Genomic DNA, 121,896 nt, shown 5'->3' on the forward strand with positions numbered 1-121,896 from the left:
AGAATATAACAATATTAGGTCTTTCAATTCATGAACAGGAAATGTCTTTCCATTGATTTAGGTCTTCCTTAATTTCTTTTAGCAATGTTTTATAGATTTTTTAGTTTTTCTCCTTGGTTATTCTTATTCTTGGGCAATTTATTCTTTTAGATGCTGTTGGAAATGGAATTGTTTTCTTCATTTCTTTTTCAGATTGTTTATTGCTGGTGTATAGAAATGCAACTGATTTTTCTGTTGTTGATATTTACCCTAAAATTTTAATAAAATTAATTTATTAGCTCCAGCTTTATTTTTATTGCTTAATTGCTCTGCTAGGACGTCCAATAAAATGCCAAATAGCAATGGTGAAAGCAGACATCTTTGTCTTGTTCCTGATCTGAGGGGAAAAGCTTTCAGTCTTTCATAATTGTATATGATGTTAGTTGTGGGTTTTTCATAAAGGTCCATTATCATGTTAAGGAAATTCCCTTTTGTTCCTAGTTTCATTATTATTAAAGGATTAAAAGGTGCTGTATTTTTCATTAAAAGGTGCTGTAATTTTTCAAACGATTTCCCTACATCTATTGAGATGTTCTTTATTCTTTTCCTTTACTGTCAGTGTGATGTATCACATTGATTTTCTTACGTTGAACCACCTTGCATTCTTGGAATAAATTCTACTTGATTGTGGTATACAGTCCTTTTAATGTGCTATTGGGTTGGGTTTGCTAGCATTTTTTTGAAGATTTTTATATCTCTATTCGTAAAAGATGTTGGTCTATAGTTTGCTTTTCTTGTGGTATCTTTGTCTGGCTTTGGTATCAAGGTAATTATTGCTTCATAGAATGTGTTAGGAAGTTTTCCTTCCTCTTCTGTTTCTTGGAAGAGTAGGATAGAGTTGGTATTAATTATTCTTTAAATGTTTGGCAGAATTCACTAATGGAGCCACCTGTTCCTGGACATTTCTTTCTTGGGAGGTTTTTCATTCCTGATTCAGTATCTTTACTTGTTAGAAGTCTGTTGATATTTTCTATTTCTTCTTGAATGAGTTTTGGTAATTGGTATGTTTCTAAAAACTACTTCACGTCATATACATTATATAATTTGTTGATATACAGTTGATCATAATATTCTCATAATCTTTTTAATTTCTATAAGGTCTTCATTTTTGTTTCTGATTTCAGTTACTTGCAGCTTCTCTTTTTTTCTTACACAGTTTGAACTAAAAAATTCTCAATTTTGTTGGATCTTTTTAAAGAAAAGAACTTTTCTTTTGGTTTCATTGGTTCTCTCTACTTTTCTATTTTCTATTTATCTATGCTCTGAACTTTATCATTTCCTTCATTTGCCAGCTTTGGATTTCATTTGCTCTTCTTTTTCTAGTCTTAAGGTGTAGAATTAGGGTGTTGATCTGCAAATATCGCTCTGAGCACTGCTTTCATCCCATAAGTTTTGGTATATTTTTATTTTCATTCATGTCAAAGTATTTTCTAATTCCTCTAGTGATTTCTTCTTTGATGTACTGATTGTTAAAAGAGTATGTTGCTCAATTTCCATGCATTCGTGAATTTTCCAGTTTTCCTTCTACTATTGATTTCTAGATTCATTCTGTAGTGGTTGGAGAAAATATTTTGTATGATTTCCATCTTTTAAAATTTATTGAGTTTTTTAATGGCCTAACATATGGTCTATCCTGGAGAATCTTTTATGTACACTTGAAGAGAATATTTGTCTTCTGTTGTTGTGTGGGATGTTCTGTATATGTATGTTAGCTTTAGTTGATTTATAGTGTTCTTCAAGTCCTCTATTTCCTTACTGGTCTTCTGTCTAAATGTTCAATTCATTGTTTAAAGTGAGATATTGAAGGCCAACTCCAACTATTATTGTAGCGCTATTTCTCCTTTCAGTTCCATCAGTATTTGCTTCCTGTATTTTGGAACTCAGTTGTTTGTTGTGTATATGTTTATAACTGTTACATCTTCTCAGTGAACTGATCATCTTATCAATATACAATGTTCCTCTTTGTCTCTCGTAACAACTTTTAACTTAAAATCTTTTTTTTTTTTTCTGATACTAGTATAGCCACCCCAGCTCTCTTGTGGTTACTATTTATATGGAATATCTTTTTCCAACCCTTTCAAACTATTTATGTTTTTGCTGCTAAAGTTTCTTGTAAGCAGCATCTAGCTGGATCACAGTTTTTTATTCATTCTACCAATCTCCATCTTTTAATAAGTGAGATTATCAATTTACATTTAAAATTATTACTGATAATGAAGAACTTATTTCTACCATTGTGCTATTTGTTTTCTTTATTTCTTAAATCGTTATGTCCTTGAATACTGTTTTTTTCTGTTTGATTGATTTTTCTAGCATAGCATTTTGATCCCTTCTTCTTTTCCTTTTCCATACTTTTTAAAAGTTATTATCTTAGTAGTTACCCTGGGGGTTACAACAGACATCTTAAATTTATAAAAATCTAGTTGAATTGATTCCAGCCCCCTAACCCCAAGATGAACTCTAGCTTCTGTCTTTAAGACTGAAAGCAGCAAATTTATGGCTGTTTTAGAGCAGTCACGTTCCCTACTTTGGCCATCAGGTTTCAGCAAGATGAAGGTTCAGTCAAGAAGTTGTCATTAATTTTAACTGAAGTATCAGGTCCAGTTTCCTATACTTTGATATTATCATACTTGAAACTAAAATGCAGAACTATCCAGTTCAGTACTGTGTACCAGTATTGCATAGTTGTCAAGAGCATGATATCTGGAATCTAAATCACAGTTTAATGACCAGCCACATATGTTACTTTGGATACATTTTTAGACTATCAGCATCTCAGTTTCATCATCTATAACATGAACTAATAGTAGTACCTACTTCTTAGAGTTGTCACAAGAATTCAATGAGATACATGTAGAGTATCTAGCACAGCACCTAGCACAGAATAAATCTTCAACCTGAATAAATGTTAGCTATTATTGTGTCTCCATCTCTTAGCACTTTCCCCTTCCAGCTCCACCCCACAGCTCACAGATCTACTTTTACTTTCTGCAAGATGTCAAGCCTCTATGCATGCCTCTCTATCTACCTGGCTCACTCTTATTTTAAAAACAATCAGGTGTTTTTTCATATTCATCCATTTAAAGTCTGACAATGCCAAGTGCTAACAAGGACAAGGAGCAATGAGAAGCCTCACATATTACTAGTGGAAGTATAAATTGGTACAACTACTTTGGAGAGCAGCTTTGCAACATCTGGCAAAGTTGAAGATGTCCATAGTCCACATCTCAATAGTTAACATTCCTAGGGATATACTCTAAAGAAACTTTCACACCTGTTGTACACAGGAAATGTGTAAAAGAATGTTCCATACAGTTTTGCTTGTAATAGCAAAAATACTGGGACAAACTTTAGTATCCTTCAATAGGAGAATGGATAAATACTTTAATAATCATAACATATAATCATACATTTGAATACTACATCGCAGCTAAAATAGCTACATGTCACAATATGGGTAAATCTCAAAAACATATTGCTGACTAAAAGAAACAAGTTTCAAAAGGAGGTGTACAAAATGATACTATTTACCACAAGCTTAAAATCATGCAAAATATGCTATACATTGTTTATGGATACATGCATATGTAGTAAAAGTGTAAAAACATGCATGGGAAGGGTAACACCAAGTGCAAAGTAACAGTTCTCTTTGAAGACAAGGGGCAGGAAGGAGAAAAAGGTACAGAATTGGGTGGGGTTCACAGGAAATTTCAACTGTATTTGTTTTTTTAAAAAAGCTCTGAAGCAAGTTTAATTATAATACGTTAAGACTCAGGAAAGCTGGGTGGTAGGACAAAGATATTTGTTCAATTAGTCATAAGTTTAAATAAACCAAAAGCAAGATGAAGAAAATGGGAAGATTGGTTGAAAATGTTGATAAAAAAACCTTTGACATTCTAGGTCCCCAAGTAGTCAAGTGATTATCCCCTTTCCAATCCCATTTCTATGTCTTCCTCAATCTGAACCCCCTTCCTCCATCTCTACCACCAGAGATACGTTGTCTATAGACTCTAGCCCAGTGGAAGGCAGTGGGGGGAGGGGAGCATAGAGCTTATAATGGAATTAAGTGGAAGTCAGCTGGAACTTAAAAAGCATTCTTAAGACCCTATGAACATGCACAGCCAAGTTGATAGGCCCCAAGCAACTGGAGAATCCTTCTCTGGAGAAGAGACTTCCCAATATGGACATTTGTGGGCCCCCAGTGAAATCTGGCATATCATTGCTGCCCCTTATAGTGAAGCCCATTAATCCTGTGCTTCTCACAACACAATGTGCATTTGAATCACCTAGTGACCTTGTTAAAGTGCAGAACCTAAATCTGTAGTTTATAGTGGGACTTGAAAATTCATATTTCCAAAAATCTCCCAAATGAAGCCAATGCTGTTGGTCCCTTTTGAATAGTAAGGTGCTAGTCAATTCATCTTGCCCACACACTCAACCTTCACTCAGCTTTTTGGAGTCTCATCCCTAAATGTGAACAGGCTGCTAAAGTAGCCAGACTTTTAAAGATAGCTATTACCATAAATGAGAGAGACCCAAAAAATAAGCATTCAAAAAAAAACCCAAAAATAGATCAAAGAAAAGAGGAGAAGAAAAACTAAAAACAAACACACTATAGTATCCTCAGAAAGACTGAATATATTCCTGTCCATAACAAAAGGATAGAATAACATGGGAAGAGGAGTTGGGGAGAAAAGTCTTGGGAATTAAAAATAAGAAAACTGAAACTTAAAATGGTTGAAGATAATGACAAGGAAATATCTCAGAAAAATAAAACAACAAAAACAAGCCATGGGTACAGACTTTCAGCTTTGCAAGATGAAAAGAGTTTTTGAGATTGGTTGCATTACAATGTGAATGAACTTAACACTACTGAACTGTACACTCAGAAATGGTTAAGATGATAAATGTTATGTTTTGTATATTTACCACAATTAAAAATAAAAATAAACAAACAAACCCAAAGAAACAGAAAATAGAAGAAAAAAAAAGAAAGGATCAATCCAGAAATCTAACTTCTCAATAATATACATTCCAGAAAAAAGAAAGAAAGAAAGAAAGAAAGTAGAGAAGAAATTATCAAGAAAATAAAGAAAATTTCCTCCAAAACTGAAGTACATGGGTTTCCATTTTGAATGAATACCCAGTACAAAAAAATTGAGTCACAGCAAAGCACATCACTATAAAATTTCCAACCAATAGCTTAAAGAGAAAATTCTAATGCTTCCAAAGATGGAGAAGAGTTTACATACAAAGGATCAGGAATATAAATAGGAATCAGATTTTTTACAATAGCAACCCCAGAAGGTGGAAGAAAATGAATAATCCCTTCGAAATTATGACAGATTATTTTCAAACTTGGATTCAGTAATCACCCCAACTATAAATCAAGTGTTAGAATAAAGATACGTTAAAATATGCAAAGATTCCAATAACATATCCTCTATCTCTCTTCCTTACAAAGTTACTAGAGGAGATGATTTAGCAAAACAAGGAAGTAAACCAAGAAAGAAGGCATGTGATCCAGGAAATGGGCAAAACGAGCCCAGAACAGCAATGAAGGAAAATCCCAGAATGACAACTGTACAGCAAGTCCAGAGAGCAGTCAGTCTAGATTGAAACAAGAGGAAGGAGGCTGTAGGACAAGAATTCGGGGGCGGGGAGGAAGGAACTTATGCATTTGAGCATATGGAAAATATTGCTAGACTTTTGAGCAGTCTTAGAGCACTTGCAGTGGTGAAGGCAGCCAATCCCAGATAATATAGAAAATTGACAATTGAGAGGGGAAAGGCAATAATTAACTCTTTAAAAAATAATGAAGGGCTGTATAAGCTAGAAGGCATGGTTGTATCACACATTGGCTCATTGGTAAACAATATTTGCACGCATAATTTAAATATTGATTATTGGTTTTATTAAAAATTGTTACATCACCGTGGAGGTGGAGAACAGAAGTGATAAGGTCATGTTCTTATTTATCATGGTAGGAAGTCAACAAATGATCCTTAAAATTAACGAATCAAGAATTAGTAATACAAGCACTTACTTAGATACATGGATCTAATCTGGATAAATACGTAAAAGAGTTGACACTTTTGCCTCTAAAAAGTACACCGGCATACATTGTATATGTGCAGTCAAAAGGTAACAATTCTGCCTAATAAAACTGAAAAAAAATTTAAGTATGTAGAGGAAAAAAAAAAGAGTAGACCAGGGAACTGCTTTTTCCCTTACAAGCTTTTCAACATACATATATATTTCTAAACGATGTATCTGCATTCATTTTAGTTCAATAAACAATGTTAAAACGTTAGCATATAATTTGGGGGTATCTGCAACGTCTCGAAGTTTATCCATGGCCAGTGAGTAAAGAAATCCGTTTTGAAGGGCTGTCTACGCCTCGATTACAAAGGCTAGTTTTTTGGTTCATTTTTGCATTTTCCACCCTCACCCCTTCCCTAAGAACACTTAGGATAAAATAAATCAATACATGTAAAAAGGGCTCAACTAAATTTGTTATAGTCTCCCTGGAGAGAGAAAAATACAGAACAAGGCACACAGACAGGGTACCGACTCATCGCAAAAATGAGTTCATTTTCCGCACGCGGATTAGTAAAAAAGTATGTCTCTGGCAAGAGGAAGAGGTACTGGAAAGTAAGGGTTTCAAAAGCAGTGATTTACGTTCGGGGCACCTGGAGGCAGCTCCAGGCACAGAAATGGAAGCAAGACAGGAACCCACTTGGGTAACTTCTCATCCCTTTTCTTCCTTGCCCTTTTAACCATTTGTAGTTACTTGGGAATCTGCTGTCCGTTTCCTTTACCAGACTATAAGCCCCACGAGGGCGGGATCTCATCTCCTGCATGCGCCACTGTATCCCCAGCACACAGCAGGAGTCCACTAAACATCTGTTGAAGAATGAATACGCGATGATGCCGCTGGACAGTCATTAGCGTGACACCGAGGAATGGGCACATCGACAACAAACAAGCTGAGAGCAAAGAAGCCGGCGGGTAGATGACAAGGGCGCGCTTCTTGCAGGGTGTCTGAAATTACAAGACAAGAAGGATCCTTTGGGAAGAGAGGGAGGGAAGAGCTGGGCAGTGAGGCAGGCCTCGGGGAATGACAGCCAACCGGAAGACACATTTGCAGCGGCTGGTGGTGAGCCGGTCTAAGAGAAAGTGGAGCTGGGAGTGGCGGGCGCGTGCGCAAACGCGGCCTCCGCCCTCACCGGGCGCGCCTGCGTGCGCGTGCACGAGGGGTCAGAGCGGAAATGGCGCCACGGGGCCGCGCGTCCGGGCGGCGAGCGGAAGTGGGTGTGAGAGCGGAAGTGGCCGGCTAGAGCCGGGGGCTGGGCGGGGACCGGGCTTGTCGGTGAGGCGGCAGCGGCGGCGGCGGCTCGGCAGGCGGGTTCAGGCTTCAGGGGCCAGGTCGGTCGGGTGGGTGGGCTCTCCACAGTCAGTGCGTGCGCGGGCCAGCGCGCGCGTCATCCCCTTTTCCCCACCCCTGTCCCTTTCCCCTTCTTCTCTAACCTCTTACCCCACCCAGCCCCCCTCCTCAGGGAGCAGCAGGGCCGCTCCCTCCGTCCTTTCCTCCCTTACCCACCCTCACCGCCCTTGTTTCTCCTTCCCCTGTCCGGGGCAGCCGCCGCCATGATCCTGCTGGAGGTGAACAACCGCATCATCGAGGAGACGCTCGCTCTCAAGTTCGAGAACGCGGCCGCCGGGTGAGCGCGCGCCCGGGGCCGGCGGGTCGGGGAAGGGGTGGCAGAGTTGACTCCTGCTAATTCGCTCAGCGCCCCCAGACATGGAGGAGGGAGGTGGGGGACCTGGCCAGGTGTGGGGAGTGCCCCGGCAGGGTAGACATGGGAGGTGATTGGGCTCGGTGGGGTGAGGGGCAGAGATGCGTGGGGAGAGGCTCAGAGAAGGGATGCGGAAGCAATGAGTGGACAGGAGTGCGCGTGCCAAAGGGCATCAGACCTGTGGGACGTGAGGACAGCTTGGGCCAGAACTCTCGCTGGAGACCCCCTTGCCCTCCAGAGCGAGCAGCGGACCACTTCCCTCTGTATTCCCGTCATTGTTCAGAACCCGGAGAGAGTCCACTTAGGATTGCGTTGGAAAGAGTTTTCAGGAATTCCCAGGACCGAAGATGCAGGCCCAGATCACCACCAGCCCTCTCCCTCCCCACCCCCACCTCCTAGTCAAAAGGAGCCGGAGGGAGGACTGAAGGCAGGCCCGGTCCTGCAGCCGCAAAACGCGATCTCTCTAGTTTTCCTTCCCCGAACCCTGCTGTGAAAGGCACTGGCTATATTGTTATATTTCTCAAGCAAAGTTAATAGTACCCCCCTTCCAATCCACACCCCTTCCTTATCACTCTTCGGAGGTTCTAATTCTCCTTCCCCTACCCAGTATCCTCTATCTGGCTGTTTATCTTTTAATTCTTATACCATGCCCCTGGTCTGTGATTTCTTCTATGGTAATTCTGACCACAGTACACACTTAAAAGCCTCGAGTCTATAAAGTCCTTAGATACTCTCTTTTTAACCACTGGCCTTTTAAAAAGTGGACTTAGGGTGTATATTCAAAGGCAGCCTTCTGTGTCAGACACAAGAATCAGTAGAAGACAACCTCCTCCCCCAAAGCTGCTTTGCTTTTCTAACATAATTTTTAAAACATGAACCAAGGATTTGGTTTTAGCTTCTAATTTTTGGCGGCCTGTGGCCAGTCCCTTTGCATTTCCCCATGTGTGAGAATGGGACTTCACATCTTGGTTACACAGTGGAGGAAGTAAGTACAAACTGTTTCTGATGAACTGGGAACTAGTAATAGGAAAGTGCTTGGAGAGCCACAGATGGGAGAGGATTGGTGGAGGGAAAATTCTAAATAGACATAATGAACTTGTGGTTTGGAGGCACTAAAAAAATATATTTCTAGACCACTGCTTAAATTGAACATATTGTGTCTCCTGTCTTTTATAAGGCCGCAGATTTTATCTGTAAAGCAAAGTCCGACTTTGCTTGAACATCAGTAGCTACTGTTTCCTGCCAGAGGCTGCAGTTGCTTATATTTTAGGCTAAGTTGCTTCTCATCTTCAGCCTCGCTTACTAGTTCCTTTGCATTTTAAGTGTTCAGGCAAATCAGCTTAGCGACTTATTTTGGGTGATTGCTCTGAACTTTTGAGCAGTGTAGCACATAGGAGGAAGTTAAGCTAACTTCTGCATTTTCGCAGCTGATCTTCAGTGAATTCTCAAGTTTAGACTAGCAAAAATATGAGACCTGAGTGGTTATAAGCTGATCTACAAGATAAATCCCTGTGCATTTTCTAGTAGAAGCATGCCTTGTAGTGTAGAAGTATGTTCACATCTACTTGTGTATGAGTAACTTGTGATTCTGACATGTAGTCCATTACTCAGAGCTTCAGGTCTTTTCCTTTTAGAACATAATTCTGAAAAAGAACAGCTGACCATTTAAGCTGGAGTAAAGTAGGCACTCAAATCTGGAAGGCATAACTTCTGAGAGTTTTTTTGTCTTTAACAGAAAGTGTATGTTGTAGCAATGTTGAATATTGGGGCAGGGCACCAAGTTTTGGCTTTTATTCTGGCCTGTCTTCCTTTTGAGATGTGACTTTAAATAAGTGGACTCAGAACATACTCTGCTGAAAAGCACTTTGAAAATCTTTGAAAGAGACCATGATATTCAGCCTAGGAGGTAAGACTTTCCTGGGATTGCAGATGTAACACCTAGCAGAAGAATTTCCAGGCATACCAGTAAGGTGAGGCAGCAGTGAAGTAGTTAAGTATTTATCAAGGCACATGCCTAGCCAGAACTTCCAGAGAACGATAACTAGAGTGAGAACTGTAAACATTTATGAGGTTCTACCAGTGCTCGGCACCAGGCGGGAACAGAAGAGGGGAGCCTTTCTGAGAGAGTCCATTGGCACAGTTACAGAGGAGCTAAGGGGTGAGATGTGTTGGGGTGGAGATCAGAGAAAGACATTAAAGAAAGGCAGTAGCTTTGGGGAGAAATCTTGGAGATTTTAAAGGCTTTGCCCACCTAGGAACCTCCTGGGAGAGGTCAGTTCCACCCTGCTTTACACTTCTCAGCAAACCAATTGGGGAAAATGGGTTCAGAGCAGCCTTCCCTAGAGTTAATCTTCCGACTCTGCAGTGTCCAATAAGGATAGCCATTAGCTACATGTGGCTAGTTAAGTTTAAATAAAAATTAAGTAAAGTGAATTAAAATTAAGCTCCTCAGTCACACTAGCCACAGTTCTAGTGCTCAGTTGCCACATGTGGCCAGTAGCTGCCGTATTTGGGCAGCACGGATGTAGAACATTTCCATTATTGCAGACAGTCCTATTGGATGACACTGTTCCAGCTACTGAAAGTACAAGAATGTGATAGTCTGTGATATATACTTCAGAATACAGTTGTGGTAATTTTCCTTTTGAGGTTGCTCTTTTTTAAAAAGATGCCTCTCAGAGCATGGTAATGGATTTATGGCGGGTCCTCCTCTGTGGGCCTCTCATAGTGTACCCATGCCACAGAAAATTGCAGCCTTGAACCATTGCCCAGCCTCCTTACCTGTGGGCTGTGAGTACTGAAGGGGCTTTATACAGTGTGAAACTAAAAAGAAACAAAAAACAATACTCAGATCATCCCGCTAGATCTTCTTGCCTGCAACATCCTACTAAAAGTCTAAATTTCCTTCAGGTAAAGCAGCTCTGTCATCTAAACTGTGTAAGAATACATTTGGTCATGACAGCCTTTTAATTTGGAGGCAGTTCTGACAAAGCCTAAGATTCATTCTAAACAAGTTACTTTGTTTTTTCCTACTGCACTCCTGGGAAGGTGGCTTATTGGAATGATTTATATATCTTCACAAAATGATAATTATTGGTAAATTATCTTCCTGACAGCCTTCAAACTAAGAATGTGACTAATTAAGAAGCTGAACTCAACACTGCAGATAACCTCGCGTGCAGGTCTTGTCAACAGTGTTCCTTTTCATTTAGGAATTCTTACCCAGACCCCCAATTAAAGCAGAAGTAATCTGGCAAATTAATTGAATTCTTTTGTTAGTATATGCACACCAAGAACCTTTATAGCCTCAGAAGCTAGGCTTGTCAACTTGGCTAGAGACTGGAGTCCAGAATTGAAGAAATGCTGTCAGATGCGAATTGCTCTTGATTTTAAGTGCATGCTGGCTCCTTGCCACAGCTGTGCATATTGTGGGAAGCCGTGGTTCCGTAAGGGGGAATGAAGCTCAGTAAGCAAGCCGTGCCAGGTCGGGTGGGCGAGGACTGTGGGAGGAGAAATTTGAGAAAGGAATAAAATTAAATCTTGCTGATACCTTGTTCTCATTCCCAGATATGCTGTATATGTCCTCAGAGAGACAGGCTGGTTAGAAGTGATTTGGAATTAGGACACTGTTTAAGGATTTTGAAGAGATTGAATGTAGTGGCTGACTTGCTGAGACCATCTGGTTGGTCTTTTTACAGGACACTATAGTTACACACTGCTGCCCATCCTCTGGCTGCCTTGGGACCACTTTAGGCATGAAGCCCCAGAGCTACACTCCACCAAACCTGTGACTGCTTAGGGGCAGGGTCTATCATTTTAGTTGTCATTGTTTCCACAGCATTCTCAGTGTGTGGAGAACTGGCTCAGTAAGTGTTTTCTTGAAGGAATGGATGGAGCCAGACAGAATGGTTCTTAGTTTCTTCAGGATCTTACCATTTTTCTGACATTGTGTGACTTAGCTGTTAGACTCTCTTTGTTCTCCTTATTTTGAGACATGGCTTAACAGAGAGTAGGACTACCTCTTACCTAATAAGATCCACTTTGTAGGTTTTGCTTAAAAAAGATGATGGGAGCCTTAGAGAGGACTTAAAGGAGAGTGATCAAAAACCTTTATAGTGAGATAACGGGCAGAATTCCTCTAATTCAGCTCATGAAAGAGATAACTAGAAGAGAGACATAAATGCCCAAATGGGGAACTGGATGCACTGAGGAGTAAAAACCCCGAAATCCTTAATGAAAATAGAGGATTGGATAATACAGTTGCCAGGAGTTCTTTATTCACTGACTAGTGACATTCTAGAAGCTTCCTTAGGAAAAGGATAGAAGAAAAATTTTTAAAGGATTTTAAGAATAGCTCTTCAAACCCATTGGAATGAATTGAATATATTTTAGTGCCTTGTGCTGCACAGTCAGTAACCTTGAGGATTTATCCAGCTGGCTTGTTCTAGGATTCCAGACATTACAACAGTCTGATAGGGGGTTCTATTTCTCCTTATACTGCTGACCAGTTCCTGATTCTGGAAGTTAACACAGTCCCAAAACCTCCCAACCATGGCTTCGAAGTCTGGTCTCCTTTGACTCTTACCTAGAAGAAAAATTAATTCGTTGATCACCTTCTATGAACCAGGCCCTTTGCTATGAGCTATAACATGGTCACATTTCAGAATGTGCCCATGTGACAGATAGCAGTTCCAGTTTACAGTTGAGGAAACTGGGGCTTTTGGGAGTTGCTGAGGGAGTAGACATATGTGTTAAGCGTTGTGCAGGCAACCTTCCCTGATGATTCCTGACCTTGTTTATGATATGTCACGCACACAACATGACACTATCTGAATGGCATCTGGGTAAATGGTCTAGCCTGGAGGTTCTGCCACTGGGCTGCCCTAGGGACTGTGGGGATTATTATCTCAGCATATCTGTAACTTAGTCACAAGACGCTGGTTGGGAAACTGCTGTCCACATAGCATCTTAGTTAGTCTTCGTAGCAACCTTGGGTGGTAGATATTTTTGATCTCCATTTTCTAAAAAAGGAACGTTAGGTCCGCTGACATTTGAGTAACAATTTGAGTAACATTGCTTGTGGTTACAGAGCCAGTAAGTGACAGAACTTGAAGTGAACAGTCAACTTTGAAGGGCTTGCTTTTTCTGTGATTAAACTCACCCCCAGCATCTGAAATTTTAGCAGATAGTAGGACAGAAAATAACCATTTATCTTTTTGGCCTATTAAATGGTACACTTTCTCCCAGACCAATCTTACTCCCATCTAGCTCCATGATTTTAATCCACAAAAGTAAGTAACTAACACCTGGTCTTGGAATTGAGCGCAATATTTCCCACTCTGTGCAGTCTCTTTGTTGGGGTGCAGAGTACTTGGACCTCTAACTCCCAGATGACTTCTTGGGAAGACTGCTTTGGCGCAGTGCTCTCCTGAGCAGCCTGCCTCTCTACTCTGCAACCTTATGCAGCCATAAATAGTAAACTAAAATATTAATGGCAATGATTTGACAAATATTCCCAAGTCAGGCAGCAAACTGCTTAGTATAGATCTCAGCAACTTCTCCCAGTGGGGCTCTGTGCTCAGGGAACTTCACAGCCTAGAGAGATTCAAAATTTCAGAGTCAAAAGTTTATAGCTTAGAACCTAAATGTCTTTATCTATAGTTGATTTTTCTTGGTCTGTTGGTGAAGTGGGAGAGTGAGGAACTCAGTCCTTCCTTGACTGAATTAAGGCCTAAAGGTTAAAAAAGAAAGAAAGAAAGAAAAAAAAAAAAACAGCTGACTACTAAGTGATGCAACATGGACTTTTATAAGCCTCCACCCTGCCTCTTTGGCACAGCCAACCTTCCTTGGGAAAATGTACCTCAGTGCTTCAGTGCAGCCTCTTAATGTTTCATTCAAATGGGCGGTAGGTTAATGTTTGTACTTCTTCCTTTGCTGTTGTTTTCTCCAGGTGAGGAATGGTGGTTGGCCATTCATTGCCTTTGTCTCCTGACTGCAATTTCAAATGAAAGATCAGAAACAGCTTAAATTTTCATCCAGTTCTTTTCATTATATTCTGAACTCCCTGCTTCTCCATAAACACACTTGATACTTGTTTCTCAGACACCCAAGTGCTTTTCTTAAGTCACATATGGATGGCTTTGAAGAAGCAGGGTAGAACTCTGTGATTTGTATAGGTTGATTTTACAACCGGGCTAACATATGCTTAATAGAAGCCAGTTTCCTTGAGCTGGATGATTTAGCTCTGCAGCAGCTTTTTAACGGTCATAAACCACGTTATTTATTCCGTTATTTCCCAGCAACTCTGGAGGGCAACTCAGTCGGTTCCTTTTACAGGTGCGGGAGCGGAGATAGTATAAAAGATATGCACTTGACTGTGAGGTCTTGAGCAAGTTAGGCAAGAATAAATGTAAAAATGTGTGTATTTGTCTGCTGGCCCATAAAACAAAGTGGAATCATTTGAGTTATAGGTCATTAGCTGATAAAACTGCAGAGTCTTCGTTCGTTACCTACCATTGGGCTTTGGGGAGAAGTGAGGAAAAACGTAAAAGTAGCTTTTCACTGAGGGGTTAATTGACTGTTATTGTTCATAGCTAGGATGTACGTCATGCTTTCTAGGTAATAACTCAGCAGCATTTATCAAATAGAAGTCCATGTACCAGGCTCAGCAACGAGGCACACAGAAAGTGTTAGGCTGTCATTGCCTTCCAGGATAAGTTCTTCCGTGTCTATTATCTTGTTTTATCTTTAGCAGTTGTGTGTGGTAGTTAGGATCACTTGTGTTCTCCCATTTTATAGATGAATAAGTGAGAAGATGAAGCGTGCAGGTGTGGATTTGTCTGAAAGCATGGTCCTGATGAAAATACTAAAATTGTAAAGCAGGTGTCCTGATTGTTCTCAGTGATTTCAGTGTTACTTTGTGCTACACTTTGTGTAAGTACAACACTGGAGTTTAAAAACAAAACCAGAAAAGCTAGGGTAGAACCAAAGAGGGCTTCACATAGGAGAGTGGTGAGTACTTTGGTGACATAAGGGACAGGGAAAGATATGTAGCAAGACTTACAAATTGTCTTTGAAATGGAATAGAACTGTCTGTATTGTTTTATGGTCTGAAATCATCCTTTCTCTTTAAGTAAATTTAAACCATGTGACATGCTCTTTAGCAGTTTTCCTGCTGAATGTGCTACCTCTATCACTGCTATCTGGTGGGGGAGACCTTGACCAAAAGAGGGCATTTTGTGGGTCACATATAACAAACGTGTCTGTCACGGTCTCAAGGCATTGAGAATTGAAGGTGAGCACCAACTACAGCAGATTCAAGCTGGAGAACAAAAACTCTATCTGCCCTGCTTCCATTTTTTATCCTCCACCTTAAGTAAGTCCAGAGGTTCAGGTGCATGAGAAAAATGAGTTCTGTACTCAGATTGACAAGCATAAGATTTGTACAGAATGGTCTGATCTTAAATAAGTTCAGGAACCTTTACAAGCCCCCGTGAAGGCAAGTGGCAATATGGTTGTCTTAACTAAAGGAGTTTTGTTTTGTTCTGCAGAAACAAACCAGAAGCTGTAGAAGTAACATTTGCAGGTAAGTGCCTTTATTTCATCCCTATTAAGAGAAGCCACAATATAAAAAAATAGAAAACAAAATTGTTCGTAAAATAAGCTTTGACATTTGGGGTGCTGTCTCTTGATTGTCAATTTTGTGTGTGTGTGGTCTTTATTTTCCATGGATTTAGTGAGCTGTGTAAAGTTGCCTGATGATACCTTAGAAGTTTGGGTTTAATTTTATGGTACAAATGAAGGGTTTTTTTAATTTGGAAATACCATGTTATCATCTTTAGCCATCATCTTAGTTCGCCTAGCACAAGAGTAGTGGGGCATCATGAAAATGCGAGAGACCTGTTCAACAAGTCAGTGAGGGATGTCACTGCCTTCTTTTCCCTAGAAAGAATCAAGTGTTGATACTACTCACTTGCCGTGTGAACTTTGAGGACTTAAAGGAACTTGGACAGTCACCCTCTGTAAAATGAGACTGCTTGACTAGATGGTCTTGGGAAATTTTTTGCAGCTCTGAAATGCTGTGACTTATAGGCCAGGTACCATCCCCATCCCTTTCTACTAACTAGCAGTGGCAGCCCTCCCTAAAGTAATGGGACTCAGCACCTAGTTTTAAGAACTACACAAGATAGTCTTCAGTGTGCTGCAGGAAGATAGAAGCCAAAGAGAGAGGGGAGGCCTATAGATTACAAAAACTGAAGAGAGAACCAAATGCAGTGTGTGGGCCTTGTTTGGATCTTAATTCAAATAAAACAACAGCAGTTTAAAAAGTTTTTGAGACAGAATATTTAAATGCTTGATTGGATATTTGATATTAAGAAATTGTTCTTAAAAAATATAGGCATGACAATAATTTTAGGGTTATGTTTTTTTAAAAAGGTATCTTCTTTACCTTCTATAGAGATATATTCTGAAATATTTCTGGATAAAGTGTGATATGTGGGATTTACTTCAGGATAAATCACTGGGAAGGAGTGTGTCTAATGAAACAAGATTGGCCATATGATAATAATTTTTGAAGCCATGATGAGAGTATGGGTTCATTATACATCATATTTTATACATGTTTAAAATACCTCACAATAAAAGTGTGGGGTTTTTTTAGTGATTAAAGTAAAAATAGCTTTGTAATTTTGGAAAAGAACAAAGAAATAAGTACTAGACAGTTCTATCTTAGTCTCAGTCATTCTGCTGACTTTCCATATAGATTTAAAATAAATGCTATTTTACTTATATGCCTACTTGTAAGGCAGACTTGTGACTTGCAGGTAGGCAAGTAGGCAGGCACTTTGAGATATTATTCCCTATTCCCAAGTCAAGCAGTCTTATTTGCTTTCCTTGCAGATTTTGATGGAGTCCTCTATCATATTTCAAATCCTAATGGAGACAAAACAAAAGTAATGGTCAGTATTTCTTTGAAATTCTACAAGGAACTTCAGGCACATGGTGCTGATGAGGTAAGTTCCACATCACTTTTCCTTGGGACTCTTGTTTCCTCCTCACCTTTTCTTGGTAGCTCGCCACTCCTAGAAGATCCGTGGCACTGAGTCACTCCCCCTGGCACTGGCCACTCAGGATAGCTTGCTCACCTAACCAGGGGCTCTTGACTTCACTTTCCATAGTCATGTAAAGAAGGATGTTTCCCAGAAAAGGTTTTGGTTCTTTGCTTTCTTCTTACTCTAGAGAAATAAAGATGTTCTCTAACCAATGAAAACAAAAACAGCTTTAGTTCTCAAAAAATGTAACAATAGTTTTCCTTGACCAGTACAAAAACAGCTATCACAAGACTGAGATGGTTTGTGTTCTGTTTCTGTGACATTGTTAGTAGGTATATAACTTTTGGTCTGTTTAAAGTTTATAATCTTAATTTCTCATTCTGGAAATTTAGGCACAAATCTGCCCTTCACATTTTTTAATTTAATGTTCTTTAGAGCTGGCCTCTTTAAGTATCTCTTCTTCCTTATGACTGCTTTAGGGGAAATAAGAGAAGGTGTCCAGGCATTATGAAACTCTTGGTGGCCATGCTTTATTCAGTAGCTTCTTTCAGTAGCTAAAGTAGCAGGTTTGGTTCCTGTTGAACTGTATTTGCTCTGCAGAGAGCCATTTATGGAAGAAAGAAAATGCTATTACACCAGTGTGCGCACATTGTGGTTGGATCTCAAAGCAGGAAGTATGACTCAGTTCCTGAATCAGTTTTCAAATATCTTTTCGTTTTAACAAAGTAGGTTTTTCTTAATCTGGTGAATGAAATTACAGCCATTTCTAGTTTTTTTTCTGATTAAGAATAGTAGCTTTTGAATTATTTAAAACTTATATAATGAAAAGGCTGTTTGCAAAAGCATATGATCCCAATTTCAATACTTTTTTGGTATTAAAAACTAAAATTGATGTTAACCAAGCAGAATACCAGGAGTCATAGGCAGTTACTTCCCTTACTTTTTCATATGCAGTTGATTTTCCTCATAAATTCAAGGAAGAGCTAAAACTTTTTCTGACTTGCCTCATAGATTCAAAGAAAGAGAAATGGTTCAGAGAATTTATATTCAGGGTTATTGTACCTGAAAAAGAAGAGCTTCAGGAGAAAGACCTAGTCTTTGAAAGCTTTTGAAAGATTATTATGTAAATGATACTGACTAACTCTTCTCTTTATCAGATGAAGAGCAAGAGGAAACAAGTAGCTGTTAAGATGGCCCTGCATTAGATTAACTATAAGACAACTGCCTGGAAAGACTTGTTGAACATTTGCACAGACAGCTAAGAAATTGTGTAATCATTCTCCCTGGACAGTTCTCTCTCTTTAAAGATGTAGGTGCAATAAGAACAATCCTTGGAAGGGAGAGAAAGTGTTAAGCTAGATTTCTTAAATCTCCTTTCCAGTCTGTGCTTTCTTTACAATAGAACTGCAGAACACATTGCTATTCTTGTAGCTACCACAAGGGTCAAAGAACCCACCCCACCCACTCAGGTGGGTGGAGTACTTAACATTCACAGCATTGGAGCAGAGTGCATAGTAAAGTGGCTCCCTGGGTTGGTTAAACAGTGACCAGCCTGTGATAACCACAGGAAGCTTGTTACTTTGTCACAGGCCCTTTTTCAAAACAGAAAGCCCCTGCTCCTAATGTGGAAAGGTCTGATCTCCTGGTGTCAGGTGGGAAGAGGGAGGCGCAGGTTGAAAAGTGAATCATAGTTAAAAGTACAAGTGAAGTAAACAGGGAAGCGTTGGCTGGTTTTGCCAAGAGGAGGGAGCAGCAGAGTTGAATATGGTATAAATTTGGCTCTGAGAACCTCTTAGATCTCAGAATATTAACTTAGTAACTTGGAATTAAACTAAATCTTAGAGGCTGTGGTTTCTTCCACATCTGATTTTCCCTTCCTCTAAGCACACACAGTACAGCTCAGAGGTAGTATGCTAGTTAAAATTTTTCTTTTTCATTTTTATTGTATTTATTATTCTCCTGTGTAGTTAAAATTCTTATTGGGGTATGCATATTACTTCTTTACCCCTAAACTTTATAGAAGTGGTATATGGGACACTTGAAGGTCAAATCTCTCTGTGCCACCAACACACTCTATGACCTTGAACCTCTTTCTTCAGTTCTTCTGTAAAAGAGAAATCTCACAGTGGCTGGATGGTCACTAAATAGGAACTTCATGTGACATTACTTATCTTTTGCCTTTTTTCAAACAAGTGTGATCACTGATTCATGCTGTGAGGTCCACCCTATTATCCAAGTTTCTCAGGTTGAGAATTTTTCCCAGCTATAGGAAAATGGTTAAATGTATGGCATATTAAATATTTAAGAATAGGGGAAAGAACCTCACCATCTGATAATTTTTCAAATGAGACATGAAATAAATGGTTTGCTCCTGGTTTGTTTTTTGTTTTTGTTTTAAATACCTAGGGAGTACATTGAAAATACGATTAGAAGAAAAGCACTGACATTCACTCAGATCTATTATCTGAGTCTGTATGCGGGAGATGGGCACTGAGACCACAGCAAGACAGAGGCCCTGCTCACATGGAGCTCCACCCTAATGCTGCCTGTGTTCACAGTGCTTCTCTTTAAGACATGCATGCAGCTCTTATAATTAAAACAGAAGTTTGTAATTTTGTTCACTTTTAATTTGGTAACTTGTCATAGATTAAGTACCCCCCTTTTATTGGTATCCCAGAAAATGCAAGAGGATTATCAGTGTGTTTGTGGTGACATAGTGTTAGAAATTGGCTGCCTAGAGACAAAACCCCACAGCCTGTTATGCTACTGTGGGTTAGTATATTGGCCTCAGTTCCATCTTCCTGTGGAATAGTGATGACATCTTCCCTCCCTAACTCTAAAGTTTTAATGAGTTAGTAATAAGCCCTGTCTGTGTTTTGCCTCTTAAACATATAAAGACTTCTAAATACCAAGAGGTTATTAAATTCTAGTGTCTTTAATGTTTTTTTTCCTGTCTCCAAATAACTGCCTTTCTGCTGCTTAATGTGTCCTTTATAAATTTAAGTCAGAACCATTCCTTCCAAAATAAAAAGTTTGTTTCTTAAGCCATGTCAGCCTAGGAGCAGCTTCTACCAGGCGGAATAGCCACACTGGCAGAGAAGAAATAGGAAGGTGTAAAATGTTTTACCATTTATTCCAAAAAGCTGGGATGTATCGTAAGAATTGATTTTGAGAAAAAGACTTTATAGAGGACAGCCTTCTATGGACCCACCAGAATAAATAACTGGCTAAGATTCAATTATCCATTGTCTTTTGCCTTTAAAAAAGCTAGTGATGAGCCAAATAATTTTAAAGCATACAAGATAAGCAGACTAAGTAGAGTCAGTTCCTGTCAATTCTGGTTTTATCTCTTCATTCACCTGTGTCAGTGGTTTGGCCTGTGCTTAGTTGATAACTAACATAATCTGTTCTCATTTGAGTTTGGTGTCCTTCTGCTGTCCTGGGGGGAAAAAGGTGATTATGTGCATTGTATGATCTGGAGGAACAGAGACCCATATAAAGGGTGTGACCAAGTCCTAAAGGAGTAAAGGATGAACCTCGATTGAAAAACAGATCCTAGACTGACTATTTGGATTTAATCTCAGTTCTGTGAGTGACTTGCTTGGTAACACAGATAAATCTGCTTCCCTTTTATATCCAGGTTCCCACTTACCATTTGGAAGTTAGGAAGAAATCTGGCTTAGGAAATGTTTGGCAAGCACAGAACTTTAAAAATGATGAAGTTATGGCCTTTGATTTAACATATTTGTTTTTGTATTTCCTAGTTATTAAAGAGGGTGTACGGGAATTTCTTGGTAAATCCAGAATCAGGTATGTAGTAATGTGAGTGACTGTGGAATGACATGGAAAGAGACCTGTCCTGTTTGTACTGTGCTTTTTTTAGCCAAAGGATTTCGTTTAAATATTACTCACTTTACAAACATTTCTTCACGAGTCCAGTTCCCACTTTAACTCTCTCCATAAAAAATAGCTTTTAAGGGGCTTTGTATTGTCCAATAATGTTACGCAATGTGGTGTACAGAATTAATGTATGTCATTTTTAACATTTTCTGGATAGGGCCAGGTGACGTTTCCTTATATGTTTCAGCCAGAGGGCCACTATTGTTTGCTTGTGGTGATTAAAATGCCTTTTGAGAAGACTAAGAAAACATTGTTTCTTACTCCAAGGCCCTAGTAACACCTTTATACACCTCACATTTAAAGAATGAAAAGGAATATTCACGACTATTTTCACATTTTCAAATAACAAAAATTTCAGCCCCTTCTGTAATCTGTTCTTCTAATCAACAATCTCTGCCTCCTTCATGGCCAGAGGAGTTGGAAAACATCGTGGCCATCCCTGATTAGAACAGCTTTGTTACACTGCTTTAAAAGCAGTTTAAAGTGGAAAAAAACTGAACAGTATTTTCATCGCTTTGATTAAGTGGTAGTTTCAAATTCTGAGGCATTTAGCTAGGCCCCATACTGAGGACCAGCTAGTAAGACTGAACATAATACTTGTTACTCAAATCCTCTTACTGTGGTACCTTGATCAACAAATTGTTCTAGAAAGGAAAATGTGTCTCTGGCTTTCTTTTAACAGCAATTTCTTTTTTTTTTTCCCCTCCTAACAACATGATAACACCTCACCACTCCCATTAGAATACCTTTCTGTGACTTTTATATCCTTCTCTGGAAACAAAATGATCGAAGTTTAAAAAGTACCTTTGGAATGTTACTTATAAGTAGGAATATTTGTGGATGAGAGCTTTGACTGCTCTCCATAAAGAATACTAAAATGTGTTAATCCCCAAATGATAGCACAAATGTATCTCAGAAATAAAAACCAAAAGATCAGTAACACTGTAGGCTTTAAGAGGAATCAAGGAATTTTGGAAAGAAATTAAAAAAAAAACAGAACTAGAACAGAAAAAGCATATAGGAATGCTTGGGCATGTTTGTCACTTCTCAGATCCTAAAATCTAGCAGAACAACCAGAGTACAACCCAGAGAACTCATGCATCTGTCTCTGGGCCTTCTCGTCCACTTCCTGTGCTAAAGCACACACTGCCAGATTGCAGATCGTGTGTTCACACAAGTGCAAAGTATAAAAACATGTGAAAGTATCATCTCTCTTCCTCTTTTTCTGTTGGTTTATCTAGGCAAGTTTGGAAAACTCAGCAGTCCATATTAGATTTTTACTTTTTTTCATCCTCAGTATATTTTCTTCATCATGTCAGAAGCCTTATTTAAGCTTGAGTTCAGTTACCGTATTTAGTTTGTTTTTTTTTTTTTTTTTGGCTTCTTAAAACCAGCAAACCTCAACTTTAAATATTTTCTTTTTAAATCTAATCTTGTGGTCTATTTGCTTATCTGGTTTTCAGGTACCCAAAATGGGATGGTGATTGATACTATTTAATATTGGAGTGCCAAAAATGTGCTAAGCATTATCTAGAACAGAGATTTACATAGCTGATGCTCTCATGGGGTTAGATTCAACAAAAAACACAGACCTCAGGAATGCTCTTGAGAAGAAATTAAATAATAACAAAGTACAAAGGTCTTAGATACTCAGAAATGTGAAATCCATGCAGTTCTGGTAAAATTATCCATCAGTTATCTAAAATATGAAATGATCCTTGGTGATGTACAGATATTCTTGCAAAATCATCTATAGGCCTTTGGACAGGTATTAATCACTTGATTGTATAATAAAGTGTCCCAGCCTTGTCAGAATTTATACTTGATACGCTATAAAGAGGCAGAATAATGTAGCAGTCAACAGTATTGGATTTCAGTCCCTGTTCTGCCCAATTTATTGATGGATGACCCAATATGTTCCAGGCACTATAAATACTCTATGTTCTTTTAATTCTCCCAATAGCCTTCCCCAGCTCACCACCCCGTTTTTTTTTTAACAGATGCAGGAATTGTAGAGGTTAAGCAGTTTGGCCAGGTCACAAGTGGCAAGGCTAGGATTTGGACCCAATTTCATCAGTTCAATAGAGAGTTGCTTCCATCTCTATGTCATGCTGCATTTGGCATGGCATTTTGCTTCTTTGAACCTCTTTTTCCCTCTAAAATGAGAATAACCGTATCTGGCATGCCTCCTTCAAAGAATTCTTACAGGGATCAAATAGAATAAAATATTTTAAAACACTGAAAATTTTACAGTGTACATAAATAAAAGCTATTGGGGAGATACATATACACATTTTTTTTTCCTTTTTAGGTTTTTCCTTTTTTAGGTTTTTCCATACCCTGCCTCCATCCTCAGGGTTTGCTATGGCATGTAAGTGGGTATATTTTATTATCAAAAAGCTACCCAGCTACTGACCATTTTGGCACTTGGCCTGTTAAACCATCAGAGAAAAATATGTAACTCATATTATATATAGCTTGATAACATATTCAGCCCTCACCCCTTCACAACTGTCTGGAACACTAAATTTCTAATCAAAGTTCCAGAATTATGACTTCGTCCCATTCCTTGTTTGTGAATCAGTCATCTTTGATAATTGATTCAAATTTTTGCATAGCATTTGTTAATTAGCTATACACATTTACAGTAATTTTACAATAATTAAGATTTTATTTCACCTCATTTGCCCTATGAGGTAGATAGGAAGGGACAGCATTCTACCTGAGTTAAAAGTACAGACGCTGAGACAAAATAAAATGTCATTAGAACCTGAAAAGTTTCTTTTATTATAACTGCTGGGTGTTTTTCTCTTCCCCTCCAGGATACAATGTCTCTTTGCTCTACGACCTTGAAAATCTGCCTGCATCCAAGGATTCCATTGTGCATCAGGCTGGCATGTTGAAACGAAATTGTTTTGCCTCTGTCTTTGAGAAGTACTTCCAATTCCAAGAAGAGGGCAAGGAAGGAGAGAACAGGGCAGTTATCCATTATAGGGATGATGAGACCATGTGAGTATAGAATTTGTTCATGAAGCCTGGGTATGGCTGTCACACATGCTTACCCAAAGACATTTGGCTCAGTCAGACCTTAACTGTACTGTGTGAATCCTCCTGAAGTGTCTCATAAAATTCTTTAAGGCAGGATGTAGATGGGGGGGCGGGGGCATTTCTCCTACTTCCCAGATACTGAAAGCTGGCAAAAGATGAAGAGTGCTTTCCTTTAAGTCACCACCATTTTGAGGCCCCTTCAGTAGTGTAGCCCAGATAATCAGGAAGCAGAGGGTGACTATAGGTTCTGTGTTGTTGCAGCTCTTGGATCATCTGCATACTGTGAGTCTCATAGTATATAAAGAAATATATATTTTTAAGTGAAACTCTGAGAATCAGTAACTCTAGATTCCATGTAATACCACATAGTCAGTAACATCGACTTTGGGTGATTTTCATCTCCTGCCTCGTAGGACATGCATTTATTATGCCGACTCTATTGGCCATAAATACTTAGCCTCACTGGCACCCCTTGTTTTATGAATTAGGATATTTATGGCTACCCTCCTACTTCACTTGTAGATCAAGTTCTTGACAAAACTCTGTTCTGATTCTATACTTAATCTCGTGGATTTTGTTCCTCTCAGGTATGTTGAGTCTAAAAAGGACAGAGTTACAGTAGTCTTCAGCACAGTATTTAAGGATGACGACGATGTGGTCATTGGAAAGGTGTTCATGCAGGTATGGAGCAGACATCTTGGTGGGGGAAACCATGGCATGATGTTTTATACCTTGGTGCCAAAGCACACCATAAACATAGAAAAAGAACTGGCTGCTATGTTGATGCTGAAACTTGTTGAAGATTTAATTAAAGAGCCCTCATCAAACTCACTGAATTTTTTTTTTCTTAGTGGTTTTAGCCTTTTGCAGGACTGAACTAGAGGGTTAACTGAGTATTAAACATACTAACAAAATGACTGAACATTAAGCATCCTTCCTGCCATGGGGTCTTTGATTTAAAGTTTGGTAATATTTTCTACCCTCTTGTGTTTCCTGGAGTTTCTAGCAAGGTCTGTCCTTGGCTTGGTTTAGTCCTAAAGTCTTTTCAGAATGGAGTCTAGGAATATTCTTGAGTAGTAGGTAATGCATCAATAGGGTAGACTTGTGGAACTGACAGTGAAGAGAACGGGCCTGAGTTTGACCGAAGTTACCATGGAGTGCCTCCCTTGAAAGAAGCTCATCTACTAAGAAGAGGAATGGAGTTTAGCAGGACATTTTGTAATTGGATTTCTGGTGCAGTTGGACTCGAAGTCTGACATAATACATCCATTGTGGCTTTGTCATGCAGTCTGCTAACCAGTTGCTGGCTTTAGGACATGAGAGCTCATTGGTGAAGTGGTATCCTGACTGGTTTCTTCTGAGATGGGTCAGCATTCGAAATCTAGTACAGTGGTTAGACTTTCAAAAAACTTTGTACATTCATTCTGTTCCTTGTCTGGGGCAGTATCTTTTTTGCCAAATAGAGTTGAAAGATAGTTGTGCTTAATATAGTGAGGATACATTGTGTGTAGCCATTCTAAGTGGCTAGGAAAATCTTCAAAAGTGATATTCTCAATTTGATCCATCTGTAGTGGCTTTTTATGTTTAGGCTATTTAATGAGCGACTCTAATTTTGTAGCCTCTGTGCAGAAAAATTAGAATATTGTCACAGCGTTTGAGAGTACTAAACTTATGAAAAAGTAAGAGAGTGTGTGTGTGTGTGTGCGTGTGCACAGATATATAGATATGTATGTTTGGGTCCTAAATGTAAGCTTCAGACAGGCATTTCATATGTTTTTATACAGAATTGACAGGGGAATTCGATGCAGTAGCCCAGAAATTGGGCTAAATCCAAACTGACGGGCTAATTTTAAAAGCAATGAAGTATATATTTAGATTTGGCTGGTTTTTTACCAGTCTTGTTCCATTTTATTCCAGGCAGCATCTTAACTTGTTTTTATAGTTTAAACAGATCTTATCTTGGGGAGTGTACTGGCAATTTGTTCCTTGGGAGAATTTTGTATATTCTTTTTTGCATGTGAATTTAAGCTCTCCCTCAAAGTACAGGTGGTGGGGCACTTACCTAAAAGGGAAAACAAAGTGTCTGCATTTTTGCACTGACAGTGTCTCCAGTGAGTGACAGGCCTGGCACTGTATGAATGCCATCTGCCCTGCCTCCCTTTCCATACTCAAAGACTAGGGTAATTTATTTGAAGTGACCTTAGAACCTGGACTTATTTTGCTGGCTTTTCCCTCCAAAATAAATCATCTGAGCATTTTCCTGGGCCTAGTTACTTTAAATTTCTAGGAGAAAGGAGAACAGTGGTTGCCTGGCACAGAATAGTGTGACCGGGGGACTATGTTGGAAGTTCCTGATGGTCACTAGTCTGCTTGCTGTGGGTCTTTGTTCTCCCGTGACAGCGTGCACCTCCAACCTGGTCAGAACACTGTCCCTGCTTTTGTTACTGGGCAGGCAGACTCTGAGGTATGCCTACTGCCTTTAAGGAAAAGTCAGAGAGTTTCCATTCCCTGCTCACATGGATGTCCTGGTGCTTGGCTTTGGGTGTTATCTTTGTAGGCATGCAAGCTGAGCACTAGAGAAAATCTGGTCGATGTCATCATTTCCGTGCTCATTCTGTGAAAAGTGATAGGAACAGTGATTACCCTTTTGGATACTAGCGTGGTGAACTAGAATTTTTTTTCATATTTGGATCTTAAAGTCAGTCCAGTAACTTAAGAGAACTTGTTCAAGGACAAGACAAAAGCCATCTGCTGCTTAGGCAATTGTGAAGATGTTATTTTGAGGACCCTTGCTACCTGTATACATGTGTGGTTATATCTGAAGGATGTTTTCCTGAACTGGGAACACTGGGTCAAGTTCAGGAATTTTGATTAGATATTGCCAAACTCTCCTCCATAGAGATTGTGCCATTTTTCTTTCCCACCTCCAGTGCATAAGAGTATTCATTTTCCCAAAGTGTTATTAAACTTTTGGAGTTCTGCCAATCTGACAGGTTGAAAATGGTATCTGCTTTCTCTAATGAGCGAGGTCAAAACATCTTTTTTTACGTTGAAGGCTGTTTGTTTTCTTTTCCTATGAGATGTCTCTTTATGTCCTCTACCCATTTTTCCATTGGGTTATTGATCTTCTCGGTTTCTTTATATACTAGGAAGATTAGCCTGTTGTCTGTGATAGAGTTGCAAATATTTTTTCCAGTTAGTCATTAGATTTTGTGGGTTGTTTTTTGTTGTTGTTTTGTTTTTTCCCCATGTAGAAGTTTATTTTCACATGGTTAAATTGATCCATCTCTTACATCTTCTAGATTTTGAGTCATAGTTAGAAACTCTTTCCCTTTTGCAAGCAAGGTTAAGAATAAATTTACCTGTATTATTTTCCTGGATTTTTTTTTAATAGTTTCATATTTTACACATAGATATTATTATCTATGTGGATTTCTCTTGGTGCCCGGTGTGAAAGATGGATCCGTCTTTTTTTCTAAGTGGCTACCTGTTGATCCTAGTAGCAATTATTTATAAGCCCATTTTACACTACTAATTTAAGATGTTCTTTTATCATATACTAAATTTCTGTATATATTTGGCTTTATTCTGAACTTCCTATGGTAAGTTGTGCTTTGATGGAAGAGAGAAATAGTATTTTGATGCTCAAAAGATATCCTAGATGGAGGGAGGAAAAAGAAGACATTTAGGAAAATGGAGAGCTGCTGGGTTGATTGGTTGATTGGTTGGTTAGTTGGCGTTCAAGTACTATATAAGAGAGAAAAACAAGGAGAAACAAAGATGGGAGTGAGATTGCCTAAACAATAACCCCAAAATCAGAACTATATTGTTAGGCTGGGAGGGTATAGCTCAAGTGGCAGAGCGCATGCTCAGCATGCACAAGGTCCTGGGTTCAATCCCCAGGACCTCCTCTAAAAATAGATAGATAGATAGATAAACAAACCTAATTACCTCCCCCAAAAGTTAAAAAAAAATTTTTTTTAAGGTAAAATATATGTATATATATTGTTAACCAAGTCTGAAATGTACCACTTTCCATGTATACAGAACTGATGAAATGCTGCCAAGTCACCACAGGTTTACAAATACCCCATGTGGTTGTGAATGCCACTTATACCAGTGAACTGGAGTCTTAAAGAAGCTTATTAAACACAAGAAAATGCTGGCAGACAGTTATCTGTTCTGTTTTCTTCACTGGGACTAAAGAATTTCTGTTTTTAATGATCCTGGCTTCTTCTCTTCCTCTCCAGATATTTTTCTTTTGGGGAACAAAATTCAAAGGGGAGCTAACCTAACCCATGATGTTAATTTATTTCCCACCAACCTTTGGATACCAAACAGTGAGTGAGCTCAGGAGGCAGAGTGGTGAAACAGGCGGGACCCCAGACTGGGCATTAGACCTCCTCGGGTGTTAGTCTTCCTTTGCTGCCCATTAACCGAGGGCTTGCTGATCACTGTGCATTCTTCCTACCTGCAGATGGAAACATAGTCCTTGCTCCCTCCTTCAGAGTGTGACAATGCTGAGTTGGCCAGGGGAGAAGTGCTTTCTTTCCGCAAGCCACGTGCTAGACAGCCTCTTTGAAGGGCAAAGGACTAGACACAGAGATGAATAAAAGCAGGATCCTTGGCTTGAGAAACTCACAACCTGGTAGGAAAACTAGATGCATTAATGAATAGTAAAGTATTACAGTAGAGGTTTGTAAAAGACATGGGAGAGCAGCCAGCTGCCCCGAGGCTTTTGGAGATGGCATTATAGAAGAGGTCATATCTAAAGAGCAGTAGAAGAGCATTGTAGACCAAAAGGCAGTATAACATGTTTTCAGTGCTCATAAAACTCGAGACCTTGGAAGGCCCCTGGTTCCATCTTTCTGCTATCACTCAGAATTTGGATCATCCAGTTTTACTGGCACTGCTGGAAAATCTGGTTCTGTTCTTACAGATCTGGGTTGAGACAGTGATTCCTCGTATCACCTGTCTGCTGACACAGGAATGCATGGATTGGGAAAGCTTGAGATTTGGAGATTAGAACACAGAAGAAATGACCTGAATTTTACATCCTCAAGCATTTTTCTGTAGTTTGGTTATGGGTAGATACATTTTCTCAAGGATGAGCTTTTATGTAGGGTGATGATCATTTTGTCCAGGGCCATTCTAGAGCCAGAATTAAAAATCAGCTTTCAGTTCTCATAGGTCAGTCTCCTTTTCTCAGTGAACACTAAGACAACTCATCTTTTTTTTTTTTTAATGGAGGTACTGGTGATTGAACCCAGGATCTCATGCATGCTAAGCATGTGCTTTATCAATGAGCTATACCCCCCCCACCAACTCAGCTTCTTTAATAGTGTTGTCTTCTGCCCCCAAGAAGGGTTTAAATTTGGTCTAAAGTTCTGATTGATGAATTCTAAGCAGTAACAGGATCTAAGATACTTCAGTGAAACAAGATCTGTGCAAAGGCTCAGAGCCTAGAGAAAGTAGTATTCCTGAAACTGGAAGAAGTGGAGGAGGGGTGAGAGGAGTGATGAAAAATTGGTCAGCTCATAAGGGGCTTTGTGTACAAAGGTAAAAGGAGTTAAGACTTCAGTCTCAACCAAGCTAAAGCTTGGGTTTCATTCACCCTGGAATTTTAAAGACTTCTTGAAAAATATAACCTCTCTTCCCATTAACTCAAAAGAAGCTAATAAGCAATAGTCCTTATCCTGAATATAATCTGGTTCTCCCAGTGCTTTGCAATTTGTTGTCTGTTTAGTCTCAGATGTTATTTTATCACCTTCTTCCAAAACGAGAAAGGGGAGGTAGTTGACTGTGCTTTACCTCACTTATTGAAGATCGGACTTGTTAAGTACTCTGATCTCTCCTTTTTGAATCTGGAGTGCATTGATGGCAGCCAGCACTTGAAGTATTTCCTGTTAGGTGTAGTTTATTTTTAACCTCTGCTGGTCCAGTGGCTACAGAGGTCACACCCATAGGGCAAGCCCCAGAGCACAAGTTGCCATTCATTTCACACCAGATTGTCTTCTGCTTGCTTTTTGCTTCATCCTGGCAGGAGTTCAAAGAAGGACGCAGAGCCAGCCACACAGCCCCACAAGTCCTCTTCAGCCACAGGGAACCTCCTCTGGAGCTGAAAGACACCGATGCTGCCGTGGGTGACAACATTGGCTACATCACTTTCGGTGAGCAGGGCTGGGCTGCCACATGTGTGCCTTGGTGTGTTCACACTGCAGTTGAACGGTCAGGGGAGGGGGCAAAAGCAGGCACACTGGATTGTTCATGTTGCCATTGCCATGACTGAGGGAGGGGTGTCAGGGGACACTAATTACAGGTCGTGGACTATTTTTGTACAGTGATCATTTCCCCTTTTTCCCTGTTTTTCTTAAATTCTAAGGAAAAAAAGGTAGCCTCTGATATCAAGTGTGAGGAGTTAGGCCCACATAAGCATTGCTAAGTAGCTAGGTGGGAATTTTCTGTCTTTTGGCATTTCTTGATTTTTGCTCATTAGGCCAGAGCTCCAGCCATGATTGAGTTATCCTACTTTCCCTCTAAAAAGATTCACATCTTCCCCTCTTAGAGTTGCTTCAGTCTGGTGAGCTGGCTCATCCTTATAGCTGAGTTTAGAATCGCAGCTCATTCACACACTGCACCTGATTGCTACTAAAATGTCTCCTTTTGTGAAGTTTTCTTTAATTCATCTCAGTGCTGAAGGTGCACCTGTTTATCAGAGATGAGCAAGTGGATTTACCATATTTCATTAAATCTAAGCTATACTTTTTTTTTCACTTAACACCCTTTGAGGTTGAGACACAGCTTACAATTCATGGCCTATCTCAATACATGAACTGATGGTAAACTAACAGTTATTAACATCCCAGAACCCATGCAGTGTAATTATCTCCTGCCTTGATGCTCATTTCTCTTCAGGGCAAATTGACATAGGGGTCCCACCCTTTCCTGTGAGGCACTCCTTTTCATTTCAGCAAAACTTTATCCTGAAGAATTTTGCTGATGGTAAGCCCACTGAGTAGTGTAGGTGCAGAAGATAGAGGGGATTCCGAGAAGCCAGAGGGAGAGAAGTGCAGGTCAGTCCAGGTGCGGGGCTCAGTGACTGCACAGGCCTTCAGGGGATTGCAGGGGAGTGCTTTTCTGAGCCCCCAACCAAGCAGTCCTGCTGGTCCTCATCAAGAGAGTTCAGATTCTTCTGCCTTCGTGTTTGATTTTTACCACAGAATACATGATCTTTTCTAGGCTCTAGTTTCTCTGAAGGCTTACTCTGCTTCAGCACCCAGGACAGGCAGGCTTTGTTCTCTAATCCTGATTGCTCCACAGTCTACCCAAGCCAGTAGTGTCATCTTCCAAGAGAGACTGTTGAACTGCAGGGGCGGGAGATAGTAGATATGTGGCACACAGAACAGATTTCAGAATGCACAGCCACAGAGTCCAGACCTGGAATGAATTCCAAGACCAGGCCCTTTCCCTGGGGAGTCCTGGTGTTTGAACATGATCACCTCCATTTGCACTCACTGGCACCTGCCTGGTTTTGGTAGTTACCCCTTCCTCGTCTCAAGGAGAAACCCATGACAAAGCCTGCGAGTAGTGAAACAGGTGGGTGTCCTTGAGCAGGGAGAGATTGGAGCTGACTGTAGGCTGCAGTCTTCCCTCCCTTTGTCGTGGACATTATTCCCTGATGCCTTGTCTGTGCCCCTACTAGTGCTGTTCCCCCGCCACACCAACGCCAGTGCTCGAGACAACACCATCAACCTGATCCACACGTTCCGGGACTACCTGCACTACCACATCAAGTGCTCTAAGGTGGGTGAGACCAGCCGCAGCACCTCGGCTCCTGTGCTCCACGTCATTCCCTCCACCAGAGCTGGTAACATAAAAAGTCATCTGTGTAGTTCTGAACTCTATTGCTATTGCTATGAACGCTACACAGATGGTTCTAAAGGCTCTGAGAAATCATGGCCTTTCTTCATCTCTCCCCCACCACTCCCCATAGCAGAGAGGTGAATATACGCTTCCTTGCATGGCCCTAATTCATCCCCAGGGTGGTTGTTCCCAGACCTTCCTGATGACTTCTGCTAATGAAGGCAAAGCTGCCTTTCTAGAACATGACTGCCTCAGTACCCATTGTGTTTGCCTCCAGGCCTATATTCACACACGTATGCGGGCGAAAACATCTGACTTTCTCAAGGTGCTGAATCGTGCACGCCCAGATGCTGAGAAGAAAGAAATGAAAACAATCACGTGAGTAGTAGGGCCATTCCTCAACAGGACCACCTTCCTCTCTGGAGCTCACCAAGAGGGAGGGTAGTGGGTGTCGGTGGCCTCCAGGTGTCTGGGCAGTAGCTGCATGTGAGGCAGGCAGTGTTGGGCCTAGCAGACTGAAGATGAGATGAACAGGCTTTCGCTTCTGAATGGGTTTCCTTGTTTTCTACATCTTTGTGAGTGAGAAGCATGGCAGCTAGGAAAAACACAGAGGGACCTTTTTACCCAGATAAGCTGTGTTCTCCTTGGACCTGAGTTGAGAGGCTAGTCTTGTCCTTCTTGGGGTCTTCCTAGAGAAATGGTAGTCATTTGCTTAAGGACATTTAGTTGAGTAAATAGGCCTGGAACCACCCCCAAGTGTTCTTTTTTCCTGGTCTGCTTCTCGACAGGAATTTTGCTTGAAGAGGAAGTTGCTTTATCAGGGATGGAGATGATGGGGGGAGCTGTAAATGGCTGAGGCTCTGCACGCAGGAGGCCAGCTTGGTCTGGGGCCTGGGGATTTAGGTCTGTGCCAGGTGCCGGGTCTTGGGCCCCCCTCTGGTGAAGTTCAGGCAGTCCTGTTCTAAAGATAATAGGTGCTGATCTGCTATCTTTTGTGCCCATTGAATTAAAAGTCTTGAGGTGAACAAGCCTCCCTGCACCCCCCCAGCCAGTGCACTGGCCAGCACCCCATCCTCTTGGAGGTGACCTTTGGCAGGTGTGGTGTGCCTAGGGCTTCAGGCTCCTCCTCCTGGCATGTTAAGCCTCTCTGCCAAGCTAGTTTCTGCTGCCGTTTTACAGGATGAGAGCAGTGTCTGACTCTTGGGTGCCTGAGCCAGGGGGTTATCAATCTCAGAAACATCAGACATTTCTACAGAGCAGTTTAAGTCACCCCTGATTTCTTCAGGCTTTAGGGTCTGCCTGTCTCTTGTTAGGAAATTAGTACCAGGGGCCTTTCTCTGTAGTAGCTCTGCCCATTGTCTAGAGCCAACCGAGTGTTCATCCCATAGCAGATCCTCTGCTCAGAGAGTGGTGTCCACATGCCATGGCAGCAAAAGAGCAGCATGACTCCTTCTACTGTGCAGCTTCATGGCAGAGCCCAACATGGGCAGAACGCACAAGTTTGGGAGGCAGGAGACGGTGTGTGCCCGGGGTGGAGGGTGGTTCTCTTGCTGCCCCTGCAGAACCTTGCCTCCAGCCCGGAGTTTACAGGTCCCCTTTGCCTGCTTGCTTCTCTCACCTGCACCACTTTGGTGACCTTGAGTGTGAGGCAGCCAATTTCATGCCACTTTAAGGACGTAGTGGAGAGACAGGCTATTCAGTAGAGGCCGGGAGGTGACCGGTAGCCTGGTACAGCAGAAAGCATCCTGACCTGGCCAGCCTGCCACCTACCAGACAGGAAGGCTGGGCATCTTAAATACAGTCACAGGCTGCCTGTGCCCCGTCAGCCCCATGACTGCGCGTCCATTCTGGAGAAGAGCCCACCAGGCAGCCATCGCCAGTGTCTCCCCGCAGGGCTTTTCCCCTGCCCTGTTCCACAGCCAGCAGACTGGTTGGTCACTGCACAGTGAGTGTAGTGGTCAGGGGACAGGGACAACTCCCTGTCCTGTTGGGGGACTGGGAAAGAATGAGTCCTTAAAATGAGCAAATTGTTCATAAACCTCCTTCCTGAAACTTAAGAACAGCTTTGCCTTTTTCTGTCCTATGACCTCTCTTTGGCAGAGGTGGGCCCCAGAGAGGAAGAGGGGGAGGCAAACAACTGTATTCACCCTGAAAACCAGATTGTGTTCCTAAGGGTGGGCAAGAGTTAACTGGCTCAGCCTGGTAGGAGAAGCCTGGGTCCCCACTCTGCTGTGTGGGGTCTTAGACCCTAGAGCAGCATGAAAGAGGGTGGCGGGCCTGCTGTGAGAAACAGCCTTGGATCAGAAGCTGACCATCAGCACCCACAGTGCTCTGCCAGAATCGAATACTCAGGAGTTTTTTATTGGGGGGTGAGTAACAGAATATTTTTGTTTCATTTTGGGCTGGGTGAAACACTCAGGGCAAAAAACTTTAGCCCCCATAATTTTGCCCCAGTTTCCCATAGTTCTAACTCTAGCTTCCAGGCAGCTTTACCAAATGCACACCCTCTATCTTTGGGAACCAGCCTGTTCCCAAAGGTGGCCCTTCTGGGGAAATACTGGGTGGAATAGGACCCCATGGCTCAGGAGCCTTAAGTCAGGCAAGTGTTCTGTGACCGAGTATCGTTACCACTTCACAATACAAAGTGCCTTTAACCTTGAGAGTGGAGGGTTGCCTCTGTGAACATCCTGACCCCATGGTCAAAGATTTTAGGAACTGCTATCTGCTAGCCTGAAAAGGTATAAGCTGTGTAGGAGGACCATGAATTGTTTCCTAGGATGAGGGTTGAGCCCAGTCTGAAGCTTGAGTGGATCTGACCCATCCAGAAATTGGGGGCTCGTAATTCTCCTGTCTGACTTGGTACATTTACTGTCCTCGTGGGCTTAGCACAGATATTACTTGGTACCCCAAAGTATTCAGCAGGGAGAAAGAGCTCATGAGATGTTTATGTGAAAGCCGGCTCTTGGCCCGTGCTTGGAGTTCCTGCATACCTCTGCTGGGGGAGCCTTGCCACTTCATGTTTGCTGTCTCTTCCGGATCCCATCCCTCGCCCAGGTTGTGTGGTAAAAGGAAAGGTGAGCAGAAACTAGCCTTCACACGCACTCTCTGCTTTTGAAGGGGGAAGACGTTTTCATCCCGCTAACTCTTGGGAACGGGAAGAGGAAGCGGCTGGCAACTGAAGGCTGGAACACTTGCTACTGGATAATCGTAGCTTTTACTGTTGCACCTCTTCAGGTTCTTAAGGGATTCTCCGTTTTGGTTCCATTTTGTACACGTTTGGAAAATAATCTGCAAAAATGAGCTGTGCTTGCAAGGACTTCATGGTTCTCAAGAATTAAAAAAAAAAAAAGGAAAAAAAGAATTCCACTTGATCAACTTAATTCCTTTTCTTTATCTTCCCTCCCTCCCTCACTCCTCTTTCCTTCCCCCACTTTTCCAAGCTATTTTGCTTTGCAATATGTTACTGGTAATGAGTTGCAGGATAATGCAATTTTAACTTGTTTTCTCCTAAGTATTTGAGTTCAAAACTCCTGTATCTGAAGAAATACGGTTGGGGTCATTAATAAAGAAAATCTTTCTATCTTACATGAGAATTCACTGGGTTTCTGGACCATGAGTCCAAAAGAGAGTGGAGGAAGGGTGAAGGGTGCACCAGTACTGCCCCTGAACCTGCAGACCTGCACTGGAAAAGCTTAGGTTCGGGGGCCCCCCAGCCTCCCTGTAGAGGAGAGAGTGGCCCTCTGGTGAGCTCTTGGTTGGCATTTCCGAGTACACTTGAACATGCTCACTATAAAGCTTGATTACTAAGTCTGTCCAGCTGTGGCCAAGAAGCTCCCAATGGCCAAGGACAGTGCCAGGCTCTCTAAAGTGTTTTCTAGCTTGTTATTTTATCATGAAAAATGTATAGCATTTTCCCCAAATGTGTTCCATGCTGTGTGTGGTTCTGCAGGACATTGTGGGTCTAATGCAAACAGCTGTCCACAGTGTCTTTTTTCACACAACAGCCCAAAAGGCTGGCCCTCCTTGAAACTCACTTTGAGGGATACTTACCTAATAAACATCACAGAGCCTAGCAAGGTAAGTTGTCCCCACTGATCCCTAAAATGCAGTTGGTTCAGAGAGTTTGCTTGGAAAAGAGCTAGAGGCTCTTTTAGGGACATCTGGAATCGTCTGAGGGTGACCCTGGTGGTTCCTACCTTCTGCTTTCCCTTTTAATTTGTCTCCATCAAGTTTAGTGTGTTTCAGACTGGTTTGAGACCTATTAATGGATTTAAATCTCCTGACATTTTTATTTCCTAAACTATTGTGAGATAATTATAGATTTACTGCAATCATAAGAAATTGTACAGAAATCCTGTGTACCCTTCACCCAGGTTCCCCCAGTGGTAACAGTATAGACTAATCAGAGTGTGTTGCACTTAATGAGGGTAAGTATCGATTTTGAAGCATGTTTTAGTTAATAGACATATCTTGACTAGATTGTAAAAATGTCTTTTTACTATGGGTCATACTCAAGAAATGTGAAAGCCGCAGGTCATTGTAGTCATCCAGGCTTCACTTTACGTTGTATAAATGAGCTCTTAGAGAGCTCAGGATGTGCAGTTACGTGCCCATCGCCTCAGCTAACATGCCCTGGAGAGTGCTGTCCCCTTGGTGGGGCTGACTGTGGCTTCCAGGGGAGAGAGTTCACTGCGCCGAGTCGGCCCAGTGTTCTCTTGGATGTGGCCCTTCGTCACCTACTTCTGGTGGATGGAGAACTGGGCTAAATTAGATAAAGCAAGAGATGGTGACATAGATGTGTTCTGTACCCCCAGGAGCTATTTATTTATTTAAGGGGTTTGAAAGGGTAATTTTGGCTAGAAGCTGTTTTTGTTCTCCTGCTGACTTTAGAATATAACTCCTTAGTAAGTTTGCCGTAGTGGGGGTCAGATTTCTGAAAAGTGCTATAAATGGCCAAACCAAAGTTGCTTAGAAAATACAGAATTAGGAGAAAAAAGGCATTAAGTATTTTTTACAGCAGTAAATCCTAAGGAGCTGTCTTAATACCAAGACTGTCAGCATAAAACCCATGCTGGTGAAAACCACTCTCCAGACTTGCTCTTTTGTCTTCACCTGTTTGCAGGACACACTTGGTATTTGTGTGGCTCTAGTCTCAAGGACCCTCCCTCCACTTTGTGGACAAAGGCCCATTATAACTTCAGCCAAAGTCCATAGGATTGTAGGAGGAGGGGGGTTAGATGAGGGTCAGCATGCTGAGGGGACGTGGGGTGGGGCTGTAGTCTCAATTACTGCTAATTGGCTCGCTTGCCTGAAGGTCTGAAGGTCCATGCCTGGGAGGTATAGGCGACCTTGGATATAAGCTGGAGAGGTGGAAAACAGTGTTTTAAGACAGACTTGGGATTGAATCAGGTTCTACCACTTAGACTGAGCAAATTTCTTAATCTGAGCCCTGATAGCCTCATCTTTAGTTGGACATGACACCACCTGTCTCACAAGGCTCTTAAAAGGAGAACAGATAAGTGCCTGTCACATTGTAGGCACTTACAATGTCTGTAATTACAATTGATAATGTCATCTAATAAATCTTAGATCCATCTCTGTATACTCAAGGGGATCAGACGTATCAGGACTGCTGAGGAAGCAAGGTCCAATGTAGGTAATTCTGTTTTGAGGTTTTCTGGATCCTCCCCCCAAAAGCTGGTATTTTTCCCCTGCTTGGGTGGCCCTTAAACTGCAGCAGCCAGTGAGGAGGGTGTTGGTGGGACTCTCTGTGTCTGGATAAAGTGGGACCTGTGCAGGCTAAGAACCAGGAGTTTGGCAGGAAAGCAAGTAAGACTGTAACAAGAAGTGAGTGTGGGGCCAGATGGCAGGAAGTTGAAGCCAGGAGGAGGAAGTGGCGCTGGCTGCTGCATCAGCCCTCCTACCCGGAGCTGATACTCAGCAGTTACCATTTCAGTTTCCTTCAGTCCGTCTCATGTGAAGTAGGCCTGATGGACCGTCATCCTGGCAGCTACAGAGGCATATGACCCAAGCCTGGGTCTGCTCTGAGGATTGTCTTGTTCAAGCAGTGCTGCCCCCTTCTGGGAACTGCTGAAAGCACTGCACTTTCTGTGACTTGGGTAGACCTGGAGAATCTGTTGTTGAGCCCTGACAGGAAGGACCACAGTTTCTTCTGCCCATATAGCTGACCTACAGCTTCCTGAAGCCAGGGTCCTGGCCAGCCTCAGTCACAGGATTGTGCCTAGAGCCCTTCTGAGGCTTCCAAGAGCTCATCAGCTGTTGCCTATGGAGAGTGTTGAACAGTTCAAGGAAGCCACCAGGGTCCAGGAAGACCCATTGCCCCTGCTCATCTAGTCAGTGAGGACCCCCAGCCTTCTCCGCACCACCCGGTCCCATACACCCAGGGTCAGCAGAGAGAAATTAAATACTCAAAAGAGAGCAGAGTGGACGAAGGAGGCCCAGGTGGATTCCCTGCCACGCCCCAGGCATCATGATACAGGCTCTACTTGAGGAAAGGAAAACAGGGACTTGAGCCTGCAAAACCAGCTAGGTGGAGCTTTTTTTTTTTTTTAACTTAATCCATTTTTATGAAGAATGAAAGGATGCGATGTGGTAAAGACGTATTTAAAGACTAGTAGTAGAATAAGACAGATGAATCAAATTTTGTTTATATCCTAAATAATTACAAGAGACTTTGAAAGCATAGTGTAATTTACGTTTTCTTTCCAGTTTAAAACTGCCTGCGCCAGAGCCATCCTGTGGGCAAAGAGGAGAAGGCTGGGGTTGAGTCAGTCCTGGGGCTGGTGGAGCAGAGAGGAAATGGATGATCCAGTAAGGAAGAAACAGGGCTGAGCAGGGGGTGGAACCCAGGCTCCTCAGTTCCTGCTCCCTCGGTTGCCCTCTACATATCATCCCACACACAGTGTTTAGACAGAGCAGCAAAGAAGAAACGCAGACATCCTGAATCCTGCAGGGAGGAGGCCAGGGCTGGGAACAGAAAGAGGTCTGTTTATTCCCAGCAACCCAATATCTGAGGGGCCCCACTCCCACTTCTGTCCAGACCCCAGGCTGAACTTTCGCAGAGCCTCTGACTTCTGCCCAACCAGATAGAATGGGGCTGAGGGCCGTCTGCTGGAACACAGTGTCCTCCCCCTACCAGCTCCCTTGAGGATGGGTTTGAGGCTGAATGCTTTCCTCTTCCCACATTTTGTCCCAACAGAGGCTGTCTCCAGGATCTCTGACTGCTGTGCAGAGTTGGCAGAGCTAGACCTCTCAGACCTCCAGCCCTTCAGGCCCGGGTCTCCCCCAGAGAAAGCAGATGTCCCCTTGCTCCACCTACTTGTGCTCTTGAGCAAGGAAGTTTTTCCTAATGTCTCACCTCTAGCTCCCTTGCTGCAGTTTATCCTGTTGCCTCCCTTTTCAGGCCTCAAGGGAGTGTAACAGCTTACCTCCCTCACTCCAAAGCTGCACTTGATACAAGATGGAAATCAGGGGCTTCCTAGCCTTAAACTTGCCCTCCCTTTCATTCTACCTAGTTTCCTCCATTTCCCTGTGGAGCAAAAGTGTCATTCCCCTCTAGCTTTTCACAGGCTCTCCATCTGCCTTACTCAGTGGAGTTCTTAGAGGGGACAGGTGGCTGGAGGGAAGGGACATGCAGAGAAGGCCAGAAATCCCTTTCATTGAATGTTACCATGCCAAGCACTGACCCAAGTCCTTATCACACATTTTCTCATTTAGTCTCACACTAGGTGAGGACAGTATGAGCCCCATTTTACAGATGAGGAAACTAAGGCAAGAGAATTTTAATAATTTGCTCAAATTTACACAGCCAAAAAAATAGGATCCAACCAGGATTCTGACATTCAAACCCAGGACTGCTGATACCAACACTGCTGATATCAATGCCTCTTAATCATGCAAGAGGGAGGAAGGGAGTCATTTGTTGAGACCACTTTCCCCATCAGGTGTCAGGCACTGGGATGTATGCAGTTATCCAAAGATAATCCCCACAACAACCCTGACTGGTGTTGCCCTTGTTCCCATTTTACAGGCGAGAAAATTGAGGCCCAGAGTTAATTTGCCCAAAGTCATACCCACAGAGCCATTTCTACCTCATAGCCCAGAACTTGACTCTCAAAGTAGTTGAGAACAGTGTGGAATGATCCCAGTTTCTGGAAGGTCTTATTAGCTGAAAGGCCCTACCAAGTGATAAGGAGAGGGGCAGGCAGTGAAAATCCTCAGGCTCCAAACACCCCTACCCTGCCACCATCAGACATGCATTACTCCTCAGCAGACCGGCGGCAGAATTACGGAGCTGGATGTGCTGTCAGCTGGCTGGCCACGCCAAGGGTTTAAGGCTCATAAAATGTAAATATATTAGCTGGGGCAGGAAGTGGAGAGGGTAGACTAAATCATTATTTTTCATTAACTGGAATGCATTTCTCAGATTCGCTAAGCAGTAGCAGACCAGAGGGCTCCAAGCTGGATGACCTGCCACCTTGGTGGCAAGCTATGTTCTGTGGCTGGAGAGGAGGACCCTGGTACTGGAGGACAAGGAGGGGGCACTGGAGAGAGGGGAGGAAGGCCTCCCAGTACTGCAGCGCAGGGTGTGCCAGGTCCCACCTCCCAGAGGCGGGGCCAGGCTGAGTCCTGCCAGCCTCAGCTCCATTCCTCCAGGAACCCAGGCAGGGTAGAGCCAGGGCAGTGGTGATTCCTGGGCCCTGCTGTCCCTGCAGAGTAGGGGCGCCATGCCCTCATCGGTCAGGACACCAGACATCACCAGAACCCCTGCAGTGCTGGCCGCGGCAACTCCCTGACACCCAGAGGAAAAGCCCAGGCTTGGGGAGCAATACCTGTCCCCCACAACCATGTGAGTAGCTCCTCCCCGCCTCCCCACCCAGTCCCCGGGTCACATCAGGAGACCTCAGTCCCAGGTCCTGGAGAGGCCCTTGCACCCAGCCCAAGCCACCAGAGCCTCCTCTAGGATGTGCGAGTCACATAGCCAGCATACCCATATCACTGCCCCTGAGGGCTGACCCTGCCTTTCTTGCTGCTCTGGTGGATGTGGAGTGGGAGACTCACTACAGAGGAGGATTGGGAGCTCCAGCCCACGACTCCAGAGTCCAGGTTTGAAGTAACAGACCCTGAGGTCTCATGGGGTTTAATAAAGTTGACAGTGCAGGGATGAAGGGGAACAGAAACTGGAGGGCTGCTGGAGAAAGAAGATGTTCCGAGGACCCTGGGGGAGATTGAGGAAGAGGAAACAGAGGCTGAGGGGAGGGTAAAGGGGTGCAGTGGCTTCGCAGCTGAACTGGGAGTTCTGAGGGGAGCTGGGGATAGAAGGGGCAGCATTCTATCCTCTGATCTAGCCCTCTGATCCTCTGACCTGGGGGAGGGGGCAGGTAGGAATCCTTTCCTTATTGACTTTAATCCTAGCAACAGCAGCTGCTCCCCTGTTGACAGAAGCGGGAGTTCCCACAGGGCTCAGGACCCCTCCCCCATCTCCATCCCCATGATGTGGCCTGTGGCCGTGGGGCTGGGGCGCTGGAGGACTAGGACAGATCAGAGCCACAGAGAGGCCCAGCCCTGCCCAGCGGTTCCTCCCTCTCCTCTGTGCTCTCATCAGCCCTCCTTGCTGCTGGTATCTCCCCAGTCACTGCCAGCCCCCCCCTCCCCCAACAACTCCTCCCATCCTCCAGTTCCCAGGAAGGGCCCTGTTGCTAGTGTGGTGCAGACGAGTCAAGTTTATGGGCTGGAAGTCCTACCCGGAGGCTGCTCACTGAGCTGTAACTGGCAACAAGGCGGATGGAGAGGAGGTGCAGAGGACAGGACACCCCCTTGCTGCCACCCATTGCCCTGGCCTCATCACTGACGCAAGTGCTCGGTGAGCCCTGCCTTAGCCTGACTCCTGCCCCTACCCTCCAATCCTTAACAACCTACCATCTCTTAATGTGCTGGTGTCGACCAGCCTGCATCTGAAGACAGAGCCCACTCTCCATTTATCACCCACTCCTGAGCCTCTGGTCCCAGCCCCCACCCAAAGGAGGCTATCAACTGTTGTCTGGCCGGAGGACCACTGTACACCAACCATCCTATTCTTTTAGCTATTTAGAGGCCTTGCCTGGTGGTGGCAGGGATAATCAAAATGCTTTGGAGCTCGGTAGGTCCACTTTTCAGTCTAAAAAGAGGTATAAACACAGCTGCCCAGAGCATGCCAGGCAGATAATAGAAAGGGGCAAAGTAGCTGGGTAGGGACTGTGGGGAGCTATCTAAAGGCAGCCACCACTCAGCTCCAGCTGGTTGCTACCATGCAAGACCTGATTATTTTTAAGCCAAAAATATGAATTTTTATATAAATTTTAATTGGCAGTTCACAAAAAAAAAAAATGTGTCTCAGCAAACAGGATATGGCCCCCAGTCCAGTTGCAACCTCTGGATTAATGTGCAGCCCTGCCGACAGGACAGTGACCTGTGGCCCCACCCTAACTCTGGCTGCCCCATCTTCCATTCAGGCATGCCTGCTGCTGCTCCAGGCCTCCCCTGTCCCCAGGCCCGAGATGACACCCAACAGCACCAGGGAGGTGTCCAGCCCCGTTCCTGCGGGGGCCCTGGGGCTCTCCCTGGCCCTGGCAAGCCTCATCGTTGCTGCCAACCTGCTTCTGGCCCTGGGCATCGCTGGGGACCGCCGCCTACGCAGCCCGCCTGCTGGCTGCTTCTTCCTGAGCCTGCTGCTGGCCGGGCTGCTCACAGGGCTGGCACTGCCCGTGCTGCCAGGCCTATGGAACCAGAGCCACCTGGGCTACTGGTCCTGCCTCTTCCTCTACTTGGCTCCCAACTTCTCCTTCCTCTCTCTGCTCGCCAACCTCCTGCTGGTACACGGGGAGCGCTACATGGCAGTGCTGCGACCTCTGCGGCCCCGTGGGAGCACCCGGCTGGCCCTGCTCCTCACGTGGGCTGGCCCTCTGTTCTTTGCCAGCCTGCCCGCTCTGGGCTGGAACCACTGGGCCCCTAGTGCCAACTGCAGCTCCCACACCGTCTTCCCAGCCCCCTACCTCTACCTCGAAATCTATGGGCTCCTGCTACCTGCCGTGGTCGCAGCCGCCCTTCTCTCGGCCCGTGTGCTGGTCACCGCCCATCGCCAGCTCCAGGACATCCGCCGGCTGGAGCGGGCCGTGTGCCGCGGTGCGCCCTCGGCCCTGGCCCGGGCCCTTACCTGGAGGCAGGCAAGGGCGCAGGCTGGAGCCACGTTGCTGTTCGGGCTGTGTTGGGGGCCCTACGTGGCTACCCTGCTCCTCTCCGTCCTGGCCTATGAGCAGCGCCCACCACTGGGGCCTGGAACTCTGCTGTCCCTCATCTCACTGGGCAGCGCCAGTGCGGCAGCCGTGCCCGTGGCCATGGGGCTGGGTGATCAGCGCTACACGGCCCCCTGGAGGGCGGCCGCCCAGAGGTGGCTCCGGGTGCTGCGGGGAAGACCCCAGGGTAGTCCTGGCCCCAGCACAGCCTACCACACCAGCAGCCAAAGCAGTGTGGACCTCGACTTGAACTAGGGGAAGGGCCTCTGTTCATTCCTACTAGAAGCATCCATCCATCCATCTCAGCCACCAAGCCCATCTCCACTTGTCTCCACGCCTCTGGACTAGAAACCTTGCCCCTATTTGACCCCACCCTGACTGAATAAAGCTCCTGTGGCCCACTTTATGGTTATCTCATTCTGTATATCAGCAAGGCAGGGCCAGGTGAACAGCTGGGCAGGCGAGGACCCAGGGAATTCTGCCTCCAGACAGGCAGGCAACTGTGAGGACAGATGCCCGCCTGAGGGGGACGAGCTGAGGCACCTTGAAATCCAGCAGATTTTCTGGGGAGCCTCAACCTGACCTCACTGGTTCTCCATGTCCAGCCAACACAAAATCCACACAGATACTGCCTCTGGGAAGTATATTTTATTTACATTTTTAAAATCTGTTAACTAGTATCTCTTCCTCCTTTCCACCCCCAAAGACTTGGGAAAGGAAAGAACGGGAACTTCACAGACCTACCCCCCCACGTACAAATAAACACCCTCATGGCTCACACCAGCAAAGGAAGTGAAAGAGAAAGAGGTCTGAACCTCCCTCTGAAGGACCCACCAGGTCTGGGCCAGGGGGAGGGAGGAAGGGAGGGGCTGAAGGGTGGGTCTCTTAAGAGAAGAAAGGGACAGAGAGGGGGCAAGTCAGTTTGAAGGGGTTGGAAAGTAGTCCGAGGCCCCTTCCCTCCTCTTCCTTCCTACCCTATAGTCTCTGCTGGTGGGGGGTCTCCCTGCGCCCTCTCCACACCAGACACAAAGCAGAGGCTGCAGCCATTAGCGGTCAGGTCTCTGGACACAAAATACTTTTGCTTTGTGGTCTCCTGATGTGGTCACCACCAGGGAGGCATCTCTGTGGACAGAAAGCACACACTGAGGGGAATGGAGGATGTAAGGCCTAACCCCAAGCCCACCACCCAGGGGCCCTCGGGTGGCTTCCTCCAGAGGATTCTTAATTCTAGACCCCTATGCCTAGGCTGATCCGCTGCATCCAGTGAACACACTTGAAGCCAGCAACCAGAAGGGGATCAGAGGAGAGCTGCCTGCAGCGGGGAAGCAGTCCCTGCCTCTGAGCCCCACAAATGATGCAGCCACACTGTCAACAGAAGCCACGGCTCCTACAGGTTTCCCAGCACTCCTGCCTCCTAGGCCAGCCCAGCTTCCCTTAGGAATCCCCTCCCACACCCCAAGGCCCCTATGGCCCCCTGTATACTATTCCCACCTTCTAAATATACAGAGACCCCAGCCCTTGCCCAAGACACTTACTTGCTGAGGGCAAAGTCCAGGATCTCAGCCGTGTGACCCCGGTAGTCAGTAAGCAGGCGGCCAGTCCGAGCATCCCAAAGGCGCACGATGCCGTCCAGGCTGCAGGTATAAACCACGGCGGTGCCTGCCTCCCAGAGCAGCTGCACAATGCCTGACTACAGCAGGGGACGACAGGGGCGGGGCAGGGTCAGGGGCGGCAGAGCTGACAGGCATCTGCTCCCAACTCTCAGAGCGAGGTAGGGAGGGACGGATGGATGATGGGTCACAGGGAAAAACCAGACAGCCAGGTCTGGGCTAAGTGCTCCCAGAGACCTAAGCTTCCCCACGGCCGTGGCCATGGCTCCAGACTGCCTGTACCTGGTGCTGACACTGGTGCCTGAGGGTCTGCGTAGACAGGTCATAGATGGCCAAGGTCCCATCCAGGTAGCCAACAGCTGCCAGGGGCATCCTGGGCAGAGCAGAGCATCACGACGGCCCGTGAGGGACCAGGACTCAGTGCCCTTTGGTCCTCTAGGGTCCCCTGGCCCAGTCCCCCTTCCCCAACCCCCCTGCTCTTGTCTCCAGGCCGAGGCCCTGCTCACACTCACACACTGCAGAAGCCCAAGGACTCCACTGAGTTGGACTCACTCTCCTCGCCTTCTCCCAGGTTGGGCTGGGAGGCCACGGTCTCGGGTCTGAAAACGCCCACTACCTATGAGCCAGAGGAGGGGATCAGAGAAAGGCCTGGAAACTTGGTCCTCAGGTCAGAGAAAGGCCTGGAAACTTGGTCCTCGAATAGAGAAGAAAGGTGGTGAGGCGAGGAGGCAGAGAGAAGAATAAGAAAGGAAGGGGAGGAGATGTGGAAAGCAGAGGGCCCCACAGCCAGGCTCCAGGCTCCACTCACCTTGCCTGTGGTGGCACTGACCAGCTTGGCCTGGCAGTCCACCGAGCCAGTTAGGATCAGGCTGCCGTCCTGGTTGGTGGCGACACAGGTCAGAGGGCCCTGGTGACCCTCAGTCCCTAGGATGAAGTACGGGGATAAGTCAGAATTCATCCTGCCCCAGGTCTCAGCCCCTTCCCTATAAAGGCCTAGATTAACCCACTTCTGATACCTTTCAGTACATGAATAGAGTTTCCCTGCTTCAAGTCCCAAATCCTGATGGTGCCATCTTCATAGCCAACCACAGCTCGCTTCCCTAGAGTGCCAGAGACGTCGATGAAGAGAGAAGGACAGATGGCACCCTCAAACACATCAGGCCAGGGAATAGGGGAGGTGGGGTAGAAAAACAGGCCTCAGAGTTTGCTGGTGGTGGCCCAAAAGGGAGCCAGGGAGGTGTGCAACCCTGGCGCCCAGCTCTCTGCACTCACGGGAGCTGCTCTCACCGTCAGGGAGGACTCGGCCACAGGTGGCTGGGCAGTTGGGGCCCTGAAAGGTCTTGCAGTCACCATTCGGGACCTTCCACATCCAGGTGTTGCCATCAGCTGTGCCCGCCAGTAGGACAGGTGCCCGAGGGTGCCACTCCATCCACTGGGCAGAGAAAGGGTCAGCAGGAAGGCCCTTCACCCCATCTCACCTAGGAGTCTGCCCCATGAGCCCCACCAAGCTTTCCCTGCTTCTGAGTCAGCAGGGACATCCCAGGGAACGGGTTCAGACGTTCTTGCTGTACTGTGGGAGTGCACTGGCTCAGGGCTGGCCTGGCCTGGTGTCGGGGTGGGACTGGACCCCCAAGCCCTCATCCCTACCCCTGGCCCTCCACTGATCTCACCTCCAGATCTCCTGCTTCGAAAGACCAGACCTCCTCCTTGGTGTCCACCTGCCACACTTTCAAGAGGCCACTCATGTCCCCTGTGGCCACCAGGGTAGAGTCATGGCTGAAACCAGCACAAGTCACAGAGTCTTTATGGCCTGCAAAAAAAAGTGGGCAGAAAGAAAAGAGAACCTCAGGATATCTGGTGCTGGTGACACAAGGCCCAGGTATCTGGCTCCCGGAAAGGACCAGCTGGGGAAAAAAAATTAGGGGGGTAGGTCCCAGCAGAACAGGTAACAAACTCAGAGCCACTCCAGGAGCCAACACCCCCAGGTGTCCCCAGGAGAGACACTGCTGGCCCCCGACTCAACCATGTGTAGCCCAGGCCTATATCTTCTCCATTCTGTCTACTCCACACCTGTGACTGAAATACCCACAAGCTCCATTCTGCCCTAATACTCCTTCACTTCCCAATACGCCTCCTCCCAGGCCTTTCCCAGATTCCTTTGACCAATTAGTGCCTCCCTCCCTGTGCCCACAACAGACTATGTTATTCCTCTTTGGGGCCCTTGGGCCAAGCACAGAGCTGGCAAAACAGGAGTCAATAAAAGGCTGTTAGATTCGCAACCTCTGCAGGCCAGCCCCTGCGACCACCAAAGGGGCAGGACCTCCCCCAGGTCCCCTCACCTGCACATTCAAACAGCAGTTCCCCATCGCTGAGCCTCCACACGAAGGCTTTGTCATCTTCACCCCCTGTCACCGCCAAGGTGTTGGTCTTGGGGTCCAGGCTCACACAAAACACAGATGCTGTCCCAAGAGATACTCCGTAAGGGGATGGGGCTCCCACCTAGGGTTTTGTCCTTCGGGAACTTTGGGAAGCCCACCCCCTTCCACCCAAAGCAACATGTCTTTCTTCCTGGAAAAGAAGGATGCATCCAAGTTCTTCTACGTTTCAAGGTTGTTGGAGAAATCCCTCCCCAAGTTTCCCAAACTCTAAGTCCTTCTCCAAAGCAGAGCCCCCTTCAGTGCCACTCCCTTCACCACCCAACACTGACACCAGGGACAAGAGAGGATACACGTGCAGGGCTTACAGTTCTCAGCATGGGATGCCACCAGGCTGGGGACTGAGTGAGGAGAGCACAGTGTTACTGGTTCCTCATTAGGAGCTAATATTTAAGAGAATTATCTAAAATATGCTCCAAAAAGTACTACCTCTAATTCACACTAAAGGGACTTTTATTGACTTTCACCAGTGACAACTCTTTAAAAGGAAACTAAAGCCCAGGCACTTTAATAAAGATCATAAATAGACAAGTAGCAGAGACAGGATTTGAACCCAAGTGTCTCAACTGACTCCAGGAGCCAAGCTCTCCTCCATTCCATCATACTGCCCCCTACCTCCAGGGCAAGGCCAGCATTTTCCCACCAGTGTCCCTCATACTACTCCCTACACAGTAGATGTCTGATGCTCAAGTGCCCACCTGGACTAAGTTTATGACAATCTCCTCAGAGACCTACCCGAGTGCAATGCAAAGGTGACCTCGCTATCGTCTGGGCCCTCCATGCTGCCGACCACCCCTTCCTGGGGTTCCAGAACCCAGCCCTCCTCATTGCCCTCTTCTTCTTCCTCTTCTTCAAAGTCCACATCTTCCATCTCCTGGGCCAGATCGTCTGCTTTGGGGAGAGGGTTAAAAGATGGTGCTCGCCAGGCGGTAAGAGGGATGGGAAGTGTGGGGAAGCCCGAGGCTGCGGAGGGTCATGTGGCAAGGGGGTAAGGTGAGATCAGACAGATGGGGGTCAAGCGGGGGTGAGAAGCGGCAAGGAGGAGGGGGCGTGTGGGGTGGAGGACAGGAGAGGTCCGAGGACCTGGGGTTGGCCAGAGACAGTGTGGGAAGGGAGGACCAAGGGGATGATGGGAAGGGGGTGTGTGAGGGGAAGGGCCAGAGGAGGCGTCAGGGGAACCCCCACCCCGCCAGCCTGTGAACTAAGTGTGGGGTTGGAGGAGAGAGGAAGGGCGAAGGAGGTCGGTAGGAATGACCGGTGGGATGGGGAGGGGAGGGGGAGAAGCAGGGGTCAAAGGCCAGAGGTGAGCGCCTCCGGTCCCATGGCCTGAGAATCAGCAGCTCTCACCCGGGTCTGGCGGACCTGGATCCAGTTCTACCACCTCGATAATCTCTTCATCACCATGGAAGCTTAGGGTCTCCAGTGGGGGGGTGTCAGCGGCGGCCCCGCTTTCCGATTCGGACTCCATGCGGCGCAAGCGACGGATCCACTTCTCTGGGCCCAAACGCCTCCCAGAGTCAGCTCTGCGCGACGACGCGGAACACGAGCCCCTCCTCCCGGGAGGAAGTAGGCGTAGGCGACTCCCCGGCAGTGAGAACGACGGGCTCTCGACCAATAGAGAAGGCGGTTGGCTGGATGAACCACCAATCACAGGGCAGAGTTGGGAGAAGGGGACGGGGCGTGGCAGGGAGCAACCAAACTCCGCCCGACCAGACTCCGCCCCCAACAGGAGGGAAACAAGCGAGCGTGCGCGCCTCTGGAGTCTCCTGGGAAGAGTAGTTCGCGCGGGTCCGCTCCGCGGGCTTCTGGGAGTTGTAGTTTCTGGTCTGTAGGCCGGACGAAAGGAGCGGGGGGAGGCCCCTTACGCAAACTACAATTCCCGGCGGGGAGTGCGGTGAAGGGGGGTGGGATCTGAACATGGCGGCGGTGGTAGCTGCTACGGCGCTGAAGGGCCGGGGGGCGAGAAATGCCCGCGTCCTCCGGGGTAAGGAGAGGGACCCCGGGGAGGGCAGGACTGCAGGGAATCCCCTTTTTTCACATCCCGCTCGACGATAGCAGGATGTCAGGGCTGTCGATTGCTGCCCGCACCCCTCTGCAGGATCTTAAAAGAGTCTGGGGGCTAAAAGATGCTCTTTAGAGGTCACCCAGCCCATCCCTCAGCCTTCCGGTTACACGACACCTCTGGGGTCTTGCTGCGAAAGGGAGCCCCAAGGAAGCCTTTTAGACTCCCGCGCTCCAGGTGTTTCACACTCACCGCACTGCAGAGGAAAGAGCCCTGGGCTTCTGGAGGCTTGGGTTCTAGCCCCGGATAATTAGCAGTTTGACCTTGGGCGAAGCAGTTCGTCTCTCGGGGCTTCAGTTTCCTCTTCTATAAAATGAGGGGATGGAGTAGACTATCTTTAAGCCAGTGCTAACATTCTGCAGTTTGAAAACCTTCATACGCCTCATGTGAGCCCCACTGTAGTCCTTCACATCTTGTCGTCTGAGGAGATGAAGAACAGCGAAGCTCGCTCTCCTGGCACCAGGGTGATAAGCCCGCAGTGACGTGGAAGTGGCTTTCAAAGGTGCCACCTCGATGGCGATTTTCCCATTTCCCTCTGGACTCTTCCTGGCACTTGTTACTCCAAACGGCAGTCACTCCCCTTTCTCATATCTCAACCACTCCTCCCCGGGCTTTCTTTCTCATCCTCTCTTACTGACCTTCCTTGCCTCCATCCACAGGGATTCTCTCAGGAGCCACAGCTAACAAGGCTTCCCAGAACAGGACCCGGGCGCTGCAAAGCCACAGCTCCCCAGAGTCCAAGGAGGAGCCTGAACCCCTATCCCCTGAGCTGGAATACATTCCCAGAAAGAGGGGCAAGAACCCCATGAAAGCTGTGGGACTAGCCTGGTGAGTTTTAACTAACCCTTTGCCCACCAGTGGGGAGTGGCACTAGGGGAGGGTGGAACCCAGAAACTTCTCCAAGTTTCAGGTGGTGAGCTGAATCCAAGGTTGTGGGGACAATTGCTGGGTGTGAGGACTGGAATCTCAGAGGACTGGGGTAGGGGAGTGGAAAAGGATGTGGAATTGGAAAGACAGTGTTTTCTGTGGAGTAAGCTGAGCTAATCTGATTCAGATTTGGGTTCCTGGCCTCATCCTCTCTTTGGGAGCTTGGGGTGAGACCCAATTGAGATCTTTCAGTTAATCGAGATCACACAAGATTATATTAGCTGTATAGTAGCACCTACAAGGTGTTCAGTGCATTGTTACTTGGATCTGACTCTCATCTTAATGCGTGTTATTGATCAATGTTAAAGGAAAAGGAGAGGGAAATTGACATTTTTTTCTAGCACCTGAGGTGTGCCAGTACTTTACAGTGTAATGTTTTCATCTTTCTGAGATAAATATGACATCCCCATTTCATAGAGGAGGGAACTGAAGCTCAAAGCTGGATTCTCACCAGGTCTTGTGACCCCATGCCCTTTCCCCACACCTCAGTGCTTTCCACACAGTGGTCACTCAGTTAAGGAGCGGAGTCTGCGAGGGGGTGTGAGGCAGTTTAGGCAGAGGGGAATCTTTGCCAAGACTTGGGGACGGAAAGAGGATGAGCTGTCTGGAGAGTCTTGCACAGTCGGTACAGCAGGATGGCAGGGCTCATACTGAGGAGTAACCAGTGTCTAGGGGAAAGTAATGACGAGGTGGGCAGAGACCCAACAACACTGGGCATTTTGTGCCATGCCTAGGAGTTTAAACTTGGCCAGGAAATGATGGAGAGCTATTACAGCATTTTAAGCAGGGCAGTGGCAGGATCTGATTCAAGTGGGGCCCTCCAGCAGCCATGGCAGAGGCTGAATAGACGCAAGTGGTATTGCAGCGTTCGAGCGATTGATGAGGCTAGAATGAGATTCTCCCCAGCTCCTCTGGCTCAGGCTTGGCCCCTCCCCAAATCCCGTGCACATTTCCCCACCCCTAGGGCCATCGGCTTCCCCTGTGGTATCCTCCTCTTCATCCTCACCAAGCGGGAAGTGGACAAGGACCGTTTGAAGCAGATGAAGGCTCGGCAGAACATGCGGGCATCCAACACGGGCGAGTATAAGAGCCAGAGGTTCAGGGCCTCCTCCCATCATGCCCCATCTCCTGAAGCTGGGTCCGGGGTGCAGTCGTGAGGAACACTGCAACCCTCCCCTAGACTGTGTTGACTGTGGCCTCCAGACTGTCAAGTCCTTTCGGTTTGGTGACGATTCTGGTTCTTGCCTCTGAGGCCCACCAGAGGGCGCGTGAAGCCCAGGCTGCTGCCAGCCCCTCTCCTCCCCTCCAAAGAAATCAGCCAAAGGCAAATAAAGTTACTTACTGAGTGAGTGGAAAGGAACCAGGACTGGGTTTGTGAGTCCCTTGGGATGGGTGGGGCAGAGGGTGGGGGTGGTTACTCCCTCTCACAGAAGCCTTAGTGTTCCGGCTGGAATGGTTGGGGGAGACTTAAATACAAGCCTAGACTCGGGCCTTGGGGACCAAGCCCTCAGAGCTGCTGGCCAGGAGGGTGGGGTCCCACTCAGCCTTAGACAAGTAATAAAGAGAATCAAAGAGGGCGTTCAGGGTGTGGAGTTAAAAAAAAGCACTGCTCCTTTGGCTGAGTCCAAATGACTCAACCTCTCTGTGCCTGTTTCCTTGTTTGTAAGAGGGATTAGACTAGTGGTTTCCAAGGCAGGAGTTCTGAACCTGAACATAGTGGTCCACCCCCACCTCCACTCCCCCATATGTGAAATCGTGTGTACACATACAGCTTTGTGGGGAAGAGAGTTCATAGCTCTCATGCACTTTTGTAAAGGGTCCATGATTCAGAAAAGGTCACGTGCTATGGCTCTGAGCAGCCCCTGCCAGACCTCGTCTTGCAGGGTTGAACGATCACCAGGAAGTATGGGGACAAAGTGTATTTGGTTATCATAGAAAAGGTAGAAGATTCCAAGCCAGAATGAAAAGGTGGATGTGGATGCTTTGGGCAGAGCCAGATTGATTCTCCCAGAGCTGACACCTTAAAATGAAAAAAACCAGAGCCAAACAAGGTTTTACCTTATAAACATAAAACTTTATTACATTTCTAGTTATGTCCTTTTGTGGGATATATTTAGGACCAAGTACTTAATAGAGAAGTCCTAATTATACCCTTGGGCTGATTTGGTTTCCACCCCACCCCATAGAGTGACCCTTGTTCTCCCTTCCCCATTCCAGCTTGAGGCACTTGGTGTCACAAAGAAAGCAGTAGTTGGCTGGAGAGATGGGGCCTGAGTCTTTAATCCCCCAAGTATGAGTTAACAAACTAAGAGGGACAGTCTCTCTCTCTCAGGGCCCTCTCCAAGTCAGCAGAAGGGAAGAACCACGGGCACCACAGCAGGCTTCCATTATCTCCCAGACAGGGTGAGGGACCCCAAGGCATTGTCCCTGCCCACACCCCAGTCTCTCTTCACCCTGGTTACTTCCTGGCCATGCTGCCACAAAGTGGTGATCCTACATGCCACCCCATCTCCTGAACTTTGTCCCTCACTTTCTGCTCTGAGCAGCCTGACCAAAGGAAGCAAGATGTCCCTCTAACCAGAAATCTCAGAAGCACCAGGGAGGCCCAGGCAGCTTTGGAGAATGGGGACCATACGGCTACAAATGGGCCTGCTCTCTCTGCCACCATAAGCCAGGAGGAAGCCGCGGGTAGATGCTGCTCTGTATTGGCCTCTGCGCTTGACTTTGCTCACTGTCTTCCTCCCCATCCCTAACCCGGCAAATCAGTGTATATATGCTATCAAAAGTAGGGGCTGAAGCAGGGAAGACCCACAAGCACAAACCCCTTCTACCTTCCTGAGCTGGAAGGTGCCAAGAGTTGCCAAAGGGGTACAGGATAATGGCCTATGAGTCCAGGAGGCTGGGGCAAAGCTCTGTGGCTTTGTTGGGGGCTCAGGGAGGAAACAGCTCCAGCTACCTAGTCCAGAAGCCTGTAGCAGAAGTGGGAGGGGAAACCTCATGACCATGAAGTCGCTTCTACCTCTCATATTCCCTTTTAGTTCCAGACTAGGCTCTTTTCATCCTCCCTACTCCAACCCCAGCTGTTAAGAAGAATTTGGTGCCCCTAGTAGATGCAGGGAGAAGGCACATCTTTCGTCTAGGTCCCTGTCAAGTCCACTAAGGGAAAGAGTTAGTCCCTAGTTCCTCCATCCCCAGCTGGTACCTACACAACCACAGCCAGAGAGGGGCCACCCATCCCCAGACAGAAGGAAAATGGGCATGTTACTTGAGGGGAAAGAAAGGGGTCTGAGGCCCAGACCCAGGTCACAAGCCCAGCCCTCTAGGGAAGGGAAAGCCTGGGGTGGGGCACATAGGAGTTGCTCCTTAATTGCGATCCCCCAGGAGCTGCAGCACAAAGGTGAAGATGTAGACGATGTCTGTGTAGATCTGTAGCGCACCCGTGATGTAGTCCTCCGGGCTGATGGTGTGCTTCCGGTTCCCCAGGACCAGCTGTGTGTCGTAAGCCAGGAACTGCAAGGACAGGGAAGCTACACATGAGGACCCAGGGGCTCAGCGGTCAGCAGACCTATCCTGGGAGCCTCTGTGCCGTGAGGTGTGCTTAGGGAACACATTAATGAACAGTAGAACATATGGTCTCTGCCCTCAAGCAGTTCACAGTCTAGAAAGAGAGACAGACACACTGTCTCCATATCTGGCCCACTGAGTGTTCTCATAGCCGGCGGTGTAAACAAGAGATGGTGGCAATGCCCGGGAAATCGGTGGAACCCATGGAGAGTAGGAAAAAGGAAGGGCACTGTGGCCTAAATTCACCAGCCGCCCAGTTCCTCCCCTCCATCCCTTCAGCTCCCCTTCCTAAAGAGGGTGGGACCTTACTCACCAAGGTGAAGCAAATGGCCCCCAGAGCAGCGTAGACCATGTGCAGCCAGTAAATCTGTGCAGAGGAAACAGGGATGGCGTTAGAAATCTTAGCAAAGCTTGGGCGGAGTCAGGGCCTTGGGACCATCTTCTGGCCAAGCGGGAAGATCTAGGAAGCTGGCTACATGAAAGGAATATTTCTGCCTTCCAGATGGTGGCAGAAATTAAGAATGGTAACATATTTGGCAGAGAAAACACAGGCCATCCTCTAATGGCTACATAAAACCAATCACAGAATCTTAGCCAAACCACTCTGCAGAGTTAATCAAGGTACAGAGGTGTCCACTATTCTTCTGGAAGAAAAAGTGGCTGAATTCTAGCTCTGGGAGGGGCAGACCCATGCGCATGCTGGTTGAAAAGCCCCATCACCTTTCCCCTAGTCATGGCCAACATTCCATAGATCATGTTCCTGTAACCCAGCCCCAGAGGGACAGATTAAAGAAGAGGGCTGGGGGGAAGCCCTCCAACCACCCTGATGAATATCAGAGTCAGGGAATACCCCCAGGGCAGCCCTGCTCAACAGCCTTCCAAGTGCCTGTCCAAAGAAGGGCAGGGCCAGCCCACAGTGAAGTGGGCAGGCGGCCCTCCCGTTCACGTGTTTCCCCTTCAGCGCTGTTCTCGCCTCCCCATCATGAAGCTTCCCTCAGTCTAGGGGCCTCATGCTCTCCCTGCTGACTGGAATAAAAGAGGAGTTGGACACAGTGATCCCTAAGGTCCCTTCCACCCAAGCCCATCTTCTCGGTCCTCTGGGTTCCTCTGCCAGCCTGCCTCCTAGAACCTGGTCTCAGCTGTCAGACAGATCTAACCCACCACTTCTCTTAGGAATCTCATGATTCTGTCCAAGGCCTCAGGTGCTATGGTTCCCAGGGCCCGATGTCTCCAAAGAGACTCTAACCCAAAGGATGGCTCTTCAGCTTGGATACCTTTGCTAGCCAGTCGAGAAGTTCTGGAAGCCAGAAACTGCCCAGAGGCCTGTGGGGCCGGCTCTACCACATTACACAGAAAGTCTGCCCTGAGCACCAGGTTCGCTGACCCCAGCTCTCCTGGGGCACTCACATATTTGAAGGACAGCACAATGGCCGTGACAATCCCAGTCACCATCATCACAATTCCCAGGACACAGAAGAGGCCTGTGCACGAGGTGAAGTCCACCTGCCAGGAAGGGAGAGGAAGGCACATGTCAACCCAGCTGACCCAAGTAGCAGCCCAGCCAGACAGCCCCTGCCTCCTCCTCCAGAAAGTCCCAGTGCTGCCTCCTTGATGGGTAGGGAGCATGAGAGTGACCATGACATTCTAAGGAAAGACACAGGAAGCAGTTCAGTAGGTGCAGATATGACGGGAAAGGGGTTAGAGTCTCTAAGGGAAATCCCTCCCAGGCCTGCTCAAGTGCCAAGCCTGGAAGCCCAGGTCTGTCTATAATAAAAGAGGATGAGGCAGCCAGGGAAGGGCCCTCTGTGCCCTCACCTTGGTCTGGAAGCAGAAGATCGTGACTGAAATGGACACCACAGCAGTGATGATCATTGCAATGATGACAGCTTTAGTGTTATACACACTGCGGGGAAGAAGGAGTTGAGAGGCCAGAGACATAAACCAAATATAAAGGACTTCAGAATCACCACTTCTAAAAGTATCCTGCCCAGAATCTACCCATACAGGTGGCTGCCAGCCCAGGGATGCCCCACACCCCTAGAAAACACACCCCTGTGTGGTGATTTGTCCCTGAACGTACCTGGAAATGGTGCCAGTCATGAAGCCCATGGCAAGAGTCTGAGGGAAGGACAGAGACAAGGGTGAGACACTTAAGAGAGGCGGGGCCCTGGAGGCATGGCCATGGTGGACCACCAGAGCTGGGGTATGAGGCAGCCACAAGGAGACCAAGGGCAGGGGTCAGGGTAAGGTCAGGGAGAGTCAGGGACATCTTCCATCATGATGTCCCCTCCCTTCCCTGCGCCCAGCCCTCCCTCATCATCTCCACATCCTCCCTCGACCCTTCTAGACTCACAAAGAGGGCCAGCAGGATGATGTTCCATGGGAAACGGCGTCTGAAGGGAAAGAAACAATGATTAAGTGACGTGGGGCCGGCCAGGTATCAGAGGCTCCTTTAGAAGAAGGAAGTTCTTGGCTTGTGCACCTAGAGGATTAGGCCTTGACTTGGGGGAGGGGAGGCTGGCACAGCCTTTGGTACCTGCTCAGGTGTTCCACTTAAGGGACAACATGGGGCAAGAGGACAGGCTTGGGCTGTGGAGCCACAAAGACCTGGATTCATTTGCAGCTCTTAGACTACTACCTGTGTGACTATGAGAAAGTTCCTTGGCCTCTCCGAGCCTTGGGTTCTTCCTATTTGTTAAGTGATTAAAATGCTACATATCTTGTAGGGCTGTAAGAATAACAGCTAGATAGCTAAATAGATCCCACACACGCAGGGTCCTCTGTACACACCTGAATAGTAGCCATCATCATCATCACCACTGGTGAGTCTCCATTCAGCTGCTATAAAGAATCCCCTTTCTTTGCAAAATACTTAGCCCCCCTCTTGCCATCCCTTCCCATGTCTAAGTCTCTGGGACTCACCTGGGTCCCTGGCAGCAGGCGAGGGTCAGGTAGGTGACCAGGAAGACAGCACTGTGGAGAAAGAGACAGGGAAGTAGTCTCCAGGTCCACTCTGCCCCTCGGCCCCAGCCCAGCCTGGCAGCACTCACCAGACTGGCAGGCTGGAGGCCCAGGGAGCTGTCTAGAAGTCTGAGGGGCTACCCAGCAGGACAAGATCACCCCAGCCAGGGGCTCTGAGAACCTCTGTAACAAGGGTTTGGCCAGGGAGGAGGCCACACAGGAGGCCAGCAGAGAGGCTGCCAGAACGTGGGACTGTTTCACAGTATTCATGTTGCCACCAGTTCCCCAGCCCCTGCTCTCAGAAGTTCTGTGACACTGCTACTTACACTTGGTGGCACACACTCAGACTTCCCAGCACAACTGGCAACTGGGAGCACCCCTCTCCAGAAGTATTTTGATCCCTGCCCTGAAAAGCTGGCCAACTGCCGCCCCTCCTCTCCTGGCCCCCGAGCAGGGAGGAGCACAGACTCACTAGGATGCGTAGTAGACAGCCAGGTTTGCCCTCACGAACTGGCCGACCGGCTTCCTGTGGAGCAGGGAAGGATGAGAGAGGGGTCATACCACGGCTTGTCTACCTCCCTGCCAAGTCCCACCAGGCAGCCTGCTGCCCCATCTTTAATCGCCCATATCTAAACTCCTCTTCCAGTCCATCTAAGTCAAGGGCCCACCCCAAGCCATGCTCCCAGCAGGTGACCCAGAGCCCCAAGCCCAGGAGCCCAGAGCTGGGGCAGAGAGGCCTAGAGACTCACACAAAGGTGAAGATAGCAATGATGGCCACCGTGATGAGCAGCTGGATGGAGATGATGGTGTAAACCTGGAACACAGACGGCCAGGGACAGCACAGGTCACCACCCTCTACTCCTGGCCTCTCCCCAGGAAGCATCCAGCTCCCGAGATCAAGGAACCCAAAAGACCCTGCACCTTCCCCCTTCCCCATCTTTCAGAGGTAGGGAGGGGGCTCTTTTTTAATTTGAAGGATCTACTCTTACTTCCTTCCCACTTGAGAGCCCACCCCAGCTGCAGCCTGGCAGAGAGGCCACCCCCAGTGAGAAGTCCGGCTGAGATACTGTACACACCAGCAGGGCTGCCCCCACCCCCCGCTGCTCCCTGACATCTCCTGCTCGCTGTCCAACATCTGGCCTCACTGATAACTCACTGCTCCTGCCTCGCGGCACCACCAGGTATGGCCTCCGCACCTGCAGAGGTTCAGCCTGCCGAGGTCAGGTATCTGTCTACCCTGAGCAGGTGCTGTGCAGACATGAGATGTGGGGGCAGGGGCTGCAAATGGGCACCATCAGTTCTGGCTTCACGTTGCTACAGTCTAACAGGAGAAAGAGGTGTGCAGAGAGCAGAACACTTGGGCAAAGCCTGCCCAGATTTTCCCAGATTGAATCTGCCCCCCAAAATAAGGTCAAGGAAGAAAGGAGAAAAAGGTGAGTGAACATAGGTTAGAGGAGCCAGGGCCCCCTTTGAGGAGGGTGCAGGACTAGAGAGGACCCAGAGGGGAGCAGCTCAAGTCCCCCCAATTCCCACAGCCCCAGGCCCAGGTTGCCTTCCAGCGCACATCTCACCTTTCGGATGAAGGCATGGCGGACTTTCCTGTCATCCCAATCTCCAGACCCGAAGTTGTCACTCACTGCTCTCTCCCCATCATAGCCCTGGCCTGCGCCTGGGAACAGATCATACATGAACAACAGGGAACCTGGGACACATGGCCTCAATCCCCAAGCCTCCATGACACTATCTCAAAGTCTCAGGAATCTCCAGCCAAAAGACATGTATTACAACTCAGGACCTCATTGCCCCAGCCAGGTCCTCTAGATGCCCTCTGAGTGACGAGAGTCTGTCTGGCCACCACAGGGAGGGAGTCACACGCCCCTGGCCCAAGGGGGTTTAGGTGTAAGCACTCCCTCAGTATGCATTTACTGAGGGGGGCGAACACCCGTGGTCCCTGCCGTCGAGGGGTCATGATCTCATAAGGAAGCCAGGCAGGCACGGGGCAGAGGAGCTGGCAGGGTCAGAGCACGGACTCAGAGATGGAGGGAAGAAAGGGAAGGTAGAAACACAGCGCATGCATGTGGAGGGTGGAGAATGGGGTATGCGGACCGTGATCTACATCAGGCAAACATCAGGACTCAGGGAAAACAGATACATTGGGGTGTACGTGCACAGGACGAGGCACGGCTGTAAATGTGACTGATATGCTAACATTCACACCAGAACACACAAGGCCAGATGAGAGCTGGCCGCACTCCAGGATTCCAGGGATGTTGCAGGGGCTCAAAAACAGCCCTCGAATACCTCCTTGGGAACTGCTTTCGAAATCCGCATGTGAGCCGCAGAGGAAAAGTCTCACTGCATCCTAATCTTACCTCATTTCTGACCAAATTTACCTGCCATGACATTTATTAAACATCCAGATGACTTCTGGATGTTTGCAAAAATCAGATGTTACCTTAAAGGAAGAGGATTTGTCAGCACCAAGAATATTTAAAGGAAAAAAAAAACTGCTTCAGGTTCCTAAAGCAGTTCCTAAGGAAGAGAAGTGGGTGGGTGGTGTGGGAACTGCCTGGTTGGGAAACAGAAATGAACGGCCTCCTCAGGTAATGGCTCTGAAGTAACTAATTACTTCACCCAGCCACTTTCTCATCTGATGTGTAAGTTCTGGTAGGTGTCTTACAGACTCAGTGTCCTTGCTAAATAAAGGGGTTGGCAGATGGTCCCCCTCTGGAGGACCTAGCCCCCCAGCTAGGAGCTGAAGGAAAAAGCAGGGAGGTAACAAAGAAGGGGGAACAGAAGGAGAGATGTAAAGAGAAGATGAAAAATAAGATAAAGGAAATTAAAAAGGAAGGAAAGGAAGTGGCCTCATATGCTCAAGTGTTGCCTCCTCCCACCCCCACCCCCCAGCTGCCCTTCAGAAACTCACCGTAGTTCATGGGCATCGGGTGGATGGGGGGCATAGGCTGTGGGTAGCCAGCAGGGTGACCATAGCCAGGCTGTGGGTAAGCAGGGTACCCGCCGGGCAGGACAGATGGCTGCCCATAGCCCGCCGGGGGCGGAGGGCCAGGGTACAGTGGGTTGCGGTCCTCATATGGAGGTGGGGCACTGGGGTGGGACATGGCCGCTCAAGGGCTGAGGGGAGACCCCAGCTGCTGGGACCTGAAATGGAAGATGAGAAAAGTTAGTTGTGAGTGCCCAGGCTCAGCTCGCTCAGCCCAAGTCCAGCCTGTCTCCGTGGAAAGGGACACTCATACTTTCTCCCCCATCACAGTGTATCATTCCTGGCCCACAGGCCACTGTCCCCGTCCCCACAGCACTGCCCACCCCACCAGCTCAGCACCTGCCCCTCTGCCCTCACACCAGCTTTCTGTCCACGGCCCTCCTTACTGTGCAGCTTCCTGCCACAGGAGACGGGATTTAGTGCAGGAGCCAAGAGCAGTCACTGGGCATCAGTGGTGTGAGAGTAGGGGGCCTGGGAACTCCCCCGTGCTCGCTTAAGAGTCTTCCAGTGACCAGAGAAGAAGCTCCATGGTCTCAGCAAAGCCATCAGTGAGTCACAGGGCCAGCTGGGATCCAGTAAGAGCCCAGCCCCCACAGCAGCTGGCAGGAGCTCAAAGCCTGAAAGGCAGAGCTGGGGAGGAGCCAGGGCCCCAAGTGGAAGACAACAAACTCATCCCAGGGCCGGAGCTGCCAGGCTGTGGACCGTGGCAGGCTGAGTCAGGGGCTGCCTGAGAGGCCTAGGCGAGTGGGTGCACCGGGCTGGCTCTGGGGGCTGGGAGGCTGCACAAAAAAGCAGGCCCGAGACAGGACTTTCTGGTTCCTTCAAATAACAACCGAGACTGGCCAGGCATGTGACAGCCTGTGGCTGCCACCACTCTCTTCGTGGTCTTGCCAGGAAGTAGATAGTGTGTGCAGAGCCCCAAAGCCCCCTGGGAGGGGAAGACACATGTTGTGAAAGCCAGGGTCCCTGGTATCTCTGGGATTCCTGCCCGCCTGCCCCCAGGGTTGGTGTTCCCCTCTGAGGTGGCAGAGATGTAGGCTTGGGAAGAACTAAGGAGGAGGGCCCTGGAAGGGCCCAAGGTCTCTGGTACAGATGAGCCCTGACACAGTCTAGGCCCCTTGACAGGGCCCCCAAGAGCATCTCTCAAGGGCAGACCTTCAGGACCCCACAGGGAGGAAGCCCCCCAGATCCAGGTCAACAGACATCCCCAGAGGCTCTGCCAGAAAGAAGGGAGAACCGGCTCTTTTTAGGGCACCCTGCACAGTTTAGGGAGCAGATAAAGGATTATTAACTCTTCTCTCTCTCAACTGAGATAACACAGAGGGGAAGGCAGCAGGGAGGGGCGGGGAGCAGAGATCAAATAGCAGGCCAGGTCTCTAAAGGAGTTATTTTGAGGAAAGCTATTCTTCAGCTTCCCCGAGTGAATGAGCCAGAAGAGCCAGAATGTGCAGATCAGAAATAAGAAAGGCCTTCCTGACAATGAGGGTGTGACACAACAAACCAGTGTGAGAAGCAGGCGGTGGTGAAGGTCTCACTCCTAAATGGTGTGAGTTTAAGCCACAGAGATACTGTTTTTGAAAATATTTTGGTCTTATGTTGGGGTAGGACATAATATTCATAAGCAGTTACAATATATGAATCTCCTTAATAGACTTTTTTTTAAAAAGGAAGGAAAAGAAACTGGGCTCTGAGGCAAGAGACTCCTCTCTACTCCCTTCTACTCCCCTCCAAACAGCCCCTTTAACTCCACCAAGAGAACAGCGTCTTGTCTGCGGGAAGCAGTAGGGCAGGCCACCTTTGGAGTAGGATCATCTTTCATTATTACAGTCATCTCAGCCCTGGGCCCAGCGGACGTCCACCATCTGGGTGGCGGTACACAGGTGAACAGGCTAAACACGGCCCACAAGACACTGGCAGGAAAGGCCCCAACTGGGCCACCAGACAATGATGTCACCATGACCTGGTCCTGTCGGCTCCTCAGGGCGCACCTCTGTGAAATGAGGTGAGTGGACCGGATGATCTCCAAGCTCATTTCCAGCTCTAACAGACAGTGGTCCTGGGACTTATCTGAGGAACCCAGTTCCCCAGGGCCTGCCCTTTGCCCAGACAGCTGGCTGCCCCACCACCACCACCTTCCTTCCTCTAAGCCAGGCCAGGCAGACAGGTCCCTCCCCAAACCAAAGGGTGAATTAGGGAGCACAAGCCCAGCCTAGGATAGGCCACTAGGACTCAGGTTCCGGTCCGGCACAGCCAGCCACTGACTCACGAGAATGCCCTCTGCTCTCCCTCCCACCTCCCTGGGACTCTTCTGGTTGTGCAGGAATTTACCAGTAGACCTGTCCACAGGGAACACAGCAGCTCACATTCCAGTTCACTGGGGCTTCAGCCACCAGCCCAGCAATGACCAGAGACCAGCAATAGCCACTTTACCTCATTATGTCTGAATTTCTCCACCTAGAAAATGGGTACTATAATAGTACCCTCCACAGAGTTGTAAAAATTAAATGAGAAAATACACTTAGAGCACTTACAACGGCACCTGAGCCCCATCTTTAGTTATTTCATTAAATCCTTATAATAGCCCAAAAGGGCAGATATGTTATTAGCCCTTTACTTACAAATAAAGAAATAGAGGCTTAGAAAAATTAAGTTACCTGCCCAAGGTTACTTAGCTAGGGTGTGATGAAGTCAAGACTCAGCTCTAAGACTGACTCCAGAACTCTTAACCCATCTGCTCTCATCCTCGCTCGGGTGCCCTGTCTATCCAAACTTCTCATCACTTCTCATAGCTGCCCATCCCAGACCATCTAACAACCAAGGAAGGCTCACACAGCAAGTGGACACTGAACCATTCAGCCCCTTCCATCATCCTCCCGGTTTCCAAACCCCATGCAACCACCAGGAGGGGAAGAGGGCTGTCAGAGATGGAGATTCTTAAATGTCAGAGCTCAAAGGAAACTGGCTCATCTAAGGCAAGCCGACCTCTCACTTTACCAGCCAGCCAGCCACAGAGCAGGGGGAGGCAGAGTGACCTGTCCCTGGCCATGAAATGGGGCCCTGGGTCTACATCCCAGCTCTCTGGTTTAGAGCCCTGTGGGCAGGAGAGGGAGAGAGTGTTCAGGCCAGTCGGGGTAGTGGCTGAGCTCCATCACACTCACCTTCAAGCAGGGCCAGATGGGCAGCTTCTGGGCCTGCTCTCTGGCTGCTGTCCCACCTACATGGGGCCCTGGCCACTTCCACGTCATTGAGGCCTCAGCTAGGGGTGAGGTTTGGGGCTGGCAACTGACTGGGTAATAGGGAAAGGCGGAAGTGGTCAACGTTTACTTTCATAACTGTGACTAAAGGTGGGAGCTCAGAAGAATGCAAAGTCCAAAGAGAAGGAGGGGAAGGAGGTGGGAGAAGATACAGAGACAGAGTAAGGGTGACTGATATCCAGAGACTGGAAACCAGGAATCAGGTCATCTGGGTTCCGTTGGTAGCTACTGGAGAGGCTCACGATCTTCAGAGGCTAGAAAGGACCTTTAAGGTCCCCCAGCAGAAGCCTAAATTTTCCTAAAACACAGTAGGCATTCAACTTCTACTGAACACACTCCAGCAACGGGAAGCAAGGCTGTTCCACTTTCAGGTACTGAATCATTAGAACATTCTGCCTCACGATTCCTGTTATGACATTCAGACCCCACCCCATCCTTGCCAAGTTACAGATCTAAGCTTGCTCCCCATTCCCGTGGCCCCAATCTCATGGCCCATCAGGAAGGAATCAGAACCTCTCCTTTCTCTTACACGCCCCTAGACCCAGCCATAAGAAGTTGGTGAGCTCAGGGGGAGGGTATAGCTCAAGTGGCAGAGTACGTGCTTAGCATGCACAAGGTCCTCAGTTCAATCCCCAGTACCTCCATTAAAAAAAGTTAATAAATAAATCTAATCACCTCCGCCCACTAAATAAATAAATACAGTACAGAAGTGGGTGGGCTCAAACACAAGACTTGCTCGCTGTCAGGGTTTTCAGATGCAGCCTCAGGGAAGGCAACTCCTTCCCCTGATGCCATCCCAGTGTGGCCAGGCCAGCATGCTCCTGGCCAGCTGGGACCCAGGTTCAGGCTCCCTGGGGGGTATCTGAAGGGTTAAGGCTCTGGAATCTGCAGAGAAGAGGCCAGAGCTACTAGGGTTACAGCAAGGGGGGGGGGGGGCAGTGTGTGTGTGTGTGCGCGCACGAGAGTGTGTTGGAGGGAGGGGCAGAAAAGAGCAGCTGACTGATCCAGGCAGCCTGCCCTTCTCCCTGCCAGGAACCGGTGCCCGGAGCAGAATGGAAAGAATCACTCAGAGTGCGCATCTCAGGAAACCCCACCCAGCAGGCACAGCAGCGCAGCCCCTGGCCCGCTGACCAGGTCTCTTGCGACAGCTTCCTTCCCTCCCTTTTCCTTTAGCTACCCCAACTCCCCCAGCTCTCCCCTCCCTTCCAAGAAAACACTTCACCCTCCAAACCCAGCACATAGCCAGGAGGGCAGAGGAGCAAACAGATCCACCCAGGAGTGTCTGGGCATGCCACCAGGCCTGATGCACACAGACCAAGGGTCCCAGAATCAACTTATCCTTCTGTCCGCTGGGCCCCTGGGGTTAACAGCATGACGCCGAGAGGATCTAAAAACTGAAACGTCAGAGTTGGAATGGACTTAAGAAATCATCTGGTCATTTGACAGACCAGGAAACCCCAGAGCCAAGAAAGTTCCTGCCCAGCCCACGACAAGCCCTCTTGGTCATGGGTTTAGAGCTTCCATTCCCAGCCCTGCCCGCCTTCTGAGAACTCAGTAACAGATGCCAGGAACACACCACTAAGGCAGAGCCAGAACAAGCCCCCCATCCCCCCAGTTCTCCATTCCCTTCTGCTCAGAAACAGATAAGTCTGCCAACCCATGACTTCCCTCCCAGCCCCTGTCTCTAACCAGGGCAGCCTCTCTCCAATCAGAAACTGAGAGGGTGGCTCCAGTCTCCCAGGAAGGGGAAGCCGCCCTAGAAGGCATGGGAGGACCCGGGCACCCACAGCCCCACCCCACCCCCACACCCTTCTCTGGTAGGTAGAACTATGTCATCAGTGCAAGTGATCTCAGAGACCCCAGCCAAGCCAGAACAGCCGGGGAGTGCAGATAAGAAAAGGGCATTAACCGAGGCTGGAAGCAGCTTCAGAAGCACAGCCCCATCCACCTCCTTCTTTGTGTTTCATCTTCTCCTGCCTTTTCAGTTGAACTTCAAGATGAGGAGGGGGAGAGGAAGACAGATAATTAACAACCCACAGTGGAGAAGGGAAACAAATGGTAGGCAGGGAAGGAAGAGAACCGGCAGCAAGTACTGTGTACTTAGTGCCAGGTACCGAGGATGTCTGCTCCTCACAAGGGCCCTATGAGGTGCAAATCCTTATCCTCACACTAAACATGAGAAAACCGAAATTCAAAGAAAACTTGATCCAAGGTCCCACAGCATGTGAAAGCAGAGATAGGTTTGAACCTAGATCTGATGTCTGACTTTAAAGTGCCTTTGCTTTTACTCCTGCCTGGAGCAGAAACCCCTGAGGCCCCCCCATCAGTTGCCTGTGTGAAAAGGCCAGCACCTGGGGCAGACTGAGGTAGTATAGGCCCTTGTCACCGATACCAACTCCTTTTGCCTTGTACAAAGTTGGTCCTTGCTAGAGCCCTGGGTTTGGAGGCAGGGAGCTGAGTTCTCGTCCTGGCTCTGGTCCTAACTCCCTGTGTGAGACAAGGTGGGGCACTTAACATCTCTGGGCCGTTTTCTCACCCATAAAATGAGTACACTGAACCAGAAGATCAAAGTCATTCCGACTCTCAAAGTCTCTGCTTCTGAATAAACAACATAACAGACCAGAGCAGACGGCTCCAGGGCAGAATGACTGACTTCCTAAAGAATCTCCGCTGGGGTCCCCACGGATGTGCAGCTGGTCTGGAGGACATCTGCAGAGGCGGAGGCACAGGGCATGACCTGGGTGTGGGAGAGGCCACAGCTCCCTCTCCTCTCAAATTGCCCCCATATTGCCCCCCTGGACCCCCACAGCTGGCATATCCTGGGTCTCACTCACCCCTAGAGCCTACAAAGAAACAGTAGCACACTGTAGAAAAGAAAGAGTATGAGGTGGGAAGTCAAGAGATCTGAGTTCAAGTTCTAACTCTGCCACTAACTAGTTGTGGAATCCAGGCAAATGACTTCCCTTGACCTCCTTTTCCCCTCAATTGGCGCACATCAGGGAGAGGAAGAGGGATTAGTTACCGGAACCAGAGAGTGGAAAGCTAGAACCACCCAACCAGGCATTTCCCAGACTGCTCTAAAGAACACTGCCCCAGGAGATATTAATGGATGAGCTCAGAAACAAATAATTCTGAAAAACAATCCAAATCTCCTCTTTGAAATTCACAAGGCACAAGGGCAGAGTAAGCCTCTGAGAAGTCCTGCAGTGAGCAAACCTGTTAGACTTTGTTATTTCAAACTTTCTTAGGCCTGAAACATTTGTATTAGGGCACACCTAATTAATATCCTGTGAGCTGCTGACCAGGCCATCTTTGTTTTACAGGTAGACCTCAGAATGATTCACGTCCTAACTCCTCATACCATAAAACACCCATCCTTACCCCCAGCTCCTCAGAGCAGTCACATTCAGTAGCAGGTACGCCCCCTCACTCAGAGCCAGCTCAACACCAGGATCCTCTGCAAGGGTCCTTTCTCTGCCCCCACCCCCACACGGCTGCTATAATAATCTCTACAGTGGGATCATCTCCAACCAGCACAGAACCAGGAGGCTGCCATCTCCTAACATCACCTTTATGTAACAGGAAAAAGTACAAATCATTATATACAAGGGTAAGGACTCATTCTTATCTTCCTCCCCTGACCAGTGTACTAAGTACCCTCTAGGTACCTGGCACTGTAACCTATGGACTTCTGGGCATCATTTCTACTTTAAAACAAGACCCAGGTTTTGGCCTAGAACCCCAGAATCTTAGGGTTGGAAGAGTCTGAAAAGGCCACCCCCTCTACAGTGTTCTCAACGAATATCCAGAAAGCCCACCTTAGGGCTAACCATACTCTTAGAGGAGGACCTCTTCCCAGAGAGCTGTACGAACTTTCACTCTCTGGCCCTTCCAGGGTGACCCTCTGGACGCGCAGTGGGTGTCCCTTACCTAGGGCTTCTGTTCTTTCTGAAGGGCCCAGGATGACAAGTTTTGGGGTTGGAGGTGCTCTTCCAGTCAAGGCCCCCGTTCCCATGGGAGGAGGCTGAGCTCAGGTGGCTATTACCCCAGCTCATGACATGAGATTCTCTCTACACTTAAGGTGTACCCTGTCATTACCTCTCTGACGTGCCCTCAGGTGACGCCCTGAGGTCATGGCACAAGAAGACAGGAAGTCAGGGCCCTTGACCCTGTGTGGTCCCACTGCTTCTTTCTTAGTTATAAACTGGGTCTCTGGGTCCTCATGGCTGGAGAGATAGGGAGAGCAGGCAAGTGACGAGGCAGTTATGGCTGCCCCCTTGCCCCAGACAGAGCAGCCCCAAGGAAGTGCCTGGCTCCTCCTGCCACCACTGGCCAGGCCAAAGGCGCCAGCTTTGAAACCAAAGCTGACCAGTGAGATGAATATTTCAGAGCCCCAGAGAACTAGACACCCAAGGGACCTTCCATGACATCTGGCTCTGACCCTGGTTCCCAGGCCTACCCCCGACCCCATCTCATGCCCAGGTTCCTCAAGGGAAACCCCAACCCCTAGATACCACACAGAGGCCACAGTGGGAGTGGTGGGAGGGGTGAGAGGGGATGGAAACCCCCAAGATCAGGGCCAAGCCTCTCAGCAGCCTTCCTCTACTTCCCCTCACACTGTCCCCTGGCTCCTTCCCAGGTCTCCACGGTTTTCCCCTTTCTATTTTCCTGTTTGGTTCTTACTCTGACCCAAAGACGCCACGAGGAAGACAGTACTTCACTGGAGATTTCTGAACCCAGCCTGGAGACAGTGGTTAAAAGTGGGTAGGCAGAGGATACATAAGTCACGGTAACGGAGGTGGCAGCTTCCACACGCCAAGGATTTGGGCTGCTCACTGCTTCCACCCCGTCCCCCACTCACTCCAATACTCAGTCAACTGTCTACACCAAAGCTGGCACCATGGCGCGTAGGGCCAAGCTGAGGCCGGAGCCAGGCTCTGGGCCGCCTCCCCTCCCCCTCCCACCATCTGAGGGCCACGATTCCCTTTATCCCACGCACAACTGGTCAGCCTGGGGCTGGCACGGTGGACGCGCCCTGCGACAGGCTAGCGCCAGGAAGAGGGACGGAGAGGCACATGACACCCTCAGACCCCGGCCCGATCGCCCGGCTGGGCTCCCAAGGCTAAATAGGCGCCGTCCGCCCGCCAGGGCGCAAAGTGAAAGCGAAATTCCGAAGGAGAGGGCAACAGACCCCCATTCCGGCCCGCCGCGCACTCCGAGAAAGTTCGGGGCTCCGCCCCAGCGCCGCCCCAGCCCTGGCCCGGTCCCTGCCGGCCCCAACTCCCGCCGGCCCGGGGACCCTTGCTTGCCTGCCGCTCCCGACGGTGCGTTCCCGGCCTCCTGGCGTGGCGAGTCCGGCACCGCCCGCGCCTTCCTGGGCTAGACTGGGGCTCCGCGCCCCGCCCCGTCGCCCGGGCCCCGTGGGGCGTGGCTTCGGGGCCCCGCCAGTGGGTGTTGGGGTCTGCCCTGGGTCTCGCCGGCTTCCGCCTTGCCCCCTCTCCTCCCAAGACCCCGAGGACCTACTGGCATTTTCGGATTTTAAGGCAATACAAGATTATTGGTGGAAACTCAAAACACAAAAATACAGGAGACCACTTCTTTTCACGCCTCCCGACTTTCAGCGGCAAGCGCTTGCTTTTGGTGCTTTTTTGCCTATATATTTGTGTATTTTACTTGTTTTTCTAGAGTGGGGTCTTTTACGATGTTTTGTTTATTGCCTTTCTTTTACTTAACATTTTATCATGAACATTTTTCTTGTCACTAAATATTCTCAAAAGCATCATTTTAATGTCGCAAAATATTCTATCACGTAGCTATAGTGATTTATTAAATCAATTTCCTACTTTTAAGGGCATTTAAATTGTTTCCCGTTTTCTCATTACTCGACGTACATCTGTGCGAGTTATCTTCTTTTAAGCCAAATGTACTTTTCAAGTTTAAAACTTCGAACGTCCAAACGCATAGATGGAACTTAGAATCTCTGTCCCTGGGAACTAAGGCATTTCCTGCCTGAAGTTACTTCAACCAGGAAAGCAGGTGTTTTAGGGTCAGAAATCCTGAGGTGTAGATAACTTGTATTAGTGCACGACTTTGGGTTGAGGACTTTACACCCATCATTTTAACCCTCACAGCTACTAATGGAAGAATGTACTAGTTGTTCCACTTTACAGATGAAGAAATAGGTTCTGGGAAGTTTTGAAACATTGCCCGAGGTTACATAGTTCCAGAGTCCATGGTTTGTTTTGTTTTTTTCCCTTACATCAAGGCTGCCAGTAGATGAGCAGCTTTATTTAAGGTAGTTATCTTGTGCTAGTAGCAACAGATCACAGCTGCCACTGAATGTCATTCACAGCCTGTTGACACTTCTCCTCTTTGAATGGGGAGGGGTTGACTTGACAATACACAGCTAGAAGTGAATGCAGTTAGACAAGCCGGACAACCCGAGCACTTCCTGATTCCAAACCCACCACTAAGCACTTTTTCTTTTACGTTATTATCTCCAGTGGCCAGTCCAGCCCTTTTCTAGAGCAAGACTTAAGAAGGAGGAGCCTTATCTGGAAGCTTATTTGCATACTAAGCATAAGTGAAAGCATTGTGTTCACTACCAGTAAGCATATTAAGCAAGGTTACCACTTAGATTGTATTTCAGACCAATTAAAATAAAGATGTTTTTTAAATTTCTTCCACCACCACCACACTATATTTACTTGTATTGATAGTTATGACTGAAGTAGGAGTTACTTAGGGGAACTGGTGGACATTATAGCAAGCTAACTCCCCTAGCCACCCCAACTCTTCAGTGTAAGTTACACTACTAGGGGTCAAGTACGTAACTTTATGAAGTACCCCCACCCAAAGCGTGAGCACACCAGCAAGATGGAACGGGGGCAAGTACAGTTCTGCTCAATGTCAGTCGCCCCCCCGGATCACAAAACACAGCCCTCATGAACTCCAAAGCCCTGCAGCATCTGGCCGGGTCTCCTGACATCGCTTCATGCTCTCTGCACTTGGACCCCTTCCCCGGAAAGCACCTTCCACCTTCTAGCAATGCCAGAATGATTCCAAGGGGATTCATTTTCCAGCCAGCTATCACATCTGCCCCCCTGGGAAAGTGGAACGTGGGGATGCACACAGACCAGCCTCACACAGCCCTTCCTGTGTGTTCTTTCTCCTGAGCCCATTTTCTGATCATGAAATTAAAATTATGTTGACTGAAAGAAAAATGCACAACATAAACATTGTGAATTAAGTTTTATTCAGAGATCTTACTGAGAACCATAGCCTCTCAGATAGCTCTCAGGAACCGCTCTGAACAGATAAGGGAGGAGCCAGAATACAGATGATCTTTTTTTTGCTAGGAAACACATGTTGTCAAGCATGAAAAGATTACTGCTAATCATAAAGAACCAGTATCTCAAGTTGATGGTTTTAGAGTTCTATGTATGGGAAGATGCAAGAATCTGGGGTTGTTGAAATTTTTCTTTAGATATACATGTTAACTATCTAGGGACCATTATATACAAAACACGGAATGCTTTTTCGGTTTTGTTTTTCTCCAACCTGAATTCCCTTCAGAGTGCCCTGTTGGTGGGTGACTGCTGTAGCCAATGGCTTGATCCTGTAGAACTGGAATGCTAGGCAACATTTTTTCCTTTACAATTTATAATCCAAAAGGGACATCAGAAGCACCAGGCCTATGGTGACCATTCACAATAGGCCGTCACTAAACATCTCTCCTTCTCTGGACCCCATCTTATGCCTGGATAAAAAAGACAGGGCCTTATCGGTAGGACCCTTAGCACATTATTCATTAAACCACTACTATCTGCCAAGCAGGCAGGAATTTCTGGTTCTGGAGTTGACAAAACTGAAGGCCACAGGATCTGTCCTCAAGAAACTCACAGTCTCAGGGAGACAGTGAAAGACCAGGTAGTTACAATTTTGTCAGTTTTACCAGTACTGGGATAGAGGAGTGTTCGCTTGGTTCTGTGGGGTCCCAGAGAAAGGAGCATGGGGTGGGAGTGAGGGATGTTTCAGGAAAGACTCTTGAGGGACAGTAATACCGGATTCCAGTGTTGGTGGGTGTTGAGGAATCAGCCTAGCCAGTGAAGGGGCAGGGAACACATTCTCCAGGTAGAAGGAAAAGCATCTGAAGCAAAGGGCTTAGTGCCCCTTGTCCCAGTAGTCTGGGTTTGCGCAGGTAGAGTGATAAGAAATAGGGCTGAGCAAGAAGGCAGGGGACCAGGAATTGAGATTTTTACCCTAGAGCAATAGAGAGCCAAGAGACTGTCAACACCACCTAGGGGGAGGTTGGGAGGATGGGGGAGTCTTGGTGGTACCCCTGGGGTAGAGCTGCCAGCTTCAGCAAAGAAAGATGCAGGACAACCAGTTAAACCGAACTTCAGACAAACAGGAGATCATTTTTTGCATAAGTATGTCCCATTGCTGCATACAAGGTTGGGGAATACATACATTAAAAAAATATTACATGCTTGTCTGAAGTTCAAACTTAACTGGGCGTCATGTATTTCCCTGGGTTTGCTGCCCTGCGAGGAAAGTTGTCAGTGGCAGCAGGATGTGTGGTGGGGGAATGAAAGAGACCAGGCTGATGTTTATTTTAGGGATAGAGTAGCCTAAGTTTAGTGGTTGATGAAGCCAGAGGGAGGAGGTGGAGGGAAATTGAAAGCGTGGGCCCCTGGAGTGGTTCCCTGGAGTCCAGGTGGAACCCAAGGGAGTGGGTGGGAAATCTTTGCTGGAGTGGGGGTGAAACCGGGCAAAGGGCTCATGTGCCCATGGTGCAAAAAGCCAATCTCTGACAGCCAGAGTTTGCAGCAAAATAAGGATTTATTGCAGGGCACTAAGCAAGGAATGAGAGACAAACCTCAGATAGACTCCAGCTTGGTCTTTGAGTTAGGGGTTTTTTTGTTTTTTTTTTTTTAAGGGGAAGAGCAAAGAGGCTGGGATTAATCATCATTTTATGACATTTCTGTGGCATTCCTTAATCGTAGTTTCAGGAGTCAGGATGTCTCTGGTTTATGATTCTCTGGCTGATACAAGAAAATGAATGTGGGGCAAGAGGATGGCCATGTCCCAGGTCTTGGTTGAGTCCCTGGGACATGCCCTGCCACGTATGGGTCCTTGGCTTAGCACAGGAAACAATTCAAGAGCGAGCCACAGCCGAGTGAAGGTAGATTTGAAAGGGAGCAGGACCCTGTGCCTGACCCCCCCATCCCCTAAACTCTGCCTCTTGTTTATAGAAAAGCTGAAGTCTCCCAGGCCTCCCTGAGTCCTAGAAGAACCGACTCAAGCAGTTGATTAGGACAAGCCCACAGGCATTGGGGGATGGCAATGAATCTGACCACCTATCTTAACTGAGGATATTCCTTCATTTCCCTATAAAACTTTCATGGCTGAACATTATGTTTGGAGATGGTTTGGGTTTCTTTTTGGGTGGGGGAGGATGCTGGATCCACTAGATTGCAGGCATTCTGATTAAAAGCAACCTTCCTTTTTGTTACCAAGGCTATTGCTCCCAGGATCATACCCCTGCCCCTCTCTCAAATAGAAACCAATTATTCTTACCTAAGTATCAGGAGGCAGCTGCTGAGAAGAAACAAGAACTGGTTAGAACCCAGTCCAAGATGCTGGAGGATTTGACTTCCACTGGACCTTGAGCCTCCTTATACTATTGCTCATTGTAATATATTCGCATGCTAAGTGACATACCCACCAGTGTGTTGGCAATTGCCATGACAACAACCGGAAAAGTCCATACAAGGACTGAAAAACCTTGAACAAGGACTGATTTGCTCCATCATGCCCAGAAGGAAGACTGGAAGATGGATGCCTCTCATAGAAGTCCATGTGGCCTGACCTAGGCCAGGGCTGTCTCTACCAGCCATCTTGGCTAACAGCTCCGCATTGAGTGTGTTTTCCACCACTCGAGTGCTTTTTCTTCCCTTCCCCCTGTTCAGGGCACTTGTCTTCCTTTTGCCCTTATGAGCAATAAAGCAGCTGTTCACTTCACCTCTGCCTCTGCTGTGCGAATTCTTTCACAGTCAGGGGCAAGGACCCACACTTTGATGGGCCTCCTAATTTAGGGGTCCTTCCATCCACTAACAGATTTATTTAGAGAGATACATACTCCATAGAGTGCAGGCTGTTTCAGAAGGCAAGAGAAAGGCCACGAGGTGTGGAGTTGGGTGCTCAGGTTAAAGTAAAAGTATTTGCACACTCCATAGACAGAGTAGAGTACCGTCCATCTCACTCAAGAGAGAGCGGCCTCGAGGTTTAGTGGTTGTTAGTTTCTGTGGGCTCCGTAACTGCATATGCTAATAAATGGGAGGATTATTCCAACTACTTTGGGGAAAAGGAGGGGATTCCCAGGAATGTGGCCGCTGCCCACTTTTTTGACCTTTTATGGCCAGTCTCAGAACTGTCATGGTGCCTGTAGGAGTGCCATTTACCATGTTAATATACTACAATGAGTGCATAATGAAGCTCAAGGTCTACTAGAAGTCAAATCTCCCACCAGCAAATCTCCCACCATCTTGGGTTGTAAGGCCTGTTGGGAGTTGAATTTTCCACCACCTTGGTGTTAATTGCTGTGTCATTTCTTGAATGGTTGTGCCCTGCCCCTTTCCTTCCTGACTCATGGCCCCATTGGTCCATGGCTCCGGAGGACCCTTAGCTCATCTTGCCCTTGGAGAAATAACCTGAGTTTGTAGTTAATGATGATATCTGTAATAGCAATTTTATTACATTATCAATGTTACCGACAACAGTAATTTTAGTCATCTGGCTCTGTTTGATTAGTGTTCATTTAGCACAGGATTGAGGTCTGAGGGGACAAGAGAGGGAATTAAGTTTTGGATAGAGATGGATCATAAACTCGGTAAGGGAATTCATTTTTAGGAGGACTTGGTTTCTGTGGATCCAGAGAACCTTCTGTGCCAACCAACCCCAGGGCTCCAATAATTGGTCCGCACACTCCTCCTGCAGTGTGCCCATTACTTAGAGCTACTGCGTTATTCCACCCAAGACAGGTCTTTTCATTTATCACTAACTTTGTCAAAGAAGACGCCTTTTTGCAGAGGACTTTGTATTTACTGAATTGAGGTATTTAACCCAGCCTGGGGTAAATATGCCTCTTTCTCCTACTTGAAGGTCAAAGAAAAAGTCTCATTTATCCCTAGGCCTTAGCACAGCCCTGCTCCCTCATCTGTTGAATTGAAAGAACTAATGCTCTAAATTGGAGTCTGGGTGAGGCGCTCAGGCAGGAATGACAGATATATTGGAGTGAGAGGATGTATTTCAGAGCTATTTCCCCTAAAAATTAGCCTTAGTAGCCATAAACGTTAGTTAGCACTTTCATAAAGAAATGGGGAGTGGAAAGAATGGTGGATTTGATGTCCCAGGAACAAGAGTGTGTCCCAGCTTTGCTGCTGAATGGCCAGAAGGCCTGGGCCTGTCTCTTTGTCTGTAATGGGTTTAATTATACTGCTCTTTCCTACCTGCTTTGACTTCTGATGCCTCAGATTAAATCATCTATGGGAAATGCATTCAAAATGACACATGGTGATGTTGACTCCACCAGGCCAGAGAGAACTGAAACCAAGTTGAATAAGAGCTTATCCTTTCCAAGAGGAAATGTTGCTATGTGACGAAGGCTGGGCTGCAGAACCAGCCTGACATCCACCTCTGGGCAGGGCACTAGTGGCCAAGATGCCGGGGGTGATGCTTTCCAATCTCCCCTGACCTTCAGAATTACCCGAGGGGCTTGTGAAAATAGATAGAGTCCCTTGGGGATAACTCTTTCTAGACCTCTGAATTAGAACTTCAGGGAATGTGGAGACAGATGCCTGCAGGTGAATCCAATTATCAGACAGCTTTGGTGCTTAACAGACATGGGTTCTGTTCACATAAGTTTAGTGGCTGTGTGACATTGGGCATAATACTTAACTTCTCTGAGCCTTGATATCCATATCCATAAAAAGAGAGGTAATAATATAGGATAATAAAGATTAAAAATAGCAGTCTTCAAGTGCTTGGGACGTAGCAGAAACTGTTGATTGATATTGTTGTTTGTGAGATAAAAGCCCAGTGATTCAGTGATTAACACAGCCTCAGTTTGGCCAGCTATATGATTTCATTTGGAAGACAAAATAGGACCTGGATGGATGAACTTGCGGAGGACCCAGGTCCCTTCCAGCTGTGTGCTCTCACACCCTGCCCTTGGCCATGGACCTTGGCCTTCTCAGTCATCCCCACCTGTTGGGGGATTCCCAGCTTTTACAGCCCACTTCTGGCCATGTCAGGAAGCCCTTCCTCATATTTCATTTGCATTTGTCTAAACAACTCCCCTCTCCAAAAAGAATCAATGGCCAATTCCTTTTATTTCCAGCCCAAGATAATAGCTGTCCTGGAACCTCTACCCTTATCATTACCATGAACTGCATCCCCTATAATCTCAATTTCAGGCACTCCACCCTCTGACCACCATCTCTCTCTCCAACTCAAGGACCCTGCCGCCAACAACTCCGTCACCACATTGAGATTGACAGTCTACGAATTGTCTTCCCTATGCCTCTCAGCCTCACTTCCCTCCTTAACCAGCTTAGATCCATTATTAGAATCACCCTTCTCAGCCTTGTGATACTCAGCAGGCAAAACCACAGCACTGCACCCACACACTGAAAGGGAGGAGAAAAATAGGCTGACTGATCTAATGCTGAGTTTTGGAAGACTTAGGTTTTTCTCACCCATTCATATTAACATTTCCATTGAGGTTACTACACTTTCTCCAGTCACTTCAAAACTCCAAAACCTTCTCCACAGCCTCACTCTCAGCCTTGACCTTGCTTCCCACATCACTGAACAAAGAAAAGCAGAGACCTGCCACCTGTATCTCTACTTGGCTATCTAATAGGTGACCATTTCTCAAACTTTTCTGTCCAAACAAATCACGTGGGAATCTTAAAATGCAGATTCTGCTTCAGTAGGGAGTTGGAGCCTGAAAGTCTGCATTTCTAATGTGTTCCAAATGATTCAGGGCCGCTGATGTGGGGAGTGGTGGAGTCATAGGCATCTCAACCTTAATATGTCCAATATTTAACTTCTAATTCCTACCCCTATCCCTGCCCTAGTCTGAATGAAGATTCTCATGGCTTCCTTCATCTCCATCAAGGATGTAAGATGCACAGGAAGGCCTCAAAGGAGGGATATCAGAAGGAACTCCAGCCTTATAAGTGCTGTCCAATAGAAATATAATGTGAACCAATGAGTCATTTTTAATTTTCCAGTAGCCACACTTAAAAATTAAAAATAAACAGGTGAATTTAATTTTAGTAATGTATTTATTTAACCCAACATATCTAAAAATATTATTATTTCAACATATAGTCAATAAAAAATTATTGAGATTTTTTTTTCATGCTAGGTCTTTGAAATCCAGTATGTAGTTTACATTTAGAGCACATCTTGATTTGGATGTTAAATTTTCATCAGAAATACTGTATCTTTATTTAGATTTTATAAAATGTATAGCTGAAAATGTAGATTCACAATCACTCCCAGGTTGTTCCAAACATATTTGAGTGTTTTCCAGTCACTGAAATAAGTATCAATTTTTATATTTAAATGTAAATGAATTAGAAACAAATAATATTAATATTACATTTCTCAGTTGCACTGGCCATATTTTAAGTACTCAATGGCCACACGTGGCTAGTGGCTACCACATTGGACAGCACAGATCTAGACTACTTATGCTATGGTCATCAATTGGGGGAAGACTCTTGCGGGCAGGGTCTATGCTGTAATTCAGCTCAGATCCCACCACCTCAGATGCCTGGCCTAGAGCCTGCACTCAGTACTTTTTAGTGAAAAGAAGTTAGTCCCAGGATAAAACTTGACCTCTAGGAAGACACGATCAGTTCCCAAATCTGACCACTAGAGGGCAGGATATGGCTATCATCCCTTAGCAAAAAAAAGAGGGGAAACCCTAACAATTTTCTAGGTTAATGGAAGATCATTCAGTGCAATGCTTTTTATACTGCTGATCATGACTCATTAGTTAGATCAGTTAAGTGGGTCATACCAACATTTTAAAAAAAGACTAGAAAAAATGAGAATATAAGCATTGTTATTGTTTTGTGTAACTTTGTTTCAGTTGTATTTATACGTATATTGTGTTAGGGTCTCAGTGGAAAATGTCTTTCTTACTGTGAATCAGGGTTATAAAAGTCTGAAAATCACTCTAATCTCCCTTGTCTGCAGGTAAAGAAACCAAACACACAAGTTGACCAGTGTTGAAGCTAGGAAATGGGACGTGAGAGCCCCTGCTGTTTTCTCTGCTTTGTTCAGATGTTTTACGTTCTCCATAATAAAAAGTTAACTTAAGGAACTTATCTCAGAGCAATACAACAGCATCTTCATGGGCTCAGTTAGGAGTGGCAGAGCCAGGATTCAACGCAGCTCTTTGACACTAACTCAGCAAATATTTCTTACAGGCTAGCTCTGTGCTGGGCACTGTGCTGAGCAGTGGGGGGGAAAGAGTGAATAAAATAAACACAGCCCCTGCCCTCCTGGCGCTTCCCCAGGGCTTGAGGCCTGACAGGTGAGGGGAGGGAGCAGTTATGGAACTTGGAGGGGAGCTATGTGAACAGGGCCACCTGACTGCACTTGTTGACCTTTGGTTGCAGGATGAGCAACCAGTGGGGAAGACAGACATTAGCCACTAACCTCACAAGTAAATATACAGTTACTAACGGTAATACCTGCACTGAGGGAAAATGGACTCAGCACCCAAGAGAACAGCACACAGGGACCTCGTTTGGATTGCAGAGGCCCAGGCAGCTGCTCTGAGAAAGTGGCATCAAAGAGCAGCCTGAGTGGGGGAGGGGATAGCTCAAGCAGTAAGAGCGCATGCTTAGCAAGCATGAGGTCCTGGGTTCAATCCCCAGTACCTCCTCTAAAAACAAAATAAATAAAAAATAAATAAACCTGATTACCTACCCCCGCCAAAAAAAAAAAAAGAGCAGCCTGAGTCACACAGTCAGTGTTTGTGTGTGTTTTGGGTGTATATACGGTATGAATGTGTGTATGGTCTGTGTGTATAGTGTGTGTGTGTGTATGATATGGATGTGTGTATGGTATGTATGTGTGTTTGTACGTGTGCATGTGTGGTGTATATGTGTATGGAATGAGTGCATTTATGGTATATGTGTCTATGTGGTATGTGTGTACGTTGTATGGTGCGTGTATCGGAATATGTGTGTGTGTGTGTGTGTGCGCGCGCACACACGCAGTGGCCGGCATGCATTTATTATTCTCTGAGTGAACAAGCTATGTGAGGGCTGTGGGAGCGGCCCAGAAGTTGAAAGAGCTTGAGGTGTTCTAGAAACTTCAAGGAGACTCATGTACCTAGGAAGTGGTGAGCACTGGGCATGACCTACAAGGAGACTGGGGAGGTGGGCAGGGCCAGATCTGCAGGGCCTCTTGGGCCTTGTTAAGGATTTGGGGTCTTACCCTATGGGGAAGCCATTGAATGGTTTTGAGTAGGAGAGGGACATGATTTGGGCTGTATTTTTTAAAAACCTCTGGTTCTAAGTGGAAAATGGGATGTAGGGGTGGAACATGGGAGCAGGGAAGCCAGTTAGGAGCTGTCTCAGTCATTGGATGAAAGGTAGTATCCAGCCTTCACCTCTGAAGGGTCAATACCTCCCCCCACCCAACAGCCACCCTAGTGCACGTATCTTCCCTGGACTCGTCTGGCTGGCCACCTTCCATTTGCCCCCCATGCCTGTCTCCATCCTTCACTGTGCTCAGAGCTGGTCTGGGTGGACACAGCAGTGGACCCTTTGTCCTCCAGCTTCAGTTAGGTTTGGCCAGTGGAGAGCCCCCCAGGAGAGGGGCAGCAAGGAGACAGTGGGGCTGGGGTATTTGCTCTTCTCCCTCCCGAAGGGTCACCATGGACCGGCTCATCCCACAACCAAATGTCATAACTCCAGTCAAGTGGCCCTGTCCACACAGCTCTTTCCCTCCAAGTTCCGTAACTGCTCCCTCCCCTCCCCTGTCAGGCCTTGAGGTGGTGCCAGAGCCCCACCATCAGTAGCCCTGGGGAACTACACTGTCCCTTGTGTTTCCTGTACCTTGTCCATCACCTGAAGAGTAGTTCTTCCATAAAGCTCTCCTCCCGTTACCTGTTGGAGGGTGTCATCTATTTCCTGGCAGACTCTGACTGAACCACTCCCTACCCTGGCTAGCAACACAGTATCAATGGAAAGAGCCTGGACTCTGGAGTCAGACAAAACCAGGACCGGATCTGGCTCTGTCACTTACTAGCTCTGTGATGGGGAACTTAGCCTCTCTGAGCCAATGTGTTCATCTCTAACATGAGGACACTGTTACCTTAGGATGATGAAATAACACATGGGAAGGCTTGGCGCACGTCTAGTGTACAGTAGACAGTCATACATGCTGGTTCTGTTCTTCCTCTGTGCCCTGCACCTGAGCAAACACTTATGTCTCTGCAATGCGTGGTGCTGGGTGCTGAGGGGAGGGGTGGCCAGGGAGCATAGGGCACCATTTCTGCCTGCAGGGAGGCCACAGTCCTGTAAAGGAGACACAGTGGCTGCCCCAGATGGACTCCCCCATAGTTCAAAATGGAAAGTAGTGAGGGTTACTTTTCAAACCATTCATTTCTTTTTGACTATGAGTTAGCAGGTGTTTTCCAGTCTAGAGGTAGAGTAGTGCCCCGGCATTGCAAAGAGTTGTGGTGATCAGAAGGGGCTTCAAAGAGGACTTGAAAGTAGGATTTAGGATTTACTTGTAGCTTTAAAAGAGCTGTACTCACAGGTAGGGCACGTCAGTCTCCCTGGGCAAGAATTCACCCTCCTCCCTTCCTCCCCCTGGGAGAGCCTGCAAAACTCCCCAGACTGAGAATCTAGGCCTTAATTAGTTAGTTACTCCTGGAGTGTCTTAGATCACCTCGGGTGTGAGCCTGAAAGGATTTCTCCAGGTATGGGAGGGCAGGTGTCAGGGGGCAAAAGCCCAGGACAGCGACTGGTGCAGGCTGACTGAAAACGAAGCACGTGAAAGGGAGCAGTGGGAGTGCAAAACACTAGAAAACTGGGTTGAGACCTTATCACTAAACCGAGCCATGTGAATTTAAAGGTGCAGACACTGGCTTTGAGCAGGGGGCAGACGTGATTCAGAGCTGGGCTTCCAAAGGCTTTGTCTGATAATCTATGTAAGGTGGACAGGGGCTGGGGGTGTCCACAGTGGACTACGTGTTAGGACTCAAGGACCCAAATTCAAGTGATGGCTGAGCACCCACAAGGAGCAGACTTTAATGTTCCAAGAATGATACAAGGTACAATAACATCAATGAACACTGAGGGAGCTCTTGCAATGAACTGGGCACTGCGTCCTTTACTTGGGTAATTGCAGTTAATCCTCATAATAGCTCGGGGCAGATTATCAGTCCCTTTTGCAGAAAAAAAGACTAAGACCCCCTCCCCCCTCCCCTGTCCCACCCGGAGATGACCAGGAAAAGGATGGCATTTAGGTTTGGAGATTGAGACGGAAGCTAGGGTGGACACTTCTCCTGGGAATAATGAGACATGTCAAGTGATAGCTGAAATCAGGGGAAGCCTGTAAGGGATGTGACAAGAGAACCAGAAGAGACCAACAGGGAAGGCGGGGAAAGAAGGCTCTGTCCCGAGGTTAAGTGACAAGGGTTGAACAGTGACAAATGGGTTTGAGGGCCAAGGGGTCAGAGTCAAATTAGGATGGAATGGTGAGAGAACAGATGTGAAGTGAAGGTAGAGGCAGCAAGGAGGACTCTTTTCTTTGTTTTAATAAAATAATACTTTTTACATTAAAATAGTAATACATTTTCATTATAGAAGGTCAGAAAATGTTTTTTATAAAGAATAAAAAAAAAACCAAGCAATATCCCGAGCCCATCAATCAAAGATCATCACTGATAACATTTTATTTATTTTGTTTGTTTGTTTGTTTTTCTTTGGTGGGGGCTAATTAGGTTCTTATTTATTTATTTTTAATGGAGGTACTGGGGATTGAACTCAGGACCTTGTGCATGCTAAGCATGGGCTTTACCACTGAGCTATCCCCTCCCCCCATAGCATTTTAGACACTTTTCTATGCATTTTTGTTAGCAGCAATTATATTAATTACACGAAATTTATACAGTTTTGTATCCTGTTTTTTCTCCCACTTTAAATCAAAATGTAAAGTTTACCCACAGTACTAGTTTGGGTGTTTTGGGCTGCAAGTATCAAAAAACGCAACTAAAAGTGGTTTAAACAATGACAATTTTTATCTCACATAACAAGAAGTCCAGGGGCCAATTCAGACTGGTTAATTCAGAGGCTCAGTTGTGTCTTCAGGGACACTAGTTCCATCCTCACTTTTGCTCTGCCATCTTCAACTGTTGGAATAGCCTCTTGGGCTGCTCCCTCATAGTCCTAAAATGGCTGCTGTAGTCCCAGGCATCACAGGCAGATGACAGCATCCTAGAGCAAGAAAAGAGCATAGCCCTATTACATCCCTTTTGACAACTAGGAAAATCTTTTTAGAAAGCCTCCAACCTATTTCCCTCTCAATCTCAACCTGAAGCAAATCACCATGTGACCTGAAGCAACTGACTTGATCTCTCAGTGCCCCAGCATTCTTATCTGTGCAGTGGGAATTATAACCATATTTGATTCATAGGGTTATTGTGAGAACTGACAGTTAATCTGTGTAAAGAACTGAGAACAGTGCCTGGCACATGATTTGTGCTATATAAATATTTGCTATTATTATCTTGTGGCAGGAATTGCATCATATTCCTGGGTCTAACCAATCACTTGGCAGGACGATAAGAGCACCAACTGGCTTGAACCAATCAAGATTTGCCCACCAGGGCTGGGGAGGGGCTCACTTGGAAGCTATGGGTTCATAAACAAAACAGGGGTTAACAAGGAAAAAAGGGAGAGTGGAAAATGGATATTAATTGACCAACAGGATCTACCACGTCTTTATTGCTTTTTTAAAACAATGTTTATTGACATATGATCACAACTCTATTTGTGTGCATTTTGGTTTTCTTAACTTTTTATTTTGAAGTTATTTCAGGTATATAAAATATTTGCAAAAAAGTACAAGGAGGTCCCATACAACAGCCACCTAGCTTCCCCAAATGTTCACATCTAACTTAACTACAGTGTTAGTATCAAAACCAGGAAATTAGCATTGATAACAATTCTAAAAACTTCTCTGCAATCATTTTTCAAATTTTGCTAATTGTCCCCTTACTGTCTTTTTTTCTAGTGCAGGAGCCAATCCAGGATCATGCATTGCATTGGGTTCTAATTACGAATACCATTTTAAAGCCAAGCAAAGGTTCATAGAACCTAACTCTTCCCTTGCTGCCAGACCTGTACACTGTTTACAGTCTCACCACTGTGTACATTTCAAATGATATCTTCGAGGCAGATCTTTCAGGCAGATCTCTAAAACGGAATTACTGAATCAAAGAATGTGAATATTTTTAAAGCCTTGATGCATATTGGGAATTGTTTTCTAGAAAATTTTACCAATGACACCCCACAAGCAATGTATGAGTACTCACCTTCCCATATTCTTAGAAACCTCCAGAATTTTATTACTGTCTTTAATCTCTTCTATTCTTATAGATGAAAATCTTATCTCATTGTTTACCTTGCACTTTCTTGATTTTTTTGAAGTTTAACTTTTCATGCAGACTAGCTATTTAACCCTGTATTAATTGAGGTCTTTGTATTTTTTCACTTTTTTAAGGTCTTTACATGTTAAGTAGATTAACTATTTGACAAATTTGAGGCAACTGTTTTCCACAAATTTTTTTGGGCTTTTTCTTTTGTTTGTGTTGTTTCTTAACATAGAGAAAGTTTAAATTTTTTTTGAGGAGCCAGACCCTTGTTAGATCTTCAGTTGCTTTTTTTCTGAGTTTAAAAGTAACATATGCCTATTAAAGAAAATTAGAAAAACACTTCTATTGCTTTTATAGAGGAAATAAATCTTCCACTATTCAGAGGTTGGACATGTATTTCATTTTCTTCTAATTTTGTATGGTTTAATTATATGTCCTTAACATTATAATTCACCTGGAATTTATTTTGGTGTACTCTTTGAGGCATGGGTCTAAATTGCTCTTTTCCAAATAGCTAACCACTTATCCAAACACCTTGTCTTTTCAACACCATTAATAACTAATCTTTTTGTTTCTCACTGTCTCTGTTAGCTATTGTTGCAATAATGCTGCATAACGAGCAAATCTAAAACTGAGAGGCATACAACAGTAAACATGTATTTCTTACTTAAGCATCTGTGGGCAGTCTGTTTCGGCTCATCTAGGCTGGGCTCTGCTGGGCTGGGCTGGCTTCCAAGCTGTGAGTGGGGTCAGGTCGCCTCCATGTGTCTTTCATTCTCTTAGACCAGCAACTAACTACCCTAGGGATCTTCTCACAGTGAGAGGCACAGATCCAGAGACCAAGTTCAACCATAACAGCACATTTAAGACCTCTGCTAACTTTCTATTGGTCAAAGCAAGTCACAAGAGTAAGTACATCACTGGTGTAGGGGAAATATATTGCACCTCCACGGAAATAGTGCATAGACACATGGTGAAGGGTGTGTTTCCAGGGAGAGACGAAGAATTGAGAACTAAAATGCAATCTACCACACCCACGGAGACAGCCTTTCAGGAAACTCAGTTGTGCTGAGATAAAGGCAGAACAGAATCTAGAGAGGGAACCAAAGTCAGGGGAAATTTTTTAAGGCAGGGAGATACTCGAGTTTGCTCATAGGGTGGGGAAAAGTGGCAGCCAGGAGAAACACTACTTGAAGATATTAGCAAGCAAGAGGAGCTGATAGTACTTCCTCTAAAAATTCATAGATGAGAAGCAAAATTTGTAGAGGGGTGGCTGGACTTAGAATTTATTTCCTCTAAGAAGGATACTGGCTGAAAGCAAAGGAATTGGAGCTGGAATTGGGGTTTCCAGTAACAACTGTGGATAATGAAAGGAGGTCTCAGCAAATAAAAGCTCTGCCAAGCATTAGTGTTTGGGGGACCCAGTAAAGTCTGAATTGTAGAGGCCCTGATTCATGGGACGCCATTTTCTCCAGCTCTGTCCATGAGGTTGGAGCAGTAAAAAAGTGGATTGTCAGGTTGGAACACGCTGGTGTGGAGGCTAAGGTTAGAAATAGTTCAAGGGACTGAACCCAGGTTCTCACTTGGGGGGAAGAAATGTGAGCAGGAGGGGCTGAAGGGCTGGAAGAAAATAAATGTTTGAGAGGCTAGAGATGGAGGAGGATGTAATGAGAGTAAGGGGGTCAGAGAGGAGGACACTATAGTTTAGGTTCTCAGAGGTTGAGACATTCCAGGAGGATCCAGGGTGTGACCATACGAGCAGGCTGTTAAATTGAATTAAAGGCCTTGGAACTGAGGTCAGGGACTGAGGCCAAAGCAGAGTTCAGAATCACCTATGCAAAAATGGAGATTCTCTGGGCCCCAGCCAGACCTACTGAATCTGAATCTCTGAAGGAAGGGCCCAAGATTCTGGATTTTAGTAAGCGGAGTGGTTCTTAGATTTCCTAAAATTTGAGACCTGCTGAACTACAATGTTGAATGAGCCATGCATATAAGAATTACCTGACGGCAAGAATTAGGCAGGAAGACTGAAAACCGGTAGCTAACTCCTCGAGTCTGGGCTGGGTCCGTAGCTGGACTGATGAAGCAGGTGGCGAAAAGCTTTTAAATCAGGCAGGAGGAACAATATTCTTGAACTGAAATGGCACAAGGCAAAGGTAGGAGGCTGGAGGTTCCCCCTCTAACAGGTAGGACAGGAGAGGAAGGAAATGGAAGGTAGGGTCACATTCATCAGCGCAGGGCAGGGCAGGGCGTGAGAAGGCAGAGGATTTGGGGGGATTTGTTTCCAACAAAACCAGAGGTTCAGCGTGTACAGCACAGCGGCTCAGAAGGAAGTCCACAATGCGATGGTGAGCTTGAGGCTAGAGCAGCAGATGATGACTGACGTGAGTGGGGCTGGGCTGAGTTGGGGCCAGATTATCCTAGTCACCACTTCTGTACTTGGCTCACTTTTCTAAACTGAACTAAATTCTCCACCCTGGTCCAATGATATGTCTTTTCTCTCTAACATCCAAACAACTCTAACCATCTCAACTCCATGATTGTGTCATTGTCACTGTTATTATCATCATCATCAATGCTCTTATTTCCTGAGTGTCAGCCGAGCACCAGGCATCAAGCTTGAGATATGATGCAAAGATGAAAGTAGGCTCTTCATCCCAGGCCAGATGGGAAGGCAGGACAGACACCAGAGACAGACAGACTGAGATGGCAAATGGATAGGGAGCAGACTTGAGAACACCCACCCCCACCCCGGTAAGCAGGATAGAGCCTTGCTCTTTGTGAGTTAAGCTCTACAACCCCCACATCACAGGCCATAACTGCATGACTGGCAGTCATGTGACCTGGGTTATTAATGGGTCTTTCCTAGGAAAGTTGCAGAGCAGATCTTAGCCTGGCAATGCTGGCCCCCTCCAAACCAAATGTCTGCAAGCAGTGAGGTATTATCAGGAGGGTGAATAATGAAGCATCACTCAAGCTGGGACTGAAGATTCTTATGGAAGAGGAGGTGTAACCAAAGCACATTTGGAGATGTTGGAAGTCTTCCAGAACAGTCCAGGGGAGGGGAGGATAGCTTCCCAGGCTGGCATGAGTCCCTCAGAACACCCTCACTCCTTGTACCCAGCCCTGTCCAGCTCCATGCATTTCATAAAACACATCTTGAATGATTATCTATAGTCTTGTAAATGTGTGTGTAGTGTGAGGTTAGAGTTAGGATTCAGTCATATCTGCATCTCTGCAGGCTCATGCTTGAGCCTGCATTTCCTGTTTCAGATGACAGGGACTGAGTTTTAATTTCTCAGCATAAGACCTGGCACAGCCTTACCTGAAGAAAGGTGTGTTCACAGTGACTTTTGACAAGGTTCCGTAATTCTCCACTTTGCATGTGTAGACATGGACTTAGAGACATGCAAGCTCCCTTGACCTAGAAGGGCTTTCTAAAAACTAGCTTGTCAGTCTTCTCACCCTTCCACCTCCTCCGCAGCACACACAGGGGTTTAATTCAATTCTGGTTCTTGTTTATTGAGAACTTTTATGTACCAAGCAGTGAGAAAAAGCTGAACTGTGGGTAAGGAAACAGGGAAGAAACAGGCTATAGCTCTGGCCCTTAAGATATATCCGCCTAAGAGAAACGCCACGTCTAGGGTTACTGAATGAAACCGGGGATTAGGTTTTGGGATTACAATTCAGTTTGGGGATAATTTAACCCATTTTTTAGCTTTTCTATGGGGCAGGGAAGAGGCCTCCAATTAACTGTGTGTAATGATCCTATACCTCTGAACACTCCACACTGGGGACTCAGTCAAACTATCTAATCAGAGTACATCAGAGGGAAAGAGAAAATGTGTGGTTGGGAGAAAATGGGCATTCCTTCACCTGATGCCCTCCCTAACCATCTCCCATCCCAGCAGGAGTGATAGCTACCTTCACTCTTTGCTGATTTGCTTTCCTCCCTGTGCTGGGCCAGGGCTGAGGTTGGAGCCAGAAGCCCAGCCCTAGCTCTGGTTTACCTCAATATGTAGATGTCACCATGCCTGTCTTTACAGGTACTTCCAACCTGCTGACCTTAACAACTTCTGGACCCATCCGGAAGGCGGCATGGTGAGGGAGGTGGGTTAGTGATGTGGAAATCCCACTGGGCTTGGGAGTTGGGATACCTTGGGTCCTATTGCTGCCTCTGCCACGCATTGCTGTATAAGTTTGGTCAAATCACTCTCTCTCAGCCTCTGTGGCCTCTTATCTTTCAGAGAATGTTTCACATGTCACCTGCTCAGGGAGGCCCTCTCCCATCTAAATTGGCCCTCTCTGTCCTCCATTTCATTGCACCCTCTGTTTGCTTGCTTTATAGCACCATAATTTGTAATCACACACAGGTAGGTATGTATGTGTATATGTAAACATGTGTATGTATAAACATAAATACATATATAATTATATTTGTTTGCTTATTTGGTTGGTTTCTCCACTAGATTCTAGATGGTAGCTCCAGGAATGCAGACACTGTATCTTTGACCCTTGCATCCTCAGAGCCTGGCATAGTGCCTGGCACAAAGGAGGACACAGAAAATTAATTCAGTGAATGAATAAATGAATGAATGGCAGCCGAACCATGTGATCTCCCAGGTAGCAACCTTCCAGCTGAAAAAGTTTACGAGGCTATGGTTTCCCGCCAAGAGGACCATTCCAGGGCCTCTCCTTGAGTTCCCTGTTGGGGGAAGGTGGGAGGGTATGGGGCCAGCCCGGGACTCTGAAGATTGTATACCGGGATTAGCGCAGGTCAGAGGCCCGCTCCAGCCCCGCCTCCTGGCCGGCCAGCCGGGGGCGGGGCCAGGCCGCCTCCTGCCCTGTGGCACTAGGGGCGTGCGCCCGGCCGAGGGTGGCAAGTGGGCGGGTTCCACCGCGAGTCAATGACGGGGCGGGGCCAAAACGCCCCCAGTCCTTCAGCGGGCCGGCGCAGGGGGCGGGGCCCCAACCCTGCAGGTTCCCCGTGTGGGGGCCTCGGCTGAGCCGTCGCCTAGCAACGCCCCGCCCCGCCCCCTGGCCCGCTGCGGGCGCCTGCCCCCAGCATGGCCTGGCAAGGCTGGCCTGCGCCGTGGCTGTGGGTCGCCAGCTGCGGGCTGCTGCTCCTCGTCCTGGTACTGCTCGCGAGCCCCCGCAGCTGCCGAGCGCGGCGGACCCTCCGCGGCCTGTTCATGGCGCGTAGCAAGCGGCTGCTCTTCCGAATCGGGTTTGTGCCGGGCTCTGGCGGGATGCAGGGCTCGGGAAGGCAGACGCGCTGGGAAAGGGGACTGAGGAGGGGTGCCGGAGAAGGGCTTAGGGGTTCTGACGGGGTTAGGGCTGGGGGATCTGGGGCCAGAAAAGAGCAATCAGGGAGGCAGGCTGAAGAAGCCACTTACTTGGGGGGATTGAGGAAAAGAAGAAGTTGGGGGTGGAAAATTGGATTAGGCTGGAGAAAGATTTGGAGGGGCAGGCCAGAGTAGCCAGAGAAAGGGGGCGTTGAGAGGACATCTGGAGAAAAGAGCCAAATGAGGGGCTGGAGGCAAGGGAGCTGGGAAAAAAGAGCAGGTGCAAGAACACCGGATCTCCCCCCCACCCCAAGTTCCTCCAGTAGGCAGGTGCGGGAAAGCAGGAATGCCTCAGACCATTTAGTGTCACTTGAAACCGCCAGCTCCTTCCATGTGTCCCTGTGCCTCTCCCCATCAATCAGCTCCCCACCACTCAATGTAAGCTTTTCCTTCCCAAGCGAGAGAGTCTCAACTCTGTGGGTCCGTTTGTCCCTTTCCTTCCTTCTCCCTAACCTGGCCTGTGTCAGAAGCCCCAGGCTGTGAAATCCGATCCTAATCACTCCACCTGACTTGCCGATGGTTCTCTGACCTCCAATGACTTTTTCCTTTCTGACCCCCAACCCCATCCCAGTTCTCACTCTTCCCTTCCCCCCGGCTCCTACTCCTTCCTGGGCCAGGCAAGGGTGGTTAAGAAGTTCTGTTCTGCCGCAGAGACACTAAGAAGGCAAGAAGGAGCCACAAGAGGAAGGCTTTCTAGGGCCCCTAATCCCTTCCTGCTACCAACAGGGCCAGGGTGCAAGACCTCAAGCCCCAGTTTAAGGACAGTGATGTTGGGTATGAGAACTGTGGAAGCCCTGGCCACAGGCCAGTTTCGGGGAGGACCTAAGCCGGGAATTTCCTGAGTTTCAGAGACATTGTACAATTCATCCCTTCTCTCCAGACCATCCCAGATATCCCAGAAGCTTCAGCCCTAGGATTCTACTTACACTCAGTCTAAGAAATAGAGATATAAGGGCCCAGTGGGAGAAAAACAGGAAAAACATGAGTGAGGGGAGGAGGGAGAGTCCTCTGTGTGTGCCTTTTGGGGCATTCACATCTCTAATAGCCCAAACATTGGTCACGTTCCCGATAATCCTTCAGCTAAGTCACCATTGCTCTGTAAATAGCATTGAAATAATGAGATTTACAAATATTTAAATATCTTCATATTGGGGATTTAAAAAACATTTCTTTTCACAAAGTTCCTGGGAATTGTATAGCTCTATTTGGGAGGGATTTTAAAATCTACTAGCTTTCAAAACTGGTAATGTTGAAGTCATACAGATGGCCTGAGGAAGTGAAAAACAGAAGTTTCCACAAGGAACTGAGATCAGAAGTCCTGAGATCAGAATTCCCAAGATTGCCACCCCAGAACCCTTGAGTGTTCTCAGAACTTGGCATCTGAGAGTTTCTAAATCCCCAAACTTGGAATTCTCAGAGAGCTTCTTTGGAATTCAGTTTTCCTGTGTCTGAATTTCAAGTTTGCATTTGAATCAACTCCCCAAATTTGCAGAGCAGAAGGGCGTGCCAGGAATCAGAATCCCAGATCCGGCCCCTCCAGAGTCTGGGAAACAATCAGTCCAGTCCCTTGGGGGAGAGGCCACTGGCTGCTGGGAGGGACAGGGAGTGTTAGCAGGAAACCGGCTCAGGGAAATGGGCAGGTGTTGATGCCGTGAGGGTGCCTCCAGGAAGGATGGAGCGGGAGGGGGGTGGGAGGGGACAGGACATGATGGGGAGGGGCAGCGTGCAGGGGCACACTCCACCCTAAACATGTGGCCAAGAGGACCACAAATAGAGGGTCCTATTGGGACTGAAAAGTGGACGGTGGCAGTAGGAAGCAATGGCGGGGAGAGAGTGGTTGTTGACGTTATCACTAATAATAATAATCACCGCTGTTGACAATGTTATTAAGGGCTTTCCTCAAACATAAGCACCATCGTCTTGGGAGGGGGATAACTGGGTACAATGGAGGGTTGATCTGGGCTAATCTGAGGTAGACTCATGCATTTGGGACTCTGCAGGGCCTAGGAGGCAGTGCAAGCAGTAGTTAAGCACATAGCATGCAGGGTCAGACCGATCCACTTTTGAATCCCAGCTTTGTGGCTTAGTAGCCATGTGACCTCAGACAAATAACTCAGCCTCTCTGTGCCTCAGTTGTTTACATCCATAAAATGGGAATGCCAACTGTGCCTACCTCACAGGGCTACTGTAAGGATCAAATGAAATTGTGCACATAATTACACAGGGCCCGGCGTGTAGTAAGTGCTCAGGAAATGTTAGCAATTTCTCATTCTGTAGCATGGGGGATGGGTGAGAGGTAGAGTACATGGCGCCGGGCCATGGCTCTTTCTGGAGCTTCCTTACATGCTTCTGTCTTCCAAGCCTATCCTGCCCACCACCCAGCAGGAAATCCCACATCCCTTCATTCATTCAGGGAACCCCTGACTGCCCTGGGTCAGGATTGTGGGATCACTGATACGAGCATAAAATGGTTGCTGTTCTCAAGGAGTTGGGGAGAGGAGCGTGTGAGCAGAGCCCTAACTGGAAGGAGGCAGGGCATGACAGTTTCCCCGGGAGTGACAGAGTATGCCCGAGGATGCTGGGATCAGGAGTGTGTGCTCCCCAACGTGTGCCCTCTGCTTTGTGCCCCACTTCCCCTTTGCCTTCTCAGTGGTAGTTGAGGAGAGTTGAGTAGATAACGAGCCCTGAGCAGAGCCCCTGTCTGCAGAGTAGGGGTGAATGGGGAACCAGGCTGGGCAGGTGCTTGCGTGCATGCAGGGCTGGGCATGTCTTGCAGAGCTGAGAAAGTGGATGGTGGCAGCCTCTGAGGATGGACAGTCCTAGCTGACAAAGCCCTTCCACCCTCCATGACCAAGCGCCCTCTTCATTCCTTGACATAGAGGATCTTGCTTGAACCTCCTGCCCCAAGTAAAACCAGCTATCCCGGGACAAACCTTGCTTGCTCCACTTCTGCAAGTGGAAACTCCTTCTCTAGGGTCAGTTATGCCCACTGGCTTGATTTCAATGGATGTAAGGTTCCTGAGCTGAAAGCCCTTGAGTAAGTAACTCGCTGGCCCAAATGAAGGTCGTGTAGAGGCAGTGGGCTGGGCCACCACGGGACCTTGGAGAGCTGCAGCGCCAGCATCCACAGTGGCCCCTCTGCTCTCCCCCGACCCAGCTTCCCCTCTGCTGCTGAGTTCATTTCCAAAGCATGACTCCAAACAGGTGCCCCCTTCCCCAGGCCACTTTGCCTACGGAATAGAGTCCCCACTCTTCACCAGCCCTTTGAAGGCTTCCCACACCCCCTCCAGACTGTCCAGCCCCATCTTCCCCAGGCCGTGTGTCATCTTTCTGTAATTCCTGTCTAGGGCCTGCGAGACCTTTCTTCCTCCCTGCATCCCTACTTGTCAAATGTGGTTGCATTGTCAGAGCTGATCTTCAAAATATATCCAAAATCTGAATACTTATCCCCACCTCTGCTGCTACAATGTTGGGCCAACCCATGGTCACCTCTCACCTGACCTCCTCAATTGACAGCTTCCGTCAGCCCTTTGTACCCTCAAAGCATTCTCAGCACAGCAACCAGGATGAACCTGTTAAGATTCAAGTCAGAAATGGGTCACTTCTCTGTTTAGATCCCTTCAAATTGCTCAAAGGCCCAGAGTGACCTGCCCATCCCCTACCTCACCTTGTATGCCCTTCACCTTTCTCCTTCTGGCTTCAACCTCAAACACTCTGAGACAGTCTCACCTCCAAGCCCTTCTGTTGCTGTTCTCTCTCACTAGAACCTTCTTCCCCTAGATAGTCTCATGGCTGTGCCTTGGTTCCTTCAGGACTCTGCTCAAATTTCACCTTGTTTAGAGAGGCCTGCCCTGACCACCCTGTGTAAAAATAGCGGTGCCCTCACCCCTGTACTCTCTTACTCCACCCTGCTGTATTCTTTTCCATGGTACATGTCATCGTTTCTCTCCGCAACCAGAATATAAGCCACATGAGGGAAGAAACATTTTACTACTGTATCCCAGCTTCCAGAACAGTGCCTGGCACAGAGTTGGCCCTTATTAAAGTGTTTTTGAATGAATGGAAAGCTTGGCCCAGGTGCCACCTCCTCCACGATGCCTGCCCAGCTTCCCCAGCCAGAATTCATCTTTGCCTCCAAAGTGACCCCTGGCACTGTTTCCCCTCCTAAAGCTTTCATTGCATATTCTTCCTCATTCTTGCATTAAGTGTTCACAGGTGTGATTCCCTCACTGGACTGCCACAGGCCTAGCCCAGGGAACAGGACTAAATCAAGAGGGCCTGGGACTGGGGTGATGGAGAGTGGCAGGGGAAGGCGAAAGAAATAGCTTAAAACTAAAACCAAAGGAAACCCGGGGGCCTCAACTGAGCAGGTGGCCTGGGATTTGAGGCAAGGAGACAAAAATAATCCAGGCCTCCCGCTCAGCACTGAGAAATGGAGGAGAGGCCGCCAGCAGTGACTGTGCCTCTGATCCCGAGAGCCCTCAGCAGCAACTCCTCCTCCCTCTGGGAAAGATGGGTGACATCTGGAGGGGGCTGCGAAGTCTGCAGAGGACTGTGGTCTCCCAGTCAGGCCTGTGCTTTGACCTGTACAGGCACGGTCCCACAACTGGGCTTGGGGAAGTTGTCCCTGCTACCCTGCAGACCTGCTGGCAGCTTCAGGAAACTCTCACCCTCTAGGGCCTTTTAGCTGTCTCATATTCTTCACTTTCTTCAGGTTTGAGAAAGTGTGAAACATTGAACAGCTCAATTTGTTCCTGAGGGGCCTCAGAGCAGGCTCCACTCCAGCAGGACTCTGTGTCCTGGTGACCATCCAGGTCCCTCGGCCCTCAGACAGGCATTTCCGGTTTGGTTTCATAAAGATTGCCTGTCGCTGCTCAGATGCAAAGCCTAGGCATGCTGGGTCCTGGGGGGCATGACAGGAGAAGCCCAAAGCACCCAGTGCCAGAGGCCTCCCAGCCTGGGCTGGCCTGTGATCCCAGTAGAGTCCAGGGCCAGATCCCAGCTGGGACAGACAACCCTCCAGCCTGTCTCAGGGCTGCCTGGATGACGAGACTGCCTGAGGGAGGAGGGGGAGAAGAGTTCATTGTGTGTTCTCTGCTGCAGGTCAAAAGGAAGGGGTGGGGGAGAGGCTGTGTCTCACTGTCCCCAGCTGTCCCATATGGCCTCCCATGGGGCTGGAGGTTCAGACTCAGATACCAGAGAAGCCACACTCTGGTTCAGTGAGGCGAGGAGTAAAAGGTATGCCCATGACCCCTCACTGGGATGGCTGGTGCTGTGTCTTGCAGCCCTGACCCTATAGGGAGGGTCCCTCAGGCACCTTCAAGGCCGCCCCCAGGCCTGCTGCCGACTTCAGCCCTGCCCTGCACAGTGTTTTTTCTGTCTCCCATCTGGGTCCCAGAGGACCAATTAGGAAACTTTCTTTTCTTTTTGGTGAGGTGACAGTGGGTGGTTCTGGGCCACAGAACTGCTGAATCAGAATTCAGGAGGGGGGCAGCATAGCAAAAGAGGAAAAAGTCAGAATCTTTGTTTTGTCAGCACCCGCAGATCATTCTGATGCATTCTGGTACATTCTGACCCAGCCTGGAGAGCCTATGGCAGAGAGTTGAATCCCACATCAGGCCCTGCGGGGGTTGCTGGAGGGAGGGTGGTCAATGTCATCTTGTAAGTCATGTGAACTTTCTGGGCTCAGGTGCGCTTTCAGAGAGGAGGAGTGCTCAGATAAGAGATAGAAGACCGAGTTCTTCCCTGGGCCTCATTCACTTTTGCATTTTCCCATCTTTTCCCCTAAATTCTCTTCTCCATCTGGCTCACGATGCTCCCTGTGGAACCATCCACCCAGTCTAAGTCCAGGATGGAGAATTGCAGAGCTCAGATTCAAAGGGGTCTTCAGGACTCTCCGGTTCTCCTGAGAGCCACGGGCGTCTCTGACCCTCTGCAGTCCTTGGCAAAATGCTGCCTACGTAACGAGTTGGTCCAGGGAGAGAATTCACACCATTCACCAGATTCTCAAAGGGGTCTGTGTCTCAGAGACTAAAACTAGTGCTCCAGGAGGTTCCAGAGGCCAGGCCCTGGGCTTCGTGTCTGGGACTCTGTAACCACTCTGACAGATCAGCTTTCCCAGCAAAGGGCCTCAAAGAGTTGGGTCTGGCCCCAAATAGTCCAGGCTCATTCATCTCCTCCTATCCTCTCTTGGGACTTGGGGAAGATTTTAGCGGTTAAGAGGGTGGACTCTGGGGTCAGCGGGGTGAATCTCTGCCCCACCACTCACTGCTCTGTGATTCTGAGCAAATAAATCCCTTCCCACTCTTTGGGCTTCATTGTCCTTGTCTGTAAAATGGAGAAAATAATAGTCCCTGCCTCAGGGTTGCTTGGAAGATGACAGGAAATAATTGATGGGAGGCACTTCTTAGCTCACAGGTGGAGTCTAGGAAAGCTGTGGAAAAGGTCAATATTATTAAAGTTGAAGCCAATGGGCTCCAGAGAGACACTCTGATCTGTACAGGCAGAGCCAGGACTGTGACTCCCTATCCAGCCCAGACCCGAGGGCCAGGGAAGTTGGGATTTTGTGCCCCAGTGACACAGCCCCACCCATGCCCTTGGGTCTAGGTGACCTGCTTAACAGAGGTCTGTGGGTAGAGCCCGGAGAGGGGAGGGACTTTGAAGCAGGTGGGTGAAGTGGGGCGTGAGGGGGGAGGGGGAGGAAGAGCAGGGGCCAAGGAGGCAGTAACCCGGGCACTGGACGCCCCCGCTGGGCTTCACAGGGTCTGCCAACCTGGCACGGGGCCAGCGGCATGGGGCCTCGGAGTTGGCAGTCTGCTTTCTGTGCCCAGTTGCTTCAATACCCGCATGCCTGGCCCTACACTGGCCTTTCCTGGTCACTTAGCCAGCATTTTGTGAGTACCAGTTCTATGCTGGGGGCAGCCACAGGGGTGCAGAGGAGCCGTAAGGAGCAGGCTGGTGACCACCTCCCTGCTGCATGGTGCTGATTAGGGCACCAGGTAGAAGCTGATAAGGTCCAGCCCTGAGGCTCTTAGCTCCTCCCCGAGGCTCGGGGAGAGGCTGACTGCTCCAGATGGAGCAAAGGAAGGCAGCTTTCTGCTAGGATAATCAGGAGCCGGATTTGAGCCCAGCCCTGAAGGACGCTTAGAATTCCAGTAAGTAGAAAGGCCTAGAGGGTATTCCAGGCTGAGACCTGTGGGAGCCAGAAAGGACTGCCGGTCTGAAATTTTAGTGAGTTATTTCAAGCATTCAAAAGAAGACAGATAATAGAGCAATTCCCCTACCTCCCAGCTTAAGAAAGAAAATATTATAGACCCTCTGAAGCCTGGTGCCCACTCCCCAGCTCACCTCCTCTTTGCCCCTGAGTTAACCCTGCTAACATGCACGTTAGCAGACTGTCCCCTCAGCGGCCTTTATTCTTTTACTACGTACATCTGTATCCCTAAACAATACAAATGATGGTTTTGCAGGCCTTGGCATTTTACATAAATATTGTCAGGTTGTCTGGCTTCTCTGTTAGCTCAACCTTATGTGTTTGAGTTTTGTGCAGGCTGAGAGCTAATGTGCTGGATCATTCACTTTCCTGGCTGTGTAGTTTCCCATGGTCTGAATATATCACTGTGTATTTATCCATGAACTATTGACAGACATTTAGGGGTCTCTGCTTGTTTGCTCTCTGAACACAGGGTTTTCACTGGGCAATATAGGGGAAAGGGGCAGAGATTTACCTGCTCCCAGTTCACAGAGGGCCTGATGAGGGGCTGGACACTCGCCTGTCAGCAGCAGGGGGCCACTGAAGGCTTTTGAGTAGAAGCAGATCACAGTCAAAGGTGGGGCTTTAGGAACTTAAATGTTTGCTGATGGTTTGCAGTTTGGTTCAGAAGCAGAGAGCTGGATAAAGGAAGCTTTGGTCAGGGCCCAGCTAAGAGCTTCTAGGGCTTGTTCCCAGGGGTGAGTCCATGTGGTGGGGGTGGAAAGAGAAATTGAAAGGAATCCTGTTTGGGTCACGTATGCTGGGGAAGGGGTTAATTGGGTGCTCAAGTTGTGTAACTAGGAGGCTGACAGGGCCTTTCCCAGAAAGAGAGGCTGTAGGAGGAAGAGCTGACAAGCACGGTCATGGACTCTGGTGACTGTGATACAGCCAACCAGCAGATGGAGGAGGAGCCGGAGCTCAGGGACTTGAGAGAGTCATGAAGAAGTCATTATCAGGGAAGGACTGGGCCCAGGAAGAGTGGCCAGGCATCCCTAGTCCTCAGGCCCCTCCCCCTGCTCTGCACAGTGATCCAGACCTCAGGCCCACCAGGGCCACCCTGTCCTGCCCCCGCCTCCAAGCCTGGCACGGATCTCAGGTCTGGCAGCCACCCCCACCTTTCTCCATCTCCAACACCTGCTCTGGTACAGGCCCTTGTCATCTCCACCACCTAGTGACTTGGTTCTCCTGCCACCTCCCACTCTGCTCCCTTTCACTGTACCCTCTGCACAGCAGCTGAGCAAGCTCTTAGAAAGGGAACTCGGAGCATATGCTTCCCCACTTGAAAACACACCAGCAGTTTCCCACTCCCTGTCCGTGGCCTGGCCTCTGCCCACCTCACTGACTCCTTCTCTGGCAGTTCCCGCCCCTTCTGTCCCTGCCTAGAGACTTCGAAGCCTCCAGGCAACTCCTAGAACACGCCCTACTCGTGCCTGCCCTGGGGTGTTGGTGCTGCACCGCTCCACCTACCCCTGGACAGTCTACGCTACTGGCTCCCTCTTCTGTCTTTTCCCAGCTCAAGTGTCCCCATCAGAGAAGGGGACTTCCCCGACCACCGTCTACAGTAAGACATATTCCCTTCAGATGGCAGTGAACTGCTCGCCAGTTGGTTGTTTTTTTTCCAGTTTAGTGTCTGTTGGCTGTTCTTCTCACTACGTTGGCAGGGAGCCATCTGCCTTGTTCTCCTCCATCTGCACCCTGTCCAGCAATGTACTGTAAATATTTGCTAAATATAGCCAGTGAAAGAGCAGGGCTTCTTTGCGCACAGTCCCTGCCCTCGTGCATCTTGACCTTCACTGGGGGACAAAGCCCTTATGATAAGCATCCAGTAAGGGAAGATGGGGAACATTGACTGGTCCCTCCCAGATGCGGACAGCCATGTGGTAGCAGCTGTAAGGGGTGCCTGGCTGAATTTGGGAAGGAAACAGCAGTTGCTAAACACCTTCCACCCACCAGGCCCTTGGAGAATGTTAACATTTGTCATCTGGTTTTAAGTCACTTAATCTTCACACAGTCCTGCAAGGTAAGTCATGGTACCACCATTTTCTAGATGAGGACCCTGATCTGTGAGACCATTGACTTGCCCAGAGTCTCAGAGCAAGAATGGGCCAGGCCATGACTAGAACCCAGAGGTTTCTGTTGCCAGAGCCCCTGTACTTTCCATAAGCCTGAGGAGGAAAAAATGAATTTGGGAATAGGACTCTGGGCATGGATGTGAGGTGGTGCCAGGGTACAGAGGAAAGGGTGATTTTATTTTTTTATTTATTATTTTAAACCTTTCATTTTGAAATCATTTCAGACTTGCAAAATTTATACAAAGAATTCCCACATACCCCTCACCCAGCTCCGCCAAATGTTAACATCTTTCATAACCACAGTACAGTGATCAAAACCAAGAAATTAACTTCCATACAAACTGTTAACTACTCTCTAGACTTCACTGAAATTTCATTGTCCCCTCACATTCTTTTTCTGGTCTAAAGTCCAATCCAGGATATTTAGGTGATTCCATCCAATCCCCTTTGGTTGTGCATCTGTGTTGTGGCTAACCTCTGTCTTTTGGACAGCACAGCAGGGAGAAGGAGAGAATTAGCAACCCCCAAGAGCTCCCGCCCTCCCTCTGGGGGATTTTGCCCGTTCTTGGTGAGCCTCCCCGAGACTCTCACACGGCCTGCTCCCTTACTTCTTGGAAATGTCACCTCCTCAAAGAGGCCTTCTGTGACTACCAGACAGAATAGCAGCTCCTGTCCTCATTCTCCTTTTGTCCTGTTTATTTTGTCATCTTCACTTGACAATATGGTTATTATTCTGTCTGTCCCACTAGAATATAAGCTGCAAGAGGGCGAGGACTCTGCCTTGTTCATTGTGTGCCCACCGTGGGCTGACAGCAAGGCCTCACTAAATATTGTGGAATGAGTGAAAGTATGAAGTGGCTGAAATGGATTTAAAAATAAAACAAAGAGGGCTTACGAAAAACAGGCATAAAGACAAATAAAGGATGGCAAAACCCCTGCACGGTGTGTCCAAATTCCCCACTGATACAAGTGCATGGGAGCACAGAGCCAGGACAGCAATGGTTCACCTTTGTGAATTGTCTCTAGAATTGTTTCTAGAAACCTGTAAGATTTGAATTGTTTCTAGAAACCTGTAAGGTTTTGATCAAATTGCAGACAAATCGGCTAGCTCTTCCCGAAGGAGCCTGAGAGATGCCCCCTCCCCAACATAGACATGGTAAACCCCTGTAGGAGTTTAGGGTCTTTCAACCACATCCTCACCATGACTTTTTGGTCTTAGGCTTAATCAGCCAGAATTCCACCCCCTTTTCTGACTGCCTTGCTGTGTAACCCTAAGCATTGACTGACCCTAGCCCCTCCCCAGCCTTGGTTGCCCTCCCAAGAGCCCAGGGCCTGAGACAGCTCCTGCTCATACTTCCCAGGGCCCAGTGTAAAATGGAATTTGGAGCCTCCCAGAAGCTGAGTTAATTGACCTGAAAAACCCTTATCAAAATGTCAAAATGTACTTTGGTACTGAGTCCTTCACTGCTTCCATCACTTAAAAGTTCAAAGTTGAAAAATCTTTATAGAAAGATTATATGTATGTATATACACACAAAATATTTGCTAATCACTTTGGATTTCTTTTCCTGATTTGGAGAAAACTTTGATTACTAAATACTTAGGGACTATTATTAAAATCATATTCATAGAAATAAATTATTCCTGTTCTGAAAAAAAAAGCAAGAAAGAGGTGCCATGATCTCTCTCTTGACTTGCAGTGATGTTTTTAATTTGCTACTTAATGTCATTCTGAGTAGAGAAAGATTAAAAATCTCAATGATTAGCATGAATTATGCCATTCATTAGATACCCTGCCATGGCAGTTTTTAATGCAAATATAAATACATTTAACTCATATGTGGAATCCCTGAAACTACGTAACACATTTCTTAGCTTGTATCCAGGAATGGGTCGTGTTCTCATCAGAACAGTGGAAGTGTGGTGGCACAGAACTAGCTCAGCTGTTTTCATTTCACTTCTTTTATTATTATTATTATTATTATTATTATTATTATTATTATTATTATTATTATTATTATTATTTTATTATTATTTTATTATTATTATTATTAATTTGGGGGGAGGTAATTAGTTTTATTTATTGATGGAGTTTTAGGGGAGGTACGGGGGGTTGAACCCAGGACCTTGTGCATGCTGAGCACCACTTGAGCTACCACTTGAGCTACATCCAGCCCGCTTCATTTCACTTCTTGATACACACACATTCTGCCAGCGCTCCCTGCCTTCAGCTCTCAGATGAGCAAGGAAGGGCTGGAAGGAAAAGGACATGTTGGTTGCCCCTTTCCCTTTCCTTTTGTAGCAGCACTCGCAGCCTCAGTAGTGGGACCCGACAGGGAAGTAACATGATAAGAAACGACACCATAGGGTTTCCTCGGTCATTTTTGTTTCTTAGAACATCATTGCCTTCTTGATGCATTTGAAGTAAATTTTGGTTCGAACCAAAAGCGTGGCCTCTCAGGCTAGCCAGTACCCACCATCCCCCGTTACTCATCTATACTCACCCTGAGTCTTGAATTTCCACCCATGGTGGGTGCACCAGAATTCTGTGCTCGGGGGTGTTGCAAATGTGCTGTGTCAGGGAGAAGCAGCAAGGAAACAGGGTGGACACATGTTATCTCGAGTGCATGTCCTTTTGTCCCATCAGACTGCACTTATAAGACACAAGTTCAAAGAGAAAATCACTGAGAATTTCAAGATGGCCACAGCAGAGTATTATACCAAGTGGAGGGCCCTATGTGACGGCCGAGTTGAATCACTGTGAAGCCAGCCCTGCGTGCTGGCATCCTGTATTTGGTGGCCTGTCACTCGCAAGTCCCCTCCATTCCTTGTGCCTCCTTTTCACTGTGTAGCCTGAGATGGCCTGGAATGGTGGCAGTTGGAGGGAGGCAGTTGGTCAGCCTGTCCAGCCTCACCTCTGCCTGTTTCCTCCACCAAACAGCCAAATAGAACTTTCTATAGTCTCCCTGCTTCCTGGCCTTGGCCTGTTGTTTCCTCTACCCCAGTGATTCTCAGAATTGTGGTCCCTGGGCCAGTAGCTTCAGCACCAGCTGGAGCCTGTTAGAGATGCAAATTCCGGGGCCCCATATAGACCTGCTGAGCCTCAAACGTGGTGGTGGGGCCACTGAATCTGGTCTTCACCTAGCCCTGTGCAGGGTTGTGACGCACCACTGCTCTTCCTAAAATATTCTTCCCATCTCCTTTCAGCTTCCTAACTCCTATACTCCCTTCACCAAATAAACCCCTCACCCTCTGGGTCTCTTCTGTGAATTCCTTACTTCACATCTCCCCTGGTGAGCAGCGAGCTCAGAGTCTGTCTCATTGTCCTTCTTGTCCTGAGCACTAAGCAGGGCAAACAGTAGGCACAAGATAAGTGATGGTGAAGTTGCATCGACTCAGGGGGTGACCAAGGGAGTGGAGACGTGGGGCCTGGGCATCACGGAGGGTCCAGGGCTTGGGGAGTGGGGCTGAGCACAGACGTCCCACCCTGCAGGTACAGTCTGTACACCCGCACCTGGCTCGGGTACCTCTTCTACCGCCAGCAGCTGCGCAGGGCTCGGAATCGCTACCCCAAAGGCCACTCCAGAACCCAGCCCCGCCTCTTCAACGGTGAGCTCTGGACAACTTGAGCCAGCATCGCCCCAAGCTGTGCCCCTCCACCCTCCCTGCCTACTCCCCATCTCATACCCCCGACTGCTGGGCTCCCTGCCCCATCACCCTACCCACAGCCCATTTTTGTTCCCCAGGAGTGAAGGTGCTTCCCATCCCTGTCCTCTCTGACAACTACAGCTACCTCATCATCGACACCCAGGCCCGGCTGGCTGTGGCTGTGGACCCTTCAGACCCTCAGGCTGTACAGGTGAGGGGAGGACAGGGGCAGGGGTACCTGGGGTCACCTGGAGGACTGACAGCTTCTCCTTGTTGGAAAGAGGCTGACCCTGCCCTCTGCCAATGGCATGTTCCCTCTCCCAGTGCACTCACACACAGACAACATGTACACACAGAGACCCCCACAGACACAGCATCGGGGAGGGGTCAGTGCCCAGGGCTTGGCTGGAGGAAGCGGGGTGGGGGGGGCATGTGGAATCAGAGCCAGAGGGAAAGCAGTGCTGACCCGGGGCTCGTGGTCTAGGGAGCTTGCTTCTGTCTCACTCTCTGTAGCCTCCTTTCTGACCCTCGCTCTTCTCTCCCTGCCTCTGTCCGTCATGTCTGGGTCTCTCCATCATTCCCTCCATTCCCTCTGTGTGTGTGTCTGTGTGTGTGTGTGTGTGTCTGTGTGTGTGTGTGTGTGTCTGTGTGTCTGTGTCTGTGTCTGTGTCTACCCCACCACGAGGCCCCCTCTCACACGCGCCCATGCTGGGGCTCAGTGGTCCCCTCTCCCCAGCCCTCTCTTCCCCACCCCGCCTCATTCTCTAGCCTCCCTCTCAGCTCTCTCTGCTTTCCTCTCCTCTCCTCTCCGCCCAGCACCCACACCCCTGTCTCCCTCTGCCTCCTGCTCCTCAGTCTAACTGCCTCCTCTCTCCCCCAGGCTTCCATTGAAAAGGAAGGCGTTACCTTGGTTGCCATTCTCTGTACCCACAAGCACTGGTAAGAGCCTGAGTTGGAGGATCTGGGTGCAGACTTTCTTCCCTGGCTGGTACTTGCCCCGCCTGGGCTTGTCAGGACCGAGTCCCATGAGAACAGACTGGGCTGAGGGTCAGGAAGTCAGGATAGGTGGGCACCCACCATCCTCGTGAAGTCCCTGGGTCCCCAGCAGACAGGGAGGGGGAGGGGCAGTTCTCTCACCCTCCACTTATCAGGCTCCTAAAGCCCGGGAGGAGGGCATGGCGGCCATTTATCTGTCATCCTGTGGGCATGTGTGTGGGGCATGGGCAAACCTTGTGATCTCTTCAGAGAGGTTATAGTCCAATAGGTGAGACAGCCCTGCATGCAAGTGTACAGTGATGACAAACAATAACAACTGTGGCAGTGGTATGAGGTACAGGGGGCAGAGGTAACAGGTTGGGTGTGATCAGATTCACTTGGAGGAATTAGAGGCTGATGACCCTGGAGCTGAGAGCCCAGAATATCAGTTGGCATTATTTGTTGATGGGGTGAGGGGTGGCAAGTTGTGGGGACAATATTCTGGGCAGGAGAACAGCTTGAACAAAGGCCTAAGGAGGTGTAGACAGCCTGGTTCAGCCCAGAAGCCAGGAGGCCCAGTACAGTGGCCCCCCAAAGCCCATCTGTCTCTGCCATTCTACAGGGACCACAGTGGAGGGAACCGTGACCTCAGCCGGCGGCACCAGGACTGTCGAGTGTATGGGAGCCCTCAGGATGGCATCCCCTACCTCACCCAGTAAGTCCCTGACCCCGGGATGGGATGGCCCTACAGTGGGCCCTCTCCCTCACCCCATCCTTCAGTCACATGTTTCAAGGGTATCAGCAGTTGGATCTTTGCTGATGACCTTCCAGGCCCTTACAGAACAGATCATAGCCCATCTGAAGACAGGCACTGCCCCTCCCCTAACTGACCCAGCCATAGCCCTCAAAAGAGAGAGAAGGGAGGACTTGGCCCCAGGAATTCCCACCCTTGGCACTAGGGGTACCTTCTCCCTTCTCTCTCTGGTGGGGAAACTCCCCTCCTACATATTGACCATTCGTTTGGGCCTGGGCAGGGGCGGGGGAGGGAGGATCAGCATGGTACAAGCTCTAGTGCCATCTCTCCACTATTGCTCTCAGTCCCCTGTGTCATCAAGATGTGGTTAGCGTGGGACGGCTTCAGATCCAGGCTCTAGCCACCCCTGGCCACACACAAGGCCATCTGGTCTACCTGCTGGATGGGGAGCCCTATGAGGGTCCCTCCTGCCTCTTCTCAGGGGACCTGCTCTTCCTCTCTGGCTGTGGTGAGTCCTCCAAAAAGGGAAGAGGGAGGAGGGGGACAGGAGGGAAAGAGGCCAAGACAGGGGCCCAAGGACAGCCACAGTCCCATGCAGCGCATGAAGACTTTGATTTCAGCACACACGTTGCCTTGGCCAGTTACTCCCACTTATGTACCTTGATTTTTATTTATATCCTCATGACTTCCTGCAGGGGATGAACAGAGTGAAACAATGCCTGTAACTGAGTACAGACCTAGAGGGGTGTTTGTTTCCACTGAGTAGAGCCTGGCAAGACTAGTTACAAAAAGCTGAGAACCTCTGCATGAGAGGGTGCTCTGCAGGTGAGGGGATCACAGGTCCCAGGCTGCATGGAGTCCCAGAGGCAGCACAGGCAAAGAAAGAAGTGCTCCATGGAAAAGAGCAGGCCTACATCTACTGGGCTTGGGGCCATTAGAACTCAGCCTAAATGTTCAGCACCCCTTCTCCATCCACATGTCAATATGTGCAATGGAGGCCTTTAAGTGGGCTCATCAGGGGTGAACATTTGGGCTCAGCTCCCAGGGGGAGGGAAGGAGTAGCTGCCTGGGGTGGGCATGGCAGGGGCACCACTGAGGGCTGGTCCCCACCCGTGCAAGCTGGTCCCCACCCCATTCCATGTACCTTACCATGCTTGTTATCATATACCTTATACATACCCTCGACCCTACCAGGACGGACCTTTGAGGGCACCGCAGAGACCATGCTGAGCTCACTGGACACCGTGCTGGGGCTGGGGGACGACACTCTGCTGTGGCCTGGTGAGGTGCCCCTCCCTCTTCTCCCAGCCCCTCCTAACCCTGGAGGTTAGGCTGACCCAGCTCCTGGCCCAGAGGTGACACAGCTCCACCTCTGGTGGCTCCTGGGAGCCAACTCTAGCAGTGGGGATAGAGTTGCCTTCTTTTGGGGGTACTGGCTCTGTAACACCTCTGCTTCTTAAGCCAACTGCCCCTGCCAGCCAGCTCACAGCCTCTTGGGAGCCATTTAGGCCCCGGAGCATCCCTGGGAGGTGGCTGATTTTTCATAGCCAGAGTCTAGAACAGAAAATAGCCTTTGCTTGATGAGCAAAGAGAAGCTAGTAAATCCACTCTGCATGGATCATTGCCTGCATTCATATCCACAGAGCGTGCATCCATCATCCATCGTCTGTACACACATACATAGACTATCCATCCATCCTATGTACGTGCATGTGTATACTGCACAGGCACAGTTTCTAAAACATGTTCACTAATATCTCAGTTAATCCTTAGAACATATATTCATCCATTCATTCATTCAACAGATACTTTATTGAGCACCTAACATGTAGCAGGCTCTGTTCCAGGCACTGGGAACACATAATGTTCTAGTGGCGTTATTATTTTCTCTACTTGCCAAATGAGAAAATTTTGGCTGAGAGAGGTGACCTGACTGAGGTAGCACGGCTGGGCAGAGGCAGACTCAGGGCTAGAATGCAGGTCTCCTGGCTCCACATCTGGTAGTTTTCCCCTTGAACTGTGCTCGCTTCGGCAGCACATATACTAAAGTTTTCCCCTTGAACTGCTTCTGCCTCTTCACTCATGGCTGGCTTGTGCCCACATTTAGAGAAGCAACTCCACGTGGCTGGGGCTTTCCTGGTAGCCCTGCCCCTCCTTCCTGGTAGTTGGGTATCCATAGGCCCAGACTGGAGGGTGGTGGGGAGAACTTTTTCTAACCACACCACCAATCCCTCTCTGCCCTGTGTCTTGGCCCCCATGGCCTTCCCTAGGTCATGAGTACGCAGAGGAGAACCTGGGCTTTGCAGGCGTGGTGGAGCCTGAAAACCTGGCCCGGGAGAGGAAGATGCAGTGGGTGCAGAGGCAGCGGATGGAACGCAAGAGCACGGTGTGGGGCTGGGGGTCTAGGAGGGGCTGTGGGCATTCCCCAGCAGGACCCCTTCTCTGCTGAGCTGGGACCAATGGGCCCCAGAGGCCCCTCCCCAGAGCTCTTCCAGTGAAAACTCCTGGACCCTGGGATGGGGCAGGGGGTAGGGAGGCTTCCCTTGTTGGGTCTATTCTCCAGATTCTCCCCATGAAACCCAGGTGCTTCTCCTCCCGCAGTGCCCGTCCACCCTAGGGGAGGAGCGTGCCTATAACCCGTTCCTGAGGACCCACTGCCTGGTGCTGCAGGAGGCTCTGGGGCCAAGCCCAGGCCCCACAGGGGACGATGGCTGCTCCCGGGCCCAGCTCCTGGAGAAGCTCCGCCAGCTGAAGGACCTCCACAAAAGCAAGTGACCCCAGCCCAGCCCAGCCCGCCCCCCATGGTGGGGAGGCCACCCATCACCACACCACACCATCCCTCTCATTGCTGCCAGCACCACCTCCATCGGCCCATCAGTGGGCACCACCCCCCAGCACTGGTCGGGGCAGAGGAGGGATGAGGCGATGAGACCCTGAGGCCGAGAGGAAGGGGGCTGATCGAAGCCTTGGAGACTCTGTCAGGGGAGGCTGAGACATCAAGGGCAGAGCTAATTAGGAGGCTCCCCTCCTCACCTCCCTTTTCCCTGAGATGGCAGTGAGGTCGTGGAGACCTCACTCACTGTGGCCCCTGGAATCAGGCCGCAGGAGCCATGAATAGGTTGAATCCATCTTCCCCTTCCTCCCATCCAGAATGGGAAAGAAAGTCGCTCCCCCAAAGTCACCTGAGGTGTGATGCCTTGGAGAAACTGTCACTCAGAGGGGCACCTGGGCTCTAGTTTCCCAAGACACTGCCCCTCCTCCCCCAGCCTCCCTGCCCAGCCCCAACCTGTCCCCCATGAAGGCGTTTTTCAAACAGAGCCATTTCTAAGCAAGAAGAAAGGGCTGGAAGCCTGGCTGTGGACAATCTCTGCCTCGGTGACTCCCCTACAGCCTGGAAGGGACAGGGTCCTGGTTGCCAAGGAAACTTAACCTCAGGCTGAGGAGGCGCCAGGAGGCTGGGATTGCAGCCCCCAGTCTTGCAGGTCACACACTCGGCACAGCTGGCCTGGCCCCGCCCAGTGGCCTCTACCCCTGCCCTGGGCCAGCAGGGTTGTTCCTTCCCAGGGGACAGACAGCTATTGTCTGCCACGGCTGCCATGGTTTTCTCATTACGGTCCTTATTCTTAGGAACTTCTGCTTTATCCTCAACCCTTTCTGCTTTTAGTTAGTTAAGACATTCATCTGGCCCTCTGCAGTTTGCCAAGGACATTCCCATGTCATTTCTCGTTTGGCCCCTGGCCCCATCCTGGCGGGGGAAGGGGGTCTGCACAGCAGAGAGATGAAATCAAAAGCTGGACAGCTCTCAAGTCAGTGGCAGCTTCCAGGACCCTAGGCCTGGGCCCTTCCCCTCTGCTCAGCCCTCCTTCAACTCAGCCCTTCTGGCCTTGGGTCTACGTCCCTTTGGGGCCACAGTGAGGACCCTGATGGTCCTCGAGCAAGCATACCTTGGCTCAACCAGTAGCCTTCTCTTCCTGGGTCAAAGCCTTCCCTCAGACTCTGCTTACCTCTGGGGAGCCTCTGAGATGCCCCCTGCCCTCAGTTTCCCCTCATCATCCTGCTGCTGCCTCCCTCTCCAGCCACAGCCTTTGGTACCAACTCTAGCAATACCCCCAGGATAGTTCCCCGCCCCTCAAGACATGCAGTTTCATGCCTCTGTGCCTTCGCTCATGCTGTTTCTTCAGACTGGAATGCCTTTCCCCCCGCTCCTCCTGCCTTGTCTGCCTGGCAAACACCTATTCATCTCTCACAATCCCCTACAAAGGCCCTCTCCTCCAGGAAGACCACCCCCATACCCCTCCCCACCTCCAGGCTACCTCTGCTCTTTGTAAATGCTTCTCTTGTGGCACTTATCACACTGTAATTTACTTGTTTACACGTTTGTCTCCCCTTCTAGACTGTGAACCCTTCAGGGCATGGACTGTATCTTATGCATCGCTGTATTTCTGCGCCTAGCACGGTGCCTGGCACACAGTAGGCGCTCAATAAATGTTGAATGAAAGAATGATTTAACCAAAGCTTTGATCCCTCAGTGGGCTTGTCTTTATTGCTGGTTCGTTTTCCTGTCTGGGTTACAGTTCTTGCTTACTTGGAGTGACTGCACTTCCAGAGCCCTGGGCAGAAACAGCGCTATGGATAACAACACTTCCATGGCTCATGAGCATCTGTCCAGGGTTTACGATTTGCTTACCTCAGTGTTTTCCAAAGCTTGAGCTGCACAGGTGTACCACTGGCCACAGGGGAGATGGTTCTACATGGTCACAGCACTGCAGTGAGTACACTTCAAGGGCAAGGCCTTGGCGCTGGCCTCTCTTTAACGCCTAACGAACGAAGAGCCAGACTCCAGGTCGACGGTCTAACCGGGCAACTATCTTGAGTTTAAAACATCATTTTCGTTTCATTGTATTTATCTTTGGGGGTTAATATGTTTGACAAGTGACACCGGTTTTCAATTCATGAAGGTGACTAAAGGTACAGCCGTATCTCAGTTCACCGTGCCTCGCTGTTGTGCTTCACAGATTCTGTCTTTTACAGATTGAAGGTTTGTGGCAACCCTGCCTTGTTGGATGATGGTTAGCATTTTATAGTAATAAAGTATTTTTAATTAACGTATGTGCATTGGTTTTTAGACATACTGCTGTTGTACGCTTAATAGATTATAGTATAGTATAAACGTAACTCTTACAGGCAAAGGGAAACCAAAAATAAAAAAAAAGTGTGTGACTCACTCAACTGCCATATTCGCTTTATTTCTGTGGTCTGGAATTAAACCCACAGTATCTCTGAAGTTTGCCTGTATTTATTGAAACAGGAAAATATGAAGTAAAGGTGACACTTGGCTATGGCAGAATTCTTGAAAGTGGGACTTGGTGTAGCTGAAGACTAGGAAGCACTGGCTTAGCTCCATGCTTCCTTGGGACCAGCCCAAGGTAATTTTCCCACCCTTGTCCATAGCTCAACCTCCCCTCTTAGGATCCCCTCACCCTGAGCCAAGGACTTTGGCATTGGCCCCTACTGTCCTGGGTCGGGGCTGCACCTGGGGTGGGCATGACAGAAGGGGCCGTCGTCCTCACCTTCCTGAAGAAGAGTAGCCCCCTGTGCTCTGTGATTGTCTCTGGGTCACTGCTCTCTTGTCTGGGCAAGCCCCAGGACCAGGTCACTCTGGGGATGCCCAGCTTTGAGAAGCAATTGATTATGGTTCTCTAGGGCTGGTGAAGCATTTTCCCAGGACCTTGGGTGAGCCTCCCACTTGGGCATCTGTCCTGAATGAAGGCATGTGCTTTTCCTGGAGCCAGCCCTGATCAGCAACAACCAGGTCACCTGCTCTTTGCTTGCAGGACAACTGGCCTTAGAGACCTGGGTTCCAGTCTCAGCTCTGCCACTCATCTAAGTGACCTTGAGCAAGTCATTTCCCTGACCTTAGTTTCTTCATCTTCCACTGGAGATGACAACCTTGAATGAGACAGAACCCTTTCAAGTACAGGTGACAGATACCCAACTGAAAGGGGCTTAAACTAAAAGGAAAATTTATCAGCTTGTGAAACTGCGAAGTGTGAGATTTTATCATGGTGACTTCAGGCATGGCTGGATCCAGGGATTCAAGGGCATCTTTATCATTCAACTCTGCTTTGTTCTATATTGGTATCATTCTCTGTCAGTCTTTCTCCCTCTAGTGGAAAGATTATCTCTAGAAGTTCCAGGTTTATAGGCTACTAGTTCATCAAACTTAGCAGAACCTCCAATAGTCCCAGGGATTGGGTTTCATTGGTCCAGCTCGGATCATGTGCCCAACCCTGAACCAGTCATAAGAGTTAGGGGAATGGGCTTCTCTGTCTGACCGGGTGAGGTCACATGACCATATCTGGAAAGGCAGTGTCAGACCCAACTGAAACACAGTGCACTGAAAGTGGGGAAAGTGTCCCCCAAAAGAATTGGGAGTCTGATACCAGAGATGATGCTAGGCAGCAAAATCATAAACCTTCACCAACAAGCCTACTTATTTGGAGGCTAATAGGAGAGTTAGGTGAGAAAGGCATATGAAGTCACTTTGGAAAACGCTATATCCGATTTTCTTTCTTACATCTGATTTGTGGTGCTATAATTTATTATAAAGAAGAAATGGAGGTGGACATATGGCCTCAAAGCTGTTTGAAGAATTTCAAACTTAGTTTTAAAAATAACCTGTAAGCAGTTCATTTTTTCCATTTTTTTCCTGAATCACAGGCTGACTCTGTTTTTTTCTGAATTACAGAAAAAGAAAGGGAGGAGCGCACTAAATGGGCAGCCTTAGGTGTTCCAGGGGAGGACAGAGATCAGGACAAGTTGTAGACGTGAGCGTGAAGAGCCCTGTGTGTGCATGTGTGTGTTGACGGGGGTTGGGGGTAGCCCTAGCCTCCAAGGCCCTGGCCACAAAAAGAGCCTTTGAAAGCAGCTGAGAAGCTAACCCTGGGGGTCAGGCTTGGGCCGAAGGCAGGACAGGGTAGTAGAAAGAGACGTGACTTGCAGTTGCACTGGTCTGGATTTGAATATAGGTTCTATCTGTAATTGACCGCGGTTAACACCTCACCAGGGACTCATATCACCGAGCTTCCTTCTGGAGTGGCCGGGAGACATAAATGAGATGCACAATGGTGTTCGGTGACCAGCAGCCTTCCTTTCCTCTTACTGTTATTAATAAACTCAGGGCTGGCCTGTGAGGGACAGTAGGGCAAGGTGAATGAGAACATGGACTTACGCCAGCCCAACTGGGTCGGAGTCCACAATCTCCATTTATTAATTGGGTGACCCTGGGCAAGTCACTGAACCTTTCTGTGCCTCCATTTCTCGTCTGTCCACTGGAGATGATGCTAACACCACGTCAGAAGCTGACCGTGAGGATTAAATGAGATACTACCCGCAGAGTTTGGCACATAGGGTGCCCTCTCTGCGGGAACTGTTGTCGTTCAGTAGATGCCTACCCCAGCTGCTGGGAGGGCACAGGCTATCCATGTCCCAGGCTCAGAGAGGCCAATCTGCCCAATACAGCCACACAGCTAGTATGTCAACCGCTCCAGAGCATCCTTCCACCGGCCTATCAGGCTCTAAAGGGGGACAGTAACGAGGGTCCTTCACAGATCTCTTTCAGACAGTTAAAAAAAATTGACAACAAACTGGATGTTGATCCTTCTGTGATCCACTTTGCCAAATTGCTTTCTCCCCTAAGCAGCTAGCAGGAAACAGCCAGCACCAAGCGGGAAGAAATCTGGGGGCAGTGAGAAACTTGAGAACATGGGCTCCCAGGAGGCAGGAGCCTGTGAGGGCAGGCAGGTGAGGATCCCGTGCAGCTGATGGAGGGACCTGACAGAGGAGAGGTGAGGGGCAGAGTGGGGGTAACAGGAGAAGAGCTCTAAAATGTAGAGGACCCCTCCCAGAACAGCTGGGATCGGGGCGGGGGGGACCATGTGGGCATCCCTTAAAGAGCATCTAAAAAGGAGCAATTTTACTTCTTTTTTTTTTTTAACCTTCTCCAAGTCAAAATGATTTTGTCAAACTTTAAATAATTCACATATGAAGGCAATAGGATTTGCTTTTTTAAACATTTTATTTTAATTGTCTATTTTTTATTAACAACTTTATTGAGATATAGTTTACATTACATAAAATTCACTCTTTTGAAGTATACAGTTTTAAAGTGAGTTTTAGTATATACACAGGTTTGCAACCATCCCTGCAATCTAATTTTAGAATATTTTCAGCACCCCCAAAAGAAACCCCATGCCCGTTTGATGTCACTCCCTGCTTCCACACCCCACACTACCCCCACACCAAGTAACCACTGATCTCCTTTTTGCCGCTATAGATTTGCCTATTCTGGACATTTAATCATATAAATGGAATCATACAACGTATGGTCTTTTATGACTGGCTTCTTTCACTCAAGGTGTTTTCAAGGTTCAGCCATATCGCATCAGGCATCAGTGCTTTGTTCCTTTTTAAGGCTGACTAATATTTTTATATATATATACACACATACACTACATTTTGTTTATCCATTTGCCAGTTGATGAACAGTTGTGTTGTTTCCACTTTTTGACTATTATGAATAATGATGCTATGAACATCTGTGCATAAATTTTTGTGTGAACAGATGTTTTCAATCCCCTTGGGTATATACCCACGAGTGAAATTGCTGAGTCATATAGTAACTCCAAGTTTAACATTTTGAGGAACTAACAAACTACTTCCCAAAGCAGTTTTCAGTTTCTTAATGCCACTAACTGGGGCTCACGTGCAGAACAAGGCTTATTCAAAATTCACTTTGGCTTTTCAAAATTCACATTCACCATTTTGATAATATTCATTCTTCCAATCCAAGAGCACAAGATATCTTTCCATTTCTTTGTATCATCTTCAGTTTCCTTCATCTGTGTTTTACAGTTTTCAGAGTATAGGCAACCTCCTTGGTTAGGGTTATTTCTAGGTATTTTGTTGCTTTTGATGCAATGGAAATGTTTATGCCAGTTTTAAAATTCTGGTTTTTGAAGTGCAAAAAAAAGCAAATGAAGGGCCACAAATGGCAAAATATCCTTCTTTTTGTGAGCTGTATTCTGTTGCATATATATGCTATGTCTTCTTTATCCATTCATCTATTGGTGTGCACTTAGGATGCTTCCGTGTCTTGGCAATTGTGAGTGGTGCTGCTTAATAGCAGGGTGTTTGTATCTTTTTTAATGAATGTTTTTGTCTTTCTCAGGTATGTGCTCAGGAGCGGAATAGCTGGGCCATGTAGTGGTTCTGTTTTGGGGTTTTTGAGTAGCCTCCATATTGTTTTCCATGGTGGCTGTACCGATTTACATTCCCACCTACAGTGTATTTGAGCCATATCATAATTCAATTTTCAAGTCTTTTTTCTCTAATCACTACCCATGTTACGTTACCACTTGCTTGGATCCAATGCATCATCTATTTGCTGCTTCATTTTCCTTTGAATTCTCTCTGACTCTGGAACGAAACTGCCTTGGGTTGTGTCCTGGCTCTGCCAGTTGTTAGCTGTGTGACCGTGAGAAGACATTGAACCTCTCAGTGCCTCAGTTTTCTTAGCCATAAAGTTGAGGGGGAAAAAAGCTCCTGGTCACAGGTTTAGTCTGAAGATTAGAGCTAACATATGTGAAGCTCTTTGGAACAGTGCCTGGCAGAGGGTAAGTGTAGTTTAAGGGTCTGCTGTGATTGTCATTACTGGCAGTATCACTGTTACGTGTTAGGACCACGATATGTAGGCCATTCACATGGCATCTAATTGGATTCAATGCGTGAAAGGTGGTGTCAGACTCAGGGCCACATCTTCTAAGGTCATTCTAATGACCCATGACATCCCCCTGCCTCTTAAGAATGTCAAGTGCTCACTCTGCTGGACAATATCTCAGGCTTGGGCTGAGCCCCAGAAGCCACAGTTCCTACCATTTCCTCCAAGGTCTGGGTGTTCAGTGAAGTAGGTTGCTGGCCCTTTAAGAGGCAGTAGCTAGCTCCCAGTTGCCATGGAGACAGCTGGATACAGACCGGGTAGCAGCAAGCAGCATGTCCTCCAAAGTTCAGTCCAAAGGTGGGAAGAGGGCTGAGGTGTGGGGAGGGGGGGTGCGCTGGAAAGAGGAGGTGATCTTCTCCCTCACAATCCACCCAGGGGTGGCCCTGAAGGATTCTGCTCTTGGGACGCCTGCCCCACCTTGTCCTTCTCCCCAGGGTCCACCATCTCAGCCTTTTCTTTCTCCATAGGCTCCAAAGCCAAAGGCCACCAGCCCTCAGCCCAAGAGAGTCTGGCACCCCCAGAGGCCAATGCTGAAGCCATCCACTTCCTCAACTCCCTCCGTGAGCCTGGGCAGTGGAGGCGGAGCGGGTGGGCACCAGTGTGGACGAGAGGGAAGAAAGAAGGCCCAGACCTAGCCCTCGTCTCTCTCAGCCTTGATTCTCCTGAGACTCAGAAAGGGCATGAGGTCTATTTGTTGATATTCTTCAAGGGAAGACCCCAGGGACACGGTGGGGATTAGTGGGCGGCAAGGGGGTCTTCACCTACTGGCGGCTGTAGAGGCCAGTGGAGGGGAGGCAGGGCTGCCTGGGAGACGTGGAGTGAAGAGGGGCTGGGTGGACGCTCTGGAGGCACTGGTAACCAGGAGGGCAGAGAGTTGAGGTCTAAAAGCTGAGACTTTAACTGTCCCCATTGGACCCTCACCCCCAGGGCAGGAGGAGCTGCTGATGCTGTTCTTCTCGGAGGCTCTGGTCATGGTCTCGGACACAGGGCAGCCTCAGGGAGAACTGACCATCGAGGTGCAGATGGGGAAACACAAGGACAAATTTGGCGTCATGTCACGCTGCCTCTTTGTGCATGCCTTTAGCCGAGGCTTCATGGACAACATACTCTGTGGAAACTCCCTTCTGGGTAGAGTTTCTGCTGCCTGACACCCTCCACCCTCATCCTTCCCCACTGCCCTCCCCCCACCCCCGACACTCCCAGGACTTTCACTCAGGACCAACCCTTTGACCTCACCTTGGGACTAGAATGAAGCAAAGAAAGTGCATGGGACATGGGGGTGACTGGGGGGTTAATCACAGCCTCAAGGTAAAAGCACTGCTTAGTTTACCCTGTGGCCACCCTACACCTGAGTCCCCCAGCCTGGGCCACCACCCTCCCTTCCTGCAATCTCCAGCCCTATCTCCTGTGACAGCAGCATTCACCTCCCTCCTCCCAGGCTACCTGTCATGGAAACTGGAGCCCATGGAACAACATAATCAGGAGTTCATCAAGGTACCTCCTAGGGTCCCCAGCCTTGATCTCAATCCAGGGTGAGACCCTGGGGATGAGAGACAAAGAGGGGGCTCAGAGGAATGTCATCCCCAACTCATCCCAGTTCCCCTGCAACCACACACAACCTGGGAATCAATCTGTCCAGGGTCCTGGAGGTCAGCAGTGGGTTGCTTCTGATAACCCTTTCCTGATACACAACTCCTGGGTCCATCCCACCCTGGTTCTCCTCCAGCCCGAGTGCCCTGTGTCTCCCTGGAGGCCATGTGGATAGGCCTCACCCAGAGCCTGGCCTTTCCCAATGGCCACCAGCTTACCTCCAAATTCTCCTGCTCTGTGCCCCCAACACCCAGTCCCAACCACTTCACTAACTTCTGGAATGTGTGACCCATTTGACTTCTGAAATGAAACCACTTGTGCTTTATAATCTTCCCACAGATACTGTGCCCATCTTTTATTTTTATTTATTGGGGTTTTTTTTAGAGGGGGAGGTCATTAGATTTATTATTACTATTATTATTTTAACTGGAGGAATGGGGGATTGAACCCAGGACCTCATGCATGCTAAGCACGCACTCTACCACTTAGCTATACCCACCCCCATTTTAAAATCTGTATTCTGAAGTGCCTTTGCTTTTTAACTTTATGTTGTACTGTAATATGACTTCTATTCTTGAACTGTGCCATATATGGAAGGTTTTCTATCCAAATCTCCCCTCAGTTTTCTCATATGTCAAGGAGAATGGACAAGGTGACCTCTGGGAGATCTTGTCTGTGTACAGTCCAGTGAGTCCCTGATTCTCCCCTCCATGCTCTGGCCCTTAGTTCCCCATCCTCCCCATGGAACGGAAGATGAGTTTGCTGAAGCAGGATGATCAGCTGGCCATGACCAGAATTGTCAAGGAGGGCGAGGTAAGGATGAGAGCCAGATGGGAGGCATAATCTACATCATCTTTGGAACCAGGCACAGAGGACAGATTGGGTCCAGCTAGGAGCCTGGACTGGGGACCATATGGACTAGACCATATGCTCACCGCCTGGCTTGTTCAAGCTCCCCACCCAGTTCCTGGCTCGAGGCCCCTGACTCAGATTTATCCTGAACAGGAAGTGAAGACTGAAGTGACTTCTTTCCCCTGGCACTCAATTGCGGGCTTCGTCTCCGAGGCTGCCAACCTGGTGTTGCTGAGGGTGATGGCCTGGCGGCAGACGGTGCCCAGCAATGCCCGTTTCCTGGCCTTGGACACAGAGGGCAAACTCTGCTATTCCACTTATGTAAGCGGCCTCCCGGGGTTGGGGGCTTGGCCTGGGGCAAACTAGAAGGGGCATGGAGGATGCTGAGGTGGGAGAAAAGACAGCTGTGGAGGAAGAGAGGGTGGGGATAAAACCAGGGCATGGAGGTGAGACTTCCAATGGCAGGAGAAAGCAAGACTGCATCTGTTAGAGAGAAGTTCAAGTGTGAGGCAGGTAGAATGAGTGAGAGGGACCAAAAAGTGGGAGCCGTGGAAGAAAGCTATGCTTTTTGCACAGAAGTCAGTCCAGGAAAAATAAACCTAGTGGGGGCTACTCTTAAAGACACCTTCTTTAACATCAGGAAATACAACATCTCCAACTGCACTTAAATATTATTTCATTATGTCTCAACCCTGAAGGGCGCTCTTTTTTTCTTTTCTTTTGGCTGAGATTTCATCATCAACATACTTAGGACATCCTGCAATATGTGATCTTGAAGCTATGCCTCTGAACACACACGTTGGGTGCTGATTTGACCAATTTTGTAAACTACATTCTAGTCTTTTCTAGACTAGACTAGACAAATAAAAAACAGCAATGTGTTTGACACAAATAGGCACATGCCATTTCCCCCCCATTTACTTTGAAACATGAGTCTTATGTTAGCAATTTTCTCCCTATGGCTGTGGTCATAACAAGGGCTTGAGTTTTAATTACAACAGGGCAGCCTGCGTGGGCTTGAGGAAGCCACAAATTTCTGTCTAGTTCCTCTTCAGAGCTTCACTACCTCTCTTCCCCGCAAATAGCCCAGCTCCCACCCCTCCACGACACACTCACACCTAATTGGTCATCCCTGTTAGAGAATCTGCCAGCTGGAAGCACTTGGTCATCCAGGTAGCAAGGGGAGGGGCTGGAGCAGCAGGGTGGATCTGGCTCTTTATAAGGGGATCCCAACTTAACTTGAGGGTGCAACTCAAATCTCGGATGCCTGAGGGTCTGGACAGCCAAGGGTTGAATATCAATAGTGAACAAGCAATGAAGCTGCAAGATGGAGAAGAGGGCCAGGGTGAGGTGTCGGGGGAGACCCTGGTGGGCCTCCACCTCACCTCCCTCCTTCCATTTTGGTTGCTGCCAGCAAGCCCTAGGTTCCCAGACGATCCAGGTGGGCCATCAGCAGGTGGAAGTGTTCATTGTGGAGCAGACTGTACACTCGGAGAAGGGCATCCCCATGTCCTGCCAGTTCTACCTGCTCTCTGATGGGTGAGCTACTGATGGTGGGGCCAAGGGGGCAGTATTGAGCACAAGCACAGGACCTCAACCACTCGGTGGGGATGCGGCAAAGGGAGAATCCTGTTTCTGGGGACATCACCCAGGAGAGTTGCTGTTGAGATCTGAGTCTCCCTGCTTTATCCACATCATTCACCCTTTCTTTACATATTGTCATTTTTCTGATCCTGACAATGCCTCACAAACCTCACCAAAGAGCCCTGAATGGCTGGGGCAGCCAATGCCGACTCCACAGGCCCTAAGGCATAGGTAAAGCAGCTGCCACAGGTGTGGGTGTGATACTGAAAAACACCAAGGTTTGAACAACTCAGCACTCAATAAAATCAACGTTCTGGGGGAAGCATCCTGGCATACTGCCAAGCTGTCACCAGTAAAGTGCAGGCATCAAATCCTAAGAAAATTCAGGGAGAAGCATTTGTTTCTTGAAATTTCCAAAAAAGTATTGACAGAGCCACTATACTGGAAAAAACAGTAATCAGAACATCATTGGCATTCTTTATTTCATAATTTAGCTTGTTGTTTCTATTTTGATTATATCACACAGCAGGAGGCTCATGATTTTTTTAGTGCTTACACCCCTAAAGGTCTCAGTCTAACCCTGGTACACAGGCACACACCTTAAAGAACCCAGTTTGAAAAGCAGGAGCCATTATCTGGGGATCTAGAAATGAACAGGATCCTGGAACTCAAAGACAAGTTGGGGGGCGGGGGAGATAGCAATAAAGGGAGGGCCCCGGGACATCCTTCAGGATGTAGGCTGGTCTAGGAGGACTCACACCTTCTTTGTTGTTGCACTCCAGGCACCTGGCCAAGAGGATCCAGGTGGGCTCCCCAGGTTGCTGCATGGTCACTAAGGTGCCCATCTTGAGGGAAGAGGGTGAGTGAAGCTTCTGGCTAGTGGGACAGTGAACAGAGGGTGGGGAAACCTGGAGCCTTCTTGGGTGCAGGGGCTGGATTGAGTGTGCCATGAGTGGGATGGGAGCTAGAAATCAGATGGTGAAACTTTGCTTTCCAGCCCTTGTCCCCAAGGCAACTGGGCGAGGATCATTTTGCTGGGAACCCCTTCCAGCAACTCGGCCCTTGTGGACAGAACCCTGGGGTTTTACCTGAGCCTGCAATTTGGGTGCCCTTGGGCATCCCTCTATATCAAAGGACAGTTCTGGGGTGGTAATACACAGCCTTCCTCCCTCCCCACCCAGATGATATTGAGCCGCGCCCAGTATTTGAGAAGAAGCCCCTGTTGTGGGAGGAGGACATGGAGCTCTACTCAAGGTTCATGGACCGGAAGGTGAGGAGGTGCTGCAGCCAGCCTGAGGTCCGCATCCTCCCCATCCCCATGCCCTGGGCATAAATTCCACCCTTAATGATTTCCTTTTCTGCCTGGTTGAAACGCACACCCTCGAGTGTTCCTAAGCCCTCGATGAAGCTAAGTAGGGGAGACTCCTGGGATGCAGGAATCCCGGGTCTGGCTCAGGCTTGGTCCCCCGCCAGGAGGAGCTCCGCCTCAGCCACAGCAGCTATCTGCGGCTCCATCCCGAGGCCCAGGCGCTCATCTCCGACTTCCTGCTCTTCCTGCTGCTGCGCCAGCCGGCCGACGTGGTCACCTTCGCCGCCGAATACTTCGGCCCCTTCGCGAAGCGACACCCGCCAACCCCGGCCTTGCGCTCCTCCAATCGACCCAGCCCCTTCCGCGCGCTGGACCTGGAGTGCATCGATGGCGAGGAGGACCAGGCAGGGAGCTAGGCGGGCGGGGGCCCCGTAGGCGGTAGAGGCTGGGCTCGGACTCCGGCGGGACACACCCGGGAGGCCCGCTTTCAGCCCTGCGGTTTCTATGGGAATAAATCCGGGGCCTCCCCGCGGCTCTGCTGTCTGCCGGAACCTTCCTTGGCCAGCATCTCGCGTCTTAGGCTAAAAATAGGAACCGTAAACTCGGTTTATCCAGCGATTTAATGCCTTTCTTCCTAGATGTCGTTATGATCAATATCCCTATTTTTACAGTTAAGAAAATAGAGGCACAAAAACTTTAAGTAACTGAGTTAGCAAGTGGGAAGCAGGATTCAAACTGGACTTTGGATTCCCCAAACCCACACTTTTAGTCACTAGGTTAGCCGGAATGGAGGGGCGGGGCTTCTTGGCACTCAGAATCATTATGAATTCCACGGAGCTTAACTGTCCACTCCCCTGCCTAAGAGAAAGAGCAGATGATGTGGGGAGGGGCTGATGAGGAAGGGATCTGATTCACCACTGGCCTTGCTCATCTCCTCCGAAGCTTTCCAACCACGGCGCCCCCCTCTTTCCCTCCTCCAGCTCTCACACTCCACCTGTTTCCTCCTGGTTCCCAAGGACACAAGGAACCCCCAAACTGCATGATGGGGAAGCCCCTTACTGGCTCCCTAAGAAAAAGGATGAGTAGGTGATCATCACCTCCTTTAGGATCCTTGCTTGTTGTCAGTTCTGGCCCAGAACTGTTTCTGCTTAATACTGATTACAGTTCAGTAACAAATATTAAGGCAAGCTCCCCTGAGGCAGCTGGTAATGGGCATGCAGGCTCCACCCCTCCATCTGTCCATTCCTTGGACCTGCTAGTTGAGGGACTCCAGAGAAGCTTTGCACTCTAATGGAGTGGGCCAATATGTACAAGGCTTTACTGATGGAAATATTCTCTATCTGCAGTATCCAATATAGCAGCCACTAGTCACATGTGGCCACTGAGCACTAGAAATGTGGTTAATGTGACTGAAGAACTGAAATTCTACTTGAATCTTAATTAATTTCAATTTAAATAGCCATATGTGGCTAGTGGCTACCAGAATGGACCACAACAGCTCTAGAAGATAAGTTCTTTTCATTCAGTCAGGCAATCAGCTCAACAAATATTGGTCTCCTTCCATGTGCCAGGGCTATTCTAAGCACTGGGAGATCAGCAGGGACAAGACCAAGTCCCTGTCTTCATGGTATTTGCAGGTAGCATGGGGAGATAGACAATAAACACAAAAGATAATTTCTCATGTGAAATTTCAGACATTTCTGAAAACAATGAGGGCCAAGTCATTGATAGAAAGTGGCTCAGGGTTGGAGGGTCGAGTGTGGAGAGGTCAGGGAGGGCCTGTCTTGTGTCTCAGCTGAGTTGGGATCTGAATGATAAGGAGTCAGACCTGTGAAGAGCTGCGGGAAAAGCATTTTAGGCAGAGGATACAGCAAGTGCAAAGGCTCTGAACAAGGCACATTGGGGACTGAAAGTCAGTGAGACTCCTGTGAGGAGGGGGGAGGAGAAGCTGGCAATGAGGGTGCTCAGCCACGGTGAGGAAAGGAGGGCTGGGTCTTGGAGGGCTTCCTAGGCCCTGGCAAGTTCTCTTCATCCATGGAGAATGGAAACTGACTCAGCCCAATGCACCCAGAATGTTCCTATAAAGATTGTGAAAGCCCCATCCAGTCCCAGACACTCTGCAGCAGTCAGGAAAGACGGGAAGGGCAGTACCATCCAACCCATAGGCAGCCTTCCGTGGCTGAGCACTCTTGAATCAGGTGACTTGGGAAAAGTAAGTCTGCCACTTCCTTACCTGCTCTGTGACATTTATTTCAAAATTAGGTTTTTTAAAATGATTTTTAAATTTATTTATTTAGGCAGGAGAAGGTAATTAGTTTTGTTTTTAGAGGAGGTATTGGGGATTAAAGCCAGGACCTCATGCATGCTAAATATGCACTTTACTGCCTGAGCTACACCCTCCCCCCAAAACTAGTTTGTTTTTAGATCATATCATTTGTCCCCAGAGCTTTGATGACCCTCTTCTTACTCCATAATACTAAGATATATATGTCTCAGAACAAAATAAAAACAGACATGGAGCACTTCTGAATTGCCAGGCACTGGACTAGGATGTGGGGATGCTGTGTGAGCATCAGAGCCAGGCCCCACCTACACGGCACACGGTCAGACTAGAAGGGAAGAGACATCAGTCAAGGGTCCCATGGATGAATGTGTAAATGTAGACCATGGAAAGTGCTAAGAAGGAAACATATACCTGCAACATTAGGTTGTTTGATGTAGCCTTGACCTACTGTGAGAGCCCAGGGAGGCAGAGGAAAAGGAATAGTAATAAGAGCAAAACCTATACAGCACTTACTAATGCTAATCCCTCTACACATGATAATTCATGTGATTCTCACAACACCCCTATGAGGTAGGTTCTGTTACTATACCCATTTTACAGATGAAGGAAAAGTTAAAGCCAAGGACATATAACTGGTTAGTGGCAGAACCAGGATTTAGATCTGGGGAGTCTGGCTCGGGTCCCTATGGGGATCCACTCTGATAAACAGATCAGATGCACATCTCTGGAGATAGGTCCCAGAACAGAAAAGAGGCACCTTCCTGCTTTAGATAACAGAGTAGGCTTGGCTGTATCCTGTCTTTCCCCTTCCCCAGGCACCCAGACACTCCCTGGATCCCTAATGCATTGTCACTGACAGCAGATTCACTGCTGTGAGGTGCCCAGGTAGATGAGGACGGCATTGTGCTGAGGGAGCACACAGCCTGGCCCTGGAGAAATCAAGGGAGGCTTCCTGGAAGGGGTCACACCACAGCTGAATCCTGAATGACAAGAGGCTCTTTGCCAGGCAGAGGATGTGGAGGATGTTTGGAGAGGAAGCAACATGTGCAAAGGCCTGGAGACGAGAGGGAGGGAACATGGAATGTCTGAGCCCCTGCAAGGGGTTCAGAATGAGACTGTGAAGGGTCTGGGACCCCAACTAAAGTGTTGCCCGCTATCTGGGAGACTGAGAGACCTTGGAATGTGGGTTAGGCAAATACCTGAATGCCAGCCTGTTTCTGAGTTTTTTCTTTCCCTCAGAAACCATGAGAGCAGATAAACTAAAAGCAGTGTTATAGATTGACGGAGTCCTACAAAAAGAATTTTACATTTTGACATTTGACAGCAAAAAACAAAAACAAAAACAAAACAATAAAACAGGGCTGGTAATGCCCTTGGAAGGTGCAGATATGACCTTCTGAATCTCTGTCGTATTTATGAATTTGACTACATTATGTACCTCATGTAAGTGGAATCACACCATAGTGGTCCTTTGGCATCTGGCTTATTTCATTTAGCATAATGTTTTCAAGGTTCATCCATATTATAGCATGTATCAGGATTTCATTCCTTTTTAAAGGCTGAATAATATTCCATTGCATGGCTATAACAAATTTTGTTTATTCATCTGTTGATGGACGTTTGGGTTGTTTCCACCTTTTGGTTATTGTGAAAAATGTTACTCAGAACATGAGTGTACAAGTATCTGTTTGAATCTCTGCTTTCAATAAACCAGAATAGTAATATTGACACAGTCCACTGATCTTTTTCAGATTTCCCCCATTTTACTTATACTCACATGTGTGTATATTAAGTTCTGTATAGTATATTGTAAATGTGTATGTTTGTGTATTCTCCACCAAGGTCAGGGTACTGAATAGTTTCAACACCACAAGGATCTTTCAAGTTACTTTTTCAGAATCACACACACCTCTCTCTCTACCTCCGACCTCACCCATCTCTACTAAC

At 47.9% G+C, this 121,896-nt stretch overlaps 7 protein-coding genes, 1 long non-coding RNA gene and 1 other non-coding gene across 15 annotated transcripts; 6 read left to right on the forward strand and 3 right to left on the reverse strand.

Annotated features, from left to right (window-relative positions):
* Positions 1-7,310: 7,310 nt before the first annotated feature.
* ARPC2 (actin related protein 2/3 complex subunit 2) lies at positions 7,311-35,287 on the forward strand. The gene is made up of 11 exons (XM_010948752.3): positions 7,311-7,467; positions 7,682-7,763; positions 15,389-15,423; positions 16,740-16,852; positions 20,656-20,701; positions 23,614-23,800; positions 24,427-24,520; positions 29,883-30,009; positions 31,542-31,642; positions 31,980-32,080; positions 34,820-35,287. Exons 2-11 carry the CDS (start codon positions 7,690-7,692, stop codon positions 34,842-34,844), a joined length of 903 nt encoding a protein of 300 aa, XP_010947054.1. The 5' UTR covers positions 7,311-7,467; positions 7,682-7,689; the 3' UTR covers positions 34,845-35,287.
* LOC123615043 (small nucleolar RNA SNORA42/SNORA80 family) lies at positions 10,519-10,654 on the forward strand. The gene has a single exon (XR_006722575.1). It is a non-coding gene; the product is annotated as a small nucleolar RNA SNORA42/SNORA80 family (small nucleolar RNA).
* Positions 35,288-37,001: 1,714 nt separating the features above from the next.
* On the forward strand, positions 37,002-43,399 carry GPBAR1 (G protein-coupled bile acid receptor 1). Of its 2 annotated transcripts, XM_010948754.3 has the most exons (3): positions 37,002-40,571; positions 41,401-41,585; positions 42,214-43,399. In XM_010948754.3, the coding sequence occupies exon 3, from the start codon at positions 42,259-42,261 to the stop codon at positions 43,246-43,248; it is 990 nt and encodes a 329-aa protein (XP_010947056.2). In that variant the 5' UTR covers positions 37,002-40,571; positions 41,401-41,585; positions 42,214-42,258; the 3' UTR covers positions 43,249-43,399. The 2 variants fall into 2 exon arrangements, with proteins under 2 accessions (XP_010947056.2, XP_010947055.2); XM_010948753.3 differs by lacking the exon at positions 41,401-41,585 and having other exon boundaries at positions 37,003-40,571.
* Positions 43,400-43,626: 227 nt separating this feature from the next.
* AAMP (angio associated migratory cell protein) lies at positions 43,627-48,607 on the reverse strand. 2 transcript variants are annotated; one of them, XM_010948758.3, is made up of 11 exons: positions 48,386-48,607; positions 47,774-47,926; positions 46,943-47,062; positions 46,274-46,413; positions 45,891-46,035; positions 45,620-45,703; positions 45,412-45,527; positions 45,116-45,219; positions 44,886-44,976; positions 44,529-44,683; positions 43,627-44,115 (listed from the first exon to the last, which is right to left on the reverse strand). In XM_010948758.3, exons 1-11 carry the CDS (start codon positions 48,504-48,506, stop codon positions 44,040-44,042), a joined length of 1,305 nt encoding a protein of 434 aa, XP_010947060.1. In that variant the 5' UTR covers positions 48,507-48,607; the 3' UTR covers positions 43,627-44,039. The 2 variants fall into 2 exon arrangements, with proteins under 2 accessions (XP_010947060.1, XP_010947059.1); XM_010948757.3 differs by having other exon boundaries at positions 47,774-47,929; positions 48,386-48,606.
* A 260-nt stretch (positions 48,608-48,867) lies between these two features.
* Positions 48,868-51,387, forward strand: PNKD (PNKD metallo-beta-lactamase domain containing). Its single transcript, XM_010948764.2, has 3 exons — positions 48,868-49,022; positions 49,760-49,928; positions 50,992-51,387. The coding sequence occupies exons 1-3, from the start codon at positions 48,956-48,958 to the stop codon at positions 51,182-51,184; spliced, it is 429 nt and encodes a 142-aa protein (XP_010947066.2). The 5' UTR covers positions 48,868-48,955; the 3' UTR covers positions 51,185-51,387.
* Positions 51,388-52,079: 692 nt separating this feature from the next.
* TMBIM1 (transmembrane BAX inhibitor motif containing 1) lies at positions 52,080-68,273 on the reverse strand. Of its 3 annotated transcripts, XM_074364293.1 has the most exons (13): positions 68,117-68,212; positions 60,227-60,481; positions 59,479-59,711; positions 58,124-58,221; positions 57,302-57,366; positions 57,025-57,078; positions 56,514-56,564; positions 55,945-55,984; positions 55,672-55,709; positions 55,407-55,494; positions 54,999-55,094; positions 53,905-53,958; positions 52,080-53,537 (listed from the first exon to the last, which is right to left on the reverse strand). In XM_074364293.1, exons 3-13 carry the CDS (start codon positions 59,669-59,671, stop codon positions 53,391-53,393), a joined length of 924 nt encoding a protein of 307 aa, XP_074220394.1. In that variant the 5' UTR covers positions 59,672-59,711; positions 60,227-60,481; positions 68,117-68,212; the 3' UTR covers positions 52,080-53,390. The 3 variants fall into 3 exon arrangements, with proteins under 3 accessions (XP_074220394.1, XP_074220393.1, XP_045367987.1); XM_074364292.1 differs by lacking the exon at positions 60,227-60,481 and having other exon boundaries at positions 68,117-68,273; XM_045512031.2 differs by lacking the exons at positions 60,227-60,481; positions 68,117-68,212 and adding an exon at positions 67,999-68,108.
* Positions 68,274-81,128: 12,855 nt separating this feature from the next.
* LOC141577745 (uncharacterized) lies at positions 81,129-83,539 on the reverse strand. Its single transcript, XR_012507172.1, has 2 exons — positions 83,174-83,539; positions 81,129-81,346 (listed from the first exon to the last, which is right to left on the reverse strand). It is a non-coding gene; the product is annotated as an uncharacterized LOC141577745 (long non-coding RNA).
* A 3,910-nt stretch (positions 83,540-87,449) lies between these two features.
* On the forward strand, positions 87,450-107,056 carry LOC105064009 (PNKD metallo-beta-lactamase domain containing). Its single transcript, XM_074364291.1, has 9 exons — positions 87,450-87,733; positions 100,669-100,784; positions 100,922-101,034; positions 101,704-101,762; positions 102,421-102,513; positions 102,897-103,060; positions 103,747-103,833; positions 104,823-104,938; positions 105,154-107,056. The coding sequence occupies exons 1-9, from the start codon at positions 87,573-87,575 to the stop codon at positions 105,325-105,327; spliced, it is 1,083 nt and encodes a 360-aa protein (XP_074220392.1). The 5' UTR covers positions 87,450-87,572; the 3' UTR covers positions 105,328-107,056.
* A 620-nt stretch (positions 107,057-107,676) lies between these two features.
* On the forward strand, positions 107,677-121,675 carry CATIP (ciliogenesis associated TTC17 interacting protein). 3 transcript variants are annotated; one of them, XM_045512030.2, is made up of 10 exons: positions 107,791-107,978; positions 112,798-112,890; positions 113,258-113,458; positions 113,769-113,824; positions 114,647-114,733; positions 114,926-115,093; positions 116,187-116,311; positions 117,139-117,215; positions 117,538-117,626; positions 117,830-121,675. In XM_045512030.2, exons 3-10 carry the CDS (start codon positions 113,275-113,277, stop codon positions 118,079-118,081), a joined length of 1,038 nt encoding a protein of 345 aa, XP_045367986.1. In that variant the 5' UTR covers positions 107,791-107,978; positions 112,798-112,890; positions 113,258-113,274; the 3' UTR covers positions 118,082-121,675. The 3 variants fall into 3 exon arrangements, with proteins under 3 accessions (XP_045367985.1, XP_045367986.1, XP_010947067.1); XM_010948765.3 differs by lacking the exon at positions 107,791-107,978 and adding an exon at positions 107,994-112,627; XM_045512029.2 differs by having other exon boundaries at positions 107,677-107,978; positions 112,798-113,824.
* Positions 121,676-121,896: the final 221 nt, after the last annotated feature.

This window comes from Camelus bactrianus, chromosome 5 (assembly GCF_048773025.1).
Source record: "Camelus bactrianus isolate YW-2024 breed Bactrian camel chromosome 5, ASM4877302v1, whole genome shotgun sequence".
Lineage (NCBI taxonomy): Eukaryota > Metazoa > Chordata > Mammalia > Artiodactyla > Camelidae > Camelus > Camelus bactrianus.

Coding starts and splice junctions, on each gene's coding strand:
- LOC105064009 (XM_074364291.1), top strand. CDS start 87,573: ATGGCCTGGCAAGGCTGGCCTGCGCCGTGGCTGTGGGTCGCCAGCTGC. Junction 87,734..100,668: donor CGGCTGCTCTTCCGAATCGG/GTTTGTGCCGGG, acceptor CCCACCCTGCAG/GTACAGTCTGTACACCCGCA. Junction 103,834..104,822: donor CGACACTCTGCTGTGGCCTG/GTGAGGTGCCCC, acceptor GGCCTTCCCTAG/GTCATGAGTACGCAGAGGAG.
- AAMP (XM_010948757.3), bottom strand. CDS start 48,506: ATGGAGTCCGAATCGGAAAGCGGGGCCGCCGCTGACACCCCCCCACTG. Junction 47,930..48,385: donor TCCAGGTCCGCCAGACCCGG/GTGAGAGCTGCT, acceptor CTCTCCCCAAAG/CAGACGATCTGGCCCAGGAG. Junction 46,036..46,273: donor TCGAAGCAGGAGATCTGGAG/GTGAGATCAGTG, acceptor TTCTCTGCCCAG/TGGATGGAGTGGCACCCTCG.
- CATIP (XM_010948765.3), top strand. CDS start 112,603: ATGTCCTCCAAAGTTCAGTCCAAAG. Junction 114,734..114,925: donor GAATTGTCAAGGAGGGCGAG/GTAAGGATGAGA, acceptor TATCCTGAACAG/GAAGTGAAGACTGAAGTGAC. Junction 117,216..117,537: donor GCCCATCTTGAGGGAAGAGG/GTGAGTGAAGCT, acceptor CTCCCCACCCAG/ATGATATTGAGCCGCGCCCA.
- GPBAR1 (XM_010948754.3), top strand. CDS start 42,259: ATGACACCCAACAGCACCAGGGAGGTGTCCAGCCCCGTTCCTGCGGGG.
- TMBIM1 (XM_074364292.1), bottom strand. CDS start 59,671: ATGTCCCACCCCAGTGCCCCACCTCCATATGAGGACCGCAACCCACTG. Junction 55,495..55,671: donor ATGACTGGCACCATTTCCAG/GTACGTTCAGGG, acceptor TCTTCCCCGCAG/TGTGTATAACACTAAAGCTG. Junction 53,959..54,998: donor TTGTGCTGTCCTTCAAATAT/GTGAGTGCCCCA, acceptor TCCTCTGCACAG/ATTTACTGGCTGCACATGGT.
- PNKD (XM_010948764.2), top strand. CDS start 48,956: ATGGCGGCGGTGGTAGCTGCTACGGCGCTGAAGGGCCGGGGGGCGAGA. Junction 49,023..49,759: donor AAATGCCCGCGTCCTCCGGG/GTAAGGAGAGGG, acceptor CTCCATCCACAG/GGATTCTCTCAGGAGCCACA. Junction 49,929..50,991: donor AAAGCTGTGGGACTAGCCTG/GTGAGTTTTAAC, acceptor CCCCACCCCTAG/GGCCATCGGCTTCCCCTGTG.
- ARPC2 (XM_010948752.3), top strand. CDS start 7,690: ATGATCCTGCTGGAGGTGAACAACCGCATCATCGAGGAGACGCTCGCT. Junction 30,010..31,541: donor CATTGGCTACATCACTTTCG/GTGAGCAGGGCT, acceptor TGCCCCTACTAG/TGCTGTTCCCCCGCCACACC. Junction 31,643..31,979: donor ACCACATCAAGTGCTCTAAG/GTGGGTGAGACC, acceptor GTTTGCCTCCAG/GCCTATATTCACACACGTAT.